Genomic DNA, 138,079 nt, shown 5'->3' with positions numbered 1-138,079 from the left:
ATAGGAAATAACATCACAACTCTGAATTGTCACCTGTGCGACTCCCTAAGTTAGGGGTCGTCCTGGAGAGCTACTGTCCAGTAGGTTTTCTATCCTACCTGCCTTCTGACGAGCCACACCTGTTCCTGGCATTTACCTGACTCAGCAGAATCCAACCTACTGGACAGTAGTTCTCCAGGACCAGAGTTGGAGACCCCTGCCCTATAGACCTTCCTGATGTTTGTAAATAAGTAACTGAGGCACCACAGACAGAATGAACTTAAAAGCCTCTCATGTTCAAGCACTTTATTTCGGTACCTGTAATATAGTTCATTTTCAAACTCCCTGTAGCATCCAGAGACAAACAGTAATAATACAGCATTAATGAAAACAAAAATCTGTATAGCTGTTTTTATATCTGTTTATATTCACATAGGTACAGGCCGCTGAGGTGGGTGTGGCTGCGACTGGCCAATCAGGATGGGAGGCTCACGTGCCGGGTGGGTCTTTTCTGGACAAAACCCCAGTCTCAAACCCGTGGCTAAATCACCGGCCCAGCATGTGCCCCCTGCTCCCAGGCCTCAGAGCGGAAAATGGCCCAGTCCAGCTGGCCCCATGTCCCCCGCAAGCCTATTGCTTAGCGGCAGTAGACGCACGGCGTGGTCACGCTGCAAAATCAAACCGTATGCCACAGCAGCCTTCCGCGTCGTGCCAGTGAGGTCCGCCCCCACCCCCCACCCATCTTTTCCAGAAAAAACCCAGCACAGCAGACGTAGGGAAACAGATTTTGTGTGGGCATGAGCAGGCAGAGATGCTCCACGCATCGGCAGTCAGGCTGTTTTTCTCAAGATACGGCCTGACATGTAACCAGCTAGCGTTGGCCCGAATCATTGCCCATGTATGAATCAAAATAAGTGTTCTTTAGCTTTTCTGAAGACATCACAATGTGTTTACAAATAGTCCTCACAGAGCCCCCACACCATTCTCTGTTTCCACGTCTCTTAAACAATGGCAGTAATGTGTCAGAGAAATAATAAAAAAAAAAACCTTTACATTCACAGGAAAATAAATTGCTTTAAACAATACAGAAGCTTTTGGCATTTTTAGACATAATCTGCTGGTTAGACATAAGTAGTTGGCTGTGAGGAGATTATCCCCCTAACAAAGTATTATATATAGATTCTGTAAGACCTCATGGCTTCATCAGTCCGTGGTAAACAGCACCTCAAAGGCCCTTGACACATCCTTGGTTACCAGCGTGCCTTCAACTAATGCATAGAAGATTAATATTAAAATGCTCTTTAGCCTCCTGAGGAAGGGGGCTATCATGCAATTTAATAAACGGGAGAGGGAGAGGAAAAAAGAGGGGAAGAGACACAGAGAGAGGGGCAGAGAGTTGGAGGGAAGAAGAGGGAGAGAGTGAGAAGGCGAGAGAGGAAAAAGAGATGAGGATGTGGACAGAGAAGGAGAGAGGGGGGAAAGAGAGGGAGAGGGCAAGGAAGACAGAGAGAAAAAGAGAAGTGGATATGGATAGAGAAGGAAAGAGAAAGAAAGGATAGAAGGAAAGGGAGGGAGAGAGAAACGGGCAGATTTCTTAATGAAGTCAAACACTAGGATCCATACTGTTTTTTTTTTTTCCTACATTAAACATATAAAGAAAAAAATAACCAAATCAGATCAGGTCAAATATGTTTCCTCATCTGTATACCACAGACTTCATTTTGGCATGCTAACCATTCTTTGTTTACAAGCGTTTACAATTCCCACTGAACACCTTCCTATCCTTTCCACCGCTCTTCGCGCCCAAGGACGCACTAGGGGCTCGCTGGAAGCTGAGTATTAGATGCCAGGAAGGAGCAAAAGTTATGGAAATATCACTGTATAAGGAACAGCATTCACAGAGTCGAACACACTGATCCACAGAAGACAACCGTTAATGAGACGATCAGAAGGATTCTGACGATTTGCATAGTGCATAAATTGCGCTTTTCTTTCAAAGTAGAAGAAGCGTACCAGTGAGATTTTTGGGAAAACCCAGGCCAGCTCTTTGTCCAAGGTGCATGTAGTACTTAGATAGGCTTATATTCCATTTTACAGGCAGCATTTGCATGACCCTTCCTACAGTGTGACGCCCCAAGGGCATGATCTGCTACAGCAAATGGGGCGGCACCACGTCCCATGGCCAGAGCGTTCAGGAACAGGATGTTAGGCTGTGAGCTCAATACCGGTCACTCCCAGACGCTAACCGAGAACCACTGCCCTACTACTGACACTGCACTGGACACTTGACCAGTGCCATACATGTTATAGTGCAATATTTACCTCACAAGGCTATTCCAGTTCTAGTGGGAATTATGCATTTACAGAGTGAAGAGCATGGAGAATGTCCAGGTCAGCAGATTCATAACAATCTGTAGATCAGGAGCCTGGGAAGCTGATGTATGCGGAGTGTTTAGGGGGGAGCTGATTGGTTTAACCACAGCTGGGTTTTGTACTAGTCATGTTACCAACCTCTAACACAGTGGTCTCCAGTCTTTTTTGCAGAGAGCTACATTTACAAAGAGAAATATCTGGGGAGGTACCGAGTCAGGATGGTACATTTTGCTGACCGGAAAAGGGGGGAGAGGGAGGTGTTGCAATGGATTACAAATGTCAAAGGGACTGAAAAGGGTGATAATCTCACAATGGACCCACCAACAGAACTGGGCCTTTTTATGGACTCGGTGAAACTGTGGCCTTGCTGGGTTTCTCACTGGGCAACACCTCAGTTGCTCTGTACAGGGAGGCGCTACTAGAAATTATGGACCCCAATAAAGTATATCATACAGGTCCTCTAATCAAGACCAATGCAATTATGCTCCAAATTTTTTAGGGTCTCTTTATAGGCCCTTGGAATCGTCCCCCTTCATGGCGCCCCTGTCTATACACCATCACTAACCAGGGCTTGCAGATTTCTGGGAGAATCAAGGCCTCAAAACCCACCATGGGTGGAATTGCAATGTGCCATCGATAACCAATGGCTGGCAATCAATGAACTGTCGATGACGAAAACCCCGCCCACTGTGGATTTTGAAGCCCAGATTGCCCTGCAGTGACAATGGAGGGTTCACAGTCCCGCTTTAGTAATGTAATATTCTGCGGGCTCATGCTGGTTGTGAGGCAGGCATTACTGTCCCCGTTGGTCTCGGTCATGTCTCCTTCGTCCTTTTTCTGCACTCGGTTCCACCCCCCCTGCCAGCTAGTGTGGCTTTGGACACACTAGCCCCCGATTCAGACCCCAGCTGTGCTTTGGCAGAGAGAGCCCCTAATTAGGTATGCACTGATGGGCGGGGCTTTCCACGCCAGCTGACATCAACGGTCCACTCTGGTTCCTGTTATTCCACCTCCATGGCCTGTCCTTCCCCGTCCTTCTTCAGCCCACTGCCCCCCGTTGGCACCCCCCAGTGTCTCAGCTTAGTCCCACCCCTGTCCATGACTTCTCACATCATCTTCCTCTGCGCCCTCCGTCTTCCTCTGCATCCATGTCCATTTCAGGGCTCCTTGCCCCACCTTCCCCACCCTTGGCCAGCCTGTCTGTACCTCGCCGCCTTTGATCTCTGACTCTTCCGGGGGAGGAAGGAGTCAGAGACGCCTACTGGAGCCACACCCGGGTAGTCAGGATGGAGTGGGGAGAAGGAGGGGGCTCTGCGGGGATCACGGTCTGCAGGGGGGGGTGAGGAAGGACAGTCCGGCGTCACATTTACACACAAAAACAGCAGCACCAACAGATCAGCAGCAATTTTCCCTGAGTCACAATGCAAATGGCACTGGGGAGGCAAAGAGCCACAGAGGTGAGCAGGAAGAAGAAGCAGGAATTTGCAGCTACTGACTAAAGCCAGTCCAGCTGACTGCACGTGTTTAGCTTACTGGATCCAGCAATATCCCAGAACTAAACGATTAAATGGCTTCAAAGAAGAATTCCAGGTCATGTTGTAAAAATCAGAAACTACATTTCTTAAGAAGGTCCAGCTCCTCACATGTGACGCTGTCTTTATATTTTCTAAAGCTTCGTCTCGTATAAATCATTACATAATCGGCAAATTGATCGGCATGTCAGTGATCTGCAAAGCACTTTCAGGTTGGTCCAAATGCGAGCCGTTTTTGTATTTAGGTAAGAACTGGACCTTCTGCCCTATTCACTCCGGTGAAGATGGAGGTTCTGTTACTCTGCAGCTCGCTGCCTATCGATGGGACAGTCCTACCCCTTTAACCGCCGTGTTTCGCCGGCTTGACGTGTAACGTGACTTAGTCAGACTGCATGCCTAGGATGAGGAGGAGCGTTAGAAGGAGAAGGTGCAGAGTAAAAAAAATGACAAACTAACAGGAACGGTTACCAACCGCATGTTCTCTGTCCGGCCGACGACATAGAAACAGGGCTCGCCCAGTTTGGAGTTGGTCATACACAGCGACAAACTGGACAGCTCCACTGGGAGGGGGGAGGGGGGAGGGAGAGCATGCGGGATGAAAGAAAGGAGAGACGGACACCCAGAACAGGACACAGTGAGAGAAGTGAAAATGCAGTTAATACACTGGATAAGAAAAAAGCCACCACAGCAAATAAGACCCCCCCCCAGTAGAAGGTTACATAAAGAAGTCAAGGTGCCCAGGGGTCCTGAACGAGATGGGAGATACGACAGCTTAAGTGACTGACATGATGTCACCTGATCGCGGGATGCCAGATGAAACAAAGCTTACAGTTAATTCTGGGAATAAACAGCTAATTAATAGGAAGCTATTCGCGGCCCCTGTCAAAGCAGCATATAAATAACTAAACAGAGCGCACAGCCTGCTCAGCTCGGGCACCCACCGCTGGGATGGTACCGTTCTGTGTCCTAACCCCCTCCCCTCACCGTAGTCAGGCACGTATCCATTTCCCTTCTTCAGCACCAGGTGGATACGGTGCCCCCCCCGGCGGATCTGCTCCACGGCCTGGCTGTGGGTCATACCTGCCGTGCTGTCGCCGTTGATCTCCACCAGCTGATCGCTGACCTGCAGGGGGCGCAGAGAAGGGCAGCTATCTCAGCAGCGGGGACGCATACGCACGCACGCACATGCTATTTAAGGTTTTTGATTGCATTCACAGATTTTTATAAAAAATGAAACTAAACTTGTTCCCACAACCTGGGGACAGTAGCAGATTTCACCTCATTGTGGGGAAATTTGGTTCCCACCCACCCCAGACACACACACACACACACACACACACACACCCCCTGAGACTCATCCATCCCGGGAGAAGGCTGCCTCTTTAATGCTGAAAGCTTTGGCATTTCATTCCGATGTGCTTTTAATGCTAGCTGTAAAACAGCACTCTTCAACCCAGGCCCCCCCCCCAGATTCATCGCAAAGATTCATCACCACCATACCCACTTCAAGCAAGGCAGCCATTTTCTGTCCAACCTCTATCGGGGTAACAAATCTAGACACAAAATCATGCAACCATTTAACTCCTCTGGAGGACAAACAAACTCCATTTACTCACACATACACACTTGCACACTGTGTCACATACAGTCAATCAGACAATCTGCCTGTCTTACTCTCACACACATCTTGTACAGGGCTGGGGAAGGAACCATACCTAAACCCCCTTTTTAAATGAACCAGCCCCCTCTGTTGAAAATGAAGGGCTCACCTGTATCTTTTGGCTTCGAGAGGCGGGGCCTCCTTCCATGAGCCCCAGCACATAGAGACCCATGTTGTACTCGCTGCCCCCCCGCAGGCTGAATCCAAAGCCCGTGGGGCCCCGATCGAGGTCCACAGTGTAGTACTTGGAGTCCTGCTTGCAAGAGGAAGGTTGGGGGAGGGTGGCAAGATAGGAGGGAAAGGTCAACAGAGGTTGTGTTGGGGACAAACACAGTGACAACGCTGGTATGGATCTATTGCCGATCCACAGCTCACCTTGGACCGCAACCTGTAAGTTCTCCTGGCTCTGTAGGCAGGCTCAAGTGCCATGGACTCGGAGAGGGCGGAGGAGTCTGTGAGGGAGCAGGATGCCAAGTCAGAGGGGAGTCCCCGGGGGGGCGTGTGTGGCTATGTGTGTGAATGCCCACGATGCCATGTGGCCGAAAGCATGTCGACATCACAGAGGGGAATCCCCAGTGTTACGCACAGCTGACTGCACTGCGGGGCACGACAGTGAGGCGCAGTGTGGTGCCCGCACGCCGCAGCATCTGGGTGACCTCGCGGTGTGGCAAGGTCGCCACGCAGCGGCCCTCCACCGCCTCCAGCCGGTCGCCGGGACGGATCTGACCACTGCGAGCTGCCGGGCTGCCCCGGCGCACCGTCACAAAGCGATGCGGCAGCGTGGGGGGAGCTGTGGGGAAACGGGGGGTAGGGGATCAGCAGGAGGAGGAGAACCAGGGTGAGGAGGAACACTGGGCCAGAATCGGCCGTGAGACTCCCAGGACAGCTGACTGGGGGCCCGGCGGAGGAAAACCAGATAGCCAAGAAGCCAAGACTCCAACCTGTAAACACACTGTTATATTATGTAGCAGAAACTGGGATGTAAATTAGCTGTGATTCAGTTTACTGTATAATGGTTCAATGGTGCTTTTCATTATTGGTAATTGCAGCTCTTTGTGGCCTGTTGGTCTATATGAAAATGTAGCCGAATCTCTTGCAATACAACTAAGTTCTACTGTTTTTAAACCCCTTGCAGACATCAGATCCTTATATATACACCAGCCCAGCCAAACAAGCCAAGAGACCCAAACAAATCGGCAGGGTGGGGGGGGGGGTCTACAACACGGCCGTCCAGACCATAAACCCCAGAGTCAGCTATTCACTGCACGCTTGTTATTAATAATAGTGAAAGCAGACTTTCTGCTCTGGTGGCTGATGTATTAACTAGTAGTCAACAAATAGCAATGGACAACCAACTGGGGAAATCAAATCAAAGGAAAGTCTTTGAAAATGATGGTTGCCAGATCAATTGAAAGAGATTTTTGAGAGAAGGGAGCGGAACTTGGAGGTAATGAAGGTGATGGAAAGGGAGGGGGGGGGGGAGGGTGAAACGGAAGCAGAGCTGGATTTGACAGGAAAAATAATGAGACAAGGAAGGCCTTTAGCCCCAGATTTAATGAGCTGAAAGGCCTCGGTAAATATGATGGAATTATTTCCATCGTAAGCTTATCCAATCAAACTAGTGTTTGTCACTTCATTTGCATATGAGTGTCACATTGTAATTAATATGCAGCCAATCAGCCAGCACCACAATGGAGAGACACGGCAGGGGTGAGGAGGGGAGGATTCACATTCATCACCAGGATCACCTGCTTTCTGGGTGGATTCTGAGTCCAAGTGTGCAGCACAGAAGCCCTGGTGATGTCAGAACACACAGGAGGACTCACTCTCCTCAAATTTGGGACACAGATACAGGAAAGCTGCTTAGTATGAAATTCACCTCCTACTGACTCCATGAGATCCACTTGTGTCACCTCACCTGCATTTTTACTATAAGTGACTACCAGTAACACGAGACAGGAGGCGTTCCTGACGAGCTCTGGCGTGTTTCTAGACATAACCTGTTACATATCGTGCTTGGGTGCATTTAGAAAGACACAGCAGGGTACAATCACCTTGAAATGGAAGACTGCCGTTCATATTCCAACACACACTGCTACAGTTTCTCTGTGCTGCGAGCATGATTATATAACACACCAGTCCGTGTAGACAGCACCCACACACTTAACCATCCATGTAGCCCAGGCCAGATCATAGCACCCCGTGTCCCCCTGGGAGTAGCCCTCTGGGAGAAAGTTGTAGAAAGACCCTCCCCTTCCTGCCCTTAGCCAATGAGGTGAAAATTCCTCATTTTCCCTAGAACAATTAGTGAATGTGCATGTCAAGAACGCTAAGACCGTACTTCTGGTTTTGACAAGACTGGTCTTGCTAACTTGCCTTCCAAGAACAAACTTGGAGCGCAATGAATCATGGGATTGGTCTCATTCAGTGAGGATGCAGTTGATGTATCCTTGATATTTGGAATGGAAGAAGAACAACATCCAGAGATTTTTACCATCCTCTGTACTTCTGTTCTTGAGTATCCAAACTGGTCTTCGGCAATGGAGGATGATGTAACACGGGTACATAAGAACACAAGCATGGTAAAGTATGCATATTGAGATTCACCCAATGTGACACTACAATGCCAAAAGAACATCTTTCCAGCATTATATCCAATTAAACAAATACAACAGTCCGGTGAATTAGATGTCTATTAAACAGTATCAGTCCATCAAAAGTGTCTGTCTTCAGCAGGTGAATTTAAACTTACACTAACTTAGACTTGATCAAAGTCAAGTTAGATAGGGATAATCTGTCTTAAGGTCTCTGCCTCATCTATCGCGACATGCACCACGACTCAAGCAATATAGAGCTGTAAATAAAAAAAGAAATAGGGATTTAAAAGGGTCTAAAAGTGGGCATTTCCTGGATTCTGAACTAACAACACAAACACTGAAATTATTCCTGCACAGAAAAGACGCGTCACGTTTTCACCTCTCTACTCTAAAAACAACAGCGCCAGTCTGGCATGAAGAGGAGACCTTAGAGACCTGGGTGACATTGAGCAGGAAGCGACCGCTGAGGCTTTGGCAGGAGCGGGAGGATGTGAGCGTGCTGTAACGATGTCCTCAAAGTCAGGCACCGTCACACGTCCGTTTGTGCCGCACTGGCCAAAGGTGCTGCTGCAGGCTGGATTACCGCACTGCTATACGGCCTTGAGAATACGACACTGACAAGGCTCCAGGGGAAGCTCAATGGTTTGGGGGCCACAAACGAAATCACCCACGTGCATCGACTTCAGGCATCAGAAAGACTTTTCAGGTAGATATCGGGCAGTGGATATAATAGTGTTTAAAGGTCCAAGTGGCAGGAACATTCTGCTGTTAAACCCTTCAGTAAGGCGGTTTCTCCTAATCCTAATTCTCAGTCGTTAATCAGAGATTATACAGTACCAGTCAAAAGTCTAGAAACACCTACTGAAAATCACTTATTTTTCAACAAGATAACGATCCCAAGCACACCTCAAGGTTATGTAATAAGTATTATCTTATGAATAAGGAAATAGATGGACTGCTATGACAGATGACCTGGCCCCCACAGTCCCCCTGATCTAAACCCTATACAGCTGGCTTGGGATGAGTTGGATTGAAGAGCAAGAGCAACGCAGCCAACTTGTGCCCAGAACTTGTGGAAACTCCTTCAGAACTGTTGGAGAAGCATTCCAGGTGACTACATCTAGAAGCTCATACAAAGAACACCAAGAGTCTGCGACGCTGTCATTGAAGCAAAAAGGGAGCTAAAACTCCACAAACTCCTGAGATACTGAGCACTTTTCTTGGTAGCTGCAGTAATTGAAGTGCATTATTTCATTGCTCTGAAGCCTTTTACAGGAGCGGAATAGCAGCTAGTGCATTTCAAGCAGGTGTGCTTTGACCGGCATTGCGTGGATTTTAACTTTGGGAATGATTTTAGAAATTAAGAGAAGCACTAAAGACTCTTGTCTACTAACATTTGGTTATACATGCAGAGGCACTGTAAAGCAATGATGGATGACGATGAATGTGATTATGCTCTTGTCATACACTATTGCATGACATGTAGCAATCCAAGCTGCAAACTTCGCCGCCTTTCTACCGTGTTGTCAGCATTTCCGCCTGCCGCTTCAACCACATTTGATATGCTGGGTGCTGGGTGAGGGGGGATGAGTGGGCTTCAACGGGGGCATCCGAGCACCACAAAGAGGGCAGCACTACCAAACAATGGCAAAAGGAGTGTATAATTTTGTAGTTCATTTACATTTTATTTATTTAGCAAATGCTTTTATCTGCTGTGCTGACCCTGGGATTCGAACCAGCAACCTTCTGAACACAAACACAATGCTGACTCACACGCCACCCCCTAGCATGAGCAGCACCGGAAATTAATCTGCCTCACTCACCTGAGGCAAGTAATTTAGAAGGGTGAGAAAAAAACACTAACTGAACAACTAACTGAACAACCTGAACCTTAACACTAGCCCTCTGGCTAGGAAACAAAATGCATGCCTGACTATATCTTTTACTCCACTAGCCCCGTTAGCTGGCAGCAAAAATCTGCACCCCTGAGTATGAGGAGGTTCAGTCATTCCACTTCTACATCATACCGGCCGCAAACGAATGGTTAAAACAGGAAAATAAAAGCTTTGGCTAAAGAGGAATTTTACCAGGCTGAACAAAACTAACTTAACAGATTTTCTGTTCTCAAGTACAATAGCAGCAAGGAGCGAGCATGATTAACGCTGTATCGGAGTGATAGCATTGTGGCTAAGCTAACTGTACTTGTTGGCCATGTGGGGGCCCACCTGCTGCCCCCTAGAGCCAGACACTGATGCCATAAAACATCGTGCTCCTCAAATGAGTAACAAGAAATCATCTCGGGGTAAAGGTGTCTTTAACCGGTGTGAACACGACAGCGATGATGATAAGCAGAAATAAAGTTGGAAGATGAGCAGGAAACACGGGATCAGAGCAGCCGATGCAGCGACTGTCTCATTCAGGACACCACTGTGGGCCCCCGTTTGGGATCCTGTCACAGCCACTGTCACCTGCACGCGGAACACGGTGCCAAGTCTGCCGGCACGGAAATGGCTAGTAGCTGCGCTTCTGTTGACATCCCCTGGCGTCGCAGATCTTGGCCCTGAGTGTGAAGCTCTGTCATTGTCCTCAACTGGGGGAGCACATTGGTGACACATTAGCTGATCCAGGATCAAGCCTCGAGGTTCTAGTTTTGGAAAGACAGTGGAACACCAACCAAAGTGAACTTCATAGACTACAGAAATGTAACCCAGGAAGGAAAGTCACAGTTCTGAGTTACTGCCAACAACCATCAGTGCTTAGAGTCACAATAGCAGCCTCTATGCTAACCAAGCCACTAGCTACATAGTTACTACAGCTACCCTGTTCACTTGGATCACTTAAACACGCTCAGGCAAGTCATACTGGCTACACATATCATTAGGTTCTAGTCATGAGTCATGAGTTTGATTAAGAGGTAATGATATCACTGCTGTCACACCCAGCAATTCCTCCCTGCTTGATTTCAAAATCACAGAGTAGAGTGATGCAATGCAAAGTATCTGACGGGGATTATGGGTAAGAAGACCTCAATAGCTGAGACAATCTTGCATCTAAGTGTGAACTTACAGTAGCCATCGTAAACTTTACATGGGAGACAGACTTTGATGTAAAACCTAAGGAGACAATTCAGAATGATTCATTACTGTGATCCCGTGTCTACAGGCGGTGCAGTTCTGATGCAGACGTCGTCATTGCTAGAATATCCTGAAGCGCAGTTGACTCATGTTAACAATTACTAAGCTGTCACGTCTTTATAAAAATCCCAGAGTGTTTAGTTGTGATGAAGGAGAAAAATGTTGTTTCATTTAATTAAATTAACTGGCCGTGCTCATGTACCACTGGAGTCTTATTGTTCCTTCAGGAAAATACCCAGCTGTACAGACATATTTTAAGTTAAAGTTTAAGTAAAATTTTTTCTTTAACTTCCATAACGGCCATGGTGCATGGTAACATCTGACACCCCCTGCAAGCCACCATTTGTCAGACCCAAGGTGTCCAAAGGGCGTTATTAGGATTTATGATCTGGAACCACCATGATAACGCCTGACTGGCAGCTTCCAGGGATGTGGATGTTGCTTCCAGGGATGTGGACGTTGCTTCTATGGATGTGGACGTTGCTTCCAGGGATGTGGACGTTGCTGGAAAGCTGCAGCTGCTGCTCCCATAGCATGAACTCACCCATATTTTTGTCTATCTCAAAAGCCTTCAATTCAGGTGGCAGAGGATTTCCAGATAACATGCCCAGCATGTAGCTGAGCTAAGCTGCAGGACATGAACTAGACACAACCCTGGGGGTGATGGGACTTTGAATCCTTCTTCAAATTTTACACAATAATAAAAGACTTAATAAAAAATAAAATTTCTTTCCAGATTTTGCAAAAAAACACAGGCGATTCGAAAAACTTGAAGTTTCATATATGATGATAGAGTGAAAATGACATCTTTCAAGTTAATGCTCAAGACAGAGCCACCCTCTGACCTTTGACCTTTTACACTGATCAAGAAGTCAAGGACACATAGAAACTGTGAGGAGTGACACCATGGAGTCACCCTTCTACAGCTACCCTGTAGATACTGTCACGACATCGTCCCCAGACCCCAGAAGCTACAGCCGGCGCGTCCAATACACAGGTTACTGCCGACCAAGATTAGAACCACAAACTGTGACCACCTGTCAAAATTTCAGCACCATTGTTTTGGAGCAGCTGTCAAAAGTCAGCCCAATCATAATCCTCCGTGCCTGGCTCCCACTAACAGCCCCAGCTGGCTCATATTTGAGGAGGCTTCGTCAGAAGCTAAGAGGAAGGAGAAGTTGGGTAAGCATCTGGCTACTGCCTATAGCCTGGCTGTAGTGCTGCAAAGCCCATGCCAACATGGCCGAAGTCATGACCTGCTCGAGGCCAACGACTGGCCAAGCCCATGCAGCTCCGCAGCTCCCCATTTTCCCTCCATCCTGATCCAAATAAAAAGGTGTCTTTCTGGGGTAATATTCTAAACCAGTGTTTCCCGATCCGGTCCTCCAGGACCCACAGACAGTCCACATTTTTGCTCCCTCCCAGCTCCCTACTGTCTGTGAGATCCACACACTGCCCAACTGAGCTTATAAGGCCCCGGTGTCATTAAGGAGCAAGTGGGACCAATGAAATTTCTCAAAAAGCGGATTGAACAAGTTTCCCTGTAGTCTGTTTGTGGTGTCTTGGAGCAGACAAGCTACCTGGGATGCTGAAGAGATAGGAAGCCTCCAGGGCTAGGTTGAAAGAGAGCTCCTTGACCACCAGAATGTGTTCTCCTCTAACCCTGGTAGGACACACATCACCTAGCATCACATCCAGACCTCTCTGGGGGTAGTTGTTCAGCAGTGGCCCTACCAGCTTCTGGAATACCAGAATATGGGTGATAGAGAAGGAGGTCCAGAAGATATTTCAGAGTCATTCCATTGTCATGGTGCTGAAGTAGATAGTACCTACCAGTTTTGAAATGACTTTAGCAAGTAGAATGAGGTGTCTCCGTTTTACAAATATTTCATGGCAAGAGCTGATGAACTGACAGAGGTTAGGGAGGACCCGGTACATTTCCACCTTGGACCTCAACAGTGGGTCACAGATGAGGTTGTGTGGCCACACTGAGCCTACATCGATGCCTATCCAGATGACGTCAACCATACGAAGCATCATCTGGGGCTCTGTGAAGCCCAATACCTTGGCTGAAGCCCCAGCAGAAGAAGATCACTGAATATCACATGGCCAACAGCTAAGACACAGGTGCGTGCTTTCCTAGTGTTGAAGGGACATTATGGGCCCTTATTCCCTTCTTCTCCTTCTAGGCATTAAAGAATACCCATAAAGCCAAGCTGGTCCTCCTCAACCATGACACGACCAACCTTTCATCGTGCAGCACTATGTTGGCCCAGGATTTTTTTGGGGAGAAACACCCAGTGCTATACCTGAGCAAGAAACTGCAGGCAGAGAACTGGTATTCTGCTGTGGAAAGGGAAGCCCTGACTTGCAGGCCGACCTAGAAAGTTCAGGTCCAGAAAGTAAAAATCCCTTCCAAGATTTTGCTTCAACCAAACAGTTCTTTATGAATGTGACTCTTCATACTCAACTGATTGGTTGAAAGAAAATCTCGGTCTGGATTTGTACAGTCTGAACCTGAATTGTGTACCTCTGCTTGCAAGTGGGCTGTCATGGAGCTACGATACTTCTTGCACAGGCAACACGGACCATGCTGCGCTCAAGTGCAAGGACAGGGTCACCTGCTGGTTCCTGTCTCTCCAAGACTTATCATTCCAGGTGCAGCACTGGTTAGGAAGAGGAAACCAACACCATCTGAGTCAGGGTGAGACTCTAAGGAGAACCTTCAGAACCTGAAAACTGTAGCTGCTCCGACCAAAGTGCAGGTGGCCGCCAACTTCGGTCAGCACCATGGACAGCAGCCACCTAGCAAAACTGCAGTGCCTTTGTTTCGGACCTGCTGACAAAAGTAGCCATCACATTTAGGAAGGCTGTGTTCCTGCAGCCAGCCACAAAACCAATACTATTGTCACTCAGTACTCAATAGATTTCCCTGTAGAAGATTAAAAATATTAACACCAACACTGATCCCAGTGCAGGACCAAGAGTATACCGATGTGTCACAGCACATGGATTTCAGTGAGAGCAGTATAAGGGGAGGAGTCAAATTAGCAAAGCCCATCCCCAGAGGGAAGTATGGGTCACAGTCATTGGTCAATTGCAGGCATACAAATGAGAGATTAACCTATCACACAGATCATAAGTTGACTAGCATACAAATTCGTATCTCGATCTAATGGTGATATGCAGCACTGTCCCACTACAGCTAGTAAAAGCACAGTGAGCAGCACCGACAGTGAATTCCGCAAAAACAAAAAGCAATAAATATGGCTGGAGCCCTTCAGAGTTTTCATGGCAGCCTCCAGCCACTTGAGCACCGCTCCGTGGATTTAAAATTGCAGAGGTGAAGACACTCCAAATCCCACAAAAAGATTCCGTGTTAACGCTCAAATCCAGACAGATGAAAATCGATGACAAGCATTAAAAAAAAAAAAATCCCAACCTCTCCTCACAAGGGAGACATTATTGTGTCACTCAGAGCGTGTGGACATATTGAAAAAGGCAAGATACCGAGTCAGAAATAGGGAGCAAAAGGTGAAAACATTAATCTGCGGAATGAAGCGGATCCCTTTAAAGCGTGAGCAGAGGCATACCAGGCGGAAATGGGGGAGAGAGATGGAGGGATGGATGTTCGGACGATGAAACAGATGTTTCTCCAACAAAACAAAGCGGGAAGAACAGCTGGCATGGTTGGTGGGGGGGTGGATGGGTAGGGGGGATGGAAAGAGGAGAGGAGATGGGAGGGTGGGGGTGGAGAGGGACCAGTGCCAGCTGCTGATGATGCGTTAAGCCAGAAGAACCGGGGAACCGGCCCGTTTTCACAGAGCTGAATTACAGCCCAGAGTCAGTACTGGGCACAGGCACCACAGGGCCAGGGACAGCGGAGCATGACTCATACTGATGAGCTGCACCTTTTAACCAGCTTTAACCAACTTTAACCAACCTATCTGTGGAGAAGCAAAGCTTTTATACATTAAACGTTATCCCAAGCAACGTACTGCACCTAACAGCCCAACTTAAAATGACAGGACGACTTCATGACCTTCTCACAAAGGAGAGGAGATTTGGGTCATGCACTGGGTCACAAAAGTGTCCACAGCTCGCTGTCATCACTGCAGAAAAAAAATATTACAGTTTAGCTACAAAAGGAATAATGGTGAAATATAGAGCAGTGTTTCCCAGCCCGGTTCTCAGGGACCCACAGATGGTCCACGTTTGTGCTCCCGTCCAGCTCCCTGCCAGATAATCCACATTTTTGCAAAAATGGGCCCTGAGGACCAGATTGGGAAACACTGATTTAGCGAATCTAGAACATCCTGGTTAAATGCCACACAGTAGCTGTAAGCAACCTTTTCCAGACATCTAACCCTGCAGAGGACGGTGTAACATTACAGGGGCATTATGGGATTACCGGGGACAGTTATCCAGACCCCAGCGTCCCAGAAGACCTTGCGGTGGCCAGGTGCCTGACACTTTTTCCCAGTGGCCCAATAAACGATGAAGACAAATGTATGGGAGCCAGTCAGCACACTATAGCGGCCATGGAAACACTCACCTCTGCAGATAACCTTAAGCATAACAGCAAGGAGATGCCTTCACACAGAAACAACGACAAAGGAAAAACAAGCCCAGCCGTGGAGTGAGGTGAGAGCAGAAGCACAGTCAGCTTCAGTCAGCTGGCTGGAGTGAGATTTTCAATTTGAGACACCTCTGCACACGCATTTACATGTATGTAACAGTTTTATTACCTTGTAAATAGTCTGTAATGCTTGCAAACTACCCCAAAGCTTTTTAAGTAGCTAACTTTAGGCTAATAATGGAATAATATAGATTCCTTGCTTGAGCGTGACAGTCTGAAAGCGTGAGTATCACGCCACATGCGTGGGAGTTGGCAGCCCTGTGCCGTGTAACAGTTTAAAGGCTGTAGAGGAACCCAGATCCTACTGGATCAGGTTCACTACACACGCCCACCCGCACTCACCTCGACCGTTTTCCGAGTCCTGGGTTGCGATAACGAAGCCAAAGCCTTCTCCCGGCCTTCTCCTCAGTTCCACCTCCACCGCCCTGGAGAGGATAGGGCTCCGGCTCACCTCGTGGCCCTTGTCTGCAGGGACGGGCCCCTCTTCCACATTCAGCCAGTCCCGCGGCTCGGCGGTGAGCGAGATGGGCACCAGGTCCAGGAAGCTGGTGCTCTGGACCAGCGCGGGCCGGTCCACGGCTGGGGAAGGGGTACGCACGCGGGCAGACGCCGGAGTCAAGGCATCCATAGGGGGGGCGTTGCCGGGCGTCCCAGCAAGCTGTGGGCCACGGTAGAGGAAGGGGGGAGCATGTCTGACTGAACCGGGGGAGTTTGGAGAGTAGGAGGGGCCTGGAAAAGAAGGATTTAGCCTCTGATAACTCGCCTCCTGCAAGCCGAAAACAATTTCTCCAGTGCTAGCAAGTATTTTTTTAGTGAATTATTATTAGTGGTATTTTGTTCACTGAAACCAGAGAGGCTGCAGCCACATCCTTCCCAGTTAATGACTGCAGACACATAAAATGCACGACTATACTACATGGACCGGGGCTGGGGGGGTACTCACTGCCTCTGTATATCAGCAATGTGACATCCCCTTGCTTGGTGTGCTCCTGCAATGCTCTCTGCACCTGTAATAGCGCCACACGCTCATTAAGACACCCCGTAGCATTTATGTGTGACCCAGTGAGCCATTATTCCTGTTTGTCACAGACACATGAAAAAACACGTACTGCAGGTCCCAGAAGTTAACTTTAATAGGCAGCTAAACCTTCCTTAATGACCACTGGGGAAAACACACTGCATGGTGTTCTTTCTACGTAAAACACAACTGATCTCGGATCTGCTGATGCAGACATTTCACCGTACTAGGTTCTACCTGAGCGAAACTGAGGCTTTGCACATCAGCTCCATTGATCTTGATGATGGCGTCCCCTGGCTGCAGAGAGGGGCAATGCCGCCGGTCCCACACCCTCTTCACCAGGGCCAAGCGCCCCCCCTGGCCCCCAGCCGTCACGCTGAAGCCAAGGCCACCCATGCCCTCGCTCCGGCCCAGGACCACGGGTATCAGGTCCCCTGAGGACCCGGTCGGGCCCCCGGGGGACAGACTGCTGCCGGGGCTGGGTCCGGTGCTCGAGGGCCAGCCGCTGAAGCCAGAGGGGGGGCCGTCCGCAACAGGTGGCGCAGACACAGAGGCTAGGGCACGGGGGCGAGTGCCCCGTGGGGACACAGATGTGCCCACCTCCAGCTGGGACAGCGAGATCCTACCGGTGGGCAGCCCAGGGGCGGAAAGGCTGCTTACAGGGGACTTCGGAGGGGGTCGGTTGAGGGGGACCGGCCCAGGGAGAGAGTTGTTGTTATGGTTACGGATGGAGGAGGCTCTGTGTGGGAAAAGCAAGGATAGAGTGACTGTGAGCAGGAGGTGAAGCCAGGTACCAACAACAGGGTAAACAAGGAAAAAACAGGTCCTGCAGATCAAAACACACCACAATAAATGACACCCTCTACCCTTTTGAATGACACACCATGCCGGCACCGGATTCTACACCCTATCCAGTGCGACTCATTAGCCCAAATCACGCCAGCGTTTTCCAGCTGAACTGGGTGTTTCAAGATAACACCATAATTCATTAAGCATTTATATAATTATTAAACTTAATTGATGTACTTCATTGGACCGGCACACACAGTACAAACAGGTCTGATCACTTTGGTACCCAGTGGAAGTCAGCGGAATGACCGTCTGTCGGTACCAAGGTGAATCACGGGGAGATGAACACAGCTGGCTGGGGTACCTGTGTGAGGTGCCAGCAAGCCCCGCCTCCACATCGCTCTGGCCTGGGGAGTGGTCGGGTGGGGGGGGCGGGGGTACCGGCATCAGGGAATGGGGCCGGCGAGCAGAGCTCGGCCTGAGCCTAGGGTCTGCGTTTGGGTCAGGGTAGGAGGGCAGGCTGCTGGGGCCTGCGGGCGTGGCGTTGCCGTTGGCGTCCAGGATGGCGCTCGCCGGTGAGCCAGGGGGGAGCCGGGGGCCCCCGAGGCGGAGCCGCGTGGCCTGCATGCGGGGCGCTGCCTGCCTGCGCGTCTGCGAGCGCAGCGGCTGCGGCTGCCGCGTGGTCGGAGCCATGGCCATGAGCTGTTTGGGGCAGCCGTCAGAGTTGTAGAGCATGGGGTATCCTCGCCGCACCACCACGTCCACGCTGTGGCCCACCGGCACGGCCTTCAGAAGCTCCACCACGTCCTTGTGGGACATGCCCAGGACACAGGTGTCATTGATGTACACCAGGATATCCGCTGGGAGAGGGAGATATTTCCTATAATCACTACACACAGGTTTTAATTATATATATATATATATATAAAAAAACACATGGAGCGTTTTTATTAATAATATTTATACCTGTAAATAGATAAGCCTTCACAGGCTCTTTCCTCTACATGTCCCTCCATCTCTCTACACAGCCAGACTGGGCCACATCTGACCTCAGATCCGCTGCAGAGTCATGAGTCTCATAGACAAACAGGCAGCAAGTGTGTGTGTGTGTGTGTGTGTGTGCGCACGCACGCTTCATGTATATCCCTGGGGAACCCACGGGGTCATATACAACCCTTCCTTTTATTTCTGCCTTACATTCAATCCACTCATCAAAGTTAAGAACTTATTTTCGTTTTACAGCCCAATGTACCATATACGACCCAGTAACAGTGACATTTAGTGATTACTGACTGAATTAACCAGATATTTTTCTACAATAAATATGGCCCCCAAAACGTTTTGAGGTTGTTGCTGTACATGCTGCAAAGATTCAGCTGTCAAGCTATGAATATGTAAGTGGCAGAAATTTTGCATCATCAGTTATAATGTTTAGATGTTATTGAACATGTACAACTAGGTTTTGGATGTTTTTAAACTTTTCTGGCAACTGTGATGATCATGTTCCATGTGCTAAACATCAGCCTCAGACAAAAACAGAGGGAATACAGGTGGAGCACCAGACCTTACAAGCCACCACAGGTAAACTCTCTGTGTGTAGTGCACCTTTTTGCAGGTCTGTTCACTTGACCTGTTTCTTGATGGGCTGGCAAGTTTGAAGCCTGTGTTTTATTGCCAGCACATGGTGAATGATGAAAAGGAAAACTCAATAAACGTATTTTGAAAATGAGAATGTTGCAAAGATTTGTTTTTTCCTTATTTTCTGTCCTTATTTCATAGGTGAAATTGACAAGTTGGAAGAGCATGAACAGACCAGAGGGTCGTACTGTATATGGCACATTCATAACATGGACTGGGAAAGGGTTATTTTTACAAAACACCTGTTTTTGAGTTCACTGGGTCTGTATGATCATTTTAGCCAATGGACATGTTTTTCCTATAATGATAAGGTGCTCTGGGTTCCCCAGGGATATATTATTTTGTGGGGACCAAATATCCTAACAATGTGATAAAAACCTGTTATTTATACATTGTGGGGACAACTTTTTTGGTCCCCACAAGGGGAAATTCAATATTCAATATATAAAAATCTGTGACTAATCAAAAAATAAAAAATGCCAAAAGTGTGGTATTTTGTTTGATTACTTATGGTTAAGGTTAGGGCTGGGTAGGGATTAAGGTTGTCATTCTTGGTATTAGAGTTTTGCCAATAGAAATGAATGAACGGTCCCCACAAAGATATGAGTACAGGTCTGTGTGTGTGTGTATGTGTACGTGTACGTGTGTGTGTGTGTGTGTGTATGCATGTCACTGTTCAATTTGACTGCAAGATTATAGCATGAGGGTCCATCAGGATTAGGGCAGGACTGAAATTCTCTCAGTGAGAGGTCCCAGAATCACATGGCCCTAATCCTGCAGGAGGGAGGGAGAGAGGGAGGGAAAGCAGGAGGGAGAAGGCACGAAAGAGGGAAAGAGAGAGGGAGAAACATGGACACAGCCAGGTTGTTGAAGTGCTGTAAACAGTTGCTTCTGGGTAGAGCAATTCTGTGTTTGAATCATCCTTTCATGTCTGGGACCAGTGGCCAGAGCAGCCATCCAAGCCTGGCACAAGGATGCCCCCTGCGCCCCCCCCCTCCAGCGACAGCATTTCAGCACCTCACTAATGCCCCCCTCAAGACACACGCTCCACGAGCCTTGCTGGAGGACAGCTACTGTGGAGCGTCTCATGACGATAAGCCTGTGATATTTCACGTGATTCCGTGTGAACCTCTGCAGTTTGCTCCGGATCTCACTGAAGCGGATCCTGACGTTAAAAATAAACACAGTGCCCCACAGCCCCATCCTTCCTCCGTGCCCGCAAGTAAATTACAGACCAGCAGGGGGCGGTGCACACTGTCAGATGACTAATAAGGCCGGAGCCTACAAGTGCCATCTACCGCAGCTCGCATGGATTGTTTTGGATGGTTGCAAATTAGAGAGGGAGCTGAGGGGGAAGCTGATTAAAATCAGGAAGGCAGAGACGATGGGGGGCGTATCCCTCAGTCAGGGATGCTGTCTCAGACTCTGCCTCCCACCCATGCAGGAAATGTCAGCCTATAAAACAGCATCTCACAACTGCTGTGAATGTATGTAATAATGAAATCCCATCAAATCTAAACACTGCTTTTGTAATTCTGCAGTACATTAGTTTTAAAGTGCTCTTTAGAACCGTGTTTCTCAACCCAGCCCTCAAGGACAGTCCACATTTTTTTGCTCCCTCCCAGGAGCTGTGAGGGAGCAAAAATGTGGAATGTCTGGGGTTCCCTGAGGACCGGGTTGAGGAACAGTGCTTTAGAACTCGCAATCATTACCCAAGAGCACATTGGGTGGAGTCAATTTCATAGTAAAATTAATTTCACGGCTTGTGAGACAGCTGGGAAGGTCTGGGAATTCTGGGATGGCTCCTGCTTTGAGTGGTTACTGTTACTAGGTGGGCAGAGGCAGACAGCAGCAGAGTGGGAGAGTGACTTTGAGAAAGAAGGAGAGCTCAGCATGAGTCTCTGTGCCCGTCTCTGTGCCCGGCTACGTATTCGACTGCAGCCTATTTTCCATCTGTCTGGCTCATTGTATCTCTTTGGCACTTCAGCTGTTTGCAAACAGTCTTTACCAGCTTTGATCACCATTTTAACAATCACCACTAAAACCTTTTACTTTATTTATATTCCCAGCATTGCTCACGTCAGTAATATTCCTCATTCACTTTCCCGGCCGCCTCTGTGATGTACAGCCCCCTCCCCCCGGTACCTGTGTTGAGTGTCGGTGGCCCCCCCGGCGTGACACTGTACACTTGCAGGAACTCCCGGGGCCGGCTGCCCCCCACGATGTTGAAGCCAAAGCCACGTGGCCCTTTGCACAAACGGGTGTGGACAGAATACCCTCGCAACTCGCCAGGCAGGTCGGTGAACGGCGGCACTAGGGAACAGGTGAGATAGGCGGAGGCTGCGATGACAGGGTGCTTCCGGCCTGTCTGTCCACGGGGGACCTAGATTACGGCTCTAACCAGTTTTCCCATAAGTAACCTCATGCCTGTCGGCACTGACTGCATTAAATAGCCGTTTGACTGAGTCCTACGCAGTAATGTGAAAGATATATTACCTGAAACTGCAGACAATATTCTACAATGACACCAAGAGAAGACTTTTTTGTCATTTTTTAGCACGTAATGAATGAAAGACAAAATGAAATGAAAGACAAAATCCCTTCTGGCATATGAGCAGAAATTTATGAGGAAAAGTCACTTTTAATAGAACAGAATAGGGAAGCTGTTATCATCGCCGTGGGGAAATTCTCATCTACCCCACCTTGCTCTCCATGAGACGGACACATACACAGGTGAGAGCGAGCTATAGGGGGCACAGTGCAGGGTCATGCAGCTTATAGCTGGGCGTTAGGGGCCTCGCTCAAGGGCCAAATGGCGGCAGCAGCCTGGCAGTACAAACATCGGTCGGCAGAACCCAAACGATGCTGTGCCTTCCCTCAGAGAGGATCTGCCAAGGAGGTGGACCAGAAGCTGGGGGCAGTGGGGATGAAGTCTGGACCTTCATGCTCGCCGTGGTCACACACTGGGGACTGTGGTGAGCAACGTGGTGTGTGAGGACAACGGGGGAGACATGCTTGGGGTCGGCACCTGCTGTCTGGAGGGACTGTGCCTTTGTCTGATGCCCTTATCTTTACATACAACTTTACCCTTAATCGGTTCTGTCTGTGTGCAGCTTCCATATGATACTCACACTCATCCATGCTGCCAGTCGCTCTGCCCTGCGCCCTCGGCTCCAGCCAGCTGGTCGTCTTCAAGTTCTGACTGTGAGACAGAGACAGAGACAGAGACAGAGACAGAGACCTGGCTACCAGACCTGCAAGGCTTCTTCATCTGTTCATTCCCAAAGCGGCAGGAGATCTAGACCCACAGCCGTTTGGCAGCACCCTCCCCCCACACTGCTTGTAGGAGGACACAAACAAGCTACTCTCAAGCTCTAAAGACAGGCTTTAAGAAATCATCTCCATCAACAGAACAGACGTTTAATTACTCATACCCTCCCCCCCCACCCCCCCCAACCGCCACTGCCTGATAAGCGGCTTCTGTGCTCCCGGCCCTGCCTGTCTTCCCCAGGTGCCACTCACTCCATGTAGCACGGCTCCCCCGAGTCACTGAACGACAGGTCCCAGTTTTCGGGCAGGCCTCCCGGGCCAGCGCTCGCGATGCCCCCATTCTCCAGGGTGCTGCCGTCTCCGCCGCTGGAGTCCCGGGATTGGCTGGGGGACAGGGTAGTGGGCGGGGCACTGCTGGCCCCCACCGAGCCCGCTGACAGCATAGTTACAAAAAAGAGAGAACAATTACCTAAATGGAAAATTATCAATTACATGGAAGGCCTTCTGGACTCTACGGTGGTCCAAAGAGGCCAGAAAGTACGGCGTACCAGACAGCCCCGAGTCCTCCTCGCTGTTCTCTCCCTCTTCTGCCGCCTTCTCCAGGTTGCTCAGGGATTTGCTGCGGGTGCGGAAGTTCCTCAGCAGGTTACGGTGCTCCTGATATGTGATGGGGGGGCTCTCCGGCCCAATGTGGACTGGCCGGGGGGTGCCGTAGTAGTTCCCTAAAAGGGGCAGGAAGTAGCAGAAGGGAGTGCAGACAAAAATATCGTGGTCATTGCAGAGTTGTTATGGAGGTGAACTGTCCAGGTGTGGAGATGACTCACGGCTTCTAAAGTCAGTGGATGACCTTCAATCACCCATTATCTGAGTAAATGATGACTGGAAAAATTGCAAATCATTTATAACAATAAAGTCTAAACAACACGGCTCCAGGAGACGGCTCCAGTGGGTCAAACCATAGAAGAAAAATGTTGAGAAGTAACCTTGAAATCAAGACTCAAGCAAACACAGGTCGCCATTATATAAGCAGGGCTCCCAGTAGAGTCGTGCAATAAAACTTCCTATTTTTCAGCTGCTTGCCACAGGATGGCGCTGCAAAGCCAAGCCCCCAACACTTTTAATCCGTGGAAACTTTCAGCATCCAGCTGTTAGGAAGTGAAGCCTGTGATTCACTTGAGTGCTGCTGTTCCTAATGCCCACGCTGGCAGCGCTCAATCTGGGAGGCCAAGTGCCAGCGGCTACCCAGCGATGACTTTGAGGCTTTCAGGAAGCCGTTTGTCAAAAAACAAGGCGCAGGAGAACGCAGCAAAGACGGTGGAAAGGGGAATGGAAAGGGAAGCAAAAGCCGGTCAAAAGCAACCAGCAGGGGGTGACAGGCAGCGCCACAGGGGAAGCCTGAGAGGATTTAAATATTGAGCAAGTGCTGTGTCACTTCACAGCAGCCGCGATCTTCTGCAGTGCTGTGGCAGGCTCCCCCTGCTGTTTCAGGGACAGAAGTGCCGCACTGTTAGGCAGAGCCCTGCTTTTTCCTCAGTTACTACGAACAGAAACTGGACTCCCCGTAAATGGAAGACCTGTCACATCTTTCCCGAGGGCCACACTCGGGGGAATTTTAGGCGGCGAGAGACCCATAGGCTCACCCTTGAACTTGCCACTCTCCAATAGGGCACCGGACTCTTCCAGGGAGAAGAATTCCTCAATGGAGACAAAGTTGTAGTCCACCCCGGAAATCTCTCCATCCCGTGGTGGCCTGGTTGTGCCTGCAGGGGGTGCCAGATAAACATATTTCATATATTATATTATATTATTTTTTCAATGCCATGTTTGGAATCCACCTGTGATTAATTCAATTGATTGGACATGACTGCAAACCTGACACACACCTGTTTACATAACATCCCACAGTTGACCATGTATATCAGAGCAAAGACCAAGTCATGAGGTTGAAGATTCTGCCTGCAGAGCTCAGAGACAATATTTTTACGAGGCACAGATCTGGAGGTCACAAAAAAATTCTGTAGCATTTTAGGTTCCCAAGGGTGGAAGAAGTTGGGAACAATGAGGACCCTTCCTACAGCTGGCCACCTGAGCAAACAGAGCAGTCATGGTAAGACATGGAAGCAAGAACCCGATGGTCACTCTGGTTGAGCTCCATAGATCTTAGTGGAGATGGGAGAAACTTCCAGAAAGAATGCAGCACTCCACCGATCTGAGCTCTACAGCAGAGTGGCCAGATGGAAGCCAATCCTCAGTAAAATACACATGAAAGCCGCTTGGAGTTTGCAAAAAGAAACCTAAAGGACTCTCAGTCTGAGAAACAAGGTCCTTTGGTCTGATGAAACCAAGATTGAATTGTTTGACCGCAATTCTAAGCATAATGTCTGGACGATTCAGGCACCACTCATCAGCTGCGCAAAACCATCCCAATGGTGAAGCATGGTGAAGGCAACATCATGCTAGGGGGATGGTTTTTCAGTGGCAGGGACTGGGAAACACGTCACATTGGAGGGAAAGTTGAATGGAGCAAGATATCCTTAATAAAGATCTGCTCCAGAACGTTCCGGACCTCAGACTGGACAGGTACACATCTCAACAGGACAATGACCCTAAGCAAAGCAAAGACAATGTCGGACTGGCTTTGGGACAACTCTAATAATGTCCTTGAGTGGCCCAGCCAGAGCCCGGACTTGAACCCAATCGAACACCTCTGGAGAGACCTGAAAATAGCTATCCACCGACAGTCCCCATCCAACCTGACGGAGCTTGAGAGGATCTGCATAGAAGATTGCCGGAAAATCCCCAAATTCCAGGTGTGCATAGCTTGTCAAGTCACACCCAAGACGTGAGGTTGTAATTGCTGCTAACCAAGTACTAAAGAGTCAAAGAGGGGTTTCAGTTATTTTGTTTTTTATTAAATTTGCAAACATTTCTAAAAATCCTGTTTTTGTTTTCCCACTACGGGGTACTAAGTGTTGATTGATGGTGAAAAATTAATTAAAATGTTTATAGGATTAAGCTGCAATATAACAAAAAGTGAAAACGGGAAAAGGTCTGAATACTTTCTGAATGCTCTGTGTGTATATATACATAACCAAGTATATCAGGTTTCTATACAGACTGTAGCTGTTAAAAAACATAAATCAAAACATCAAACATCCAATGGATAATATTTATCCATCCAGTGGATAAGACGTTTTGGAGGAGAAAATTATGAATATTTTAAAAGTCTCAATTTTCACTGAGAAAAACCAATTTGGATACAGATTATTCTGTGAGTGAAATGTAATCAGAGAGAGAACCGGGAAGATTGAAAGACATTGATATGTATCAGACTCAGGCCAAAATAAAAGAGTTTGCAGAATGAGGAACAAGATGACAAGTTGCTGTTGAGGAGATGTGCAATCCTGAAAGCAGATGACAGGAATGTCAACAAAGCCACAAGCTTAGTCCTAATTCTGTCAGCCCTGGCTCAGCAAGCAAAATAACTTACATGACTGACATAGAAAAGGATTCAATTCATGCAGATGCACAGACAGCTTTGAATGATGTGAATTCACTACAAATTTAATGCATTGTAATATTAAATAAAACACACATGGTTACACAGGACTTCTGTTTTAAAAAGGTTGTCAGACCATCAAGATTTGACTGGATACGGTACCTGTATTACCTGGGATATGTCAGACAAATTTAGAGATTGTAAGAGAGCATATAGTTTATCTTTAAAACAGTATGTATTACAAAGTCCTTAAAAAGGACCTAATTACCACATGGCACTACAGACAAACAGGCACCTAACTGGCAACAGCAGGGTATGTGGATTGTCAGGTGTGCGGCATCCTCTTTAACTCACCTACAGGCACCTTAAATCCACAGAGTGTAACAAAATCAATAAAACAGGTGGAGGGGGGTGAAAAGCTGATGGGGATAGTGGTCTGACCTTGCAGCTGGAATGAGCCCCCAATGTTTCGAGATGCTTCTCTGTCAGGGATTTTTCGATCCCACCAGAGAAATTACATTTCTGTCAGTTGTCAGAGGAGGCGGCTTGCGTGAGGATAGGGGTCCAGGGTTGCGGGGCGGCCAATCCTACAGCAGATGACCCGTGAACTGAATGTGTCTGGTTTCAGAAGGTTCCAGAAGGAGCTTCTTGGCAAATGTGTCCTTCAGCAGGATGCCTGACCTGGATTTCTCCAGGAGAAACTGTCCTATTGTGAAAACGTGCCGTCTCCGGGGCTAGTGGCTGAATGAATACGTGTCTCTGGACTTCCTGTTTGATGGGGCAGGATCCAGGGTGAGACTGATTAGACTGAAGTCTCGCCACTTTGGCTGCTAGGCTAATAATAGGTTGGATCCCTATCACTTTCAGTTCATCAACAACACAGGATGGCCGTATTAGGTTCATATTGATTAAGGTCGGTGACTTTCTATGAACATGGAGAAGGACTATATTTACATGCGGTAAATCGACTAAAAAAAGCAGTGGATCCTGCTAAAAAAAGCTCTTGCGCATATGAAATTACACCCGGATTCGGGCGGCTTGATGTGTCCAAGCAGTCGCTTTTCCCAGAGATCACACGTCTCAGAGGACAGTGAGTCTCACCCTGATGTGTTTGCTGATCTTCGTTTTTGCTTCAGGCAGTGCGGGATGGTGTTTATCCTGAAATGGGCTGGGGGCTCTGAGGCTCTGGATGGTAAAGTAGACAAAGATGATCTCATCTGGCTGCCCACTGTGCAGGTCCGTCCAGGCTTCTGTGCTGCAGCCTCGATTCATTGACCCGTTTTGAAATCCTGTTATGTTTGCTCCCCCCGCTCTCGTTTTCCACTGCCCCACCCACCCCCGGACATCCTCCTTGATTTACCTCCCAAACGCCGGGGCGCTGATTCTGTCGACAGCAGCCCGGGTCCCGCCGCTGCGTTTCCTGCACCGCGAATTGCACCTCGCACCATTCCGCATCCATCAGCGTGAGCTCAGGCCCATCCGTCCACATGACCTAGTTTGACGCGTCCGGGCAGGGTGACTTGCACCGGAGAGCGGTGACTGTGGAAGGTGGGGGCGTGAGTGGGACATTATTCTCCGGGCTCTGCCATGCCACTACCAAAACGTAAACAATAACACCATCTGAGACCTCAGTTACGCGCAGACAGTGCGTGCTAACAGGTCTGCGGGGAATCCAACATGTGCTCCTCTATCTGAAAGCCAGCCTAAAGGCTTTTGTTTTAACGCGTCCTCTGAGTACCGGGGATTAAAGCGTTTAACTGTTCTCAGCCGGCATCAGAATTAACGGGTGGCGAGCCCCCGGCGAATTGACTGAAGCATAGGCACGTGGATTTATCCACATCGAAGTTAACAAAATCGCACAGAGCCACCTGTGAGGCACGATGGAGCCGCCGTCAGATGATTCAGGCAGAGTGGGAACAGAAGCGGGAGCGGCAGGGCAACGTCAGGCACCGCGCTCCATAAACACACCGGTGTGACGTGCAAGGGGGTTACCATGGAAACAACAGCCCCCCCGCCCCCCACCAACCATGCACCAGTTTTAGGGTTACAGGTGCATCGGAGAGGCAGCCAAAAACCTATCAGAGGCAAAGAGCAAAGTCACACGCAGGCAGGAAGACGCAGGGGCGCAGAATCACACTCAGCAATGATGCCTTCTCTGGACATAACTGTGCAGATCCTGCTGACACACCAAAAACAACCAGCAGGTGATCAACCAAGGGAAGTCATCTTTTCTACAGCCAGTCATTTGCTTCAGTGTGCATGTAGGGTACGCCTGGTACCTGTCAGGACATGCCTGAAAGTGCAACCTCAGTCCTGAACCTGAAGTCTGAAAGCGCAGGTAAAGAACTAAAAGAGGCTTCTAACATTTCAGGTGGAGTCTTAGTCCAAAAACCAGCATCTGAGTCTATAAGAAGGACCAGATTAATAATGCAGAGATGTGACGGAATAACAAAGGGTGTTCCTCCATATGCATACTTGACCGTACTTGTGTTCTCGTGTACCCGTTTTACATCATCTTTCATTGAACAGAAGTCCGGAGGATGGTAAAAATCCCTGGGTGTCATTCTTGCCCCACCTCAAATGTCAAGGATACGTTGGTTGCATCCTCGCCAATCAAGACCAAGGGTTCTAGGAAGGCAAGCTAGGAAGACCGGTCTAGCAAAGACCATGAGTACGATCTTTGTGCTCTTGGTATTGAGAAACACCCAAAGACCGGCATCGGAAGGGGCGGTAACTCACAGGGCACGGCCCGCAGGTACAGGTTCTCCCGGATCACCTGCTGCAGCTGGCTGTCCACGGAGCCCGGCGTGAAGCACTTACTCAGGTACAGCCGCAGGTCCTTACAGAGGGTGGACCCTAGAAAAGGGGGAGGCGGGGGGGTCGAGGGGTAGAGGACAGGGATGGCGTGGGGAGTGCAGGACGTGGAGGAAGAGGCAGAGCGAACAGTCCCACAAAGCAATGGAAGGTTCAGATGGAAATGGTGGTGAAGGCAGTGGAGGGTTATTGGACGGGGCAATGGATGGTGAGATATGGTAGGGTTTGGGAAGTAAAGAACAGTGGGTATCAGAGGTATGTATTTTTTATCTAGAGCAGATACAACCATACACAAAACAAAACTCCCGCAAACCAAGAGAGAACTCAATCCTCCTGGGCCAAAATCATAATCCCATCAGATGAGGCTCTGGCGCACAAGCAGATGCAGCTGAGGCCAACCTGTGGAAGCTCACTGCATCCACACTGCAGTGATTAGGCTTAATATGCTTGGAGCCGTCATCTGCCAATCAGGATAAAAGATTAAGCGGCGGGGCTCGGCAGCTTAGGCTGCATATCCATTCACTGTTTCAACAGCAGATTGAAACGCGAGATGAGAAACGGGAGAAGGGAGTCGGCCGACCACAGATGCAATAAGCGCCCAGGAACAGGGTAGCATCAAAAACATAAAGATCCTCTAAAGACTGAAGACGTAAAGCAGGTCAGTTACTGGGCTGATCTGCGGTAAGACACACCTGACCTTTGGGAGCCCCCTCAGTGAACATTGTAAACTTCATACCATATAAACAATAAAGTACCAGCAGACACAGGGCACCCGGGACAGGAGCAGTGGCCCCCCCAAACAGATTTGTACCAGTTAAGCAGCATCAGATGCTCACGCTGCTTTCTAGGACTCTGATTTTCTCATGTGGGGTCAGCAGAGGAGTAGCTGTGCTCATTATTTAAGGATGGCAGTGAGCACAGCGTCCCTAAGCCAGTGAGACGCCCAGATCGCCCCCACTGTCCTCTAGGATCCCATCCCAGTCTCAGCTGTGACTTTGCTCTGGATTCCCACCGGACCGATGCAGATCCCGGAGGAGCATATCAGCGGGCAGAGTCACAGGCCCCCACCTCACAGTGACGCTTCACTCCCCTCTATCGACGGGCAGATGGACAGTACCGTCTGCCTCATAACTCAGGTTGTCATAACTCCCGCCAAACCCCAACTGCACCCACGGAGAGCCTAAAGGAGAGCACCTTGGCAGAGTCTCACCCGGCTACACCACACGCGGTATAGAAAAAGTCAATCCAGCTACCTATTCACCGGCTTAGCCGCGTACCGTAACACAGCAGGGGATGGAAAAAATAGCGGCGTTTCCCTGGAGATCGGCCAGCCTTTTGATTAGCGATCAGTCAGGGGGCCAATGGGAGTCACAAAGTGACATCCTGCTGGGTTCAGACTTATCGACACTCTCATCTGAAACGCGCCTCCAGAGCCAGGGAGATCCCCACACTCATACATTTCTGTTTCAGTCCCACCAGCTACACCACTCAGTCCACTACTGCATCTTTACATAAAATCCCCACGTTTCAGCCGCAATGACCTGTTTAGTCAGATAGGGGGTTTAACAAGCCAAATGAATCAATAGCCCATTTTAAATTCTTCAGATGTCTTTAAGGAATTGAGTGGTTAATGATTAGAGTATGAGAGGTTCCAATCAACAAAGAGCCTTGGAGAATCAGCTGTTTCTGTAAATGAGACCCATTCTGGTGATGATCAGAATGGTATTAGTTTGCCTGTACCTGTGTATAAATATGGACATATAGTATTACAAACAACAATAACCACAACCAATGAAAAACACACAAATGACAATAATCACTGGCAACAATAATGACGAACGACAATAATTACAATGACACATTCCACACTAGTTTCAGAATTTATATTGTATTTATATAAAACTAATAATATATATTAGTAGGGTTGCACTGCTATAAGACAATACCTGGTGAAACAGTCTTGATCCGGATAGGGTGGGGGCAGGAGTTCAGGACACCCCTGACATCCCCCAGCGTCATTCCCAGCACAGGGGTCCCCCCGATTTCCAGGATGATGTCGCCGACTGTGGCCCCTCCCCCAGGTGCTGCGGTGACGAATGGAAATTCCCCGTAGTCAGCCCCGCCCCCCACAGCAATGCCCAGCTCTCCCGAGGCCCCGCCCAGGGGGACGAAGCTCTCCTGCACCTTGGAGTGCCAGTGTAGCTTCTTCACAGCAACTTTAGACATGGCCAGTGAGCTGAGGGCAAGAGGTCAGAGGTCAAGGTCATATTGCAAAAGAGGAACTCACCCAGCACAACAGATGCGGCCAGAATGAATTACAGAAACAACAAAGAAGAATATATTAGACAATCCATCGAGGAATGAGCTGGAACAACTGACAAATAATAAATCTGATAAAACAGACGTGCACAGGTTACTATGAGCAATTATGATTATTTTAATTGTCAACAAAAAGAAAGTGAATGAGTAAATTGACATTTATCATCATCAGGGAGAATTTGAAAATAAACACATACTGTACAAAAATGTTTTTTATCTGAAATAATACATCTCTTCAACACAGAGCCCTACGTATACCTGTAGATCCTCTGCAGTTTATCTAAATAAATTCTTTTTCTAGCAGAAGGTCTATTGTAATGTGTACATACTGTATATACTCTATGTCTATTTACCCAGAGGTTTGTAGAGTTTATTTATATATCTGTTTATGAATCCTCTGTGGCTTGCATGCCTTTGTGTATATAAATATACTCTACACTTATTTGCTGATTATCTTTGATGTGTATTATCAAGCACTACATCTATTTCCTATCTAGATGTTTCTCTTAAACAAACAGCAACCTATTTAGTTAAGACAAGTTTGTAACCCGATCTAAGGCACCTTGGACAATAATTATGTTGAAGCACAAAAGAAAATACGGATCTGATTTTTGTTCCTTGATTCTCATAGTGTGGCCCAGCAACCTGTCTATCTTTTTGCCCATTCTGACACTAACTAACAGATGCACAGGCTACAATGGAACGAGATTTAATGCAGGTCAGTGGCAAACATGATGATAAACTGACTCAATGACCTCCTTGGCCTCTGCTTTAGGGATCCCCAGGACTTTCAGCTAGGACCACCCTTACAGGAAACCCTTTCTCTGACAGCCCTGGAAGTAGAAGGTGGACATGTGGAGTGGGTTGGACCGCGGGAAAGATGTGACGGGTGTTAGGGAGGAAATAAACAGATATGCTTTCTTCAGGGACTTCCCTGTCAACACTCTGATCCTGCTTTTTTCAATCACATACTTTAGCTGGAAGACAGTTAACAAGATCATCAGACTTCTTATCTTCGTCTGGGCTGAGTGGCCTAGAGCCTATCCCCCTGGATGGGATCCCAGTTTGATAATATTCCGATGAATATCTCCATTAAAGTCACCGGCGATTTGACCATGTTGCTTAGTAAAGACCTCAACCCTGCAATAGGTAAGTCAAAAAAAAAAGGAAATGACATCATCTAAAATAGACACTTAGCCATTGGTTGTTAAAATATCACCTTTTGAGGTTTTGCTCATTATCCTAGTTATATCCTACCATTCCTCCCTATATCTACCTTTAAAGATCCCTTTAATGTTCCTAATACTTTCTCCCTATATCTACCTTTAAAGACACCCCTTTATTGTTCCTAATACTCAGTTACTCATAAACTGTTGGTGGTATGGAAAGACTAAATGATAACAAAATGTTAACAGCCTTGATTCCCATACCAGGAAACTGAACCTTCCCAGTGTGTCTTCTGCAGTGAACAGGAGTAGGTCTGTATTTGCTGTTAACCTCCCAGGAGAGAGGGCTGTTGTTGTACCCTTCAACAGGGATCTTGATCTTCTTTATTTGCCTTTGTACATCAATACGTAGAACTTCTCAGTCAAACCATCCAGTCAGTAACATATAACCTCCAACAGGATTAGACAGCACAAAACAAGACAATGGCACTCACAAACATTAAAGTAGATAGACAGCTAGGTACTGTTGAGGTATGTATTTATGGAATAAATATATAATTAACAGAAGGAATAGTGAAGTGCAACATGCAAAGTGTCGCTCTGTCCTGTAAAAAGAGAATTGTGCAAGATCAAGATTCTTTAAGAAATAATCAGCAGAAATGCAATTCTTCTGTCAATTTGACGTTACTAAAGACAAACTGAAGACTGTCAGTGATGACGGCTATGATGTTGCGCCTGCATTTGGTGACTGAAGGACCTGGTTCTACTAGCTGAGCTCGGACCCTGCCATTGTAAGCCTTCCTTTCATGTAACTGGACTCCATGTAGAGCCAAAGTAGAAACTTATGGCAGCGACTGGCAGTTTTGGCATCACCCGTGTGATGCGGGTCCAGATGTCTGTCCTCCACCCCCCACCAAAGCCCCTGACCTTCCCCCTCCTTCCTGCATACTAAACCCTCTGCTTTTCTGCCTGAACTGGAAGGGAGCAGGCAGCCGGCTGCTGATTGGTCGCCTCAGTGCGTGGGCGTGCCAATTTCGAGTGGGGGTTGATCTCTGACAGAAACAGACCACACTGGGCCAAGGCGTGCTGAAGGTGTGGAGATTAATGTGGTGATGTAGGAAGGGCGAGAGAGACAGAGAGAGAGAGGGAGAGAGAAAGAGAGAAGCGAAGCTGGGAGGAAAAGGATGAAGGTACAGAAAGATGTAGAAGATAAGAGAAAAGATAAAGAGAACTATCTGTAATACTGATTTCACATTTTAATGTTTATTGACTGCACAGCTGAATAGATGTAACTGATAAACATGAGGCAAGCTAAATGGAAATTTCTCGAATTGTGCTTAATGTCTGTTTTGACCTTATTGTACGCACCAACAACCCATCAGGGGTAACGGGTCTAAAACGACAGTGTTTTCACGTTCACGTTTTCCTCCTTCCTCCGCCACAGCCATGTGTGAGTAAAGCGCCGCAGATTTGCGAGTCTGTGTTTATTAGCGTGCCTGTCACCACGCGCTAATCGAGACGTCCTTTCTGTAAGCGTGGTGTGGAGCCGCCGAGCGCTCCGCGCTGGCCTGGGCTGGCTGAGCAGCAGGCTGGACACCCGGCCGCTTCGCCCGAGTGACCGGCCAGCGCGCCAGTCCTCCGAAAACGTGGAGCCGCGGCCGTCAGCGCGGCCCGTTTGGCTGCGGAGAGGCGAGCGAGCGGCCGAGTCACCGATCCGGCCCGGTCTTGGCTCAGCGGTGCGAGCCGCCTGCGGTTCATGCTCTGGCACGGACCCGAGCGCTCGCCCCCGCACTGCCATCCCGTCCAGACGTCCCGCAGCCTCCAGCGGCGTTCCCGTTTATTTATGTTCCCGCAGCCGGCGTGGTGAGAAGGCAGCTCTGCTGCGCGTCAGCACCGCCTGCCGTTTGGGGGCAGCCTCCGGCGGCTGCGCCGTGTTTACCGAGCGCACCGTACACCATCTCCTGACCTTCCCCTCCCGCTCTCCGTCTCCCCCCCCTCAATCCCACTGCGAGGCGGTCTGCGGCGCGTGTCCACGTCCCCTCACGCACACACACACAGATGGGCCGTGTGCTCAGAGGCGCGCGCCTACCAATCCGTCTCCCTGCCGAGCTTCTCCAGGGCACCCTGGTGTCAGTCACACCACACTGTGAGAAATGCTGCCCTTCCCTGTCACCATCTGCATTTCCCTTAGAATATCAGCAACCAATTAAAGAGAAAAATTCTGTATTTTAATACCAAATGTGTCTTTGTAGTGAATATGGGTCACCATACACAACATATTACCCCCACAAATAATTATGAAACTAAAAATGAGCTGTTCCACTCATGTTCCGAAAAACAGATTGACTGGTTAAACTGGTGACTTTCCCAGTTCTCCTTGGGTTCATTTCAGGGTGCTCTGAGGGACCTCTGTACCCCCGCCCCAGCACACGCATGTAGGCCAGATAAACCGGTGACCCTGCACACTTTACACAAGGGAGGGGGGGCGTGGGGGCCATCAAAGGGCCGAAATCCCTCCGGCTCATGCGACCCTCGCCGGAAGCGGGCAATGAAACGGGATAGAAGATGCAACTGCTTGTGCACGACAGCAGGCCGCCAGGAGAGCCACAGAGCCAGATGGAGACGATGTTTACGAAAATGGTGGGGGGGCGGGGGGGGGGGTAAAGTGCTGACCTTTAGCGTGGACAGTGCTGACCGCCGGGTCTCTGATTCCGCTGCTCCTCCCTTCGATGCACTATGAGCGGATCACTATTCCCTGTGCTTGCTCCCTGTTGACATTTTATACGGGATATCAGACACTTATGTTCAGGCTGCAGTTTCAGGAGTCCTGAAGGTCATCCTATATACCGGCCCTTCGTATAAAGCCTCCACATTCTCTCTTGCCGCGTACACAGTGCATACGAGAACGATGGCAAAGTGTGAGAGGGTGGAGTCGTGGAGGAATCGGGCTCTTCTTGTGAGACAGAAAAGCTGAGTGAGCGTGCAAAGCGGAGACGCTGTCAGTGAGCCTGAGAGCCTCTGTGATCCACCCGTTTCGGCACCACACCTAAGCACCTAAAGAAAACATCCCTGCTGCGGAAACCAAACCAGGGAAGCGACTGGAACAGGGGTCCCAAACTCCAGTCCAGGAGAGCTACTGTCCAGTAAGTTTTCTATCCTACCTGGCTTCAGATGACCCACACCTGTTCCTGGTATTTACCTGAGAACTGGTGTGGCTCATCAGAAGCCAGGTAGGATGGAAAACATACTGGACAGTAGCTCTCTGGGACCGGAGTTGGAGACCCTGGCCTAGAAAGACACTTCAACCATGTTACAGATCATTCCGGGATCGAATCGGAGGTACCTAGCTTGGTATTCACTCCACAAGCCAAGCCGGAATGAGGGCAGCGGGGAGACCTGTCTCAAGCCAGGTCTGACCACCAAAACTATTATAGGTAAACAAAGCAGCCCAGTTAGGCTTAATGGAAATAGCCCGGCATTCGTATTCCATTAAAATTCACAAAAGGAGCCAGTCCTTGATAAGCAGGCAGCCACATACACTGCCAGGCCTCCCCTTAAAAGGGGAACTGGGAACGCCTCCCTCCATCCCTTCCTGACACTCACATGAAAAAAGCATGACCCTGTACGTAAAACAATCTAACAGTGGGCCACGATTACGAAGTGACTGTGCCCCGGTTCCTATTAATAACCGCAGGGTCCTTGGGTGAGACGTACTGTCAGGGCCAGTAAACATCCGTCAGCGTCTCCTGTCAAACGATCTGACAGGCAAAGATCTCCGCTCTATCTGTCCGATGCCACCTCCTTCACGATCTACCACTGTCTTACTGGACTCGGAGCTCATAACCAGGCTGAGTTAAGGGCAATGTCGCCATGCTTCCATCTCAGATGTGTCTGGTCTGCTCCCTATGCTCTAACTCATTAATAACTATTGATTCTTTTAGGAAAGCTTTTACACACATTACAGTTTATAAACTACTCAACTTTTTAAGCTCTTTAAGTACAGCGAGTAGCACTGGTAGTGTAACACGAGAACTTGTACGTGGTTCTGTCACAACAGACGTCTACCAAAATCCATCATAGGTCATAATTTTAGCGCGCTAGAATGATGAGAGAACTCTTCCACCTTGTCAGTTATCCAGAATTCCACGGCACACTTATGACTCTACCCACAACCTGACTTTCTCACATGTGCCTTATGTATTCTGTCACTGAGAAGGGCCTGGAGGTCAGCCAATACTCTCATACGACACACGCAGATCTTGCGCTTGCAGAATGACGCAGCCCCTGGTGGGCACGTTGGGTTTTACCCCACAGAGCTTCACGGATTCACAGGCCTAGATCTCCTAGCTCAAAAGACTTCAAGCCCTCTTCAGGATCATACATCAGAAATCTCGATCTTGTCAACATGGTGGACAACAGGGGCAGACTCAAAAATAAAAGATTAACCACTGTGGGCAGCATCGGCATCAATCTGCGGTATGAATCTACTATCTCGTTGTCAGACTGCCGATCTGTATCGCAGGGGGGCATCTCGAGTTAACGGTCCTGCGTTGTGGGTCATGGAGACTGTCCGCTGGAATAAAAGTTCGGCATTGCAGCCGTATAAGACGAGGGCCAGTTGCAGGTTCAACTCCCAGAAGGAGCCATGCTGTACCCTTCAGTTTTTTCAACCCGAATCACTCCAGTAAAACATCCAGAATGGGATAAACTGCAGGATGTTTGAGTATAAGTGCCAGCTAAGCCACTATAAGTGAAAGTAAACAGACATTGTTAAATACAGCGGTATGCAGAAAGATCCTCCGGAGAGCCCAACACACACACACACACACACACACACAAGCACACACACACAGAGAAAGGACATGCAAGGAAATAATTGCTTAGCATTTATCTGAGTCACTTACAGATTTTCATTGACTAAGTTTGACCTTCCTCTTCATCTTTAACTCCTCTCAGATCTATGTTAGGAGGTTTAACGTTACCACAAAGGCAGTGGAGAGTGTTGAGGAAAGACAATCTCTTTGTGGAAATAAGTAAGAGGCCTATTCAAGGCAGTCTTCTCCGTAATTGAAGGATCAAAGAAGCGCTATATCTCATGCGCAGAAGATGGGCCGGGTATCTCAGCAGAGACTGGCAGGGGAGTACAGCGAATCACCGGTGAGACTTGCAATGGAGATGTGACAACTGGGGAAAGGGGTGCAGTAACGTGAGTGGGCACAGGTCGCTCTGTGTCAGGTTCTGCTGAGTCAAGCAGGACGGGTGAAGGTGACTCTCCCCATGCCTGCTCCCAGTCCGCCTCTAGATATCGATCTCCTTTTTCCGCTCCGAAAGACTTCATAATCATATTCACAGGGTTGATTTTTCAAATCCGCACAAAGTGATGTTTATCCTTAATTTCATTGCTATGGATATGGCCATCATCAAGACATGAGGCATAGGGTCTAATAAAAATGAAGGTCAACTCGGTGAGGTGACGGGTACCGAACCAAGCCGTGTAAGTCGCCAAGGTCCCCACAATCACCTCTGCAGCATCTTAGCATGAATGAAGAAGAGTACTGATGCGATATCACGAGGAATCGGTTATGAGGACACGACCATGGGCGTCGTTAGGTCAGATCACTCGGGGCTGTATCCTCAAGTATTTTAAGCACAGTCCAGAGTATTTTAGCCCTGATGCCAATTATCCTCCTTCAAAAAAAAAGAAGTCAGGCTCCCAGTAAACTTGACTTAACCCCTGATCTTTTCAATAGGTAGAAACTCCCCTGGACGCGACTAACCCTAATCCTGACCCTAAACACAACTGGTTGTGAGTGTCAGATCCATTTCAACAAATTACCCTCTTTAAAATATGGTGTATAACTGAGAAATTACTGGAGGAGTGGCGGAGGTAACTGTAAACGTAGGGAACGGCGCTAATGAGGTGTGGATCGTTAGACAGACCCACCACCTCCAGAAAACGCGGTGTCTCTCAGACTTAATTAAAGATTCATAGCACCACCATAACCTTGACTCTCCCAGCCCACAGCAAAGCACGGTGTGAAACCAGGGTCAGACCATCCGTCATTTCAAAACGAGCTCCTTCACATGAAGAAGGACACGCCCGGCGTGTATGATCCTAACGGAAACATGCGTACGAGCTCATAGGCGCACATGTGCACGAACGTATAGCTCCGCGCATCTCTGAAGTGTATGACACACATCTTATGTCTCACCACAAAGGAAAAACTGTTTTTTTAAAAGCATTAAAAGGCGCAGTCAAGCAAACCCAAACTCTTTCTGAGGCTTACACTAAATTTAGATATGAAAACAAACGATCCAAATTCTTATATAACACCTGTCATAATGAAAAAAGACTTATATTTACTGTAGTGAAGGAATTAAATAATACTTCAACACTTAAAGGTATCTGGTTTAAGATAAACATATTGTTAAATCCGTATTTTAGACAGTCAGAATTATAGAAAGTCATTATAATTCAAAAACAGGTCTGGTTCAAAATATACTATTTATATTCCGAATACAATTTCATGGTTTCACGTTTATGTTAGTTTTGGAAACACTCAACTCAAATCTACCAAACCAATTAACCTTCACATCACAATGTAAAGTTTGCAAAAAGTCAGAATAAACCCACTTTACATCCACCTCCTTGTCCCCCACCCCACACACACGAACAACGCACATTTCCAAAGCTAAAATTTGCGGAACATACTGACCTGTATTGGCGCTGACAAACACACATTCTTTTCAAGCAATTTATACGCTCCAAAAAAAGGCGTTTTAACACGTCTATATACATTGACCCAGGCTAAACTGCACCTGCCCCCCAAAGAGTCACTTAATTAAATTATAGGTTGATGAAATTAATTGCTACTTTTGAAAAGTAAGCAATCGTTAATTTAAATATGCTATACTAGTTTATTGCTTTCTGAAACGCATAAATAAAACAATGCAAATATTAGTAAACGTTCGTAATCCGGAGGCAAGCAGCGACGCGCACGGTAGACGGTGTGTTTGGGCGCTGTATGGTAGGGACGCTGTACAGCTGAGCGGGGGACCAGCGATGATCTGAGAGAAAAAAAAGTGGGGGGGACGACAAATCTGCCAGCGGGTGTGTTGTGTGTTCTTCAGTTTAGAAGATGTTCAAAATGCAGGGCACACAGGAGGCGGCGCGCATGGAGTGATGCACGCACACACACACACACACACACTGTAAAATACACATGAATACACACACATACATAAACACACCTACTGTAATAAACACACATATACAGTAAGAGAGACGTCTACGGGCCTATATAGTGTATGCATGTGTACGCGCTACATCGATATGAAATATGGAATAACAGCAGGGAAGATTATAAATGAGCAGATGAATCAGTCGGTGTTTATGCATAGGACTTACCCTCATAATTTCGGCTTTCGTCTGCGGCGGAGGGTCTTCGTTGAATTTTTATCTCTCTCTTTGCAATTCAGCGCGGATACGCTCGGATACCGGTATTTTGCCCAGTGTATCACTGCCGTACCGGTTTGAACCCAAAACACGACGACGGTACGGATTTAGCCGGAGGACGCGGGCGCGGAATCGCCGCTGCCTCCAAAGACCGGGGTAGCCGTGCCTTCCAGCGCTTTAAATGAGCACATGTATAAATCGCGTTGCAATCTGCACCATACAATAATCCCGGGAATAGGAAGAAGGGAAGGATGCCGAGACTAAAGAGCGACAAGGGGAGGGGGTGCGAGGGAAAGGGAATAAAAAGAAAAGGAGAACCGCCCCCAGACTGAACGGATTGGGCTGGGTGCCACTTCGGCACCAGGACTGTGTTCAGAGAACCGCGTTCATGTGAAATTTCTGCTGGACTTGACGAAATTCTTCGGTTGGACGGAAGACGCATTTCACAGAGAAATGCAGCTGAGTCGGCTAAACTGCTTCGGACTGAAGTGGACGCCTGACGGTGCGTTACTGCCGAGACAGGTGCGGACGGACCGACGGGACGGGACAGTGATGGCGTGGGTTTAGTTCATATTTAGTGTTTATTCAGCCGTGTCCTATGTGTGAGTTGCTAACAGGACTATGACAGCACTGTTTCCCCCTTTCTCCAAGGTTGACAGAGAGGATCTCAACCTGAATTGCTATGTTTGAAATACTAATTTCAACACGACCTGGACAAATGGTTATGGAAGACAGCGGGAGTTTAATGTAGTTTGTATAGTTTGTGTACGCAGAATAAATAAACCGTTATAAAATGGCAGGGCTCCGCTGATGTCTGGGTGGAGCGGCTCGGATAAGGAGACACACCTCTTGTTCCTCACCACGCCGGACAGCTGGTGGCTCAAGGGCGGCTCCGCGGATAATTTGCAACATTTCTGATTAGTATTCAGACCTCTTCTGCGTCAGCCATTTGGCATCCCGTACAAGTGTTTACTCCAGTGATGACACTGTAAGACTACCTCCTTTAATATAAAGATGAAATATAAGTTGCATTTAAAAGCAACAAAATTGCAAGTTGACAAGCATTTTTAATAGTGTCATGGTCTTTGCGGTGTGGGAGCATTTCGTTCGATTAAGGTTTGTAACAAGGTGGACATAACGGCATTGCCTGGGTCAGACATGACAAATTAACAGCAGGAAATACAAAAGTGGGGAGGGCACTGTACAGGACACAGTTCAAGCAGAGTTCCACTTTATAACTCATCCATAGCCCGGGGATTTTGAGCACTGCCAAGAGCAGGAGAGAAAAGTATACTCACTGTTTTGAGTGGAGTGGTGATGCACTGGGAGGGATTGTTGGGTGGGCGGAGTCTAGGAAAAGATGCATTCCACCAAGGTGAGGAGGTTGGTTTGGTTATTGACCTGAGGTTATTTCAATTGGAAAAAGAAAATGGAGTGAATAGAGCACCAAACTAAAATGGTATAGTAGTTGGGTATTTATGATTTATGAGGTTGGATTTAAGTCCTAGGAAGAATCTTGCTACGTTACTTACACTCACCCTTAGTCGTCACCATGAAATAGCAGCTGCATAATTATGGTCAATTTCTTTACCCTGATTCGATTACAACTCAGTTTAAATGATTTTGTGGCATAACGTATTTCTGTAAAATATGCTTAAGTGCTCTTTCCATAATCTGAAATATGTACCCTGTTCTGTTTTGCATTTAACTGCAGCGAAATGGAGCTTCGAGAAAAAAGTCTGATTTGATAAGAAAGTGGACAAATCGAATTGCACTGGTGCATTGCAGCTGCAGATTTTGGTGTGGTAGTTAATTTGATTGCAAATAAACAGCAAATGGTCCATCATTTTGCATCATTCCAGATATAAGAGAAATGGAAAAAATGACCAGTTTCTAAATACGCATATTGCCCCTGTATCAACCTTTCAAAGGGCTTCTGCATTTACGCTGACGTTGCTGTTTCTCTGCGACTTCATGCGATGTAATTCGAATGGGATTTTCGCACATTGTATGCTGGGAGATGTATTCTCTTAAGTATCGCATCTCGAACATGAAAGGACGGCGCCGCCGCGGAGGACTACTTGTCCCAGAAGCCTTCAGCACCGGCACTTTGTCGCAGAGCTTTCGTAAACATGGCGTCGAAGGCTGGAGAGAAACACGGTGATGGTATTGACCAAGGTATAGTCGATCCTCGTTGTCAGCAGGATGGAGAGGACAAAAAACCGGCACCCATCTCTTTTGGGTTTAGCAAGACGTCAAGCAAGTTTAAAACCAGCTCGAACCTTAACGAATCTGAGAGAGAAGAGCGGGATTACTTGACTGGGGTGGAGGAGAAAGAGCTAAAGAGGTAATAACCGCTACAATATTATATTAAACATAAATCCAGCTAATATATAGTGTAGGCGTTCAGAATCATTAATAGTACAAGCCACAAGTAGCACGTTTAAATAACTGGGCATTTATTTTATGGCTACTTGGCAGTGCGGTAAACCAGACTTTCTGGCTGAGGTTCCTGAGTATTCTCTTATGAAAACGTCCTGAGTCGTTGTGTAGTAAGCGATAAAGTGTAGAACGGCCATATACGTAAACATGAAACAAACTTTACTGTAAAAAAGAAAAAAAGTCAGCTCTTCAGCTAAGGAAACATTCTGACAATTTTACTACGCTAGTTGCGTTTTTGCGTCACGGCTCCAAATGTGGTGTATGACAGTGTCCGAGGATATACATGCAGTTCTGGCGGCAGAACAATCCACGGAAATGTTCCCTAAGATGGAAAAGTGACCATGAGAGTCTGGGTTATGTCTGAAAGTAAAACTATGAGTAAATAGCAGTTTTGGGCACGCAGTGGACGTCCTGTAATTAGTGGCTGGGTCTTTTCTTTATTCCGTTGCACCCAGAGAGCCGGAGCCCCTTCGGTTCAGTGTTTTGTATATCCTTTAATCGCACTATTTTGTAGTCTGTAATTGCGATGCAGGAATGAAGCTCCGTCACTTTTCTGTCGACCAGCTCTTTCGTGTCTGAGATTCTTATTAGGCAGTTTACAAATGGACAAAACGTCCTTTCATAAAATCTTAACTGTCCCGTTTACTTGACAGCGGACATCTGCATGATCATGTAGTTGCAGTAAGGTTTCTTGCGCGAATGACAATCACTGTATAAAATGGAACAAGCTGTTAGTTAAGCTCTGCTGTTCCTTGATGATATCTGTCATACTCTACTGCCCAGCACCAAGCCCGTGGAGCAGAAAAAGGAGCTGGTTATTCCCCTCATCCTTAAGAATCGCTGGGTCAGGCAGGAGAAGCCCAAAAAGGAGCCACCGGGGAGTAAAGACTGTCCTCCGAGCCAGGAGCTGGACTCCGTAGAATCCCAAGCCGTCAAAGAACTTGTGGAAGGTTGGTGTTGTTCATTCCTTCTGTCAGGTCTTGATCAGATATGAATTAAATACTAATCTGACCTTAAAAATCCAAAAATCTTAATCAGTTGGAAGTTACTATTACGAAAAGAGGAAAAATTAATAATTTCTCTGTAAACAAGCACATGCATGTATTTCCTATATTCCTCTCACTCTGGTCATGTGATTAGGTGTCCGCACTACTGGGTACTTACCGAACATAACCTTGATTAATATTTTTGTACATATAATACAGGCTATCACATTTTCAGAGTGTCCGTGAGACCATTTCCAGTGCTTAATATAAACAGAAAATGTTGAAAAATTTAATTCACAGATGTTCAGTTTTGGTGATACTGTACGAAAGTGACTCAAAGGAAAATTAGGCCGTTTTAATCATAGGCGAGTCTAGCAGGTGTTTGAGATGATGGAGATGTTTCCACTGCTCTCCTTTGACAGAGTCCCGGAGGCAGCTGGATCAGTGGACGAATGGCACCCAGGAGGTCCTTGACCTCACCATCCCCTTGCTGATGCAGAATCAAGTACCCCAGGGGTTCGAGGATGGGGACAGGGTGAAGGTCGACTTGCGGCCTGAGTCGGTAAGTCTGGTGCAGATTAACTTAACTGACTGCCTCAGGTGCCAGCAGCAGGGATGCTGCCGACCTCCATCCCATTCCACCAGTCAGTCAGAGTTGAGATGAACTGGGAGGAGAGAAATCACTGCCACTGCCCTTCTGTACATGTGCAGCTCAGGCTGCACTGTTCTGCTTTGCTGGAAGCATCTGGGTCCAAGGCTCAGATGCCGATTCCTCACACCTAATAAGTTAACCAGAATTGACCGTGTGCTAATGCCTGAAATAGCTTTGTCAGCTAATTTTCCCACTCCCAATGCGGACGTACGAGACAAGTTCTCCCATCACTCCCTGTCTTCATCACGTGGCCCCAACAGCTCTTTTAAATCTCCCCTTCCTCTAGGGATGGGGGCTTAATTTCTGCCGTGACTTCAGAAGATGGCCGGACTGCATCCTCAGTTTATTACTCAGCTGTCAGAAGCAGTAAAGCAACATTAAATTACATCATTAATCAGCATTAAGTCATTACTTAACCTTAAATCATATGGCTTCTGGTCTGCTGTCATCTGTTAATTTTCTGTTATAAAAGTTCCTTCCAAAATCTGCTTTTGTCATTAAAGTTCTGAAGCACCCAGGGAATCTGTTTTGCTCTTTAGACAAAAGACCCTCCTTTCTGAATTCTCTGCAGTCTCTCAGAGGTTGCCTGTATTTCTTCTGAATTGTCATCAGAGAATTTGAACGTCTGTGGTGGTCTCTGTCAGCTCCCAGCTATTTAAATTTCTGCTTGTCTTCTGTCAGCTTATGAACCTTTGTTAAAACATTCCAACGTTGCAAAACACTTGTTTTAAAATGGGCTTTCAGTCTATTTAAAACACCTGAGTGTCTCGCGACATTTCTGTGGCAAAGCCTTATTTAAAAAAACACGGTCTTCCCGAACTATGTAAAAAAACTGTCCCCCAAATGTTGGTGAAATGTTTGAAACAGCCAGCTATCCACATTGCTTTCTAGTTTAAATTTGATTGTATTATGAATTTATAAATGCTGTTTAGTGGTAATAGGCCCAGGAAAACCAGTTCTGCTTGCAGGCACTTTGTTGCATTTCTGGGGGATGGGACAGGGTGTGTCTGACCATTTGCATGGGGGCTGTCAGTCCACAGATGCCGACTATGAGAGTGTGCCCGTCGAGGCATATGGCCTGGCCATGTTGAAGGGCATGGGCTGGAAGGAGGACGAGGGAATCGGCAGGACCTTCAAACAGTAAGTCTGCTCCCCCCCCCGCCGCTGTCACAACCAGCTGCCAGCTGTCGTTCCTGGAGCCTTTCTTTCCTCCCCCTCCTTGCAGGGTTGTGAAACCCATTGAACACCAGCTCCGGCCCAAAGGCTTGGGTTTGGGGGCTGACCGCTCAGCCCTGAAAGACCTGGAGCCCAGTGGCCCCCGACGGCCTCCCAAACCTGGGGAGGATCGGTCCGAGGAGGAGCTGGTTCTGGCCCCGGGAGCGTCTGTGCTTCTGGAGGCAGGAGCTCACAAAGATCACTATGGAAAGGTGAGTCTGGCCCGGCAGCGTAGTTTTACAGCCTCTGACCGGGTGAGAGCCACAAAAATCCCAGACAGAGAAATCTCAGAAATGAGGCTTTGGACCCTCTGGTGGGTGGGGTTGATGTGTACCGTCAGGAAGCAGCAGGAGGGTGATTAAAACAGCCGGTGAATGACAGCATCCAGCTGTCCCACCCACTGTGGGCTTTGAAGCTTCTCGCATTCAGAAGTTCTTAGAGTTTGTACCACAGAGTTTCTGGTCATGTGACTATGACACCCACTCACTCATGCTGGGCCACAGGTGGAAGGCATGGATCCTGACAACGCCCGAGTTATGGTGAAGCTGGCCATCGGCGGGAAGACCGTGACTGTCAGCCAGTATAACATCCGGCTGGTCGGGAGAAAGGAATACGACAGGAATGCCAAGGACCTCAGTGAGTGGAGCCACCTCTGGGCACTAGGGGTTTTACAAACACAAAAATATTCTGTGGGCAGTGCGAAAAATGATTGGTTCAGAGAGATAACCAATCAGATTATAAAGGAGATGGGTCCAAGCAACTAGAGGAAGAGGTACCAAGACATCTGATTGGTTGATCCTGTCTCCTGTAGTTACTTGAACCCACCTCCTCTGCAATCTGATTGGTTCAGGGAGATAACCAATCATTTTTCCTTCTACCCTCAGAACATTTTTGTGTAAGTAAAACTCCCATGAGCTTCATCTAGGGACTGGTGTCAGAGATGATCCCGCTCTTTTAAAGATTGGTGAACAGAATATATTTGAGGTTTTTGTGATGGCAGTACAAGAGGAAAGGTAATTGACTAGGGTAGTGATGTGTTACAGGTCAGGATGGTTTTTTTTGTGTTGGAAAACATGATTTGTGACTTAGGTCAAGTGTGTTGCCTCGGTACCCTGTCCCCACCATGCTGCAGGTCGCCACAGCAAAGCCCACATGGAGGCAGAGAAGGAGAAGGAGAGGGAAAGAAAGAAGGAGAAGAAGAGGGAGGAGAGGGCAGAACGAAACGAACAGCAACAAAGGTCCAAAGAGAAGAAAGACAAGCGGAGACATGCCGATTCCAGGTATGGGGTGTGACAGCCCTGGACACAAACCATAGCGCCGAAAGCCCATTAACCCCCATCCCCTTCACCCCCAGGGAGAAGACCCCCCCAGTGAAGCTGCCGCGTCAGGAGCTGTCCACCCCCACCTGGCTGCAGAGGGACCTCCGTGTACGCTTCATTGACAAGACCTTCAAAGGGGGGAAGTATTACAACTCCAAGGTAAGGGGCATTAGAGAAGACTCAGCATGCAGACAGGGTTCCTGTGAGTGTGACTGAGTGACACACTGGCATGTGCACACAGATGACAGTGGAAGATGTGCTCACTCCACGGACCTGTGTATGCCGCACGGAGGAGGGCAGGCTGCTCGATGGTGAGCGTTCCGTAACTCACAGCACACGTCTGACCATGTTGGTCACACACAGCCATGTGAAGTCTTCATGCATTCCTATATGCATACACTCCCCCCCCCACAGGTGTGAAACAGGAGATGCTGGAGACAATGGTGCCCAAGAGTGAATCAGACTGCATAATGGTGGTCCTGGGAGAACATCGTGGACAGGTCAGTGCTGCTCCTAGAATTCCCCTTTGCCTAGTAACAAAAATAGTATCTGTTAGTGATGGCTAAATGAAGCTTCATGGACCATTCTCTGTATATTTTTTGACCCCCGCTGGTCTTGGCATTCATTGGGGCATATATTAAGCCCTTTTATGAATAGAGAGCACCATCTAGTGGGATCAGAAAATACAGCAAATGGTTCATGAAGCTTTTATTGGCCGTCACTAGTATCCATTAGATGTTCTCCTGTAGAATTGTATAACACTTTGCCAACTTCCACCTGGCAGGTGGGCCGGATCCTACAGAGGGACAAGGAGCGCTGCCGTGCCATGGTGCAGCTGGACCGACACGAGGAGAAGATCTACACACTGGACTATGACTCCATCTGCCACTACGTGGGAGGGGGCTACGCGTGACTGGGGACGTTGCAGCACCCCGCCACCTCAGTGTCTTTGTTTATGAAATCCGCCATTCTTCGTGGACCCGTCTCGACCACCTGGGCTGTTCTTCCAAGGGTCATGCAGGCAAAAGGAACAGCAGAGGACCAGGCACGGTAGACCTGGGGGGTGCCATCATGACAGAGAAGTGATTTTTAAGCTGGAACTGAGGATGGGCTGACTGGCTGCTGAAAATTGGCTGAAAGTAAGAAACATCCAGCAGACACAAAGAAGAACATGGTGCACCTGAAATGAAATCTCATTATAGCAGGGGCCAGCCTGAGCAGCAGACAGCTCCTGTACATATCCTGGGCGATGGTGTGCAGCTCAACTCCCTGAATTCCCCAAATGGGCCTAGCGGACGGCAGCTTTCTATGTACACAAACTGACAATTTTTCTACCTTTCTTGTCCTTTAGGTGTGTTTTTAAAGAAAGACCCTGTGGGATCATAGTAACGTTGTATGTGCTCATTTTCCTTTTTTGCAATAAAATGATGTGAAGACCACACGACTTGGTGAGGCGTACAGTCCAATTGAGAGCTGGCGTCAGTGTCACGGGTTACAGAGGGTGGGCTTTGTTTCTACACCTTCATAAAATTCAGCACAATGAGGTGACATGGTGGTGCAGGTTTGAGGGAGACGGATGAGGGATTAAAATGTTTCAGTACAATTTAAAAAGGCTGGCTGGATCCACAGTGACCAGCAGCACTGATTCAAATATGAGAACTGGAGTCAAAGGAAACACAGAACGGCTTAGAAATATATAGGTGGTATTATGTTGTGCTACAATAGCTAAAATGAAACATTGTTTTCAGAAGAAACATTCTGGGAGAGGCCTCCTGATGACCAGACTACTTCAGTGTAAGGGTGGTTGAACTGGTGCACAGTTTAAAAGAACCGGTAGCTCTTTGTCTGGATTGTTTATTTACATACAAAAATTAACTTCTGGAGTCAAGATTAATCCTAAAACAAGCCAACACAAACATACATAATCCCCACAGCCCAAAGTCCCCCCCCCACCGGGCCGTTCCTTCCGTGACCGACGCCATCACAGTAGTAAGTCCAGTGGTGTGCGAGAGCTCTGCATGGTTTGCAGTCCGTCTTCCCCTTCACTCTTTGGCCTTGGTGAGCTCTGCGTTGGCCCTGAGGACAGCCCCGGGGCTCGGGTACGGCCTTTGTTGGAACAGGGGTCCAGCCGCTGTGGTGTCGGCGCCTGTTTTGGCCTCATTCCTCTTAGGCAGCCCAGTGGACCAGGTTCCCCTAGGGGAGACGGAAAGAGAAGGATTTCAATTTGGTACCAGTCTGACTTCCACTCAGTACTGTTTATTCACTTGAAGTGTTTTCACATTTGTTGGATTGTGGCCATCTTGTACTGAAATGAATGAGTTCATTCTCAAAACAATACAGAAAGATTGTTGTGGGAATGCATGAGAAGAAGAATGTGGTTCTTCTGAAACCGCAAGGAGCAGTACCTGGGGGCGTCAGAGTAGGCGCTTGGGTCCATCGGGTCCATCTCTTCTCTCTCTCGACCTGCCAGACATTACGACATGCGGTTTTAAGATCAGCTTGTTGTGTCCTGCTGGTTTCTGATCCCAGATCAGCTTTTTAACTCAGCAATGACTTAAACATACAGAAACAACATACAGAAACAAACTTAAGGGCAAAGGGATGTACTATGAAATGGGCTAACTGACTTAATGACGTCTCTTGATGCTTATTTCCCCAAGTCAACTTACTTAGTTGATAACCACTGCCACAGTACCATAAGGCTGATCACAGCAATAAAGGTACTTAACTCTAGGTATTTAAAATTTGCTTTGTACTACACCTTTCTGGAGTTTCCCTACACCAACAGTCCAACAAGCCTTATTTTTCCACGTACCTCTCTTGTTCTTGCTGTAGGGGGCAATGTCTTCCCTGCGCTGTAGCCTCTTTTCCCTGATTTCCTCCCTTTCTCGTTCTCTGTCTGGCTTCTCAAATTGCCTCTCCCCTCGTTCCTCGCCAATCTCAGCTGACAGAAAAAAAACAGTTCTTAATTCATTTTTTAAAAAATGCTAACAACCAAACTTTTAAAGAGTACCACATTCAAGAGACACTTTTTTTGTTTTTTCATTAGGCAAAAATGTTCTCCATCCTATTGCTATTTACATATCCATCTAAGGCCAGTTAGAAAGCATACGTCTCAGTCTCTTGGCAGCCTTGGTGATGACAGCACTCGGGTCATTTGGAGAGAGCCAGGACACCAGGTCGGACTCCACATTCCAGTAATAAGGCAGGCCACTGGAGGGAGAGGGAAAAGTACAGAACAAGCACAGTCTGTATATAAGCTTACAATCAATCAGACTGGGGGTGCACCTGCCCCTTTTGCTTAAACCATTGACACTATCTCCCTTTTGAGATCCTGAGTGCCCATATTCAGTCACCGACAATCACCAACTTAGCAAACCGGAAATTAGTTTTTTGTTTTCCAGGGGGACTTCCCATCCCACGGTCGGCAACATTAACCCATTCAAGCATCTGCCCCTTAAAAAGTCTCTCCACAGGCCTGGTTTTCAATGTTCACCCTGCCCCTCTTATGTGAACATGCACAGACAAACCCCAAGTCAACAGAATAAGTTGACAACCACCAAAATAGCACCGTGGTGATCAGGGTTACTTCACCTGTATTTATTGACTTATTTCTGTGTATGTGAAACTCACTTTGTAGTACACCCCACAGGACTCTACACACGCAGTACAGTCAGCTGCAAACAATGGCAGCCTACATAGTCAAACAAGTCCCTTCAGTGTTACTTTTAATGGACAGTAAATTCTGCTAATTTTCAGGCTTTAATTTCATGCATTATTTATACCAGAGCTCTTTGAATCTGGCCCCTGGATCCGAATCCAGGCCTTGTTTTCAGTTCTAACAGGCAGTTTAATAGTTCCTAATTTGGACTGGCCACAGAGGCTTCACACCCGGCTCCCTGGTAGAGGAAGGCTTGAAAAGCAGCAGTGCTCATACCTTGAGGACTGAGATCTGAATAGCCCTGATTTACACAGTTCACTCCTACAACTGATCAGACATTGGTTAGACTAGACAGGGAACTTGGGTATGGGAAGATCATAAGACAAAAACACAGCTACCCCCTAAAGGCTGATGGCACAATCATGAGCGAAGATCTCTTACCAAGCAGGATCAAATACTTTGTACCAGTTGATTGGTAAATTCTCAACTCTGGTGGCCTCGTAGTCCACGTTGTTGTCGTCATAATCTTCAGCAATGATCTCCTCTTCTGCCTCTAAAGAAATAACAGTTTGATTGAAATGCAGGTGATTACGGAAATAAGGGTGCGCGTACGAGTCACACCAGTGCACATGGAGGAAGGGATCACTACGGCGTCGAAGCCTAACCGTGTTCTGAGTGCTTCAGGATGCCTCTCTTGGCCAGGCGAGCTAGCAAGGCTGGCGGCAGGGGCATCTTTCCTTAGGGACAAAACCTACTCAAATACAAAGCTACTACAAGCATTCCTTAAATACATTTAAACCATTAAGTGCATTGACTGTATAAAAACAGTAATTAAAAGAGAATAATTTAAACAGGCGCGAATTAGATTTTTCTGAATATGATGCTTTCCAGTTATTCCAGTAAATTAATAAGGCACATCCCAGCAAACTCATAGTTTAGACTGATTGTTTTTTGCAATAACGTATATTTACACCTCATCACAAAACCTCAGGCATGCGTTATTTACCTTGTTACAGGGTCTGCTTGGGTGGAAGATAACGACACTAAACTATTACAAATAGTTTACACGTCTGGAATATTAAATTAAATTGCCGAATTTTGTTTTAAAAAAAGAAATTGAATTTTACCAAGTGCTTAAACCATATCTACATCACTTAGCAGATCTGCATATAGTACGCCGATCCGCTCAGTGCATCCACATAAAACGCGTTTTGATTACGCATTCCGTATCGGTAGCCATCTCCCGACTTCGATTGGACTAAGTCCTACACGTGATGCGTGTCCTAACAGCGCGCCATCTATTTCCGTCTCTTTTTAATGACGATATTATGTGACGTGACAAACAGTATGGATGAATACGTCCGAGAACCTTGGTAAAGTAGCATATTGAAGCATTTGTTAGCGGTTCAAATGACACGATTGAAATGCTCATAACTTGTTGTCGCGTTTAGACACTACACTTCACTAATTTATAGTGTGGCGCCATTTTAAACGACTGGATTTGGCCGGGCTATTTTTCTGTATTTCCCCCTGATTGTTTTTCTTATTTGGGGGGGGGTGTCACTGAGATAATTATCCACAGACTGACTATACACCGTTTACTGTTGTATTTCGACACGAATAAAATATCTTATTTAACAGTGTTGCTTTTTATACTCTAAAAGTACATTTAAAAGGTTAAACAAAAGCCTTTTTTGAACAAACAAACACCCCGTAATGTACTGATGTTTAGACACACAAACAAGCCGTCCGAAACTACATGTTCTGTCTTTGTCAAATACTTCTACAAGCATGTTGGTTTAACTTCTATTTTAGTAAACAAAATACTGGTGAATTGTTACATGTTAATGCCATTGATCCAGCCCATGGAGGATCGTGGATGATTGTGGCGGTGCCTTCACCATGGGCGCCATCGGCGGGGGCGTTTTCCAGGCTGTCAAGGGCTTCCGAAATGCCCCGGCGGTGAGTGTCGACCGCTTGGCCTCTGGTCGGCTGGGAATTGGGACGCAGCGGTCGGGTAACCATACGGCGTTTGTATGTGTACGCAGGGATTGCGGCACCGACTGAGCAGCAGCGGGAACGCTGTGAGAATACGAGCCCCACAGATAGGAGGTGAGACCGTACAATGTATGGGTGCAAATCTGCTAGATCATGCTTAATCCTGAGAAGTAGGTGTATCCACTATATACATTATGAATTAAGGTGCTACTCAGTGAATGAAGAAATAAAACAATATGCATGTCACATAAGACAACCAAATTATCTACATATTCAGCCTCTCCTATATCCATTGCAAGTCAAAGACGGAGATCTGTCTGGAGTTAAATAAAAAATTATCCTCTTGTGTTTCTACCCTCCCAGGAAGCTTTGCTGTGTGGGGTGGATTGTTCTCTACCATAGACTGTGGTCTGGTTCGTCTGAGGGGCAAAGAGGACCCCTGGAACTCCATCACCAGTGGGGCCATGACGGGGGCAGTGCTGGCAGCAAGAAGTGAGCCAGAATTTCTCTTGCTCATTTTCAAACCTTTTATATGGTCCATTATTGAAGATTCTGATTTTCCCAAAGAGTAATTCCTCTTTTCCACTGCCACCAAGAGCTGAGCCGTACCCAAGCCATTCCACGAACTGATGGTTTTCCATTGTAAATTATCTGAGATGTACCCGAGCAGTACCAGTGTTGGTTGCATCACCACCATCTGATGGGTTGACATGCAGAGATTCCATTGATCTGTGTCGATATGTATGGATTTTATGAAGGGGAAAAGGTCATATTTTATATTTTCTTCATTATTAGTAGAATCACACATGACAATGTATTCCCGATAACATGAAACCTGAAAATTTCCAACCACCTACTTAAAAAGTACTATGGAACAGGTGAATTGAATGGATTCGTAAGGCAAATTGAAACAAGCTAATGCTAATTCTGCTAGTGTTTAATGCTAGCATAAGACAGAGAATCTCACACTTGCTAGCGGTAGTTAGCACATAGTAAATCATGATGTACACCAGGGGTGGCCAATCTTATCCGCAAAGGGCCGGTGTGTATGCAGGTTTTTGGGATAACCTGTAGGTCAGCTGTTCAAACCCAGGTGTGAGGACTCTTCAGCCAATCAGTCCTCTAATTAGTAATCTAATCTAATTAGGGAGTTGAAGCGAAAACCTGCATACTCTTTGCGGATAAGATTGGCCACCCCTGATGTACACTGTGTGAACAGCAAATAAGCCTGTGTTCGATCTTACATCATTGTCACTCTCTAAACCTGACAACACCTTTACCGAGCCGACTCTTCTGTAGTGGAAAGCCAAAGCGAGCTGGAACTACTTTGTAGTACAGGTCGGTGCTTGTATGCCATAAAAGATTAGAACTGTAGAACCTAGTGGGCTAAGCCTGTTGTGGTTAATGCTCTTATTTTTCCTATCATTGACCAACCCTGCCTTGACCTGCTGAATCCTGGATCTCATTGTCTCCTCTTCAAAGGTGGCCCTCTGGCTATGGTGGGGTCAGCCATGTTTGGTGGAATTCTCCTGGCTCTGATTGAGGGGGTTGGAATCCTGCTAACCAAATACACAGCACAGCAGTTCCAGAACCGTGAGTCGGGGGTTTGGGTGCGGTAATTCCTGCTAGATGAAGCGTGTGATGGCTCCAGGACATGGCTTAAAATTCTACGCGAACAGCCAGTCAATAACCATCAGTGTCGTCTTCTTTCTCCCTAGCGGGCCCCTTTATGGAGGACCCAAGTCAGCTTCCCCCAAAGGACACAACTCAGGGCTACAAAGGTTTTGGACAATACCAGTAAGCTTGGAGCAATTGGACTGGAGATCGAGATCAGGGGAGTGTGGTCTATTCTGATCCTCAGAGACATTCGGATATGTTGAGAAGCCTGTGCCAAGTGAGACATGAAACGTACACTCTTGTAAATCGGAAGTCCTCATATTAACCCCTCCCCAAGGCCAGGCCGCAGTTCATTTTCACTTGTATGTTTCTAAATGTGTAAATACTTTTCACCAAAAACTTGGCAATTGCTTAAATACTGAACTTGAGTCACTGGAAAATTTTACACCATGAAGTTGGAGTAAAGTGAAGGTTTTATGTGTATTTCAACCCCACTGAAATGGACAGAGCCTTTATCCTGGGGGAAATGTCACATAAGGATCCATGTTGCTGGCTCACACTTCATACCCACTACAGGTATGAGGGTGAGGGAGAAGCATTTAACAGACATCCTAATAAAGTAGGTTTTACTAAAGGTTTGGAGAAATGTGAATTACACATGCCCTGTGTTGTTATAGGGTTGGTTTCTAATCTTTTGTTACCTTACCCTACTTCTTCAAACCTACTTCAGTCTTCTGAGTCGCCCAGTCTATCACAGCAGGAGCCTATCTAGGTATTGTTATGGCGCCATGTATCACATCTGACTGCACATTTCTTCACTTAGTTTTTTCTTTAGACCGGTTTTCACATCTTTACCTTTATGTAAAGCAGGAGAATATTTTCATAATAGGTATAATTTCAAAAGGTAAAGCAGTAGGATCATTATGGGTCTGAACCAGCAACTTTTAACATCCTCTTCTGTCTTGTCCACTGAAGTACCAGTGTGTTTCCACAGTTGTCTTTGTGTCTCCTCCACACTCTTCAGTGTGATTTAAAGACATTTTAGAAGTATACTTGTGGTTTGCTGTTAAAAGCAGTGATAGAGAGGATAGTCTGATATGAGTTTATTTATTATACACAGTAACGCTGACAGTTTGAAATTACAGCAAAGCTTTTGAAGAATAAAGCATTCTATGGTCCTTTTAGTGATGCTTTTTGGTTCATTTAAAATGAGTTACTTTACAAAAAATTTCATCTGCTTTTTAACACAAAATTCAACGTATTTAGCTTGCACTGAAATTGGCATTTTGTGTAACTTTGGTGTCATTGAATTATAATGCACTGAAAGTTGTGAGTGCACATTGTTATAAACGCCACCATTGCACAACGTCTATCGCAATGAGGTGTAACTGCTCATGGTCATAAAAACATCAAATTTCCAATGAGATATTTGATTGGAGATATCAGGGATGGTGATGTTCACAACCTGCTTCATTTTGAAACTGATGTGTCCCATCCCTCTGTTATATAATGTAGTAAAAATGTTATCGCATGTATTGCGGGTATTACTGAAGTGTTTCAGGGCTTAAAACAGAGGGTCACTGCAGGTTTGGTTTCAGCATTGGCAGGGACCAAATCTGCTCTGAATCCCCCGCCCCCCTAAACACAGGGTACTACCACAATAGTGGAAGGAACATGTCCTTACTGTCCATACCCAAATCTACGCCTTGATGGAGGGTGATCACGGGGCAGAAGAAATGCCCTGCTATCAGTACCCAAAATATTGCACTAGTGGGTCTCAGGGGCTGGAGTAAGGCTGTGTGGATTGATACTGCAATATCGATTGCTTCGATTGGAATGTTGAGAATTTTGAGAAATAACTGTAATGCTCAAGCACTGATGTTTAAATTGGTAATTTAAATGTCTATATTATTATAGGACATGAACCACCTGTAAGGGGAGAAGAGGAAGATATCCCCCTCCCCCGCTTCAGCAGATTTTCTGGGTTGGGTTGGCACAGGATGTCAGCGATGCCAGTCTTGGTATTACTTTGTATTGGAGATCGAAAAGTATGAGGGGTAACATTCATCTCTAGACCGGAGGCGATATAATGAGGCTCAGAGGTTGTGACGCTGACAGCCAGTCAATCCTGCAGGCACTATAGGTGGCCTCCTAGAGTTCCAAACTTCTGAGGGGGTGCCAACTTGCCAGCCAATTTCCCTTTGCCTCAGACAGAGGGCGCCCCATCAGCTAGAACTGGCCCTGGACGCTGATGAGGTCACAAGGGACAACATATCGGACCAAGAGATACCGCTAATAAGGACTCATCAACGTGGACATATTAACAAGGCAGTAAACTCTACTGTGGTTTTTCATTACTCACATATGCATAAAAAAGGAGACCGAAAGCCACCCAGATCATCCATCCATCTATCTATCTATCTATCTATCTTCCAACCACTTGTCCTGGTCAGGGTTCCACTGATCTCTACTGTTCGCTTAGCCCATTCGGGATCAGAGGAAGTTATTAGGAACACAGAAGGGTGCTAAACATACAAAACGGCAAAAAGGACGGAATGTCCATCAACACCTGCTGTCAAAACAAGGAGACAACAGACAAGGCAGCGACTGTGCTTTAAAACTTCATCCCACCTGTGAAAATGTCCTACCTAATTTAACTGCCAGGCCTCACACTGAATCATTCACTTTTTCATACACACCTATAAATATATGCTGCCATCGAATGAAAATCCTTATATCCTACAGGAAGCACATATCCGTGGCCTGTTTTTATCTATAAAAATGTTCTAATCACCTTAAACACTACAGGAAGAACATATTTATGGTTTACTTTTAATAACTGCAGGAAGTACATAGTGTTTTTAATCTTTAATATTTTGTCGTTGTAAACACAAGAACATCATTATGGTGTGATTTACAGCAAGGTTATATTATCAAAGCATGCGCTGCTAGCAATGGCATAGATTTAGTTATGGGCGGCAGGAACGTGTCCCTGCCAATGCTTGTGGAGGTACCGTGTGTGTTTAGGGGGGCGGGGGTTCGGGCCCGATTTGGTCCCTATCAATGTGGAAACCAAACCTATGCCCTTGGCTGCTATGATACTCTCTCAAGGTAGGACAAAACAACAGATATGGCTGTAAATTTACTCTACCGATAATAAAATATTTCAAGCAGGAAAAATCTGCCTGTACTGTCACGACACTCACATACACATGATAAAAATCACTTGATTGGAGCTACAGAAATGTTAAATTAAAGGCGATGCCTTTGTTGGCGGCGGGAGACTTGGCTAGCCAATCCATCTCGGCAATATAAATTCGCTGGAATTACGTACTTCTCTTTATGGTCCTGTTTACACTTTGTTTTCAAATGCATCTAGGACGATCGGATCGCAAGTGGACAACGCTAAATACAAGTGTAAACGACCACCAAGACTTACGTTCATCCGATCACTTGCCGAGGTGGTCTACGAGGCATTTAAGCACTTTTGCAGTGTAAACGCTAACGCGTCTTAATTAATGCGTCCCCGACATGACCAGTAACGAAACGGCGATGTATCTGGGTTGTCAACTTATGATCCGATCGCCCAAGACGCATTTAAAAGCAAGTGCAAATTTCCTTTCCTTTCCAGATGTCGGTAGAAACTGGAAGTCGTGCCAACTACCTCGGTAATCCATGATTGGTAAAATCGATGATTTGCCAAAGCCCTCCGAAATAGGGTCTGGAACCAGGGGTTGCCAACTCTCACGCATCTGGCGTTACACTCATCTTTTCTGTATTTCACGCTCACGCAAGAAATCTTACGGCAAATCTATATTATCTCATTATAAACTTAAATTTAGCTATATCAAAAGACTATTTACAAGCCAGGTAATAAAACTCCTACATACATGTAAATGCGTGTAAATCTCACGCCAGCCAGCGTGGCCCCTCTGAGAACCGCCTATGGTTATACCCCATGTTTAAATTAAAGAATTCTAAACAAAACTGGATTTTTTTTTTTTGGAAAACTGCTCAACAACCACCATCTTTTAAATGACCGTTTTACACTGGTTTTCGCTTCATCCTGCTGCTCCACCTGACAGGAGGGATCGCGCGTCTTCAGGGCGGAGCCCGAAATGCATCTTGGGAATCCGAGTCCGCGTCTACCTCAGTCCTGCGGAGGTTCCACGATGGCGGACGTTCAGCCTCCGCCCCTGCGATCCATGGATGATTTTATACTGAGCTCGGCGCGGTTCGCTGTGCCCGATGTGCGCGATCTGGAGCGACTGAACAACCGCATAATCAACAACCTGCTTTACTACCAGTCCAATTATTTCCTGTCTGTGCTGATTTTCCTGGCTATAGTCGGGTAAGGGGTGTCGGTTCCCCTGGTCCTTGATGCTGTCATTGTATCCGCCTGGAAAACACGACATGTTAAGAAATTTTATTTAGCCGATTTATAATCCGAACTCTTATAGTGTGCAAACCTATATATACCTGCGTACAGTGTATGTGTACAACTGTTACAGTGTGTATGTGCATTGTTAGGCGTCTCTGAGACTGGTACCTGGGTGATGGACTGGGTACATCGGGAGTGTATTAAGGTTAAATTTACTCTTCCTTTCACTCCAGATCTAGAAACGGACGTTACTTTAAGTTATTTTAAACGTGAGTATGTGACTGAGTAGAGCAGGGAGAGAAATTGAATTGAATCTGCTGTGCTTCTCCTGGTATTAATCCAGAGTTTCGTCTCATTGGTTGCAGTACTATTAAATTGCTCAGATGAGTCTATATTTGCACTTAGTTTTTCAAGTGTCTTTCATTGCATTGAACACCTGCTTGGCAAAACTTTTATTTTTATGGTAAATGTTTGTGTAAAAAGACATCCAGCTTGCTTGGAATCTGTGTTTTCATTGTCAAAGTTTAACCAACCTACCTGTCCCTTTGCTAACTATGTACTTAAGTGTTTCCAACCCGGTCCTTGGGGACCTCAAGACAGTCCATGTTTTTGCTCCCTCCTAGCACCTTGCCAGACAGCCCACACAAAAATGTGGGCTCTCTGGAGGGTGCCTGAGAACTGGGTTGGGAAACACTTACTGTATGTAGTTGATAACTGGTTAACGGATGATGAACGGATGGTGACCTCATGATGTCCCTCCTTGCAGATATGTGCAGCCGCTGCAGTTGTTTTTGGGTGCCACCGTGGTGACGCTGGCCTTCCTGGGGTTTGTTTGGGCTGCAGAGAATCAGGCCAGCATCAGGCGCTTCCGGCGCACCCATCCCTCGCTCTCGCTGTCGGCCATCTTGGGGGCCAGCTACCTGTTCCTGTCAGTGCTGGGTGGCGTGGCTGTCTTCCTCTTCGGCATCGCCTTTCCCATACTGCGTCAGTTCCTCACAATTCTTCAGCCAACTTGTTTGTCTTTTCTTTAATGCCTGTCTAGGGTCCCACTTTGCTGGCCTGTCTTAGTGTCCCAGTGTATGGTCTGTGTCGTGTTATGGTTCCTCACTCTCCTCCCTCAGTGTCCCACTACTTGGTATCAGTGTCGTCTTTTGGTTCCTCAGTGTCCCATCTCCTATGCCAGTGTCTCCTTGTCCGGTCTCACTGTCCCACTGTATGGTATCAGTGTTGCTTTTGGTTCCTCAGTGTCCCATCTCCTGTGCCAGTGTCTCCTTGTCCTGTCTCACTGTCCCACTGTATGGTATCAGTGTTGCTTTTGGTTCCTCAGTGTCCCCGTCTCCTGTGCCAGTGTCTCCTTGTCCTGTCTCACTGTCCCACTGTATGGTATCAGTGTCGTCTTTTGGTTCCTCAGTGTCCCCGTCTCCTGTGCCAGTGTCTCCTTGTCCTGTCTCACTGTCCCACTGTATGATATCAGTGTCGTCTTTTGGTTCCTCAGTGTCCCCGTCTCCTGTGCCAGTGTCTCCTTGTCCTGTCTCACTGTCCCACTGTATGGTATCAGTGTCGTCTTTTGGTTCCTCAGTGTCCCCGTCTCCTGTGCCAGTGTCTCCTTGTCCTGTCTCACTGTCCCACTGTATGGTATCAGTGTCGTCTTTTGGTTCCTCAGTGTCCCCGTCTCCTGTGCCAGTGTCTCCTTGTCCTGTCTCACTGTCCCACTGTATGGTATCAGTGTCGTCTTTTGGTTCCTTAGTGTCCCCGTCTCCTGTGCCAGTGTCTCCTTGTCCTGTCTCACTGTCCCACTGTATGGTATCAGTGTCGTCTTTTGGTTCCTCAGTGTCCCCGTCTCCTGTTCCAGTGTCTCCTTGTCCTGTCTCACTGTCCCACTGTATGGTATCAGTGTCGTCTTTTGGTTCCTCAGTGTCCCCGTCTCCTGTTCCAGTGTCTCCTTGTCCGGTCTCACTGTCCCACTACTTGGTATCAGTGTCGTCTTTTGGTTCCTCAGTGTCCGCGTCTCCTGTTCCAGTGTCTCCTTGTCCGGTCTCACTGTCCCACTGTATGGTATCAGTGTCGTCTTTTGTTTCCTCAGTGTCCCCGTCTCCTGTTCCAGTGTCTCCTTGTCTGGTCTCACTGTCCCACTACTTGGTATCAGTGTCGTCTTTTGGTTCCTCAGTGTCCGCGTCTCCTGTTCCAGTGTCTCCTTGTCCTGTCTCACTGTCGCACTGTCCATTCTCCTCTAAGACCAACTTCCTCCATCCCTGTGAGACCATAGTTATGAATATTGCTAGTATCAGCTCAGTTTTTGTGTACAAAAAAAATATTTTTTCCCCCTCCATATCCCAATAATTTGGACTTCACTGTATGACTTTCATATGAACTTCACACAGCTACATGTATGTAACTCCCCCCCCCCTTTGTCTCACCAGTGGTCTTGATCCATGCTGCAACACGTCTGCGGAGCCTGAAGAACAAGTTAGAGAAAAAGCTGGAGAGCATCGGGCTGAAGAGGACCCCCATGGGTCTGCTGCTGGAGGCCCTGGGACAGGAGCAGGAGGCGGGATCATAAGACGCAGCAGCGTTTGAGGGGACAAGGGGGAGCAGCTGCAGTCAGCTGTAGATCCCTCGTCGTACAGTTCAGTGCCGTAAGGAAAAGACTGAGTGCTGTCCTCACCACTCTGGGGCGCTCTCCTGGCCTGTCATTTTCTGACGCTAAATCGCTTCGATTGCTCCAATTTCCAGGTTTTATTAATCATTCCTTCACTCATGGGGCCAGCGTGACACTTTAAAGCACTTAAGCATATTGGGAAAACTGTTTATTTATTGAAGTCAAACTGGAATTATGCAGTGAGGAATTTAACCTAGGCACTGCCCTTTGTATGTCTATTCAAGGTAAAACTTTGCATAGATTGGTGTTATAGGCAATATTATCTTTAGTATTAATGAATATGCACATACTTTGATCCGAGATCATTTTCCATAACACCATAAAGACAGTTCATGTACATGAAAATGTAATGAAATCATGTCTGACACTACATACAGCTAACTGTCTTGTGGTTATTAAGAAGAAACTCAGATTATTGACAGACATATAAAAATCTAGCTGTTACTTGTCCTGTTTGAACACCATTGGTGTAAAGTCGTTAAATAGAATATCAATGCTAATTGATGTCCTCGTTGCTTTCTTTGTGAAAGACAATATTGGCCTGAGAAAATGTGATTCATTCTGATCACGAATCAGAAGATTCCTGGGCCTTCGCCCGTGCCGTCTGTTGAACTTCTAAGTTTGGCCACCTGGTGAACATGTGCCTTTAGCTATTAGCCTGAATCTCAGATTACATATTACTAAAAGGTGTGAGATGCAGAAATTTCTAAATGAGGGTATTTAGTAGTATTGTCATACCTTACTGCACCCATAGAGTTCCTTCATAGAAGCTCTTGACCAGAATTAGGTTAGATTATTAGAGTTTACAAGGCAGGAAATGCCTGCACATTTAAAACATCTTGTTATGGGCTGTGAGACCCTGATAGCTAACTTAGCCTTTATGTCTGCATGGTAATGAACAATGTTTCTGTCTTTCTCGGTATCTTAGGAAACATAAGTTTCTGTTTGAAATGCTTGTTATGTTATCATGTCTCAAGCCATCATTTCACACCCGTGAGGCCAAACTGTATTACTCCTGCAAAAGCATAAGGACGCGTGTAAACATGCGCATAAACAGCATTACAGAGTTCTTCCTGTGCCTCGTGCTTTCTGAACCAGCTTTTTAAAACTTTATATACGCACACACAAACAGTTTTAAAGCTAATTCAGCTGGAAAGGTCACACACATATCTTTAGTAAACACTAAATGTGGTGGGCTTAGTGAGAAACACTAATGTTCTCTGGATGCTCATTAGCTAACTGACCACAAAATAAAAAAAAAGGCTTTTTCTGTATATGTACACATTTTACATATATAATTTTTTTTTACAAATCATGACTATAAAGTATTTCCATAGATAACCTTTTGAAACAGGAAGATTTGCATAAAATCATACTGTTGTTAAACTGACATGTAACTACGCTTACACCAGGCCAAGAGGAAAGTATTTCATCTTCTGAAGTCTGGAGCTCTTCAGCTGCAGGCTGTACTGCGGTACCCTGTAATGATTTACTGTGCCGCAGGCCCGTTTCAGTCCGTCCGGTAGTATGATTCGGTTTCTTTCCATTAGCATATTTGTTTACCTTTGCTGGAATCCAGTTGATCCTCTTAGACTCTCATCATTGGGTGTCCATTGATGTAACTGTGCTGTGCTCAGAACAATTCTGAATGAAGGACTAAGGCAAGGCCCGGTCCGGTTAGTCTGGAGTGCCACGAGTCCTGTTGTACTTTTTGCCATGAAGAAGTTGTATGAAGCTTTAGTGCTTGAAATGGGGAAAAACAGGTGCCAATACTCCCCTTGTTATTCAGTACCAGGTATCGGTACTCCCTTTGTTATTCAGTATCGGATGCCGGTGCTTCCCTTGTTATTTCAGTACCCGGTGCCGGTACTCAACTTGTTATTCAGTACCAGGTGCTGGTACTCACATTGTTATTCTGTACCCGGTATCGGTACTCCTTTTGTTATTCAGTACCAGGTATCGGTGCTCCCCTTGTTATTCTGTACCAGGTGCCGGTGTTCCCCTTGTTATTCAGTACCAGGTGCCGGTGCTCCCCTTGTTATTCAGTACCAAGTGCCGATGCTCCCCTTGTTATTCAGTACCAGGTGCCGGTGCTCCCCTTGTTATTTAGTACCAGGTGCCGGTGCTCCCCTTGTTATTCAGTACCAGGTGCCGGTACTCCCCTGGTGTTCAGTACCAGGTGCCGGTACTCCCCTTGTTATTCAGTACCAGGTATCGGTACTCCCTTTGTTATTCAGTATCGGATGCCGGTGCTTCCCTTGTTATTTCAGTACCAGGTGCCGGTACTCCCCTTGTTATTCTGTATCAGGTGCCGGTACTCCCCTTGTTATTGAGTGCCAGGTGCCGGTACTCCCCTTGTTATTCAGTACCAGGTGCCGGTACTCCCCTTGTTATTTAGTACCAGGTGCCGGTACTCCCCCTGTTATTGAGTGCCAGGTGCCGGTACTCCCCCTGTTATTGAGTGCCAGGTGCCGGTACTCCACTTGTTATTCAGTGCCAGGTGCCGGTGCTCCCCTTGTTATTCAGTACCAGGTGCCGGTGCTCCCCTTGTTATTCAGTACCAGGTGCCGGTACTCCCCTTGTTATTCTGTATCAGGTGCCGGTACTCCCCTTGTTATTCTGTATCAGGTGCCGGTACTCCCCTTGTTATTCTGTATCAGGTGCCGGTACTCCCCTTGTTATTGAGTGCCAGGTGCCGGTACTCCCCTTGTTATTCAGTACCAGGTGCCGGTACTCCCCTTGTTATTTAGTACCAGGTGCCGGTACTCCCCTTGTTATTCAGTACCAGGTGCCGGTACTCCCCTTGTTATTTAGTACCAGGTGCCGGTACTCCCCTTGTTATTCAGTACCAGGTGCCGGTACTCCCCTTGTTATTCAGTACCAGGTGCCGGTACTCCCCTTGTTATTTAGTACCAGGTGCCGGTACTCCCCTTGTTATTCAGTACCAGGTATCAGTACTCCCCTTGTTATTCAGTACCAGGTATCAGTACTCCCCTTGTTATTCAGTACCAGGTATCAGTACTCCCCTTGTTATTCAGTACTGTACCATTCATTACCCACTTCAAGCACTGCGAAGAATGGTGGTTACCAAGTCATTTTTCAGTGGTGTCCGCTGTAAAAAGTCGATAACTTGATTGGTCGATATGCTTTTATCAGTGCCAGTTCTCCTCTGTGTTTGAGTGTGCAGGTGACTTTTTATTTGGGGTTTGAATTCATTCTGTAAGGTGTGCTGAAGTTTAAGGACCTACTTAATAAACTGTCAGCCCTGGAAGAACAGTCTCTGTGTGTACTTCAGCATTTCAAAAGCAATCCTGTACTAAGGATCTATGGGGGTGTCACATTTTCATTGTAACTATACATGAGCAAATTTGTTAGAGCTTGGTGGTTGGATGATTGTGGTGCTTAAGTTATATTTAACTTCCAGTTAAAAAAGATTCCCACCCCTTGAGAAACATGGACAAATTAAGTATTTAGACAGACACTCTTAAAAACATCATGTGTTTGTAACACTGAACTCTCAATTGTAGATGTCCGTTGGGCTCACATTTGAGAGGATTCACCAGTTTACAAACGATAGAGAAAGCTCTCAAAAGTTTGTAACACATTAGACAAAAGTGACAATTTCCATAGAAAAATGCATAATTTTACTTAATATTGATTGTTAATCTCTGGATAAATAATTACCTAATACTTTTTTTGGCACTATACGGTAATTATATTATAACTGTTTCTTTGCGCATATAGAGAACTGCATATGCTTCATATTAGAATTTACACACAGCACAACACAACGTGTCCTCTGCATTTAACCCACATGTGACATAGCAGGGGGCAGCTAATTCAGCGCCCGGGGAGCAGTGCTTTGCTTAAGATACCTCAGTGGTACCTGGCTGGTCGGAGATTCAAACCAGCAATCTTTCAATTACAGGTGCGCTTCCCGAACCATTAAGACACCACTGCCCATATTGCTGCATATGTTCTCTGGAGCAAAAGGTTATTTTCGTAAAGCAAACGCGCTGAATCCTAATCATTAGTGTCAGTGCAAATAAGAACACAAACACCTTACCCTAAGACACCCTCGCCTGTTTAGAACGCGCGTCTCTAATCCCGCTTATTACTGCTGAGGCAAGTAATGGAGGGGGGCGGTGGCTAAAGAAGGTGTCGTTCTATGTCGCAGGTGCCGCGCGCTCCGAGCGACGTCTCTTCTCTTGATGTTCAGCTACCTTTTTGGTAGATTTTAATTCAACATGCTACTTCTTTAATTGATTTCACCTTTAATTGGTAAGCATGTAGTCCAGGTTTAAGACTATACAACAGTATAATTATATAGTATATATTTCACTTTTCTTTTTCCATAAACAGAACAAATTTCGGATATTGCTGTTCTCTGTTGATAAAACAATACTGAAACAATGGCGGGTGAATGACATACGGCGCAAAGTTGAATCTATACAGATTAAGGACATGAACGTCGAAGGCAAAAGTAAGTATTTGTATCTTTGTCCTCATGCAATTTTTTTATATTTCCATAAAAACAATGTTATCTTGGTCCTACTTATTGCTCACTGTAATGTTCATTTAAAAATAGCTCAAAAAAGCAAAAATGTTTAGCTAAACCATTTACTCTAAACCTAAAACAGCCACTTAAATATAACAATTAGATTGTGTAATTATTACTAACCAGCTTTAACCAATATTGTTGGTATAACATACATTCTTGTTTATAGACTAGGTAGATATGTTCCAGGTTCTCTGTGCATTGCTCTGTGCAGTTTAGAAGTAGTTGTTTTCAGATTATCCACATTGTAGCAAAAGGCAGCTGTCAAAGTTTAGCTGAGAACCAGAGTTCACAGTACTTCCAGTTATTGATGTTACTCTACAAAACAAGTGCAAAGTGTTAGGTCTTCGGGGGATGGGTGACCCCAGGGATGCTAACTAATCAGTTTCGCTGTCTCCTAGCCTGGTCTTCTTAAGCAAAGAAGTAGGTCACACCTGTCCACTACAACATGACACTGTTAACCTGCCTTCCCTGCCCCCTCGTACTGAACTTTATAATTATTTCACTTTTTTATTTGTCATTTGCTGTCATTTACTTTTACTTTTTACTTTTACTATTGGCTTGGCCGTCAATGTATGCGCCATTTCCACCGTAAGTCTACTGCAGCAATGTATTGCTTAAAATAGACAATAATCAAAGATGCCAATTTGATGAAAGTAGAGGCAATCTATACAGTGTATTTGGTTTTTATGGACAGGTAAGATAAATTATGCACAATGTTAGACTAGATAAGTGGGTGGAAGATGGACGGATGAGACCGATTCTGGTTAAAGTGAGCAAACAATATTGATGGATGTGTTATGGTGAAAGGAAACTTTGTATCTATAACAGTTTTACTACAAGCAAAATAGTTCACATTTGATATTATTATCAATACAGCCGTAAACATAAGGTGTATTTTTTTTTCAATGGCCAACTGCAGTTCATGTTCCATGTGAATACCGTATCCGTATTGGGCACTACACTGGGTGAATTAATGTGTTATAAACAGTGGGAAACTGTGTGGAGAGCTGTTCTTTTACATAACATATTCACACATAGATGTGGAACATGGTCATAAGTGAGTAAAACTGTGAACACGGCAACACAGTGCAACAACTGGGTAGCATTTTCCAGATGCTTCCTTTGGGTGGTGATTTGGGGTTGGGGAACTGAGATGCCAGACAGAACCCCCGCCCCACGGCCCCAGGCCCCCCTCTGTCTGCATATCTGACATCTATGTGAAACATTTGTGTAGATTAAAGTGGTGATGCCTTGCAGATTATATGTGCTCATGACGTACTACTTGTATATTTCCATATATTTTCTGGAACCGCTTATCCTATTCAAGGTCATGGGGGTCTGGAGCCTATGGGCACAAGGCAGGGACAAACCCCAGATGGGGTGCCAATCTATCGCAGGGGACACTCATACATGCACACCTACGGGCAGTTTGGCAACTTCAATTAACCTCAGTATATCTTTGGACTGTGGGCGGAAACCGGAGTACCCAGAGGAAACCCCACGATGACACGGGGAGAACATGTAACTCCACACACATGGAACCCTGGCGGAGACTCAAACCCTGGTCCCAGAAGTGTGACGCTTATCACCGTGCCACCATGCCATCCCACTCTCATTTTTATCTATACAATCTAATTATGGTGGGAGTCATAACAGAAAAATATTTGGTACAATACTTAAGGCAATTTTGAAATGTAATAGTTTGTAATGTTTTGTAGTCGAACTATGTTGTCGAGGCGTGTATTTAACGAAAAAAGCGCATTTGTGGAATTTGCTAACTGCTGCAGTGCATGATGGGTATGATATTTGTAGGCTACTTAAATTTCATCACCTGCAACTGCTGCAATTTGTGTAGGGAGGCCCTAGGTGTTAATTTGGAAAGGGGGGGGCATGGTCCATTTTTGCCCCACTGAACTGAGATGAAACCAGAGGCGGCAGTGGATCTGTTCAGCTTGTACAAAAGGTCGTTCGACACTGCTCTCTTTGTGGCCTAGCAAGCAGTGTTGAGCTAGGAGGGGCTCCCTGGCAGACAGCCATTGAGATGAACGGCGGGATTCCCCGGTCAGACACCCTCAACTCGACCAGCTCCACCTCCACCCAACGCAAGAAGCGGGAGCACGCCAAGAAGCCGGTGCAATGCACCACCACGGTGATCCGAGCCCCGCGGGTGCTCTTCTGCCTCCGGCTCGGGAACCCCATCCGCATGGCAGCCATCGCCATTGTGGAGTGGAAGTATCCCCCCCCGTCGCTCCATCCCCAGGCTGCCACACACGTTCAGGCTTCCACTGCTTCTCCCATTCTTCAGATTAGTGAAGCCTTCTTCAGCGCTGAGACGGCCCAGCCAATAGCAGTGATATTATATTTAGATATGTGGGTATGTTACTACGGATTACTAATGTAACTAACTTGGGTTCAGTAGATTTTTCAGGTTTATTTATGAGTTTGCCCATTTTCACTAGCACCCATCTATGTCTGAATCAGAACCAAACGGTCCTCCTTTAAAGGGGAGTTCTAGCCAAAAGCGTTAATAGGCTCTTTCTGCTCAGGACCAACCCCCATTTTCCATCTAAATGATCTAGAAGATATAATGCAGATGTTGCTGCTACATTAGCAGGGTGATTGAAGGACACCCCCTCACTGTAATGCTGGGGGCCTTGCTTTAATTTATTACACACTACCTTGCAAGGGCATTTTGTTTTTGTGTGGAATGTTCTGGGCCTTAACTTAATCTCCTCAGACCATTTGATATATTCATTCTGCTGGCCATCTTCGCCAACTGTGTGGCTCTCGGGGTCGCCAAGCCTTTCCCAGAGGACGACTCCAACCCCACAAACCATGCCCTGGTGAGTGACACATGGGGTGTACAATCAGAAGTGCTGAAGTGGCCCATCAGGTGACACGAGGCTTCTGAGAGAGGTCACATGACTCCTGCACAGTACCAATCCAAGCCTTGCTGGCAAGTCAGCTGTCAGTGTTCTGTGCAGGAAGAACTGATTTCGCAGCCTTGTGTGTTTAAATATGGAGGCTTATACTTGTCACTTACTGTTGTTAAAATGTTACTGTTTGAAATAGGGGTGATTTGTAATATTAATGCATTACGTTTTGATATTTTGTTATATTACACATATTTAGGTAATTTATAACAAATATATAAATAAATACCCGTAGTAATGATAATAGCTGTAAAATGTGGCAAAGATGATGTCATGTAGGTTTTACCCTGGGATTTAACTTTATTCCAATAGTATGTGTTCTTGTGTGGACCCTTCTGTGGCCAGTGAGTGACCTGTAAAAGCCCTTTATTGGATTATAAGGTAGTGAAATGTGGTGTCGGGGATAGGGACAGTAAGACCAAATGACCCCCTGGGAGGATTACTGGTTCACATTTACAGATTATAAGATACTGGGTTTCCAGTGACCACAGAAACCAAAGTTTAAGGTCCCTACTCCGGAAGAATATTTCTTTCAGTGGTCATTTACATTGGCTCATCAACCACTGGAATAAAACAGCCAGTAACTGTAATGTGCTCGTTCTCAGCGCATTTTTAAATACTGTTTTCTGCCTTGTCTAATATAGACATCACTTCTGATGAAAGTGTGCTTTAATTGTACAGTAAAGTGTCCCTTAATTTAGACTGGAGGTGAAAGACAAGTCTCATGCAGGCATCGATCTTGTGGACTTCTGCTCCTTAGCGTAGTGCTACTCTTACCCCAGGGTTAAAACCTGTCAACAGAGCATTAGTGGGTTACGGGCAATGGGTTAAAAGGTCAGCAATGTCATTAGGGCTGATTCATGGTCACTGGACAAATCATCATAAGTCAAATCAGTTGTTTGGTCTGTCTAGAACCAATATCTTAACTTCCTTGTACCCTTTGATTCTTGGGATAAACTGCAGGTCCATTGTGAGTCAGTACTCCTTGGTATTATCGTGAATCATTATATTATAGTGCTTATAGAAGATGGACGGATGGTGTCAGCTATGTGGTCATCATATCCGATTTTGTTTTGGTAGGAGCGAGTGGAGTATGTGTTCATGGTTATCTTCACCATTGAGACCTTCCTGAAAATCCTGGCATATGGCTTGATTCTGCACCCCAACGCCTACATTCGCAGTGGCTGGAACTTGCTGGACTTCGTCATTGTCATCGTCGGGTTTGTCCATCCTCTCCTCTCCTGCCTCCTGACTTTTTCTTGTGCCACGTCATCATTCTTTATCAATACTTCTTGTCCCTTTTTACCTTTTCAGGGTTATAGTGTCAGGGTAGTGAAAACTATTTAGCTTCCCTCAGGTACTGTTTAAACTGGGTAGTGGAGGGGTTAAATAGCTAGGCCATGGTTGGGCATATGTGACCCCTATGTGACGACTGATTGTGGCGTAATCATACCTCAGCCTGTTCAGCATGGTACTGGAGGGGACATCCAACAAGTCTGGGGAGTCCCACCACACAGGAGGAAAGCCTGGTGGACTGGATGTGAAAGCTTTGAGGGCGTTCAGGGTACTGAGGCCACTGCGGCTGGTCTCGGGAGTGCCCAGTGAGTCTTTCCACTTTGCTGCTTCACTGCTGGCACTAGCCAGCTAGCGTACAACCTCATGTAGCCTTGGATATTAGCCACTGCTGGCTGCGGAAATAGGAAATCTGACTAGAACTCTGGGTCACTCATCTTACTCTGGCGCTTCCCCAGGTCTTCAGATTGTGCTGAACTCCATCATGAAAGCCATGGTCCCACTGCTGCACATCTCCTTGCTGGTCCTCTTTGTCATCATCATCTACGCTATCATCGGCTTGGAACTCTTCATCGGCAGGATGCACAAGACGTGTTTTTACAAAGGCGCAGGTATGTAAACCACGTCCCCAAGCCAATTACTCCTAAGATCTTCCCAATGGCTACCGTTTGTACTCACCCCCAAACTTACTCAAGGATTATTGTGTCAATGGGACACTATCATAATAGGGCCTCTAAAAACATACATCAGAAGTAAGGTCACTTTCTGTGGATATCATGAAGAATGGTCCTGGAGAACTGTTATCCTGTTTGTTCTAGACCTCATTGTTGACGATGAACCAGTGCCCTGCGCATTTGCGGGATACGGCCGTCAGTGTGAAAAGAACGGGACGGAGTGTAGGGGCAAATGGGAGGGCCCCAATGGAGGGATCACCAACTTTGACAACTTCTTCTTTGCCATGCTGACGGTCTTCCAGTGTGTCACCATGGAGGGCTGGACCGATGTGCTCTACTGGGTAACACCTGGCCTTTCTTAAAGCTCTGCGGGTTTCGCTACAGTCCAGGGTTCAATCTAAAGTTTAGTGTTGACTTTAGCAGAGGTGGAGAATTCAGGTTCAGAGAGTACAAATCCAGACTAAGATTTTGTTTCAACCAACCAGTTGAGTACTCTGTAACTGTGCCTCTTTATACTCAACTGGTTGGTTGAAAGAAAATCTTGGTCTGGATTTGTACTCTGGACCTGAAATCTCCATCTCTGCACTATACCTATACTACAACAGGGGGTCACGGTATTTCAGTAGAAATCTCCAATGAGGAATACATGTAACATTTTTTTTCAGCACCAAGATTGTTAGTAGAGGGCAAGGAAGTGAGAAATGTCAACCACTCCCCAGGAGCAGAAGTGAAGAGCCATATATTGAATGAAAGCTGAGATGATCCTGCTTTTCTCTCACCCTACTTTTGCAGATGAATGATGCCATCGGGTATGAGCTGCCCTGGATATACTTTGTCAGCCTGGTCCTCTTCGGCTCCTTCTTTGTCCTCAACCTCGTTTTGGGTGTGTTGAGCGGGTAAGAATGGCTTACGCTTACTTGAGGCACGTGGGTACCTTTGCCACGCGTTTGGGTGATGGCACCTCTCTCCACATGCAGGGAGTTCTCCAAGGAAAGAGAGAAAGCGGTGGCACGGGGAGACCTGCAGAGGGCCAATGCGAGGCAGCAGATGGAGGAGGACATGCTTGGGTATATGGACTGGCTGGAGCAGGCCGAAGACATTGATGAAGATGATGAAGAAGCCAAGAAAAGTATGTGAGATCCTTTGGCAGAGATAGAAGGGAGTACTAAGTACATGACTGAATGTACCATAAAATCCCCTGGATGCACAATGCTCCTTTGTTGCCTGAAGATGCTTTGCTTTACAGATGCATTTCAAATGTGTTCTTGTTGTTGCTTTTGTTTAAGAACCACTTTATTTCCTTTTATCAAGAACAACGGCGGAGGAGACGTGTTTTTCTACGTCAGATTGGCGGTATAGAGCAAGGTATCACTTTCTGCTGGGGCTATGTTCTCAGTGTCTACCTTCATATCTTGGTATCGGTCATTCAGTTAAATGTGAACTATCTAAACGATCTTCAGAAACCCCACTAAACCTACTGTTGACTAGTCGGTCTGAGGATTTACCCATTGCTGTGTCTGTGACTGGTTATATGGAACTTTCCCATGTCTGTCTCCCCCAGACAGTGACTCGGACTCGGAGGACTTTGAGAACATTGACCTTGACGACGATGGTTGTTGTGCCTCCTGCTGGTAACTAACTACCTGTTTCTACAATATAGAATTAGCACTTCTACCAGTACTACCAGCATCTGTGAGGCTCTGACCTCTGACCTTTGGACTAAAGAACTGAACATTTGGCTGGTGCACTGGAAATGTGTTTCAGTGTAATATTGTTCTTGTACGTTTCTCATTGTTTTCCTCAGTGCCCGACTGATGGCCAATCCTCTTTGGTGAGTAGGTGAAATGCTTTAAATGCACTCAAGATTAAATCTCAGTTTTACTGAATGTTTACTGAATACAGACATTTTTTTAAAAGATAGCATATGGTGTTCAGTCATATTGAGTCTCAGCTTGGCATTGAAGGGGGAGGTCCACGTAGACAGCAACATTTTGCTAAATGCAGACACTCCTATGACAACCAAAGAAACCAAATCCACAACCACAAGTCAACACTTTTAACAAACTTTTGATCTCATCTTGTTTTCCTGTATTTTTGTCAGTGACGAGCTCTGCAAATGGAACCACTCATTTCGCAAGAAATGCAGATCTGCAGTCAAGTCTGTCACGTTCTACTGGGTTGTGCTTCTGCTGGTCTTCTTAAACACAGCAGCCAGCGCATCTGAGCACTACAATCAGCCCGAGTGGCTTACTGGGGTTCAGGGTGGGTGGATGTTTATTCTATGTACAGTACCAGTCAAAAGTTTGGACACACCCACCCACTGAAAGGTGTATTTGTACCATTATCTACATTTTAGAATAATTATAAAGATTCAAGAGGGATTTATTGTCAATACAGCAATATACATGGTATACCGTGCATCGAAATGCCATTTCACCCAGCCCTCCCCATGGTGCGTAGAATATAAAATATAGAAAAATACAAGCAGAGATTACACACTTAAGTACCTTGAGAGCTATAAAAATTTCTGTACACAAAATTAAATACCTATAAAAACTATCAAAATCTCTGTACATTAAACAGGCACAGCAGGAGGACATAAGACGTTTCAAAAGTGACTGTGCATTATAGTTTCCAGGATATTGTATAGACAAAACAGACAGGACAAGACAAGACCATGTGCAAAAATGTCAGATGTACAGAGTAAGCATGAGCAACTTTAGCAGGAGGATAAAATAATATACATGGAATTATGCACTGAAGAACTGTGAAACAAAAAATATCATTTGTTGGGGGCACAGCTCTGTGGGTTGGGACTCAGAAGGTTGCCAGTTCAAATCCCGTGGTCAGCCCAGTGGTGCCACACTTGGGCATTTGAGCAAGGCCCTTAACCCCAATTGCTGCACAGGTTGGCTGACCCTTCATGAGGTGGCGTGCTGGATGCTTTTCCAGCTGTTCTGAAGGAGGTCCCAAATATATGCTGAGCACTTTTTGGCCACTTTTCCTTCACTCTCTAGTCACACTCCTTGAAACCCATCTCTACTGGGTTTAGGTCAGGTTGCCAGGTCATGTGATGCAACACTATCACTCTCCTTTGTAGGCAGCTTGGCATGGCCAAACTTTTAACTGGTATGATACCTTAGGAGCTTCTGTTGACTGTGTTCTTAGGTCACCACCTTCACCTTATCATGTGTCCTCCATGTCTTTCACACCTTTCATATCTAACCAGCTTATCTCAGCCTTCCAGGTCTCACTATCTTCTTCCCTCTTCCAGAAACTGCCAATCGGGTGTTATTAACACTTTTCACCCTGGAGATGTTGCTGAAGATGTACAGCTTGGGGCTGCAGCTCTACTTCCTAGCTTTCTTCAACCGATTTGACTGTTTCGTTGTGTGTGGTGGCATTGTGGAGACTATCTTGGTGGAGATGAGCATCATGCCCCCACTGGGTATTGCTGTGCTGCGATGTGTCAGGTTGCTGAGAATCTTCAAGGTTACACGGTAATGCATGACCAGAAAGCCATTTTTGGTCTTCATGAGCTGAGATCAGTACAGGACAGTAGTTCTCAATGTTGATCTGCTCCCCCTCCCAGAATGTTTTCATTACAACCCTACCTTAATCAGGCGTATATGGCCCTTAATAAGTAATAATGAATGTGGCAGATTGAAAGCAGTGTGGGTTGCAATTGGCCTGGGGGGGGTGCCAGGAACAGGATTGAGTAGTGATGTCCAAAGGAAGCTTCATGAACCATTTGCAGTATTTCTGACTCCACTAGATGGAGCTCTTTATTTAAAAAAGGGCTCAAGATATGGCCCATTGCAATCCAAGAGCAAGGATCGAGAACTAGTCAATAAGTCAGGGAGGACACTTTGAGCTAGAACATGATTTGTAAACTACTATTTCAATTAAAAGGACCCAGACTTCACTTAAGTATTGAGTTCTTGCTGTGTGCTGATTGGTCAGTCTTTTATAATCATGCATGTGTCATTAATGTTAATGTGAAACGGCTGGATGAGTCTTTCAATCAAGGAAATAAAACAGTCAAAGCACAAGTCAAACTGAACTAATTAGCCGAGCACAGGAGCCCTTTAGTTTTAATTTAAAGTAGCTTGTAAAACCTGAAGTAGCTCAAAGTGTCCTCCCTGAAATGGATTATCTAGTCACCCTAGATCAGGGGTCTCAAACTCCAGTCCTTGAGGGCCGGAGCCCTACACAGTTTTTGGTTCACCTTCATTTAACACACTTGATTCAACTCCTTGTGCTTATTACCAGACAGCTCTTGAGCGGAATCATTTGTGATGGAAGGGGGAATGAACTAAGCTACACAGGGCTCCGGCCCCCCAGGACTGCAGTTTGAGACCCCTGCCCTAGATCAATACACTGGAGGATGGTTGTTACTGGTTGCCAAGGACAGCATGTTAAGATTAGGTACAGGAATGTCCTCACATTGGTGTCTGTTTGCCATTCTCTCAGCCACTGGAATGCCCTGTCCAACCTGGTGGCTTCCTTGATCAATTCCATGAAGGCCATCGCTTCCCTGCTCCTCCTCCTCTTTCTCTATCTGACCATCTTCGCTCTGCTGGGGATGCAGCTTTTTGGGGGAAAGTTCAACTTTGATGAGACGCAGACCAAGCGGAGTACTTTCGACAGCTTTCCTGCTGCTTTGCTCACCTGTTTCCAGGTGGGGGGGGGGGGAGGTGTTACTGCTCCTAATCCTTCCCCTACTTCCTGCTCTGCTCCACCATTTAGTTTCTTTTACATACCTTCTTCGTTTGTCATGCTCTATTTTTTCCATGGAACAACAATCATTTTATGTTGTAAACGAACTAAAATTAGTCTTTCTTTAAAGAAAACACAGCAACACTTTCTATGAATGCCATGGCTATAAGAATATACGACCACATTCGTAACACATTATGATGCATTCATAGAGCATTACAAAACATGGCTATAAGTATTTATAAAAAGGCATAACACATTATAGCCATGTTTATTAGGCATCATGAATGATTTTTGAAGCTCTCTTTTATAATGCACTATAGATGCCTTCATAATGCATCCTTTGTTCTTATACCAACCGTTATAATACATTATGCATTATGCATTATAATATAGTGCATTAAGCTTCAAGCAAAAATGTTACAGAAAACACTGGTCAATCTGAATACTGATTTTACCAGTAAATTGATATCAGTGGTTTGATATTTTATGAATGTCTTAAATTGTATGTCATAGCTCTCTCTCTCTGTCTCTCTCTCTCTCTCTGTCTCTCTCTCTGCCTGTCTCTCTGCCTGTCTCTCTGCCTGTCTGTCTCTCTCTGTCTCTGCCTGTCTCTCTCTCTCTCTGTCTCTCTGTCTCTGTCTCTGCCTGTCTCTCTCTCTCTCTCTCTGTCTGTCATATGACCTGCCATCCTATTCCCTTACTATTCTCATCCCTCATCATCCCTCTGCTTGCCTGCAGATCCTGACAGGTGAGGACTGGAACTCGGTCATGTACGATGGCATCATGGCTTATGGTGGCCCAAACTTCCCTGGCATGATTGTCTGCATATACTTTGTGATCCTCTTTGTCTGTGGAAACTGTATCCTCTCAGCCAATGTGGTGTTGTGTTAATCCTGTGCACCATGTTGGTACGTAACAGTCAGAAGAGATATATATCGACTACGATCATAGCTGAAGAGGGATTGTAGCCATTAGCTGCATGCTTAACTGATTTCGCCTATATGCAGATAATAGTGTTGAAAGTCACAGAAAAGACTCCGCTGTTAGGCAAAAACCTAGCCATCTGTATTCAGTGTTGGGTATTCCAGGTCCAGAGAGTACAAATCCGGACCAAGATTTTGGTTCTACCAGCCATGTGAGTACTCTGTGACTGTGACTATTTATGCTCAGCTGGTTGGTTGAAACAAAATGTTGGTCTGGATTTGGAGCTTCTGGATCTGAAATGCCCAACACTATCTGTATTAAGTGATATGTTACATTGGAAAAAATGTCAGATAAACAACCCAATTAAAACTGTGCACATGTTTCTCACTGTATGCATATGGAGAAGACTCAGCAGTTTGCTCTCTTGCCCTGCATGGTCCTTAACTCGCACAGATATCCTGCTGAATGTCTTTCTTGCCATCGCTGTGGATAACCTGGCCACTGGAGAAAAGGAGGGCAAAAAGGAGTAAGATGGGGGTGACAGACTAATCTTATAAGAGGGTTGGATTCAGGCAAAGCAGTGAGATAGAGATGTCTGAGAAAGGTAGAAGACCTGTCATAAAAGGGGGCAACTCGGGAAAAGTAATTTGCAGTTAACGTGAAAACTAGAGGCATTTTTACTGACTGAGCTGTTGTGCAGGGAAAAAAAAGTGGAGGAAGAGGAGGAAGATGAGGAAGACGAAGCAGAAAAGGTACGGTTATCGGAATTGTTCCACGGTTAGTAAGGGGACTTTGGACACGTGACCTTCACTGTGTGACCCAGCAGATGCCAGTAATTCAGCCCTGGTGTCTTTATTGGGTATTTTGAAGAATCTCAACTCAGTGTTGATAACTGTATATTCCGCATAGATTGAGAATGAAGAGGATGAGGAGCAGTTGGAAGGAGAAGGGCCTGGTGAGCGAATCCTCCAGAGACAGCAGACAGAAGTCTTAAGGTTCTGCCAAGCACATTTACGGAGCCTCCGGGCTCGAGTCTCGCCACCGCAGTCTGACCCACCAAGCATGCCTGACTTAACATAAGACCAAAATCCCACCTATAACTTCAGTTCTAACAGCAACAGGGGGAGGGACAAAGTTCTCATATCTGGGGAGCAACTAGTTGGTTTTGGACCCAGTGTTTTTCTCCTCATAAGTACCACGGCAGGTTTTGGTTCCTCTCCTCTGTTTTCTCCTCAGGTTTTCCTCCTGAGACGTTGTTATTGTCATTATGTGACTTGGTTCCTTCAGTGTGGCCTAACACTCTTTTGTCTTAGTCTGATTACTTAAATAGTACATTGATGAAGACCTTCGTCTTCAAGCTAATGAGCACAGCTAACTCTTTCCCTTTGTCCCTGTCCATCTCAGAGGAAGCAGGAAAACAGCTAAACATGACTAACTTTGCCCCTCCCATTGAGAAAATTGTCCCCATCCCAGAGGGGTCTTCATTCTTCTGTCTCAGAAAGCACAATGGGTGAGTCCTTTTTGCCCTACACAAAGTGTCAGAATGCCTCAATCCTGTCCTTCAACAATGGAGACAATTTGGTGGGCAAATTCTGGAATCTCTAAGTGTTAAACAAAGTTAATTTGCTTGGAAAGATGGCAGGTGATTACCTTCACGTATTTAAGAGCCTGATGATGTTTTCGCCATGTGATCGCTCGCCAACATAGTATGGACTCTCTTTTTTCTGGTTCAGGTTCCGGAAAGGATGCCACAAGCTCATCCACCACCCCATCTACACAAACCTCATCCTCCTTTTTATTATCCTCAGTAGCATCTCTTTGGCTGCGGAGGACCCCATCAGGGCCCATTCCTTCCGGAACACGGCGAGTCACAAAACCTGCAAAACTTCAATCAGTCATGGTTGCAATGAGGCTTCTTATCCCACAGTGGGCATAATTATACCTGCTCATCACTGCTTAGTTGAACCCAAATTGGTACTAATAAAGTAACTTAGTCATTTAGGATAATTGTTCAATATAATCCAACCTTCATTCAATCCCTAACCTGCCTTTCAAAATATAGACCCTCAGAAATAACTACAACCTGCTTCTCCTATTAGCACTGATGTTCTCCATGTGGTGCTGTGAAGCTCATTTCTCACATACTGTACTGCATGGGAAATTCCTCCATAGGGACACAATGGCTCGTGGGATGTGCATGGGATGTTAAATTCCCTGTTCTTTCCTGGCCAGGTCTTGGGCTATGCGGACTACGCCTTCACGTCAATATTCACCGTGGAGATTATACTGAAGGTATGGAGGACACTTTGCACTGTTGGTAATGTTGAGTAATTTGGAAGGTTTACGTGCCTTTTTTTTGGTCTTGGGGAGAGGCACATACACATTCTGTCATACCCCCCAACTTTGTGACAAGTTTATAGTGTTGCTCTTAACTGACTGGCTGCTCTGGTGAGTCTAATATAACTCTCACGATACATGTATTTTTTTAGCAGATACTAAATACTGTACATGCAAGCAAGGCAGATAATACATTGTGGTGTCTCTGTGCATTATGGGTAATTATTGAACCTCCTCCCCCATTCTTTTCTTTGTCACATTAGATGACTGTCTATGGGGCTTTCCTGCACCAAGGCTCCTTCTGCAGGAACTGGTTCAACCTCCTGGACCTGTTGGTCGTCAGTGTGTCGCTCATGTCCTTTTTTCTCCAGTGAGTGCCCAACATATTGAGAAAAGTGTCTCTTGGGCTTTTTAATGTGACTGGAAGTGTGTTTTAAGATCATGATGGATTTCATGGGCTTTTGATTATGTGCAATTGATGCTAAAGCTCTAAAATATTAAAATGTAACCTGATCCGCCCACATCCTTATTCTCCGTGTTTAAAACAGCCAGCCCAGTTTAAATACAGCCCAGTCTAACAGGCATCACGTTACTGGTGATTTGAGTGACTACGCCTCCCTCGCAGCTCCAGTGCTATCTCCGTGGTTAAGATACTCAGAGTCCTGAGAGTACTGCGGCCGCTCCGGGCCATTAACAGAGCCAAGGGACTTAAGGTGGGCAGAACTGTGTGTGTGTGCGTGTGTGTGTGTGTGTGGTCTAGGTATACAATGTGGTATAGGTGCGTTAAAGGGGGAGGGGAGGGGCAGGGTGCGTTAAAGGGGGAGGGGAGGGGCAGAGTGCATTAAAGGGGGAGGGGCAGGGTGCGTTAAAGGGGGAGGGGCGGGGCAGGGTGCGTTAAAGGGGGCGGGGCGGGGCAGGGATGCGTTAAAGGGGGAGGGGAGGGGCAGGGTGCGTTAAAGGGGGAGGGGCAGGGATGCGTTAAAGGGGGAGGGGCGGGACAGAGTGCGTTAAAGGGGGAGGGGCGGGGCAGAGTGCGTTAAAGGGGGAGGGGAGGGGCAGAGTGCGTTAAAGGGGGAGGGGCGGGGCAGAGTGCGTTAAAGGGGGAGGGGCAGGGTGCGTTAAAGGGGGAGGGGCGGGGCAGGGTGCGTTAAAGGGGGAGGGGCAGGGTGCGTTAAAGGGGGATGGGCGGTGCAGGGTGCATTAAAGGGGGATGGGCGGGGCAGGGTGCGTTAAAGGGGGATGGGCGGGGCTGGGATGCGTTAAAAGGGGAGGGGCGGGGCAGGGTGCGTTAAAGGGGGAGGGGCGGGACAGGGTGCGTTAAAGGGGGAGGGGAGGGGCAGCGTGCGTTAAAGGGGGAGAGGCGGGGCAGGGTGCGTTAAAGGGGGAGGGGAGGGGCAGCGTGCGTTAAAGGGGGAGGGGCGGGGCAGGGTGCGTTAAAGGGGGAGGGGAGGGGCAGCGTGCGTTAAAGGGGGAGAGGCGGGGCAGGGTGCGTTAAAGGGGGAGGAGAAATAAGTGCACTGGTGGCCCTATGAGTATAATTTTAAAGCAACATAAACTATATTGATATAAAACATATTGTCTGATCCTATATCTCGTATGAAAATATATCGATATTTAAAACTTGATCATCGCCCAGCCCTACTTTGTGGGGACCATTTTATTGATGTACATTATGTCATTATGAATTGAACTGTTGAAATCATTTCGTTATGATGTTCAGCATTGGCTCCTGGTTACACATGTGAACGTGGCATTCCGTAGCAGTTAGCAGGTGCTTATATGACAATTACGTCTGCCCCTGTGTCCCATAGAACGTGGTCCAGTGTGTGTTCGTGGCCATTAGGACCATTGGGAATATCCTGATCGTGACCACGCTGCTGCTCTTCATGTTTGCCTGCATTGGAGTGCAGCTCTTCAAGGTAGGCCCATCAGTGTATAAGATTTCAGGATGCTTTGTACTGCATTATGAAGGTATCTATAGTGCATTATAGATGAGAGCTTCATAAAACATTCATAATGCATAATAAACATGGCTACAGTGTGGTATGCTTTTTTATAAATATTTATAGCCATGTTTATAATGCTTTACAAATGCATTATAATGTGGTATGAATGTGTGTAGATTCTGAAAGACATGTTACCCTTTGTGCTGTTTTTCCTGGTTCAGGGGAAGTTCTACGCCTGCACTGATGAAGCCAAGCACACACCAGAAGAATGCAAGTAAGAAGCATGGCAGATAAGGACACTCCAATCCTCCACCTGCATGTCCTCACTGTGGCCTCCTTAGCTCCTCCGTTATCCCGGAGATTCCAGAAACCCATCCTGTTCATGATTACCAGCACGTTTTCTGGGCAGAGGGATGCCGGTTGGTCATGTGACATGGGGTGTCTCTGGGATGTCCTTCAGGGGGACATTCGTGGTGTACAAGGACGGGGACGTGAACCACCCCATGGTGAGGGAGAGGGTCTGGTACAATAACGAGTTCAATTTTGACAACGTGCCTCAGGGGATGATGGCCCTCTTCACCGTGTCAACCTTCGAGGGCTGGCCTGAGTGAGTGTCCCTATGCCGAGGCATTTCATCTGTTTCTGAGGTTGGCTTGGGAGGTTAGATGCTGTTACTCATGTGAAAGTGAATGCAAACATAAACATATGAGTGTGAACCTCTCAGGAGGCTTCAGAGATCCGGCAGTGTCCCTGTCCATAAAATGTCCTTCTCCGTCATTCTTTCTCCTGTCACCTTCAGCCTTTTGTACAAAGCCATCGATGCCAACGCTGAGAATCAAGGTCCCATCTACAACTACCGCGTGGAGATCTCCATTTTTTTCATCATCTACATCATCATCATCGCCTTCTTCATGATGAACATCTTCGTGGGCTTCGTCATCATCACGTTCCGTGAGCAGGGCGAGGCAGAGTATAAGAACTGCGAGTTGAACAAGAATCAGGTCAGCGGCAATAAACACACACACACACACACACACACATGTGGGTTCTGAGACATGGCCTGTTCTGCGCCAAACTTATGAGCGAGCACACGCAGAAGAAGTATGTATGTCAAGCCGGTCTAAACACTGTGAGCTTGGCCTTCACAAGCTGCCAGCCATATGCTACTGTGACACAGGATGTTCTTGCCCTGGAAATGCATTAGCTGGGTCAGAATTAGTGGGTTTCTATTGGGCCCCTGAGCAAGGCCCTTAACCCCCCCCAAACTGCCCCAGGGGTGCCAGATAAATTGCCTGACCCTGTGCTCATTCCCCCAAGGTTCCCTCCCAACTATATGTATGTCTCAGAGGAGAGCATGATGGAATATGTAAAAGGAAGCATTCCGTTGTACTAGTGCAAATAGCAAAAATTGCATCATATATTCTTGAATACAATATGGATAATTGAGTTTGTTACACAACAGTGTTACATTTATGACGTTTAGCCTTCAGACAGATCTTGGCTTGTTCTATGCAGGGATTGAATGGATAAAATCTGACTCCTTTTCTCGTGTCATTGTTTAAATTTTGTGGGAATGAACACGACCGTTTTTCTGTCCCACTGTCCCTCCATCATTCTCAGAGGCAGTGTGTGTACTATGCATTGAAGGCCCAACCTTGGAGACTCTATATCCCCAAGAATCCAACACAGCTGAAGTTCTGGACAATCATCAACTCCACTGCCTTTGAGTACATCATGTTCGTCCTGATCCTGCTCAACACTGTGACGCTGGCTGTACAGGTACCAAGCGTCCCCAATGTCCCCTGCTCCGCGGCGTGGGCACGGTGCTGACTCATCGGTTATTGTGCCTCTGTCTCCACGTTCCACAGCATTACGATCAGTCCAAGCTCTTCAGTTCTGTCATGGACATGCTCAATATAGTCTTCACCTGTCTCTTCACTGTGGAGATGGTGCTCAAGCTTCTGGCTTTGCGCTTCAGGGTAAGATCCCCCTTAGCTGCTCCTAGCCCCTCTGTCTACATCACTGCATTGAATATTTATTTATCCCTGGTGTCTCTGTGAGTGTCTTATGATTATAAAGCTGGTTTCTGGCATCTGTGCCAATCTGTGGCTCTCTAACGCTGATGGCCATGTGTGTAGCACTACTTCATGGATGCCTGGAACTCTTTTGACGCTCTGATCGTGGTGGGCAGTGTTCTGGACATCCTGCTGACGGAGCTGAGTGTGAGTGGGTCTCCTTCACTCGACCATATCACCCTCAACAGCCTCATCAACAATCAGTCCTGTATTAAAGTGCTACTGCACAGACCCTTCGAAAATCCTACTTTAAAATCTCTAGGTTACTGCTGTTAATGCAATATTACACTGAAAAGTATCATAAGATGAACCAATGTAATGAATATTATTTCCAATGAATAAAAATAATTGTAAAAATTCAATAAAATTTACATTGTTAGTGTATTTTACTTATATAGTCCTTTTCCTTTACCCTGTTTTTACTGGGTATTTTAATAATTAGTAATTGAATTAGGATTAATGTTGACAGTATCCCTGATTTGTTTATTTGCTATTTACTTGAAATAAACGCCTCAGTGGGATTGTTCTGCTTTTTTTACGTTGATTCCTTGTTTCCTTTCCCCTGCTGCTCCCTTCCTCTCGTCTCCCAGACCGGACACTCTGCAGAGGTGAGGGGAGACACCTGCCCATTGCTCCTTGGCCAACAATGCCACCATTTTGTTTGGTGCCCCTGCACCAATTGCATCCCTCCTCTTTCTCGCCCCGCCCCCTCCCCAGGGCTCAGAGGAAAGCTCCAGGGTGTCCATCACTTTCTTCCGCCTTTTCCGAGTGATGCGATTGGTCAAGCTGCTGAACAAGGGGGAGGGCATCCGCACTCTGCTCTGGACCTTCGTCAAGTCCCTCCAGGTCGGCTTTCAGTCCGCAGCGCCACAGTGATGACCTGTCTGATCTTTGGCAGTATGGAGCACTGCAATGCTCCTATGACTAGAATAGTGCAGTTACAGAAGCCCCAGCACAGTGCAAACAGCTGAACATCAACAAGGAAACTTAAAAAGAAATTACTAATATGTGCAAGGGAAAAAAAACACATCATGTCGCAATAGTTTGTTTTTATTCCCAAATGTGGTCATTAGTATAACATTGTGGTTCTGTGGGCTGATTAATCAGAGTGGGGGGGCACAGTGGTCAGCATCACACCTCTGGGACCAGGGGGTTTGAGCCCCCTCCCTGGCTCCATGTGTGTGGAGTTTGCATGCTCTTTGTGGGGTTTTCTCTGGAGATTTTGGTTTCCAAAAACATGCTGAGGTTAATTGGAGTTTGTCTGTGAAATTGTCAAACTGTCTGTGAGTGTGCACTGTCACGGGTCTGTCCCCCATCCTGAGTTGTTCCCTGCCTTGTGCCCATAGGCTCTGGACCTCCCTCCCCCTGAATAAGACAAGTGGTTACAGAAAATGGATGGATTAATCAGAGCATGTCCGTTACTACTTTTAAATTGAAGAATATAAAAAATATCCCAGATTTACAAGGCCTATTAGTCTATATCACTCACTAGACCAGGGTTGGGCAATCCTATCCACAAAGGGCCAGTGTGTTTGCAGGTTTTTCGGGTAACCTTTAGCTCAGCTGTTCAAACCCAGGTGTGAGGACTCCTCACCCAATCAGTCCTCTAATTAGTAATCTAATTAGGGAGTTGCAGTGAAAACCTGCATACACACCGGCCCTTTCTGGATAAGATTACCCACCCCTGCACTAGACTGCAATGCTGAGTCTGTCTCCACTGCACTAGGGGGCGCCCCATCCAATCTGTGTCTTCCAATATCATACTCTATGTGATTAAGCTGTCTGTACTGTGTGTCCCGCAAGGCTCTGCCCTACGTTGGCCTCCTCATCGCCATGATCTTCTTCATCTATGCTGTCATCGGCATGCAGGTGCATTCTCATAGGCACATGAAGGTTGTGAAGTTAGGTGCACATTCAACACTGACAAGACCATACAGGTCTCTACATTAAGTAGTTTCTGTAAACTGTTAAAGTCGTTTTGACCTCCATGACAACAGTGGTAGAGAATGTATCTTTTTACATATTTGAACCCTGTATAAAATACATTTATTTGGACCCAAGAATGTAATGTAACTTGCTGTAAGGAAGTTCTCGTAGGCTTTCTGAAGATCAATACTCAGCTCTGAGAATTTCCCACCTCTAAATACCCTTCCGATGATTTCCGAACATCTCCAGTGACTTCTTGTCCAAACCTCCACTATGCTCCAGACTTTTGGGAAGATAGCTCTGCAGGACAACACCAGCATCAACCGGAACAACAACTTCCAGACGTTCCCACAGGCAGTGCTGCTGCTCTTCAGGTGAGCAGACACGAGCACGTCCGGCCCGTTCCTTGCGTGCTGTGGTGGTTTAAGCATACCCGCCCCTCTGGACCATCACAGGTGTGCAACCGGAGAGGCCTGGCAGGAGATCATGCTGGCCGCCCTCCCGGGAAAGCTGTGTGACCCCGAGTCAGACTACGAGCCGGGCGAGGAGTACACGTGCGGCAGCAACCTGGCCATCGTCTACTTCATTAGCTTCTTCATGCTCTGCGCCTTCCTGGTGAGGCAGGGCAGCTCGTGGACACGCCCCATGTGGGGAGACCGGCTCTGTTCGAGCCCTGCTCCTTTTTACTTGTCTTCTTTTCTTTCTCTCAGATTATTAACCTCTTTATCGCCGTTATCATGGACAACTTTGACTATCTGACACGCGATTGGTCCATTCTTGGCCCCCATCACCTCGATGAGTTCAAAAGACTGTGGTCTGAGTATGACCCTGAGGCCAGGTCAGTTCCTTCCCACCCCATCCTCAGTTTTACTCTCTCACTTTCAGTCTCTCCCTATCTTTCTGTCTCTTTCTCCCCCTCCCTCTTTCTCTCTCCTCCTGTTTCACTCCCTCCGTCCCCCCCAGTATTTCTATTCTCTCATTCTCTCTCCCTCCCCCTCTCTACCTCCTCTCCTGTCTCTTGCTCGTTCTCCCTCTCTCCCTAATCTCTCTCTCCCCCCTCTCAGCTTCTCTCCCTCCTTCCCCCTCTCTGACGTTCTCTGGCGTTCTTTAGCTCTGCCTCTTACCGTTTTCACGCTGTCAGTCTTGCGCCGCTCAGCCGCGGTCTCGTGTTGCAGTGGCCGCATGAAGCATCTGGACCTGGTGACGCTGCTTCGCAGGATTCAGCCTCCGCTGGGCTTTGGGAAGTTGTGTCCTCACCGAGTCGCCTGCAGGGTACCGCCACACGCTGTCCTTGCAGAAATTCCTGTGCCCTTGCTTCTGTCTGTGCTGTGTCGATGGCTGAGCTTCTGTATAATGCAGACTGTGCTTTCTCTCTTGCTGTGGGTTTTCTGTTGTCCCTGTCTCATTGGCCACGCCCATCCCATGCCCACAACAGAGACTGGTGGCCATGAACATGCCACTGAGAGGCGACGGTATGGTGACCTTCAACGCCACCCTGTTCGCTCTGGTCAGGACAGCACTAAAGATCCGCACAGATGGTCAGTCGTATGCCCTCATAGGGAGGTTCAGCGGCCAGAGGCACCACCCACAGCCCAAAATGTCATTTGGGATAGATATAGTGAAGGATGTTTCAGTTCTGCCCCCTACAGGCAACATGATGTAGTGCACTTTCAGAACTGGGCATTCCCTAACATAAATAGTAAATTCTAACACCTGGATATTTACACATCTGTTACTCTACAACTGCACCTCCACCCGCAGGCCCCCCAGAGGTGGACAATGAAGAGTTAAGGCTCATCATTAAGAAAATCTGGAAACATACAAAGCCCAAACTTCTGGATGAAATCCTTCCAGCTAGAGAGGGTATGGCTGATACCATTGTTCAGTTCCATAGTCAAGGGTACAACAGAAGCCATTTTCCTCATTCCCTTCATATGTGGGTGTTGATGGAAAGTGTCCATCTGGCTCATTCAGAGGGAGAGATAACACTGGGAAAGTTCTACGCCAGCTTTGTAATCCAGGACTACTTCAGAAAATACCGGAAGAGAAAGAATAACCGGAAGAAGAAGAAGGACAAGTCCTCTGCCCTGCAGGTTTGGATGCTGGCGTTGCTTTGCAAACCACAGTGAGCAGATGCTGCTCACAGTATGTGTTTAGACAGCTACTTCATTCACAGGCTGGCTTACGTACCCTGCAAGACCTGGGCCCTGAGATGCGGCTGGCCATGTCATGTGACCTGGAGGGGGAAGAGGAGGAAATAGGGGAGACGGGGGAGATGAAGGAGGATGAGGACTTCTACAGGGTGGGTGTGGTTGAGCAAGGAACTCTCTTCATTCCTGGCTTCCATGTTGCAACCCTACTGATCACTTGACATCATACCGGCCCCACAGAGTGATGACGTGTACGAGGAGGACATGGAGCTCCCTCCCAAAGGCAACTTTCTCCCCGAGTCACCAGACCTCCACGACACATGTGTGTCGGCCCAGGAGGAGGAGCTGGAGGAGGTCGTCTCCGTTGAGGAGGCGGCCGACGAGCCTCTCGAAGAGGAAGGGGAGCTTGAGGGGGAGCTGGAGGAAGTAGAAGCCGAGCCCCCCCCTCAGCTAATCCAGGAGGAGCGATTAACAAATGCGGAGGTGATAGTCCAGCAACCGAAATTCACCAACAGGTAATCCCACATCTGGTGCAAATATATCTGCATGTGTGTGGAATTTGAGCCCCTACCTGTGTTGATTTATTGCTCACTTATTTGTTTTCTGCTCCTGCCTGAACCCTTCTCCCATCTCTGTGCCCTGCACCTGCTGTTATTCCTGCTTCTCCTCATACCAAATCCCACCCCCTTCCCCCCAACCCAAGCAGCAGGTACAGCCCTGTGTCCCAGTGGGAATACGCCCCCGAGGTTGGCGAGGAGAACGGCTCAGGTGTGCCGGGGTACTACACCTGGGGGGAGGACAGGGAGAGCACTGCATCCCGGAGCAGGTGTGGCCACGGCGCGTTTGTAAAGGAGAGCCTGTCGGGTTACATTAGCTCGTGTTGCTGTATAGCAGCTACGCTCTGTATAATGCCCCTCCCAGGCCCTGGTACCCCGAAGCCCCCCCGCTATACCGTGGGCACACCTACGATGCACAGCCTGCCAACCATGTGGCCTACAGACCCCCCTACAGCAATGGGGAAGCACAGAGATCGGGGCATCAGCGCCGGCGTCTGCTCCCAGCCACCCCCACCGGTAGGACGGCCCCATCTTCCCAGGCCCACCCACTGCGATCAAACATCTTTCCTGGGGTTCTCTCAACACCCCCCGCCGCCCCCCCATCAGCTCCATGCTTTCCATATCTCGCCCATTTCCCTTCCTTTGCGCTCATCACGCTTGGCCTCTCCTCCATCTATTCACCCTTTCTTTCACCAGGACGGAAACCTTCATTTAATATCCAGTCTCTGAGGTACCAAAGCAGCAATGGCGACGCTCCCATCCCAGGAATCTATCGGGAAAACTCACCACATGTGCAGGTAACACAAACTCGAAAACAGGTAATATAGTTAGTACAGGTAACACAGACTCAAGTACAGGTAACACAAGTAGCACAAACTCGAATACAGGTATTATAGTTAGCACAGCTAAAACGGACTCAGGTACAGGTAACATAGCACAGGTAATAGAAACTGGAATACAGGTAATATAATTCGCACAGGTAACAGACTCGGGTACAGGTAACATAGCCTAGATAACACAAACTCAAATACAGGTAACATAGCACAGGTAACACAGACTCGGGCACAGCTAAGCAAGGTGTGTGACTCCTGTTATCCTCTTGAATACAACTCTCTCTCACAGACATACAGCACCATTGATCCTCATGGTGGCGGCTGGTCCTCTGTAGGATCGCCCTCCTCCTCCACTTGGGCCAGCACAAGCCCGCGACATGGCCGCCTGCTCTACACTCCCCTCATCCTGGTGGAGGAAGAGGGGCAGGGGGCCCCAGGCCTGGCCACCTGGGCGGACGAGGTGACGGGTAGTGCCAGCCTGCCTGCTGCCACGCGTGTGCCCGGCTGGTTCACGGATGGCAACCGAACATTATCCAGCCTGGGGGTCCCCTCCCAGTTCGGCTCTCCGTACCTGGAGAAGAGAGGCAGCGCAGACAGCCTGGTGGAATCGGTAAGCTTCTGTCTGCAGGCAAAGCCTCAGAGTCTCATCCCATCTCCGTGCCCCTCTACTCCACCCTCCCTCTATCTCCCTCCTTTCTCCCAGGTCCTCATCTCCGAGGGGCTGGGCCTTTATGCCAAGGACCCAAAGTTCGTAGACTTCGCCAAGCGGGAGATCGCCAGCGCCTGCGACATGACTGTTGACGAGATGGAGAACGCAGCCAATGACTTACTGAGTCGAGGGAACCTCCGACGGCACAACCCTGAGGCAGAACCCGGGTACAGCGATGACGAGATTACATGGGGCCAGATCGAAGAGGACCTGGCGGACGAGATGAACTGCATGTGAACCTGTTCCTGACTCTTTTTTAACTGTGTAACATTTCTTCCGGAACCTTCCGTGTTCCTCTCGAGCTACCTGCTGTGCTTCTAGTTTGCTGTATAGAATCAGTTTTCCAGGTTTCTCATGAGAAGGAGCTGAACAGCTCTGGTTGACCACTAAGCAGCTTCAAGAACAATGAGTTTTACAGTAGTCGACATTTCTGAATATTGGCACTATATGTGTCTATGTAGCAGATAGCAGATGATGTGAATAAAGGAATTTTTACCTTGGTGTAATTTTCATTTTTTCCTTTTTTTTACAAAGAAAAACAGTACATATGTTGATCTTTATAACAGCCCCATTTCAGTTCAAGATGGTGCTGCATTTTTGAGTTTTTGCCATGACTGTTTTCTCCGATCTGTTGTGTCTAAACCAGGGATATCTAAATCACGTACTCACCATCAAGGCACTGCTGATTTTCCTGCCTCTGTGCCAAATCAGAATCAGTAATTATTAAACCAACTACCTTGGAGAACTGAAAACAAGCCCTGGATTTGGAATCGAGGGCCTGGTAGGAGGAGCCCTGGTCTAGGTTATGGGATATGGAAACTCCACGTGCCTGCAGTTTGGCCCAACTTCCCAAGCGGTGAACCTTAGCGTGCTGACTTAGGATTGTTTTTTTTTTTTGTTTTGTTTTTTTTACTTGAAGTGAGACGAACTCCAAAGAGGAACGGAGGTCCACATTTACAGCTATAGTCGCGTTTTAGTGAATTTCCACCCACCTTGCAGATGCTTCATCTGCAAAGTATCATGGGTCCCTGAGTTATCCTTAAAATAAATTTGCCTGTTTTCACCACCAAGATGACCACTTTCATTAGGCACCCCCCCTCTCGCAAAGCCCTGTAAGTAAATGAGCTTGAGTGAATGATGGTTCTTTCTTCTACCCAAACCTACATATCACCCTCCTCATGTTGTATCTGGTTTGAAGTCGTCTCTCATTCTCATAAACATGTTGGAGGATGTGTTCTGGAACACGGACATTTGGGAGGGGGTCCAGAGGTAATGGATGGAGAGTAATCTTTGGCAGGGTGTCTCAGTCCCTTTGCTTAAATCCACCATGTGCCTCTGAGTTTCATCCCACCTTAAGCCCCACACCTACCCAGTTCTCTGTTCCACTTGCCCCTGCCTCTCCTCCCTCTCTTTTTGCCCTCCATGTCCCACCTGGCCCGGCCCGGCCATGCCATGCCATGCCATGCCATGCCATGCCATGCCATGCCATGCCATGCCATGCCACAACCCCCTCTATGCAGTCCACCCTGCCCCCCCTCACCTTCCACATAAGTGCCCTATCACGGATCTCTCTACTCTCCATCCATCCTTCGAACAGATTATCAATATTCAGAAAATCAGCAGCCAGGCTGTCAGTAAGTCTGACTCAAAATTACCATCATTTAACAAGGTGCTGCTGGGATTTGAACCCAGGATTTCCTGTTTACGAGACAAGCGCTTTAACCAACTAAGCCACAGCACCCCCTGTTGATAATCCCTACTCATACTTCAGGGATTGTCCAACTACCAAAACTAGTAGCCTGTCAGGCTACTAGTTTTGGTAGTTGGACAATCCCTGAAGTATGACAGAAACAGAAAATGTTTAGAACCAAGCCGATTGTACACATTATTGGAGTGAGTCAAGACTCCCCAGCTCCGTCACTCAGTGGATCGTGATGGTGGCAATTGAGATAATGAGAATCTCCAGAAATTTCAGCCAGATTTCAGTGATCTACTACTTAAGGAAAGTAAGGTATGGGCCCAAGAGTTTTGTGTGGACAATATTTTTCTAGAAATCACTGACGCAGTGTACTGCCACACCTTGAGTGAGAGGCTCCTGCACTGCAATCAGTCAGCGTGTGCTATGCACATGGCAGTGTCTGGTAGGGCTATGCTGAGATTCTGAACTCAAGCCTCAACAGGAGCAAATGATTTGCTCCTGACACCTTCTTCCCACAATGACTGCCTCCAGTGGAAAAAAGGCAAGACCCACAAGCATCTCATTTCCTTACAGTGGAACTAAAAGCACTGCTGGGATTTGAACCCAGGATCTCCTGTTTACTAGACAGGCGCTTTAACCAACTAAGCCACAGCGCCTGGAGACAGGGAAAGGCTGGGCCACCACTGCCCTTGTCTCTCAGTTACGTAGTTTACAATTACAAGATCATGGCTACGATCCTTGCCAGCCCTTGGAATTGCTCAACACTTCCTCTACACAACCGCTTCAAATTCTTTCTTCTCCATAGCTTTCTTTCTCCAGGCCACTGCTGTTCACCTCAGTCATGTTCACTGCCCAACGAGGAAGGTAGCTCTGTGGCTTCAGTATTGATCTATTTTCTCGAGCAGCACTATTGCAATGCCTCCATAGCATGAGCAAAGACATGCTACGCGAGGGCCTAGCTGACACTTTTGCTCTTAACATACAAAGTCTACATCTATCATCTATCATGCCTCCAGCAGACATGAAGGTTGTTCTTGGCAAGTGATTCATCAACATTAAACTGGTCTAGCTGGGGAGTCGTCCCCCTCGCGCAATGGCATTACTTTAACTTCCACTGGTCTCGAACCTGAAAATGTTTGTATACACATTGTGTATACTTGCTAGTTTGGTGTCCTTTCCAGATTCCTACAGACTATACATAAGAATCCAAGCCCTATTAGCACACAGACTCACTTTTATTATATTGATGATAATTTATAGAGCTTGTGGAATGAACCCCCCCCCCCCCCCACAGAGCCACCATACTCAGCTTCAGATAAACTGGGGGTGGGTGCTGTTTCTTGCACTGCGAAATTCATTTATAGTTAATACTTTTAACGCTTTTATTTTTGGATGCTGAACCTATCCATTTAGTGTAATCGCTTATCCTATTCAGGGTCATGAGGGGTCCAGAGCCTATCCTTGAGTCTATGGGCACAAAGCAGGGAACAACCCAGCATGGGGCACTAACCAATTGCAGGGGACACTCACACACACTCCTACAGGCATTTTGGTAACTCCAATTCAGGGTCCCATCTCACTCAGGCCACGACCTCGGCACTCTGCTGGAAGGAGCACTTCCAGGCTAATGAAAAGCTTCTACCCGAGCACTATCAAAGAACTGAACTCAGTTAAATTACTATTCATTGCATCAAAGTCTTAAATGTCTCCCCCTCCCCCTGGTCTCATGTCCTTCACTGTCACCCAGGGCATCAATGAGACATAAATGCAATAACCCAGGGACTCATTGCACTTCTAGTAAATAGACCCACACAGATACTATTTATATACTCCCACCTTATACAAATGAACACAAAAACACTCAAAGTTTATTGCCCCGTATTGCTCGTGATTTTACTTTGCATGTGTGTAGCTTAGTATGCAGAGCTATGCTAGTGTTTTGCTGAATCTGTTTCAGGGGACACACCTAATTTAGTTATACAGTGGTACCTCAAAACTCAAATTTAATCCGTTCAGAACTCCGGATCGAATCCTAAAAAATTCGAGTTGTGATCGAATTTTCCCCATAATAAATAATGGAAAACCAATTAATTGGTTCCCGGACCCAAAAAATTACACCTAAATATGTCTTTTTTTTATCATTTAAACACAAAATGAACCGGATATAACAAGAAGAGCATATACTGTATTAAACACATCTAAGCACATTTATTGAAACAGTAATTTGTAAAGTAAGAAAATAATGTGTAAAGTAAAAAAAAAACAATGTGTCCTGCCCCGATCATCCGCTTCTTCCGTGTGCCACGCCCCCTCGTTAACCCCGCGTGATCAGCTGTTTCTGGTTGTTTTCATTAGCCCTCTGTATTTTGTCAGTGTTTCAGTTTGTTTCCCCAGTCCGGTCATTGTATTGTCCGTCTGTGTTTTGCCTACCTTACCTGTAATTAAACCCCGTATTCCCCGATACCCTGTCGTCTGCGCCTTTGTCTCCATTCTGTCCCAGCTCCGCAGGACAACATTATTATAATTAAATGTATTAATGGTTTATTATTAATATTAAAATAATAAGAAATCTTTATTTTTAAATGTATTTTATTATACAATAATATTCACTGTTACTGTCTATCGTTGTCTAAATGTATTTTTATTGTCTAAATATATGTATTCAGCTAGTGAAAACATGCATGATGCTATCAGAGCGAATGCGAGGCTGAAGCTTTTACCCTTTGTTTCCGCTGACCAACGTTCTGCATGACTCATTTAATGCAAGTACAAGTTATCTTAGGTCCGCGTTCATACACGGTTTGACTTCTGAGATTCAGATGGAGCTCTAGTAAATTTTTTTCGAACTGGTTGGTTTGACTTTTAAGAAATTCGAGTTCTAATGAGTTCGAGAACTGAGGTACCACTGTACCTCAGTTCTCGAGGGGGGGGGGGGGGGGGTAACCAGGGGAACCACAGCAGAGATTCAATCCCTGACTCCAGACATGTGAGACGACAGTGCTAACCACTGCAACACCATGTCACCTCAGATGCTGAATTCTGGACAAGATTTGTGTACATTTTTACATTTTACAGAAAGTATATTTAGCTGTGAACCAGTCATACTGGAATTCATACAGCGGGTGGATCCCAGGGGCATTGCTAGATGGCATCAGGGGCTGAGCACAGAGACGTAATTTGTCCAAGCATCCCCGGCTCCACCCGAGACCTCTGAAGTTACAATGATCGTAGCTAAGGGTGTAGGAGAGAGTTTAATATTGGAGAGTAGGGCAGGAGACACAACTTAAAGTGAATATGCACTTTGTTTTCTACTAATGTGAACAATATTAGGGGTGCATTTTGGTGGAAAGTGTTTAAAATACATGTCTCATTGCGCCCAGGATTAATCTGAAAATTGCTCCTGGAGACAAATGGGCTCTTTGCATAAAATGTATTGACGGCATACAGTATCCGCAAGCTTTTTGTTTGAGGAACTTCAGCGCACAACGTTGCAACTTGGACGATCGGATCGAGTCGATTCCAAAGATATGCACTTCGTGTCTGTGCGTTATACTTATCCTAAGTTACGATCCTGAGATTCATTAATCGGTGCGAAAATCAACGAATTTTCTCAGGTTCTAAGAGTTAAATGGAAAGGTCTATTTTGGAAGGGGGGCCAAATTGAAATTGGTTCTTCCCGGGTCTTGCCCCGCAGTTCATAGCACTAAGGTTCTGGAAAACGTAGCCCAAGACCAGGACTGTTGGAATGTGTGGAATTCTCAAACTGGCAGAGCATGGTTATTACAACATGGAGCTAAACAAATCATTGGGGACTCGTTGGGATTCATACGGGGCTAGTGACGCGCCTTGTGGTCTCTTTGGTGGATGTTCGAACGGTTCAGTGGTGGGTGTGCGCTGTGCTCCGGATCCGCTCTCATCCTCCAGGTTCAGGAGCCCTCAGCTGGCTGGTGACGTCACGATGCTCTTCCCCGCTCTCTCCTGCGCCCCCTCCGCAGTCGGTTCCGGACGTCGCAGCTCACTCCCTCTGCTCTGCTGATCCTCTTATCTCCGGGAAGGCGGCTAAGATGGATGTTGTGAACCAGGTAGGGTCCTCAAACAACAAATTATTTATTGCACGGGCTCTGCCGATGTTTAAGTTAATGTACATGGTTATGCGTAAATGACCTGAGGGATGGAAAATGACACTGCTGCATTTTAACTAAAAAACAGCGAATATATGATAAATGTCAATGCGTGTGAAATGCAGTGATGACGGATACAGGATGACTTTATTTGCGTATTTGGAAGAAAAGGCTAAAAGCCAACTGCATGCGATTACACCTGGAAAAATACTGTTATACCTGGAAAAACACCATTATGCCTGGGAGTATGCTGTTCGACCTGGCATTATGCTGTTTTGACTAACATTTTGGTCATTCTGCTGTGTTGTCCTGCATCAATGGCGGTGTCAGGCGGATAGATGTGTTGTACAATAGCATGTATTTTAGTATAATCCATAATGAAGAAAATATACTTATTAAAATATTTAGAATGTGATTTACGGGTATATGATATATATTCGACTTGCATATTTTATGAAGGTTGTATACCTGCAGAAACACTAAATGCTTTATATACGAGTATGGTACAAAATTGCTTGGGACATATTCTGATAGTCTTACAATGGGCTTTCTATAAAAAAAAAAATAGGACACAACGGTTTATTTCCAAGGTTTTCCAAGGAGCGGAGCGAGGGTGTTACATCAGGGTGAAACGTCATGTATATGAAATACCCGACTAGTTACTGCATAGTTACCCGTAAACACCGCGGCTGGTTATCATTTATGCTTCTGAAATCAAATTAGACGAGTTGGAGCTTTAAAATTAAAGTTGAAAAGAGAAGAGGTCAGATTTTTTCTCCTCAACCCCCCATTACTGTTTAAGTGCAAGGGATGGGATTAAAATGGTACAATTCAACATTTAAAAATGTAAATATCTGCAGTGATATACGGTCACTGCTGAAGCGTCTGTGTGTTTGAGGAAAACGGGGGGTGGGTAAGCAGCTTTGTGTAATTCTGTCTAATGCTGTGCCAATGACACCCCCCAAGCCCGCAGCTTAGTCACACGGATGGGGCAGGTGATGGTGAGAATAATAATAGATATAATAAAAAGGGCAGCTCACAATGTGTTCATTAGAGCACGGACGTGCCCGCGAACTGATCAGTGATCAGCACCTCGGTCGTGCCAGGCTGGCAGTCTAGATATAGCATAACCTTTCCTGCTGATCAGGGATCATCTCTACGTGTCAGCCCGATTCGTACCGACCTGCAATCAGCTCTACGGCTACTCTGTTAAATGCGCCGTGCTCGTATCGAAGTTAATGCGTGTTCTTTGTTCATTTCTTTGTTGGCAGTTGGTCGCCACTGGGCAGTTCACCGTGGTCAAACAGCCGCTGGGGTTTATAAAAGTCCTGGAATGGGTAAGGAGACGTTCTGCGAGTCTGTGCGCATGTGCGTACTGTATGTTTCTGCGAGTATGCGTGTGCGCGTCTGTTTCTCCGTGCGACTGTGGGTGTGTGTCTGGCTGCGTGTGTGTGCAAATGTGTGACTGTGTGTGTGTGTGTGTGTGCGCGCGCGCGCGTGAGTATGGGTGTGCGCGTGTGTGGGTGTCTCTGTGTGTGCAAATGTGTGACTGTGTGTGTGTGTGCGCGCGCGCGCGCGCGAGTATGGGTGTGCGCGTGTGTGGGTGTCTCTGTGTGTGCAAATGTGCGAATGCGAGTGTGTACACCTCTGTGCGCAAGTGTGGGTGTGTGCTTCTGTATGTGTGAGTGTGGCCGTGTGTGTGTGTGTGTGTGAGAGAGAGAGAGAAAGAGAGTTAGATGCAGTGTCCTGGATATAAAGGGGGGGGGGGGTCCCCGTGTTGTTTGCCTGCGGGGGGCAGCATGATCATTTGACACCTTGTGGTTGCGTGTCCTTGTCCCCACATCTGGAGGTCACCCAAGCGGGCATCAGGCTTCAAAAGATGCTGTGACTTTATTTGTTTTGAGAAACGGCTGCTGCTCAGGCACTATTTTGCGCAGCTCCTTTGTGTTTCAGAGATTAAGGTGCTTTTGTACAGTAAATTCATCCATGTTATCGATCACTTCCCATTAAATCCACCAGCTCGTTTGCGTGCTGTAAGGTTATATAACACGAGTTTGCTGTGTCTGCTTACCAGTAATCAGATCGTTGCCATGTTTGACAAGTGAGCGATGTGCATATTTTTCAAGAATCAAATGAGGGTGAATGAAAATTTGTTAGAATAATAATATAAAAGCAATAGAATGACATTATGCAGAGACCACTGGTCTCCCTTGCATCAAACTCTGCCGAATTAAGTAATATGCATGGAAATCTAGGGAATTGTTGGGAATGAGAAAAAAATGAAAGGGTTAGGGTGGCACTTTCCACACTTCTGTTCTATTAACATTTTGTGGCTCTGTTTTAAGGGATTTGAGGTATAAGGCAATCTTGGACTGAGCATCATGAACCTTGTGCTTTTTCTGCATTGACAGTGGATGACACTGTATTCACCATGTTGGATCTGAATAGGGCCAGACTAGGGTTCTCAGCTGGGTCCAAACTGATGTTAGAGCAAGCAGCAGATTAGACTACACTGGAATTATGCGCCCCATCTCCCACCCACTTATGGTCGACATGTGATGAGAGGAAGAAGATGTGTGTTTGTGGATCTCACTGCAGTTCGGTCAAACTGGAAAGGGAACAGGGGTACGAGGGATATGAGGTCCCTAAGGGGTGTGTGTTTGTCTGCTTTTGGTAGCAAAGTAGTTTCTTTTCTAATTCTTTGCTCATATTTTGGTCACTAATGGACAGCACAGTGTAGGTTCATGTGTTATATATGTGCTATAATCAAGAAAATCATGTATTGAAGGGTTTATTTTTGTGAGTAAAGACTAGCAGTCTGTGATCAGGAGCTGAACTGTACACATTTAATAGTACATCAGGTAACACACAGACTTAATTGTAATTAATGTATACAAATGCAATGCAGGTGGATAAAGTTTGTATCATATCTTTCCAGTAAGAAAATATCATGATACTATTTTTTGAGGTTGGACATGCCAGCTGCCAATCATGTCCTGCTGAATCTCCCCTGGCTGCCATCTTCACCTCACCTACTGCTCCTGCCTGCCTCTAGCCTTCCCCGTGTGCCGTGTGGCAAACTTACACGTGGCATTCCCAGGTCAGCTGTTCCCGTCGCCGTGACAACTGTTGCCATGGTGCTGTCGGGTCCAGGTGTTTCTCCTTTCTCCGTTACCTTCAGTGGCTCTTTCTCTGAAGTCATGAAGCTTGCGTGAACATTGTTTAGTAGGAACAAAAAAGCGGCGACAGATTGCGGCAGGCGTGTTGAATCCGTGACAGAACTGTAATCCCATCTGGCATAGACGGAGCTCCTCAGAATGTTGATGGTGGAAAGTGGCTCGTGAGGGTGTCTCAGGGAGAGCAGCGAGCGCTCTGGGGATAAATGAGATGTGAAGCACGCCTGAATTGTGGATGTGACCAACAAGGCTGTTTCAAGGATGTATCAAAATGGCTGATGGGAGATGTCTGATCTGCTCAGCTCCACCAACTGTGGGCTGTTTTCTGTGAAGCTCCATCGTGCCTCGGTGTGGTTCATTATGGGATGTGACTTTAAAGTAAACCATGGCGGCTGACCGGTGCAAAATAATTCTCATTTGAAAGGCGGGGTGAATAAAGATGAAAGAGGAGTTATCTCCAGGCTGAAGGAAGGATAGAGTAGCGGCGGACCATCTGGGGTGAAGAGCATGCAGAAGAAGGGTGTGTGGAGTATGGCAAGGTGGCCGCCCTGACCATCTGAAACGGGGAAACCTGCTGTGCGCGTGTAAGCAGGCGTGGTGCAGGTAAACCAGCAAGCGATGCAATCCCACTAAGCTCAGGTGTGCTGTGTGGACCGGCAGCCATTTCACAGCACGTCGTTTCTCCTCGTTTTCACAGCGCGTCGTTTCTCCTCGTTTTCTCTCCTGCTCTTCATCTCTCCTCCCCTGGCCTGCAACTGTCTATTGTTATTACTCATCTGTAATATTCCACTCTTCCGTCCCATTGGTGTGACGTTTTTTTTCCCCTTCTGCAGATATTTTTTCAACGATGGTCCCTGGAATTCAAAGGTCACTTGGGCGGGGGGGGGGGGGGGGGGTGACTTTTATGAAGCCGTGTTCTGTGTGTAACACGACACATGAGTGCATGTATCCTGGCTGTTTCCCTCTAGCTCGGCTCACGCTGGTTTTCCAGAAGCCCCGTCAAGTCACGGTCGCGCCGCGTTCCCATCCTCAAGCATTCCCAGGGCACCATATTCCTCCATGGGGCCGATAACCACGCTGCCCGCCTTGCTGAAAATGTCCTTGAACTGCGGATGCCGTTAATGGATTTTTTTTTGGTTGTGTCGCGATGCATTAGCATGACCGGATGGATCCCATAGACGTCCCGATCCGTGGGCCGCTGATTTACCGTGCCTGATCCCACGATTCACTCCAGCACTCTACACGGCCACATGCTGTAGAGAGCAGCAGACAGACGCGTGTGCACGGATACCGCAGGGACGCTCTGTGAAGGCAGGACTACACGAGACTCCGTGACTCACTGCACGCGCAGAGTAAGGCGCAGAGTAAGGTGCAGGCCAGCTGAGCAAGCAGTACCTGCCTGGAAATGATACCTGTCACTTTCTATCACGTTGCACACGGCTGGTGGCTGTACCATGCTTTTCTCCCGGACAAATTATATCAGTCAACAGCCGAGTCCCCACAAAGTTAATTAGTCATATACTAATTTATTCACCTCCCCAATAGGGGGGGGGGGGGGGGCGGGCTGTCTTACATATAAGAATGAGGAGTAACAGTTACAGATACCTTTTTACTAATCACTACGTCATGCAAATGGCCATCTTCAGTACTGCTTGAGAAGGCTGTCTGCCGCAGGCCTTTGAGGGGTCAGCTCAGATCGAGTCCAGAAAGGTTAATATAGTGCGGTTACAGTTGCAATGGTCCATCTGTTACAGGTAACGTGTATGTATGCGTGTACTGCGCATGTGGACTGTGTGTACCATGTGTGTGCATGTGAAACTCCAGCAAAATGATGCCATTGGCTTGGAGGGGGTTTGTTGGAGTACTATACACACGGCCTTAAAGGCAACACAGCGAGGGACTCATGTCCTCATATATCGTGCCTGTGTTAGCATGAACTCTCCATCTGTCATATGTTAGCAGAGACCACTTATTCTTCCTGTGTTAGCAGTTATCTCCCATCCTTCCTGTGTTAGGTGAGACCGCACATCCTTCCTGTATTAGCAGAGACCTCCTGTCCGTCATGTGTTAGCAGAGACCTCTTATTTTTCCTGTATTAGCAGAGATCATCCATCTTTCCTGTGTTAGCACAGACTCTCCATCCTTCATGTATTAGCAGAGACCTTTTATTCTTCATGTGTTAGCAGGGACCTCCCGTCATTCCTGTGTTAACAGAGACCTATCGTCCTTCCTGTGTTGCAGAGACCTCCCATCCTTCTTGTTTTAAGAGACCTCTTATCCTTCCTGTGATGGCAAAGACCTTCTATCCTTCCAGTGTTACCAGGGACCTCCCATCCTCCCTGTGTTAATGGAGACCACTCATCCTTATTGTGTTGGCAAAGACCCACTATCCTTCCTGCGTTAGCAGGGACCACCCATCCTTCCTGTGCTAGCAGAGACCTCCCATCCTTCCTGTGTTAGCACAAACTCTCCATCCTTCATGTGTTGGCATAGACCTCCCATCCTTCCTTTGTTAACAGAGACCTCTCATCCTTCCTATGTTAGCAGAGACCTCCCATCCTTCCTGTGTTTGCACAAACTCTCCATCCTTCATGTGTTGGCATAGACCTCCCATCCTTCCTGTGTTAACAGGGACCACCCATCCTTCCTGTGTTAGCAGGGACCACCCATCCTTCCTGTGTTAGCACAAACTCTCCATCCTTCATGTGTTGGCATAGACCTCCCATCCTTCCTGTGTTAGCTGAGACCTCTCATTCTTCCTGTGTTAGCAGGGACCACCCATCCTTCCTATGTTAGCAAAGACCTCCCGTCCTTCCTCTGTTAACAGGGACTTCCCATCCTTCCTGTGTTAGCAGAGACTGCATGATCTTTCTGTGTTAACAGAGACCTACCGTCCTTCCTGTGTTAGCAGAGAACTCCCATCCTTCTTGTGTTAAGAGACCTCTCATCCTTCCTGTGTTAACAGAGACCTGCCATCCTCCCTGTGTTAGCAGAAACCTCCTGTCCTTCCTGTGTTAACAGAGACCTCCTGTCCTTCCTGTTAGCAGAGCCTTCATGTCCTTCCTGTGTTAGCAAAGCCTTCATGTTTTTCCTGTGTTAGCAGAGACCCCCGTCTTTTCTGTGTTATGTGACATAACACAGGCTATGTATGGCCATGCAGGCTGTGCTCGTGTGATTAATGCCAAAGTTGAGTGAGCATGTGTGGGGTGATAGAGACATGAAGTGAAACATCACTGTCTCCGTGGAGACCATGACGTCAAGACCCCCTCCTGGTTTCCCACAGATCCTGTTGCCATAGCAGCGAACCCATCTCCATGCAGAGTCTTACCTGTTCGCCTCCTGCTTCTTCACAGCTTCTGAGGCTTCCTGATCATGTGTGCGTGCGTGTGTGTGTGTCTGTGTGTGTGTGTTTGTGTGAGTGTGTGTGTGACATTCCTGAGAGACTCCTGTGTGGGCCATTCCCTCACACTCTCTCCTCCTGCCTCTCCTCGCCTCTCCTCCTCCATGCATTCTTTCCCTGGTGATGAACAGTCTGTACTTACACAGTCTCTGCTCCTCTCTGCTTTTCTCAAACATTTTTTCCCATGTGTCATTTCTTATCTATTGTGTGTGTGTAACTGCAGAAATAGCATGTTCGGTAGTTTAAAATGGTTTCTCTACATTGTGTTTATCTGAATGACGTGATCTCTAGATCCCCGTCCAGTCTCTCATCATCTCTTACGTGTCACTGTACCCAAGTGCCTCTTTAGGTCTAATTAATATGCAGAAATCTCATGCAGACGTGTGTGTGTGTGTGTTTTGGAGGGGGTGGGGTAATGCTGACTAACGAGGAAACTGGCACCAAGCACTGAGCAGGCGTGACGAGGCCCAGGAGCGCAGCTAGGGGGCATTCCCAGCCAAATCCTTCACACAGCAGCGTTTGGCAGCCGCACGTGGGACCGTGACTCACACGAGCTTCTCGGGGTCCATCCAGGAGCGCTGTCACTTAACACCAGCGTTGCCGACGACTCACGTTAAAGCCGTCACGTGGATTGGAGCGGCTGGTGCCGTGGGCACCAGTGAGATGTCGGGACTCTGCGGACACCTCCTCCCACCCGTGTCATGTGTGGCCTTGCTGGTCGGAGACTTTAATCAGGACCGTGGTTCCGCGGACCATAGCCAGCACGGGGTGACAGATGGTGAACTACCTCACTCAGATTAACAGCCAGATCTGTCCCCTCTATCCCACCGGGGTGGGAGGATGAAAATAAGTAGAGGCACTAATCTTCTGTGTGTGTGTGTGTGTGTGTGTGTGTGTGTGTGTTTGCTTGCACATGTGCATGTCTTTATACCTTTGTATGTGTGTGTGAGTCTGCAGCATGTACTGTGTGTGTATATAGTATAATGTAGTTCATACACACTAACATTTACATAGCAGTAAGAGTCATCTGCATTCCAACTCTGCAGAACCAAAGTTTTAATCCATCCAACCATCCACCCCACCAGGCTGCATGTGGTGGTGTTCATAAATTTATCCTGTAATCCAAGCACTCTAAAGGAGGGTGCGATCCAAACCCCTACAAGAACAAATAGCCACCGCAGTTTTTTTTTGGAATTCTTTCCTTGGTATGGTGCTTGGGTTAGTCACTTGCATCATATGACTGGGTTGGTAAACATCTGAAAATACACACAAAATGTGATCTTCCTGTGATGATGTCATGTGATGATGCAGTCTATTCCAAATATGAATTGTGAATCCGAAATATGAATGTGTCAGAAAAAACACAATCAGCAGATGGTGACCCACTCACCCTGGTCCACAGAGAAGCTCGACGGAGAGGGAATGACGGGATTCTATGTGACGATCCGAAGCTGATGTCTGGATATCATTTCTTTATTTCCCATGAACGTCTGTGCAGTTCTTCGCGATTTTCGCCTTCTCCACATGCGGAGGCTACTCCGGGATGTTCGAGATGAGCGTGGAGTGTAAAAACAGGACGGACAGTGACCTCAGCATCGAAGTGGAGTTTGAGTACCCCTTCAGGTCAGGAGAGGCGGGAACAGCTGTCTGTCAGCTCTGGCTGTGTGCCTTTATGTGTGTGAGTCACACAAATGAAATAGTGCCACTGTTCATGTAAAAATACTTCTTCAGGTTTCCAGTATTTTCTGTGCCTCTGGTTGCTTATCTTTGCGCTTCATCTTCCGCCTGTCTCTCTGTCTCTCTGTCTCTCTGTCTCTCATCTCCTTCTCAATCTCCCTCTGCCCTTTTCCTACTTTCCCTCTTTTCCCTATCTGTCTTTCTCTCTCTCTCTCTCTCTTCCCATCTCTCTCCATCTGCTTTCCATCCCTGTCCAGGCTCCACCAGGTGTACTTTGATGCCCCCACCTGTAGGGGTCCCAAGACGGAACGCCTCTTCCTTGTGGGTGACTACTCATCCTCGGCCGAGTTCTTCGTCACCATCGGCGTCTTCTCTTTCCTCTATTCGCTGGCAGCCATCTCCGCTTACATCTTCTTCCTGGAGAAGTACCGTGAGAACAACAAGGGAGCTCAGATTGTGAGTGTGCCCCCCCCCCCACACCCCCATGGTCGGGAGATTTAATTGACAGGTTCCGACCATGTGACATGTTCCACCCCTCAGGATTTTGTGGTGACCTGCGTCTTCACCTTCATGTGGCTGGTGAGCTCAGCTGCCTGGGCCAAGGGTCTGTCTGACGTGAAGACGGCCACCGACCCCGATCGCGTGATCTCCCTCATCCCCGCCTGTGACCGCGAAGAGAACCGCTGTCGCGAGGTCCACGACCCCGTGGTGTCTGGCCTCAACACCTCTGTGGTGGGTCCTCGCCTAGGGGCTGGTGGAGTGGTCTGGTTTGGCACTGTGGGTGAGGGGGCTTCCACAACCCCAGGATGCCTTGTGCTTTGATGACCTTGCATGTTTCAGAGAAGCAGAAGGATCATCTATCTCCTGGAGGTTAATCTGATCTAAGGTGGCCTGATCTGTCAATCAGCCATATTCCGTCGGTGGATGTTCTGTGATGTTTTCTCACCTTTATCTCCTTCGCTTCCCCCCACAGGCGTTTGGATTCATTAACCTGATTCTGTGGGGCGGAAACCTGTGGTTCGTGTTCAAGGAGACGGGCTGGCTGGCCATCTTCACTGGGTACCCCCCGCCCTCGCAGGAGAAGCAGCCCGCACCCGAATCTTACGGCCAGGACGCAGGTTACAGCGGGCAGGCCTATGACCAGCAGGGGTCCTACGGAGGCTCCCAGGGAGGGTACCAGCCCGACTATGGCCAGCAAGGAGGATATGATGGGGGCTACGGGCAAGGCGGGTACAACCAGCAGGGGGGGCCTACCTCGTACTCCAATCAGATGTGAGGCAGACGGAAGGGAAGCGGCCAGGAGCCGGTGAGTCACAGGCACATACAGGCCACGATGCAACAAACTGTAAACTGAATTTTCGGAACTCTCTTTTTCTGTCTCCCCCCTCCTTCCTTTACATTCTCTCCCTCCTTCCTTCTCTGTTTTTAAAATTTAACCATATCAGCTTGTCTTCACTGACATAAGTAGCCTAAATTCTCAATTGTCAGTCGTGCTGTTCAGTCTAGTCACTTTCATCACAGAGTGACAAATGGCCAGAAAACTACTGAGCAGGTAAGGTGTTTATGCATGGATACTGGAGCCTGACTGAAGACGCCTCATCGAAACAATATCACCTGATCCTTTTCAGTCACTGTATGACCAAGAGATTCCATTCAGTTCAATTAATTTCAGTTCAGTTAATTTCCATATAGCGCCTTTCGCAACAGAGTTGCCCTAAGGCACTCGATAAGAGTGTGCGGCGATCCATTATCACATTGTTTATGTAAAATGCAACATGGTGCGTGTGGGTGTGGGATTGTCCTCGCAGTGTAAAATGACATTTCAGCCAGCAGCTGAAACACCTGCTTAGCATCAGCTTTACAAGACGGCCACAGGATGCGCCCCCCCCCCCCCCCACTGAAACGCTGACCATTTTCTCTCCACAGAAAGAGGGTGACAACAGCACTAAGGAGTACAAGGTCTGACCCTTACAGCGACTTCACACTCCTCTTTCAGTCTGCCCATCCATCTTTCCGTTGGTAATACGAGAGCGAGTTGAAAAGAAGAAGAAGAAGAAAAATGAGATCGTACCTTTTAGTGTGTTGTTTAATATTGTGGTGTGTCCAGAAGCAAAGCGTCCACTTTGATCGAAGGAAAACTTGAATTCAGCACCAAACCAGAAAATAAAACAAATGTAGAAATAACTTGTTTTAAAAGAATACAATGAACATGATAATACTAAATTTGAGAGAATGTATTTGTCTGTGTTGTGTAAATATGAATATGAACAAATATATATACAAATCTAAATATATATATATGAGTAATATCACTTATGAATCTATTCTAGTATATTTCAGTTAAATTTAACATTATACGTAGTTATTCGATTAACTATGCTCATTGTAAGCCTGACCCACTGTACTATTTACAGATTTTATTCCCTTTATTTGTTCTTTTTTCATTATTCCCTTTTTCCCTGTATGTTAAGCTCAGAAATGAACAAAGTCGAACTTTTTTTTATTCTTACTCATTCGTTTTAAGTTGACGGAGGGGAGAGAAAGAGAGGGCAAAAGTGAAAATGGGATCAGTGGAAAGTGGGAGAGAGTCAGAGAGGTAGGGGGATGATTTGCGTGTCTGTTGTCATCTGTAGCGTGCTACTGACAAAACAGCTTAAGGTCTTATTTAAGACACACCCCCATCCCATAATACCTGAACAGCAAATCTCGAAAAAAAGTTAGCATAATACTATATGGCAATACTAGCAAATGTATGGTGTGCGTTTTCATGCTGACGAAATTGATTAAAAGCTGCTTCGAAGGACGTCACACACACACACACAGACCGCCGATCAATCGACACACGTGGCTGTTTTAAGTTTTCAAAACATAGCTGCGTGTTTTGATAGAAATTGCAAACCTGAAGAGAGTGAAAGAGTTGCGCACGCTTTGTATAGTTTATGCATTATATGTACACACATTTTAAACATTCAAAGTATTATAGAGTTGTGTACTATGACTTTGTAAGTTGACAATGCTGACGCCACAATGTTTGGATTATTAAGTGTTCTAATGCTGTAGTTTGAGTAAAGTTATTCCACAATCAGGTATGATTTTAATATGCAAAGTTCAAAACGTCTGTCTGCAAATAATTTAAGGAAATATTTTTTATTTATTTTTATTAACATATATTACGTCTATAGCCTTAAGTACGAAACAAAGGGGACTGCGATAGACTCCGCACTCGGTACCCCCTCTGCGTCTGCAAGGTTTAATCTTAGGCATATGGAGCAGTCGTGCAGGTGCACCTCTTTCTCTCTCTCTCTCTCTCTCTCTTTGCGTGTGTACGTGAGTTTGTGCGTGTGCGCGCGCCAGTTCATGCGTGCGAGTGCTTGTGTCTGTCCGTGTGCGCGCGTGTCCTGAGACTGCATCTTTCTCCCTAATAAATACGCTACATAAATACTCTGTCATTAGTGGTGAACGATGTCTTGTAACTCTCTCTCGCCTTTGGGTAGTGCTGTGTTCGTGCGTCGAGTATTATTAGTATTAACGATAATGATTATGACCATGTCAGGTTCTCCAGTTCTGTTGTATTCTGATTCTATGGAATTCATGTGGGGGAAAAACAAAATAAAATAAACTTGAAATAATTCGAGTTTCGGTGGAATGACTTCGTTTGTGGTTAAATTCCCTAAAGAGTATTTTCTTTGCGTTTGTATTTACAGATTTACAGCCGGTTCACTTAATAGAAATGTTATTGCGACAGAGAACATGAGGGTACAATTCTGGAGGTGCGAGGCAACAGCATTACCCACTTAGCCAACTTATTATTATTATTATTATTAATAATAATAATAATAGTAAAATTAATATTTGATTCGATTAAATTAACATAATTGATCCCAGAGGGAAATTCGGAGGTAAGTACGTAGAGCAGAGATGAATTCATGAATATGCATTTAGTGCAAAACAGGCAAGGTGTAAAGACAGCACACAAACCGTAATCGCAGTGGAAACAAATAAAAAAGTACACAGTACACAAATTCAATCCTGGAGAATAGAATAATATGGCGCATCGATGAAATAAGTGCAAGGGAAAATAATGACAATAAACAATAAATTACGGTGATGTGCGTTATTATCATCCATAGGAGGAAAATTATATGATCAGTTTTTAGCTTTCAGTTACTACTCAATTACTCCGCTCATCACAAAAACACGTTTAGGCATATTATTGTCTGAATAAATCATGCCAAGGTCATTAAACCGTCTCATAGGAGGAGTGTTTTATAGGGCGTTTCGATGTAGCTGTAGTTCCCATCACTTGACACGTGATGGCAGTATGTTGGTAAAATCCACAGAATAACGCAAAATATGAACCGAGTGGATTTGATAGCTCCCTCATCCCACATTCAGTTATGTACACATTGGAAGCAACATACTGAAAAAAAATAGATGTTACAGGTAAGAAATCCACGACATCTGCTGCACCAGTATGCTATAAAAATAAAAGCGGTGGTTGTTCTGAAACAACAAATATTGCCAAAGGTTTGGGGTGTGGCCAATGGTGTGCCAGGGTATGCAAATATCACCCAGAACGATAGTTTGCAAACATAAATGAAATTATTTTTTTTAATCGTCGGGGAACCCCCCACAACAATTTTTTATTTCTTCAGATTCAGATTGACCGTCAAAAGAATAAATCAATAGTTATTATATGTAGCCTACACAATACCTTATTGTGATTGAATTCTTGCACACCTTATTTTCTCATGACACACCCAAAGTCAGTTTTCTGGCTACGCCACCCCACCAAAGGCAGAACACTATCCGAAAAGAACAAACAGCGTCACGAAAGCTTAACGTGGAGGTTGAAGTTGTTAATTAAATAACTGGAACTTGGTAAATATTTGATTTTTAAATATACTTTTATTAATATTCAAGATTAATACCTTGCTTTAACTGAGTACTCGATTAACCACAGAAAAATAGCCTTTCTGTCTGTGTCTGTCTGCCCAGTCTCTTTCTCACTCTTCTTCTCTCCCCGTTTCCCTCTTTGGTCTCAGTATCTCTCAGATGCATAAAATATTTTTCATTTAACGGAAGTAATTGTGTGATATTTAAATAAGCAGATGTCACAAATGGGGCGTACAGCGAAGCAAGTCTTACATACACAGTTACAACTCAATAGGGCTTCGTTTGCCGCAATCAGCGTGACACGCTGCTGTAACGGTGGTTATCAGCCCTGCAAAGTGACGGCGGTGTCTAATCAGAGTCCGTGCGGGTTCATGCAAAGGGGGCGGTGTGGGAGTTGCGAATCGCCGTTTAATAGGCAGGTAATACCACCGCCCCTGCCCGGCAGACTTTATCGGCAGCTCGGAGCGGGTTAGGTGCATAGCTGTCAAACTGGAGGTGGGTGCGAGAGATCAAATTTACCGAACGAAAAATTGGAAGTTTCAGGAGAAATGGTAAATCGGGAGTACAGCGGGAGGAGGGGCAGAAAATCCGGAGGTATCATTTCGGGGGTGTTGGCAGGCATGGTTAGGTGTGTAGCGTAAATAACCACGATGAAACACCCTGTTTAAAGGTGAGCTGCGATTCGTATTATCCAAAACTCGGAAGTAAGCCTCATGAAATCTTGCTAAGCCAGTAAACTCGCGTCGCTGTACAGTACACCCCTCAGGTGTGTTTTAGATTAATGATGAAGACAAGAGCAGAGAGGCGACTTCCTCTCTGTTTGTGGTAGGATTTCAGCTCAATTCAATCCAGTTCAATATTATTTGTATAGCGCATTTTCACATCTCAAACATTATCTCAACACGCTTTAAATTATCACCGCCCAAAGCCACAAAGGCGACAGTGGCGAGGAAAAACTCTCTGGAAGGAAGAAACCTTGGGCGGAACTGGATTCAAAGGGGGAGCCCATCCTCCTGGGGTCAGCAGAGGAAGTGAAACGAAGATGGCAAAATCCTAATTCACTCTGTCCAAATATTAAGATTTGAGTTTCACATGGACAAAGGCGAGAAGGCCAGAAAGATCCCACAGATAGCGGAGACGTCGCAGGGTAGGCGGGGTATCTTGATATTTTAGGGTCTCCAGGTAGCACACCCCAGCACAGGTAGGGGTAATAAAAAGTGCAGTTAGCCAAAGTAGGGGAGACTAGAGGCAGTGCAAACAGTTAGGTGAGTGCAGTTTGTAAGCTCCGGCAGATACGGCTATGGCAGCATAAGTAGGAGGGAGAGGCAAGTGGGAACGCAGGCATGGGGAGTCCCTGAAACATCAGCACTCCAATTCCACAAGGGGGTGTGAAGCTAGAGTGACAACGCTGACAGTTCAATTCATCCAAAGCCAATGGCCCCGATCCCCACCCAGCTCACACTGTAGGTCTAACTGGAAGTGAGGAGTTAGCTAGAGCTAGAACTAGAGTCCCTATAAGCTAAACTAAAGAAGTGTGTTTTTAGTCTAGACTTGAATATTTAGTGAGCCTGAATCTCGCACATCCACTGGGAGACAGTTCCACTTCTGCAGAGTTCTGTAAGAGAAAGCTCTACAGCCTGCCATAGTCCTTTCTACCACAGGTACTAACAGATATCCTGCTCCTTGAGATCAAAGCAAGCGAGGAGGGCTGTGAGAGACCAGTAGATCTCTAAGGTATTCTGGTGCAAGGCCATTCAGTGCTTTATAAGTTGATAGCAGTATGAAGGAAGCATAGAACGGGGCTAATATCAGTCAATTAATAATCAAATTTTGAAGTTTTTGTAAGAACTGCTGCATTTTGTACTTGCTGAAGATTATTTAAGGATCCAGGTGGGCAACCAGAGAGGAGGGCATTACAGTAGCCAAGTCTGAAAGTTATAAAGGCATGTATCAGTTTTTCCGCGTCAGGAAAGGAGAGCACCTTCCAAAGCTTGGTTATGTTCCGTAGATACACAATTCTACACCTGAGACTTCAGATACTTGTGTGAGCATTGAAACATAGATCTGAATCAACCAGGACCACAAGATCTCTGACCACTGTATTAAGCTGAGTATGAAGACGTACAAGGTTAAGGTTGTCAAACTTATTTCGAGCAGCATGGGTCCAACTAGCAGTACTTCTGTTTTTTCTGTGTTTAACAAAAGGAAATTTTTTGCTACACCTGATGTCTAGTAGACAGTCTTCTAACTGAGAGAGCTGCAATGCATCGTCTTAAAATATATATATATACACACACACACACACACACAGGGATTGACAGAACTGGTACGCATTCACCTTTAAAAGTGATACGTGCAGCAATTGATTGTTGTAATAGCGTGCACGCGTACGTGTTTTATGTGCATTTGCACCGATATGACAGGAAATTATTTTGCATTTTAACCATTATATGCAAATTTGTACTTCATTTGCGGTATAGAGGTTGAAATGCACGGTTATTTTAACCTCTATATATATATATAATAGAAAAAAAACTGCGTATCATCAGCGTAACAATGAAACCCAAGACCATGATTTCTAATAATGTTACCAAGTGGTAGCATATATACAGTGAACAGTAGGGGGCCCAGTACTGATCCATGTGGGACACCATATTTGGCTTTAGTGGACATGGAAGATTCATTGTTCACATGAACAAACTGATAACGATCAGTTAAATAACAGTGAAACTAAGAGAGTGCTGTCCCCATAATGCCAACCAGCTTTTAACTGGTGCAAGAGGATATTATGGTCCACAGTATCAAATGTTGCAGTTAGATCTAGTAATACCAACAAAGATAGACAACCATGGTCAAAAGCCATAAGCAAATCATTCATTACTTTGCTTAAAGCTGTATCTGTGCTGTGATTTGGTCTAAATCAGTGTTTCTTAAACTTTTTCTGTCATTCCCCACTTTGGAGGTATAGAAGGGTTATAAGCCCCACCTGTCCCAAATCGTCCCCAACAAAATTGTAATAAACTGGGCTTTAAGTTTAACTGTTCAAATTTATTGAAATAACATTACATTTTAAAACCGTAACTTCATATAACAGCATTAAAATCTTTCACACATGGAACCTAAATAAAACATCTAATAAAAGTACAAATATATTATCACTTTGCATGAAATAACACTTTGTTCAAACATATATGATAACTATAATAATAATGCATTTATGTTTGCATTTTACCTCTGATTCGACTTTCCTGTTGACGATATTCCGAGAGTTTTCTTTGGAAGAAGTCAAGCGGTTTATTCATGTGTTTGGGATGTTTTGTCTCTAAATGCCGTCTTAATTTGTTGGGTCTCATGCTGTCTGCAGCTAAAGTTTTGAGACACAGAACACATACAGGTCTCTCATCTGCCCCCACCACACCAGCTGTAAATCCAAGAGCAAGATATGCCTCATCATATTTTCTTTTTGGTTGGCCTTTTTGATGATTAGGTCTACTGTCTGTCTTGGTTTTCTCTGCCGGCGCCGAATCTCCAGTTTTCTTTTCGTTCCGTGTAACAAACCTATCCATTTTAATTATACCTGCAACTGTGTACCGCCTCTCCACATTTAATTATAACGCTTCAATTACTCCGACGTAAAATCACTGTCGTAAAGTACTGTGGTTCCACGTGACATTTTCAATGCCATTCGTTCGCTGATGTTGTTTTAATTTAGGATTACGTTTAAATGTGTCTTTGTTTTGTTTTGGGTGTATGGTAATTAAATAAATGAATTAATAGATTTAATAACACAAATGAAAAAAATAAATGAATAAACAAAAAAGTCCCCCTGTATTTCACGCCCCACTTTTCACGTCTCTGTTCCCCACCAGAGGGGCGCGCCCCACACTTTAAGAAACACTGGTCTAAAGCCAGACTGATATAACTCATGAGCATTATTTTTTCTGTAGGAAAGAAGACAGCTGATGAACTACAACTTTTTTCCAGAATCTTTGAGACGAAAGGAAGATTTGTGATTAGTCTATAATTTCCTAAATCACTAGGTTCAAGATTTGGTTGCTTTAGAACAGGTCTAATAACAGCTGTCATAAAAGGTTTTGGAACATATCTAAGCCTAAGAGACGAGAATATCAAGTTTGACAGGGTAATGCTAATCAGTGGTGCAATCTGCTTAAGGAGTTTCATAGGAATCGGGCCTGCAAGGCTAGTAGAAGATTAAGCTCAAAAGTTCTGATTGTTTTACAGGAAGGAAAGATTCAAAGTTGTCATTATCAACTCAAACATATACCAGGCACATTGAGCTAGAAAAGTGATGACATTTTTGCTGATGCCTTTTGTATGTGTGTATGCGTGTGTGTGCGTGTGTGTATGTGTGTGTGTGTGTAAGCATGTGTGTGCGTGTGTGTATGCGTGTGTTGTTTTGAATCTTTCGAGCTGAGCATTGATTTTCGTTTCAATGCCCTCTCGTTACTGTCATTTTCAGACACTAAAAATCTATTTACAGAACTGATTAAATACTACAATTTTGTAGAGAATACATTGAGTGTTTTGCGAGCCAAAGTCACATGGCTATGTACATTACCCCCCCCCCCCTCCCCGCCCACAAGTCCTCATCACTCTGACTGCAGTTGAAACTGATTGGATCTTTTCACTTCCTAACTTCCTCTCCACTTAACTTGTCTTCCACTGGAGTACAGTTGTATTTCTCCCGTTAAAAGGTTAAACTCAACTGGACATTTTCTTTTTTTTTTGGACAGAGATATGGCCGACACCAAAGACCCGGGGCTGACTGCAAACTGCTTAGAAAAGTGTAAGAACTATGTGACGACCAGAAAGGGAACTATCCTGGCTGCTGAAATTGTAAGTCATCCATTTAAAATTTGAGCATGGTTTTCATTCCAGTAGTGAGCAGGAAGGGTTTCACTGCAGACTGTGGCAAGTCATTTGGCCAGTCTGTTAGTCTACCCAGGAGAGTGTCTCATCCCACACAGGTTTTTGAAGGGGATGCGTAGCCGGCAGAGCCGGGAAGGACGTGAGCCTATCTAGCAGAATCTGTGTAGCTTCTGTCCTTTTAGAATTTGACTCGCCACAATGTCAACTAAGCCGTGAAAGGCCACTTTATGTCATTGTGCAGCATTTTCATATTCTGGGAATTACATTTTTTTGACTTTGTCAACTGTATGTATTCAGCACTTTTATGGATCAAGCGACTTATTTCCCAGGAAGCCATCAAAATTTCTTGGAGAGTTTTGTACATATGTTAAAGATAGCTTTGTAACGGTCAGAAGGTGACTGAGAGAAAGGTCAGTATCTGTGGTTTAAAATTTTCAGAAGCTAAGCAGGAATACCTCCTCAGGGTTCTTGACCTTAAAAATCATAAAGTTCAAAAGGATAATAAGAGAATTGTACCAGTAACAATAACAGCCACACTATACAATAACAATCTTCACTATTGCTCTCATAAAAGTCTGTTTGAGTTTCTGGATTGTTTAAAATGTAAAATAACTGCAGAAGATGGATGGACTGATGAATAAAACCTGAAATGATGTATGTAATATGAAGCAAAAAGATTGTATTTCTTTGTTCCTTTTTGACATATGTCATCTTCGTATATGTCAACCTGCCTGAGCGCGAGAGAAGCCTTACACGCTCTGTGATCATACGGAGTGTCCTACAAGTTTCTGAGTACATTTCTGTCTTCTGTATTTGACTTTGATGGGTATGTGGTTGGGGGTGGGGGGGTGAGGTAGCTGTACCCGTCACGGGCACAATGGCCCATTGTTTGGGCTCAATCTCCAGTGGGTACACAGAGGCAACTTGTGCCAGACCCCCGAGGAGCATAAAGGATGGATAGATGAGGCTGATCCTCATGCATTCCCTGCCCACGGTGGAGCCCACCCTCTGCATCCAGCTGCCATTGTTGGTCTTATTCAGATGGCCGCACATGGGAATGATCCAGGTCTACCGGCCGAACCAAACCTCATCTGCCTGTTGCTGTTCTGTCCCAAGTATAATGAATCCCAACTGGTTCCAATTTACTCACTAGCTACCATTTACTTAAATACGGACAGCATACGTTTTACTGAAGGTTCAGATGCACTGCGATTGAGATTGAGTCAATTCCTCAGTTGATATTTAGTTCATGCTGCTGTTTCGGGGCACCTCTGAAATACATGTGTGCCGCCCGTTTGAAAGCATGACAGGCGAGATGAAAGTCGAGCTTTGGGCTGGTCTTCGCTTCAACTTTCACCTCGCCTGTGGTGGGAGAAGGGGTGGGAGGGTACTGGGGTACTGGGCTGTGTTGAGGAGCTGCAGAACTAGGTGCAGAGAGCAGCTTTCCCTCAAAGCAGAGGAACTGAAAGAGCCTGAATTTGCATTGTGTGTTGGGGGGAGCAGCTTAGAGCTACAGGTGTTTAATTCTCAACAAACAGAATTAAATCCAGTTAAAGTAAAAGCACGACTGATAGTTCACACCTCCAAGGTACAACAGTGTCGTTAAACTTTAATTGTGATGCTAAGTCACTTGTGGCCATGGTTGTAGAAAGACCAGAAGAATATTAGAGAGTATCATTAAGACTTTACTCCTCAACCATCTCTCAAACACTTCCACACAAACTCAGACTCTGTAAAAGAGAGCCAGCAATGAATAGTTTGATGGTGTGGAGAATGAGATTAAAGTGATAATGCAACAGGAACACGTAGCCCAGCCCCTGGGCAATGGCACAAAAAAAGCTTTTTTAACCACCCCTGGGCACAACAGACAAGCTGGGTTTCAGCAAAAGTGCAGGATTCTGTTAGATTTTGCCCCCAGGGTTAGTGTGGAAGCCAACAGTCACAAGGCTGAAAATATATTCTGCAGCTTCCGCTGTTCGCCGGGTGCTTTCAGAGGATGTTGGTCCCTGAGACAGGGGTGCTGATAGTGCTGCTCCTCTCGTGAACCTAGCGGCCCTCTTTGTAACTCCCTTTCTTTCTCAGCTCATCAGCCTGATCATCCTGGTCTGCTACGCGGCCTCGCACTCCGGCGGCTACTCGGCGGTGGCCATCTGCGAGATGGTCTTCGCCATCTTCATCTTCGCCATCTTCGTGACCAGCATGGACAAGCAGCTGCAGGTGGTCAACTGGCCGTGGCTGGTAAGTGTTCCGCAAAAAACAAAAGCACAGCAAAAGCAACACAAAGCAAAAACAACAACAACAATTTGAATTTAATAATGTAATGTAAAACTTTAAAAACAAGAAAAATGGGGAAAAAAAAAATGGGAGAAAAAAAACTGAAGTGAATGACAGATGCCTTCACACACCGCACTCCCTGTTTCGGCGCCCGCTGCAGGACTTCTTTAGGGCTGCGATCGGAGCTGCTCTGTACCTCATCACGTCGGTGATCTGCGTGGCAGGCGGAGCTGGAGATGGGGCCCGGATCGCAGGGGGGGTAAGTAACAAGGTGGAGGTGTTTTCCAGGATCTTTTTAAGCTGCTCAGGTTGAGTGCATGGTGTGTGTGTGTGTGTGTGTGTGTGTCTGTCTGTCTGTCCGTCCGTCCGTCCCTGGCCTGTCCGCAGTGCTACATGGGCCTCCAAGACCCTGTACTGGATAATTTTCTGGAAAACGGATAGATGGAGATTCCGGATTTACTATAATAGATGCATACAGACACATGGCAGGTCTGGTTCATGCAGCGGAATCATCACTTCCTTTTCCTCGCCCCCCCCCCCAGGTGTTTGGCTTTCTGGCGGGGGTGCTGTTTGGTTATGATGCCTACTCCACTTACATGGCGATAAAAGCCCCTGCAGGTGAGTAACTTCAGCACCTAAACAGCTACGAACCACCGCAGACTTGAAGTGCCTGCGATATGAAGGCGGACCGTCTTTTTCAGGTGAATGAATCGATGCCGCCGTGAAAGTTCTGCCAAGCAGATGGACAAAAAAAAAAGACAAAAAAGGAAACGAAAAAAAAATGTCTACAGTGGAGGTTAACCAGGAAGAGTAAAGGAGACGAAAAATAAACAAGGAAGCCAGAGGAAGTGAAACTGTATGTTATGTGCTGAAGTTCTGAATGGATAAAGGTTAACGGAAAGTATGACTAGTAATGTCAGGGTTTTAAACTTCAACTTCAGAAGCGATACATGGTGTTAACCTTCATCATACCATCGCACTACAGACACTAGTTTAATTTCTCCCATCAACACAAGCATTTTTTACATGTAATATACTGTAAAGTTATTAACATTGTTTATACTCACCTCACTCACCTGTTTGCGTTTATTTTATCCTAAATTTAAACTACATGAATACAGGTTTCGGTATCTTTCAGATGTGTAATATTTCTGTTCCTATAAATTACTATAAATATTACGTGGGACGTTCCTTCATAACCACAGCTTACATCGATACCAAACGAAAGCTGCTTTCCTAAGCAGAGTTTTTATTAATAAGTTCTGCTCCCTCTGAGAAAAGTATCTCTATTTTTGGAGGCATTTTAAAAGAATATTTAATTACATTACAGTTGTTTAATTCTAATGTTCTTTAAGAATCATCCAACTGAAGATCAACAAGTAATTTATAAAAAACTATTGGTGCACTTCTCGCTTTTATAAATATAAATATTTTTTTAATGTTCCTAATACTATATATATATATACTTTAAGTGAAATCCCAAAATTAGTTATCTTCTATTTTGAATTTTGGTCCAACATTGCTTATTTAATAATAAACCAGTATCCTGATCAATCATTTGACACTGAATAAAACCAACCAGAAAACGGGAGTATGATAAAAAAATTACACTGTATAATTTGACTTCCCTTAAATTATGTGTTGTTTCGGTTTCATTTAATAAATCTTTTCTATAGAGATGTATGTAAAATTAGAGAATATAGAGAAAATTTTTAAGTTCGATGTGTGCTGGTAGTAGATATTAAGTTTGAATTAAGGATAAGTGACTGGTGGTACGTTTATGTTTCTGTGTGTAATAAAATGTTCTCACTAATACGTGTGTGTTTTCTTACAAGTGGAAATGCACCCATCAAAAATAAATTCAACTTAAGTCTGGTAAAATATATAATTTAGACATTGTTATGTCAGTAGATGACCACAAGGTGGCAGCACATCGACTTGAATGAGACTTCTGCGATGGCGCGTTTTCTTCAACTCCATTTAAACAAATAGCACGAATGACTCATCAAAAAATTATCGGTATCTGGTAGGAAAGTCATGTTTTATAGCTGTACTCTCAGGTATTTGACTTGAACACTCACAAACACGCAGCTTGACATAAATGCCTCAGAGCCAGCACACAAGCAAGGGCCTCAATGTAAACAAAAGAACGACAGCCACATGACTGATTAAACACAGGCTTCCAAAGTCAACAGAGTCTGCCATCTGTACCTGGATGTTTCAAATGCTGTTCGATAATATGCTACACTCCTTCGTGCGGTTCTTCTGTTATCCTCAGATGTGCCTCCATATTCTACACGGTCCCAGCGGAGGGCTGACTTTGGGAGTGTATAAGTAAGCTGTGGAGATCTGTGTTACCACACAGACATCCATCGTTCAGATGCCATTTAGCTTTCAAACGGTCTCTTACCTAGAGTTTTCGTCCCAGAAACAGGAACTTCTAAAAAAAAACATTTAAAAGTTTAATATCAAGTTGTTTCATACAAGGGTTCCACATTTCTAAAGTTTGTGTGATACTATATTCCTGGCAAGCGGTATATTTAACATTATTTACAGGGCAATGCAGTCATGAATTGCATCCTGATTAACAGAGACTATGCATACATCATTATTTTACTTATTAGACTCCTTGGGTGGTTGTGTGTCCCTGATCAGTAAGTCACGGGTTCAAATCCCATCACTGGCAGAATAACGTCACTTGAGCTCGGTCCCAATTGCTCCAAGAGGAATTTGACCCTGCTCCTCATTCGTTTGTCACTTTGGACAAAAGTATCTGCTAAATAATTAAACGTTACTTGTATGAATAAAGTTATCTCGAGTCAAACGATTATGAAAAGTCAACAATGACGTCAATGCTTTCTGAGTAAACACTGTACCATTCAAGTACTGAACGAAATACTTAAAACCACATTATTCGGTTCCGTATATCTATATCTCTTTCTAAAAACTTCCAGTATTGATGGCGCTTCTGCCTCTATCTACAGGGCTCTTCGTTTCCTCATGTCCTGTTCCTGTCCTCCCTGGGGGATTCATGGCTGTAACAGTAGACGGCAAAGCCCGGCTTTTGGATCGGAGGCGGGGTTGTTGCGTGTGTGCGTGTGTATGTGTGTGCTGAGTTTAGGGAAAACCTGGCCGAATGGATTTCACTGCAGCCTCCGCAGGATTACTTACATGTCCGTGTCCGTAAGATAACAACTGGAGGCTTATGTACGGCGGCTGGCGGCTCTAACTCCTCCCGAAGACAGTGCCTTATTGTGAAGCACCCAGATTACTGCATGTTCACGCTTGGATCCAGAAAGCGGCGATCTAAGGGCTCGGTGAGAAAACACGCCAAGTTTAGATCAACTCATTTCACTTCTTTCATTCTCTGTTTTATTGTGAAGCGCTTTGATGCGGGAGCGCCGGTTTTGAAAGTGAAACCTCGTCTGGGACGGCGAACGTAAACGTAAATGAAATTACATGTGCACCATATAGCAGACCACTCGCACTTATTAAGAGTCTGTTCCCGGTTTTATTCTGACTGCAGGGAAGTTTTGGAAATGTCCTGTGCTGCTCATCGGGACCAGGGGGGATTTTTAAAAAGGATCTTTACAGTTTTAACAGTGCGGTGTCTGATGTCGCTGCCGATTTTCCTATGAACTTTCTATACGCCTTTTTTTGTGTTGAACTGGGATTAAATAGCGTTTTCTGTGTTTCGGCTGTGCGAGAGTTTTGGGTATTGCTGGGCTTTTTTCTCTGTAGTTCTGAAGTCTGACCGAACTATGTCGCACCAAATGTCGCCTTTTAGGACGAGAAAGTGCCGAGTTGCAGATATATTACCCTGGTGGTCTAACAGCACGGGTCGGGGGGCACAACGAATCTCAGCGTATTCGGCCCGTTATGAAAATATCTTCTCATGTATACTTTCCCCAGGAAGTTGACGAGGCCCTTTTAAACTGCACATCCCTTCCTGTAGCCCGTCTGGCAAATGTTTTTATTCCTGTAATTTTCTGCTTTGTGCCCCACACTCGTGCTTGAAATATTAAGCAAACGCGGCGGTTTCAGCACAAATCAGAAGTTGCGGGTGGCGAGTAAAGTCTCCCATAAAGTGTAGGATACCTTTGATTACATCCGAAATTATTATTGTCTATTCTTATCTATACTGATCTGTTCTGCAATCTAAAATTACATTACATTTACACTTAACTTGCCATGGCTAATAGTGTGATAGCACAGCATCCTTTTAACTTGGAAAAGGGGAGGATTGTGGTTTTAAAAACAGCGCGCAAAAAAAACCTGGAAAAATTAAGAATATGTTTGGGAGGAAAAACCGCTGAATGACTTTGCGCATGTCTGAGTATATACCCGAAATGATGTATAATAATACTAGAAACAAGACTTATATGTGGACTTATTTTTCAGTTTTGCTGTAAAACACGTGTGACCCGCAGGCCGTGTTTTTGTGCATACTCAGACATATTTTTCCCCACCCTGCTCGGTTATGATAACACCACAGCATCGGCCCTGCAGCCCTCCTCCGCGTTCTGACAGCGTGCAGCGCTCACAGGAAACGGGAGGCCAGTGACCTCGGCCGCCTGCCGTTAACGTTTTAACGCGCAAAGCGGGCTGGGGCTGGATTAAGGGGTTCAGATGTGCAGGTCGATGACCCATTGGACTTAAAATATTCATTTGTTAGCACATTTCCAGCAAGCACATGCTGAACTTGTACATAGGGTTGATCTCATGGGCACTTCCATCAGTAACTCTGTGTCAGTTTGGTGAATATAGTCCCATTTACATTTGAGGAAGAGTCAACAGGCCCCTCTTGTGGTGGTTCAAGAGGCAGCATTTCCTGGTCACATGACTGGGGTTGCAGGTTTGCATCTGGCTGCCTCATTTTAACAAAGTGCCTCTTGTGTAAACTTGGGAGTCTAAGCAGAATGAGCTTGTTGAAGTTTGGCTGCTGTATTAAGGTTGATTCATACAACGGAGGTATGGTATTGCCGCATATTATGCGCCATAGCTTACGTGGTATCTGGACACGGACCTCCCCAGAAATGCAGCTACACATCGCGGGGACACGAACCGTTCGCAGTGACTCAGGCCACGGCGTAAGCTCTGCATAGACTCGACGCCAAAGTGACGTTCAGCCTTTATACATGATGCTCATGTAATCCCGCATAGAGTCAAAGCACGCCTATGCTTCTCACAGACTGCAGACCTGACTCGGAGTCTGTGTCAGACTCCTGTGTTTCCTTTCATCAGTTTTTGTTGACGTCCCCCCTCACCCACCCAGAGACACAGGCTCGCACGCAAGCCGTCCCTCGGTGTTTTCAGGTGCCCCCCCCCCCCCAGGCCCTGACTGGCAGTTGAGGTGGTAAACGGGTGAATCGCAATCCCAGTGTGTTTCAGCACACGTTTCCATGGCTGCGGTTCCCACCCCCACTTCAGGCAGTGCTGTTTACCTTCCTTGTTTTCTGTACCTGTGTTTGTCTGGACGTGCGTGCGAACCAAGCCGGGGGCCGGGGGAGTCGTGACCTGGGGGAGCTGCTAACCACTTTTTCCCATCACTAAACTGTAGTGATGAGAGCCGTCTTGCGGGATGGTCCTTATGCTCGCATTACCTGACTATCAGTGGTAGCGTTCAAGTCCACCAGTTCACACAGTCCGTGTGCAAATATTTGTACGACATGCTGTTGAATTTCTGCTTGGATGTCATTCTCAGATTTCAATAAAGCAACTGAATAAGAAAGTTTGAAAGAGCAGAGCTTTGCCTTAAAACCCCGCAGAATAAACACGTGGTTCCCCTCTGCACATGCTCTGGTGTGGTATGAGTGTTTCATTCGGCTCGCAGGTGAAGGAATGTTCTGTATGTCGACGCTCTTCGTGGGAACATGTGACGTGTGAAAAGCAAAGGAGCTTCAGTCCTTAGGAATATAGACTTGGGTGCTTTGGTCCAGAAAGTAAAATTGAAAGATTAAGGAGCCTGAAAGTGGTCAGTGTTCAGCTTCTCAACCTTTTCAAGGTCATGTCCATATGGTCGCCTCCCAACTGGACCAGTTCAGTTTTCTCTCCTTCTGGGTATATCCCAACTGGACCAGTTCAGTTTTCTCTTCTTCCAGGTATCTCCTAAGTGGACCAGTTTAGTTTTCTCTCCTACTGGGTACATCCCAGCTGGACCAGTTCAATTTTCTCTCTTTCACTCCACATAGAAAGGGAAGAGTATGGAAACTCTGAGGAAAGTGTTGGGTGTGACCTATTTCCTGTGGCCATTTCCTTCCTAAAATATTGTTTTAAATGGGTAGATGGAAAGCGGGTTGGCATTCTGGCAAATGGCATTTTGACAGACTGACACAGTCTGGCACAGGTAACTCAGCACAGTGCTGTTGTCACTATCTAATCTAGGCCATTATTGAACCACATCATCACGACGTTGGCATTGATCATGACTGTTTGCTGATGTAAGCTGTGCGTGTTCAGTGTCACTGTGAAATGTGTGTGTTCATAGTGGTGGAAGTCTGAAATTGCATTTAAATTCACATTTAGCTTACAGTTAATTGGTTAATCCTATCAGTCCTTTGTGGGCTGCAGATGTTGGGACACATGGCCGTGTGATTCAGCAGGGTGGGGGAGGGGGTCTGTCTCCATCTGACACGTCTGTGCATGTTGGACCTTCTGTTGGGTTACATAGCTGCTCTAGGAGGAAGGGCCCTGCAGTGAGGGTGTCGGGCTGAGTATCACCTGAGTAAGTCTGCTGTAGGTCACTATCAGAGCTGGATTTCCGCTGTATCCCTGCACATCTCAGGAGGACACATGATGAAACACCAGAGATGAAAGTGTGAAGGACAGCACTCCAGACGTAGGAGCAGGTCCTTAACCACCGTGCCACCCACCCCTCCTGATGTGACATTTTGCTGACATTTTGGTCCCTGTCTGATCTTCCTTGATTGTTACTTTTTTGTGCAGGGAAGCGACAGCATCCCAGACTGCCGCCTGCCCTGTGCTCGCTGTGGTGACCAGTGCCCCGGCTTCCACATGCACGGATGGAGGTAGGTTCTGCTTTACTATAACACGGTGACTGTGGCTGTGATCTCTGTGCGTGGAAGGTGCCTGTGTCACCAGCAGGGCTTGTGTGACAGGCATGGCCGTGAACCCACGCCACTGCTAGCAGCACACAGGGCACCTGAGCTAGAGCTCCTGCGTGGGGAACCAGCTCGAGGAACCAGTCAGACTTGTTCCTCAGCTCTGGGTGATGGCGTCACCCCCACAGCAGACTCCAGCCGGCCCGAGGAGCTCCGCTAGGCTGGTGCCGGGTCTGGTTGCATTCCTGGACAATGACACCTCAGAGGAACTCGAGATCCGGCCCATTAAATTAGAGGGTCCGACTGTATTGACAACATGGCGAAGATCCACTAGTCTCTGCGGAACACGTACGGGGGATCCCACTGCTTATGGGTAGCTGTGCTTTTCATGATGCGCCAAATAGGTTAATAAAGATTCAACAGCAAAAATAGGGACGTACAGGGATGTAGCAGCAGTAGATGTGGCGAAAGCAGAGAACAGTGGAGGACCAGTCGCAGTTATACATGGGGAACCACAAGGTGATCCTGCTGCCTAGCTGCCCTACACACCTGCACTAGGAGGGGGGGCCTGCAGTGTAATCCTCTGTCAGGGTGGGGAGACCTATCACCTGCATCTGGGTAAGTCTGCGCTGACATGCTGGCAATCATGGAGTTGAAAGTTCTTACGTGTTCATGACCAGCTGGGTTGCTGGTTAAGCTGCAGCGCCCCTTGCTGACCGAGTGCAGCCTGCTCTGTATTCAGCTGAGCCCCTCTTTTATACGGTGCTTCCGGCAGCGTCTGCTGGGGAATCTGGTTACCTTCTATGCGCCTGCAAGATGCCCGGCTCCACACACTGCTGGTCAGGCTCAGAGGCGAGGTCACAGGCGTGCTCCTGTCCTGCAGCAGTGTACAGTCGTGGGTCCTGTCCTGCAGCAGTGTACAGTCGTGGGTCCTGTCCTGCAGCAGTGTACAGTCGTGGGTCCTGTCCTGCAGCAGTGTACAGTCGTGGGAAGCGTTTTGCTGGCCGGGAGGCTGAGCTCCGGCAAGTGAACCTCGTTTGTGACTCTGCAGGGACACGATTATTCCGTAACACCTGTACTTCTCGCAGTACAGATATTGCGGCAGTCGTATTTGCTTGTTGCGGCTGTAATTGTCCGCAGCTGGTGTGCAGTCTGAGCAGTCACTTGCGGGAAGAGACATGCCGTTAACTATCATCGGACCGACTTGTGTGCTCGCTCTGAGATGCACACAAAGCCGTGGTTGGTAGGGATTTACATTAAAAAACTGCAATATTTGCGGTGCTTCTTTTGACCCTGGTGGAGGGGTTATGGACTGTAAGTGTTGAAGGTCTAACCTCGTAACAGAAATGTTATGGGTTTGTGATCCATTTAGGGATTCCGTGATCAGCTGGAGAGTCACGGGGTATGAACCCATGCCAACATTGTGGCCAACAGCAACGTTTATTTGGTTTAATTAGTTAGTGCATGTTGATTGTTGAGTGGGGAGTGGGGCGTGTGCGTGCGAGAGACGAGGAAAGAGTCGGGAGAGATGCTGACAAGAACCAGCGTGAGCGTCAACGCTAATCGAATTAGTCTCCTGCTGAAGCAGAAGCTGGCTTTAGCTCTTCCCTGGGGTCCATCCACACCCCAGCCGACCAGCTGTTGAAGAAAACAAGCCATCTCTAGGAGCCTCTCGTGCAGGTCTCCATCTCCACCACTCCTTACAGGCCAGTTCCACTTACTACCTGACTGTTTTGTCAATGCCAAAGCTTACTGACACACTCTCCTTTATTCCAAGTACAAATCTCTCTTTTCTTCATTCTTGTTACTTCTGTTGTACCTTCACTTCCTGTCTGGCTGCTCCTCCAGAACCCCAGCCCCCCCCCCCCGCCATGCCCTAATCCTCTCCGCTACGCTAATAAGATTACTGGCCACAGCTCCTGCTGTTAAATACCTTCTATGGAGAGTTAAAGTATTCGTTACAGTGGGGACCTCAAGTAGAAGTGGCATTCATAGGGGCTAAAAGTAGCAGCTGACTGGAGGGCCGAGTGCTTGGCCAGTGCTCACGTATTCAGAGGAACCATCACAGATTCCCATCTGGAGGAAGCGCTGGTGTGTCTGTAGAGGCGGCGACTTTACGCCAAAACCCCGAAACGGTGCTCGTTAGCGAGACGTCAGAAGATCCCTGTCTGAACAGCGTCCAAATATCACGCCAACCAGCAGGGCGAGCCACGGAACATGCCGGGAGGCTGGAAAGTGGGGGGCAAAGGGGGAACAGGCGAAATGTGCAAAATGTTTTTTTTTTTTTTACCCCCAAAGTGTCCCCCCTTCACAAGCACAGAACTGTCCTTGTCTCCTAGTGACGTCTACAGCACATTGTCTTTGAAAGTCCCAGCCCAGTGTCACAGTTCTGGGCCACTGACCCAGTTAGGGCAGATAAAGCTGATCTGAAATCAGTGGTTGCTGCCACTCTGCGTTTCGGGGCCACCGAAATAGGGATAGGGACAGGCCTGACCCAAACATGTCACTTAGCCCAAGACCGTTACCGACTACTGCCAGGCAGCAGCCTTGTGGTAGTGAGAGAAGGGGCAGATGTTGTTATCAGAGAGGACATCTGGCTCATTAAACCGCCTGTTGATGCTGGAGGTGGCTGCAAGACTATGTGTTTGCGTGTGCCCTTTTCACCACTGGAGACTTTTTTATCACAATAACAATATTTTTCCAGTTGTGAATAATTTGGGTGTAACTTGGCAGTTGTTGATATGATGTCCTCTTCAGTGGGTCACTATATAATGTTATTGCAGCTAGAGAATGAAGGGGAAGCTGTAAGCCTTGCTAAAAGAAAAAAATCTGTGAGATATCAAGTTTCAGTTGATATGACAAGCTGTCCGTGTGTTTCTGAGAGTGTGCTCGTACACGCATTTGCTGCTCTGAGAACTTTCCCTTAAGGCCGACATGGGTTAGCATGAGCTGAGCAGCATCTGCTGCAAACAGCCGTCCCGTGCAGATATTTTGCTGCACCCCTTTGTTCCCACCCTGTTTGATAGGTTGGGCGTTTGCTTGATTTCCGATACGAATTCCAGTAGAGCGGTGTTTCCCAATCTGGTCCTCGCGGACCCACAGTCGGTCCATGTTTACCTCAAAGCTCCCAACCAGATAGTCCACTTTTTTTGCTCCCTACCAGGAGATGGGAGGGAGCAAAAAAGTGGACTGTCTATGGGTCCCCGAGGACCAGATTGGGAAACACTACACTAGAGACTTGAGTACAGCAGGTTAGGGGGGGGGGGGGGGGTCCTGGTAGGCTTCAATAGTGATGGTGGGATTGTCATACAAACAGGCGACGAGGCAAAGACTTGGCAAAGCAGCTTTCTGTCTCATCATCACGTTAATGCTTGGCAACTGGGAGCAGGTCAAGCTTCTCCACAGAGCTGCTCATGGTGGCTTGACTGAGAGGATGAACCCCAAGCCCATCATTCTCTGAAGCTAATCTCTGCCTCCCATGGAGACAGAAGTTTTTGGATGAAGTAGAGTTATGTGTTTTTAGCTTTTCCTTTCTCAAAATTGATTGTTAATTTCCATTCTGTGCACAGTCATTCTGATTCTGGATCAGCATTGCATGTCTGTTGGATCTGGTTCTCATGCCCAAGTCTGCTGACCTCTGGCCGTGATATAGAGTGCAAAAGTGATTTAATAAGAAATATCAGGGCAGGCGTAGTTCTGAAGATTGAGGTGAAGGGGTCTTTTTTCGGCCTGCAGGAAAACCTGCGTTCACTGCCGGTGTGTGCGTGAGGAGCACGGGTTCCGCTCTGTGCCGGGAGCATTGGACAGGATGGTGGCTAAGCTAGTGGCTGATGTCCGGAGACATTCCATCTCTGATGATGACTCGGGGTGTGCCTCTGAGGAGTACGCTTGGGTCCCCCCCAGGCTCAAACCCGAACAGGTGAGTGCTCCCTCGGAACTGTCCCGAACCACATGGGGGGGTGAGCAGAAAAGGCTGATCCCCCCTCATGCTCAAACCCCACGCAGGTGCACCAGTACTTCAGCTGTATTCCGGAGGACAAGGTGCCCTATGTCAACAGCCTAGGGGAAACATACAGAGTTAAACAGCTTCTGCACCAGCTGCCAGCACATGACAGTGAGGTATGACACATGCTATGCATAGGCAGGCAAAGTGAAGTCCACAATGTCTGCTCTTCTGCTGACAAATTACTCTGACTACTTCAGCCTCCATCCTGTGACTCTGCCTCGCTCTGCCTTCATCCCTTTGACTCTGCCTCGCTCGGCTTCCATCCCTGTGACTCTGCCTCTCTTGGCTTCCGTCCCTGTGACTTTGCCTCTCTCGGCCTCGGACCCTGTGAGACTGCTACTCTTGGCCTCCATCCTATGACTCTGCCTTGCTCGGCCTTCATCCCTGTGACTCTGCCTCGCTCGGCCTCCGTCTCTCTGACTCTGCCTCGCTCGGCTTCCATCCCTGTGACTCTGCCTCTCTTGGCTTCCGTCCCTGTGACTTTGCCCTTCTCGACCTCGGACCCTGTGACTCTGCTACTCTTTGCCTTCATCCCTGTGACTCTGCTACTCTTTGCCTTCATCCCTGTGACTCTGCTACTCTCGGCTTCAGCCCTGTGACTCTGCCTCTCTTGGCTTCCGTCCCTGTGACTCTGCCTCTCTTGGCTTCCGTCCCTGTGACTCTGCCTCTCTTGGCTTCCGTCCCTGTGACTTTGCCCTTCTCGACCTCGGACCCTGTGACTCTGCTACTCTTTGCCTTCATCCCTGTGACTCTGCTACTCTTTGCCTTCATCCCTGTGACTCTGCTACTCTCGGCTTCAGCCCTGTGACTCTGCCTCTCTTGGCTTCCGTCCCTGTGACTCTGCCTCTCTTGGCTTCCGTCCCTGTGACTCTGCTACTCTCAGCTTCAGCCCTGTGACACTGCCTCTCTTAGCCTCGGATCCTGTGACACTGCCTCTCTCAACCTATGCCCCGTGACCCTGTGTGTTTCAGCCTCAGTACTGTAACACACTGGATGAGAATGAGAAGAGAGAACTTCAGCTCTTTAGCCAGAAGAGGAAAAGCGAGAACCTGGGCAAGGGGAATGTGCGGCTGTTCCCCGTCACCATGACCAGCGCCATCTGTCGGGAGGTACGGGGTGCCAGAGGGTCTGAGAATCCAGTGCTATGCCAAGAAAGACTGAAGCAGACTGAAGCAGATAGTCAAGAAGCTAGTTCAGTTAAAACTACTAGTAGAGCTTAACCAAACCTCATGCTGTAATATTCATATATGGCCTCAGATAAAACAGAAATAATGACGTACAACAGGTAAAATGCACGCAAACAACAGGAATACTAATAAGCATTTTAAAATTGTCCTAATTTACTGCTTGCACGCAGCACAGTGATGTACTTCATTTAAAAGGCTGCTCCCTCCTTTCTGCCTCGAGCTGTTGTTAGGATCACAGCACTAACGTATGACTCTGAAGCTGTACCTGAGATTACATTAGATTAGTTAAACTTTATTGATCCCACAGGGAAATTCTTGTACATACTGTAGCAGGGCACAAGTGTTTACTGAGAAGCTGCAGAGATGGTGCACATTGTGCAAACAAGTAAACGTGGTGCGAAATATGAAAGCGTACGTGGCACACAAATAAAATCCTGATTTTTGTAATATTATTGAAATAAATATTAAGAAAACAAATGAATTAGTGGACAGTGTATGTGCAAGTAAGAAACCACAAGCTAACTGTCGCACATAATTCTGTGGCTGTGCTGTTTTGATAAACAGAAAGTGAGTGTAATGGCGCTTCTCCATCAGGAACTGAGCCGTATCGTGAACCAGCGCTTTTCACTGTAAATCATGGGAGCCGTAGCCGCACTGGCAGGGCCAAAAGCGTGATTTGGTGAAATGCAGGGAGATAACGATGATAGGCAATGGTGACGCAGGAGGTAGTGCTACTGCTTGGCAACCGGAAGGTTGCAGGTTTGAGCCTTGGCTCCTCCTGACCCCATCGAAGTGTCCTTGAGCAAGACACTGAACCCCAAATTGCTCCCGGTGAGCAGGTTGGCGCCTTGCGTGGCTGTACCCGCCACCGGCGTGTGGATGTGTGTGGATGTGTGTGTGTGGATGTGTGTGTGTGGATGTGTATGTGTATGGATGTGTGTGTATGGATGGGTGAATGTGAGGCATAACTGTAAAGTGCTTTGAGTGCTTGACGGAGTAGAAAAATGCGCTATATAAATGCAATCCATTTACCATTATCTGAAGGAAAAAAGACCATATTCTATATATCATTCATTATTAGTAGTATCCCACATTGCGATCAATTGATACATTCCCGATAACTTTGAGCTTGAAAATTTCCAACCAGCATCTTAAAAAAGTGCTATACAGCAGCTGAACGAATGGATTCATAATGCAAATTCACGCAGGCGAATTCTAATGCTGCTGTCATTTGATGCTAACATAACGTGGCGACTCTCACAGACTTGTTAGCGGAAATCGGCACATAGTAAATCGTGATGTACACTGTGTGACCAGTATATAAGCATCTCTTCAGTTTTACCTCACTGTCACTCTCCAAACCCGGCGACACCGTTACTGAGCCGACCCTTTTACAGTGAAAACCGAAGCGAGCTGGAACTGCGCTGTAACTAGTCTCTCTTCGCAGTATAGCTCGGCTCCGGCACGGTTCTGATGCCAATGGAAAAGCGCCGTAAGTTTGGATGCTTGGGGGTTCACTTTACCGGGGGCATATTCAGCCTGACCCCGTGGTGTCTGTGCCCCCAGTGTGGCCGGCCGATCCAGGGGGGTGACCTGGCGGTGCTGGCCAGCCGGGCCGGGCCAGGCGCATGCTGGCACCCCCAGTGCTTCCTGTGCTGCCAGTGCCATGAGCTGCTGGTGGACCTCATCTACTTCTACCAGGACGGCCGGATGTACTGCGGGCGGCACCATGCCGAGCAGATCAGACCGCGCTGCCAGGCCTGTGACGAGGTGTCAGGCCACACCCCCTATCCTCCTCCCTCCCTCTCTCTCTCTCCCTTCTCTATCCATCACCATTTTCATCCCCTACCTTTTTACTGCACAGAAAAATTCACTTTCATATGCCACACTTCAAAGTTTCTTGTGAGTGTTTTTAGCACCATTTCTAACACCAGGGATTCATGGGAAATTTTAATAGAGGGATTAAATTGTGGAATTAGCTCACAGCTAACCTGAACGCCCTGGTTCTCGGGCCCAGATCATCCTGGCGGACGAGTGTGCGGAGGCCGAGGGGAGGCATTGGCACCTGCGACACTTCTGCTGCTCCGGGTGCGAGGCGGCGCTGGGCGGCCAGCACTACATCATGCGTGAGGGGCGGCCTCACTGCTGCTCCTGCTACGAGTCCCTCTACTCTGATTACTGCGACTCCTGTGGGGAGGTCATAGGTACTGCGGCTGGGGAGGGCGGGGCTAGCTTGCTGGTCGCTTGTAGCGGAATGTGTCGGTGTTGCCGTGGAGACGTGTTTCTCTTCTCATCCCCCTTGAACGCCTCCCTCCCTCACAGGGATCGACCAGGGCCAGATGACCTATGAGGGCCAGCACTGGCACGCCGCCGAGTCCTGTTTCTGCTGCACCCGCTGCCGGCTGCCGTTGCTGGGCCGGCCCTTCCTTCCTCGCGGGGGCCTCATTTTCTGCTCACGCCCCTGCTCTTTGGGGGAGGACCCGTACAGCTCTGACTCCTGCGACTCAGCACTGCAGAGCGCATCCCGACGGACGCAGTGTGTGGATGCCACCGGCCCGATCCATCGGCAGCGACGGTGTCACAGCACCACCCAGTGTTCAGAAAACCTCACTGCAGCCGGCTGCGGCGTTCCAGAGAAGGGCAGCATAAATCCGGGTTCGAATTTACAAATTATGAATGAATGTAGTCAATGATGTGAGCCTGTGTACATGGTCAGCACCTCACCCCAAAATAGGAATGGATTAAAGGAATTCAGTGTCAATTTCCTCTTCCAACTCCTTTATCTGTTACCATTAGTCCCTAATAACATATTTTGACCATTAAAAAATGTAACAATTAATCTGTATTTGAAACACTTAAAATGACCCACTGGTGGTAAACAGGTGCATCACCACACAAGCAGTTTTGATTTTTTCCTGGGTCACTTACTAACTTTTCTCTCCGTCTCTTCATTCCAACTCCTAGCTGCCTCCAGTGTGGCACAGCCGAACGGACACCTCCCAGCTCAAAGCCCCCAGCCACCGGACCTTCGCCCCAGCGACGCTCGCCCTCAACGCGGTGCAAGTGATGTCACATCAGAGTATCTAGAGTTCCTCCCGAAATGCTCTTCAAGAGGCACGTCAACTGAGAAGGAAGCGGACAGTGCAGGCGAGCTTGGCAGCCGGGGTAAAATGACATTCTCGCTTATTTGACAGCTGCTGTGTCGAATGTAGGAATCGTCATATTTAGCTCCGTTTTACCTATTTTTATATCTGTGAGAGGTTAAACTTTTTAATGAGAATTTCTGATCAGTGCATTGTTTTTTTCTCCATTATTTTCCAAATAGAGACCCTGACAATATCTGTGTCCTTTAAACATCAGTTAGGTTGCTGTTGTATATTTGTTAGACACACACACACATAAAAGTAAAATGAAGACTCTCCCTCTCTCTCTCACAGTGTGTGACTCTCAGTGTGCCTCCTCAGCTGCTCCCAGTGAGAGTCTGCCCGCCTCCCCGGCTGTTTCCGCATCGCCCGCTACCTCCCTGCCGCCCGACCCGTGCCCCCCACCCCCCCGGCCCGGCGGCGCCAGGGTCAGCTTCCGCGAGCCGATCAGCTGCAGCTACCTGATAGACGAGGAGGATGTTGATGAGGAAGAGCAGGGGCGGGGCGAGGACCCTACGTGTGGGAAGCTCCGATTCCAGAGGCAAACACCGCAAATGTGCGGAGCCCCACGCATGGAGCTGCTGGGTACGAGGGGCCGTGTGGTCACATGATCTATGGGCGGGGTTACTTTACACACTGTCGAGTGTTACATGATTATATCACACATTTTTCACACCCAACTTTTTTCTGTGCTCTCTTGAGCATCTTCCCCAATATCTCAACCTTTTTCTAAGCCATTTTACTTCTGTCCTCATACTTTATCTCCTCAACCATTTACTGTTCGTTTGTCCCCGCTGTCCTCCTAGCAGATGGACCGTACCAACAGCGAACTTCCCGAAGGGGTGGTTCAGGCTGGAGCCACAGTCAGGGCGCCTCTGGCACACCCCTTCACCTGAACACGAGAAGGCACCCCCAGCGGACTAATGCCACCAGGCCCTGTCTGGATGCCCTGGACTGGCATGGGGACCTGGAGAAGGGCCCGCCTGCCCACAACCATGCCCCTCTCACCCTATTGCCCAGCCGCTGGAAGCACGAAGATCCCTGCTCCACCTGCTCCTCCTCCTCCGAGTCCGAGGAGGAGGGCTACTTCCTCGGACAGCCCATCCCGCTGCCCCCACAGCTCCGTCGGTCTGTATCGGGTGGAGGGCGCGGGGCGGGATGGATGGAAGGAGAGACGGGATCCAGCCGGCGGGACGGGAGGGCGAGACCCCGCAGCCGCAGTGGGAAGGACGGAGACGCGCACTGCAGCATCTCCTGAGCCTCTGCATCTCATTACAAACCTGCAATCTACAGCACATGCAAAGGTGTGCTTAGGGTTCGAGGGGATGCATTGCGTTTCTGCCCTTCACCACTGAGAGCCACGTCCAAGGGCTGCTTTTGGGAATGAATTCTATGACCGTGCTGCAATATCAGACAGTGATGTTCTATCTGAGCTAAAATGTACACCCTTGTGCAAATTAATTGAAACAAGTTATTGCATCTATATGCTCTCAGATTGACCACAGTTAAGGCAGACATCACAGTCACATTAATTCATACTTATCACCTTGGGAATATTTAAGAACCGGTGCTTTGATAAAAAATTGTATGGGAATAACCCAGGATGGGGGGCTGATTCATCGCAGGGCTCATGCACCATTCATGCCTGTGGGGAACTTGGCAGCTCCAGTTAACCTCGGCATGTTTTTGGACTGTGGGGGAAACCAGCAGGTCCCAGGCCACTGCACGCATGTCTGTGTGACAACTTGTTTCAATTCATTTGCACAAGGGTGTCCAAGGGTGTCCAGTGTGTCTTCTGACACCAGGAATGGAACATGTGTAAGCTGACAATCCCTTCTGACGATACAATCTGATAGGCACTGATATACCTGCCTGTATTGTGGCAAAGGTTTCGGAATATTAATGAACATTAATATAACAGAAAGTGACACTGATGGCAGAAGATCAAATTAAGGAGGAAAGGCCAAAAACTGGAATTAAACAGGAGATGGAAAAGCTGCATGTTCAGTGTGGTTTTTTGTGGGTCTGTGTATGACCAAGGAAGTGTGTAAGCAGATTTAAAAGCTTTGGCTCTTGCATATGCACGTGTATATAAACCAGATCATATGTGTATTTACACACAGAGATACAAATGTGCCCTGCATACAAGGGTGGACTGAAATATAACTGGCACCAAATGAACAGTAGAGGCACAGTTCTGGAACAGGAAACTGGTCGTTCATGTTCTTTTGATATTTGTAATTGTAATGATAATGGTCCTGTGTGCCTTTATGAAACATTTCATATTTTATATTTATATGTTTTCAATGACCTCAGTTCGAGTCTCCGCCAGGGTTCCGTGTGTGTGGAGTTTGCATGTTCTCCCCGTGTCGCCGTGGGGGTTTTCTCCTGGTACTACCGTTTCCCCCCACAGTCCGAAAACATGCTGAGGCTATTTGGTGTTACCAAATTGCCCGTAGGTGTGCATGTGCGAGTGAGTGATGTGTGAGTGTGCTCTGCGATGGGTCGGCACCCCATCCTGGGTTGTTCCCTGCCTTGTGCTGTAGCCTCCGGGATAGACTCTGGTTCCCCCCGCGAGCCTGAATAGGATAAGCGGTTACAGAAGAAAGACGGATGTCTGCAATGCCCATTTATATAGGTCATATATACTGTATGTGTATACATTTTGTCATGGTGTAATGGCTCTGCGGGCAGGTCTGCTGCTGTGTGCTTCACTCCTTTCTCCAGCTCTTTCTGCATGTATGAAATGTGGACACCTTCCCAGTGTTAGCAGGGCTATGCGGTTTACATGAATGGAAGTCCCTGAATTACACTTGATCCTGGTGTTTGATGGACACAAAATGAACTCTCTTAAACTTCCAGTAGAGGGCGTTCGCTTGAGAAGGAGCCCTGGAGGAAAAGACTACACACACCCACACTGTGTTTATGGCCTGCTTGCATCAATAGGAGCACAGAAACACCAGTCCTTTGTAATGGCCTTTGTGTGCATGGGGGCGAGTGTGTTTACAGAAAATCCCACTGCTAGCACTGGGGCGTGTAAATAACTGTATTTGGTACAGATGCGGCACAGAGTGCAGGGATCTCCAGTAGGTGGCCCACTGGCCAGAGAGTGAAATTTTTAACCTGTACGACTGCTCTGCGTCACATAAGTGGGGGCAGTGGTGTTTGGGGAAAAATAACTGGAGAGCACTGGGCCAAGCAGCTACACCAAGACCGGCTCTGCATCACACATACACACAAAACCGCAACAGATGATTTATGAAACTCAACTGGCATTACAAATTCACGTCTTAGATTTACATGAAGTGATTGTCTTTAATGTGGTTGCTTTATTTTCTCCATCGATTAAGAAAATCTAAAAATGAAGCCTGATACTTTAATCAGAGAAACAGATGATACACAAAATGCCAGAACTGAATTTTGATCTAAACACTTTGGCAAACTAAGGTAGTGTTTAAGCCGTTTAATAAACATATAATATAATGTTTCTTGAAGTGGGACTGTTGCTACTAAAACAGATTCTGAGACACGATGCACACATGTGACGCCGCACTGGCATGATTTAGGAGAGATTTTGAGCCCTTTTATCAACTTTTATCGAATCTCAATATCTAAACCCTACCCTGTGCATTTATTTCTGCTTTTGAAACTGATGTATTTGTGTGTGATTTCGTTTTTAATACACCAAACACCTTTAATGTTAGCATAAAACAAAATGGCCACATCACCCCCAGAACAGCAGTAGTGCAGTTACTATAGAAATACAATAAATAACAATCCAGGCATTTGAAGTTGTGTTCATATTTGAATTTTACAATTTTTTTTACACGAAGTGTTGGGACCCCTGAATCTATCATGGTATCCATGCCCCTCTGGCGCCCCTGTGTGGTGGACACTTATTTTGAAAAGGGAGATTTTCGATGACTGTGGAGACGTGCACACAAAGTCCCCCAATCTCTCGCTCACACACCGGGGACATTTTCCAAACGCAGAGTCCTCGCTTCCAAGCAAAGGGTTCTTGCGAAACATTGATCCTTTGAAAGCTGAGACCTGGCAATAACATTTCAACATGACTGCCACCTGGCAATGTTTAGAAGAACAGTTAATGACTGCAGTAGAAATCCAAAACAAATGATGTTGGTGCATGCTATACACCAGCTTTCAAAGAAAGAACAAGAAGAAGAATACATCTTGAGAAGGACGAGAAAGAAACAGGTGATGAATGGAGAAGGAGGCCGTCCTGTCAGTGGGTGATACGTGGTGGTATGTCATCGAGGTTTGGAGCTCACTTCCTGAGAGTGCCATCTGCACACTGCCTGCTCTCCGCATGCCTGTGTGGGTATCCTGGTACCCTAGGTGGCTGAATTGGTGTCTTGGAATCACATATGCATCTTGTGATGGTTCGACACCCTATCTGGGGTGATTTACATACAGACTGCTGTTTGATCACTTGGAAGTCCTGCAGCGGTCATTCTTGCTGTAATGCAGCTTGTGTTTACCTGTGAGTTTGTGTTGATGAAGGTGTTTTAAACTAGGGCTTCCCAAGCCCCTCCATCCTCGGCCAGGGGTGTTTCCAGCCAAGCAGCCCCCTCCGATTGCTGTTTCCTTGGCCTTGGCCCCACTCACAACAACCTTGTGGTAACTAGATCTTGGTCTCATGCCTCAAAAGACCTCAATTGTCCAGCTTGTGGTCAGACATGCCATAGCTGTGGTAAGCAGAATCATCTTGCTGCTGTTTGTGGCCATCACTGGCTTGGGCTGCCTCACTGCTTTCACACACTAACCTCCACTCAGCCTATCTGTTAAACCCATCATCCAGCCACTGTAAATCCTGCTGGCTCTCCGTGATGGGGTCTCTGCCGAGCTACAGCAGTTGCTGGACGCTTCACCCTGGGTCTCAAACCTGGTGACTAAGAAAAAGTCAGGGGCCCTGTGTATCTGTGTTGATCTCCATGCAGTGGATAATGCAGTGATCCCAGACAAGTTTCCACTGCCCTCCTCAGAAGAGCTCACAGCTCAGTTCCACTGCTCTATGGTGTTCTCCACACATGATCTCAGCAAAAATCTCACAGCGTTTATATCACACACAGGAGTGTTTTGCTATACCTGCATGCCATTTGGCCTTACAACTGCCCCAGCTGCTTCCAAAAGGTCATGGTCTGTATACTGACTGGCATAGTGCGTGCGGCCATACAGTATATCTCAACGATGTTGTTCTACACGGGTCCACTGCTTAGATCCACTCAGCGAGTTTTCACAGCCTTAGCCAAGCACAAGCTAATGCTCACAGCCAAAAAATGTTTGGTCCGGGCAAGCGCACTGAAAATCCGCCGATTCCGGTCCCTAGCTGGTAGATCGGTGCATCTCTAGTCTAGTTATAGTGATCAGTTTCACCCAGACAGACGGTATTACTGTAAACGGATTCCAGTGTAATTTATTTTGTCTGTAAGAAATTCAAACTATGTATTTTCTACTTTTTAGGGAACTTCAACGTTTTCACTGCACGCGATTTGTGCTTTGATTTCAGTTGTTCGAAATACAGTGGTACCTCAGTTCTCGCACTCATTAGAATTCAAATTTCTTAAAAGTCGTACCAACCAGTTCGAAAAAAATTTACCTAGAACTCGATCTGAATCTCAGAAGTCAAACCGTGAACACCGACCTAAGATAACTTGTACACGCGGGGAAATGAGTCACGCGGCACGTCTCTCAGAGGAAACAAAAGGTAACGTCTCAGCCTGGCATATTTGCTGTGATAGCATCGTGCATGTTTACACTAGCTGAATACATATATTTAGATAGTAAAAATACATTTACACAATGATAGACAGTAACAGTAATTATCATTATATAATAAAATTAATTTAAAAATAAAGAATTCTTATTAATTATTTTTATATTAATAATAAGCCATTAATACATTTAATTATAATAATATTGTTGTGCCGAGCAGGGATGGACCGGAGACAAAGGCGCAGACATCAGGGTATCGGGGAATACGGGGTTTAATTACAGGTAAGGCAGGCAAAACGCAGACGGACAATACAGTGACTGGACTGTGGACACAAACTGAAACGCGGATTAAATACAGAGGACTAACGGCAACAACCAGAAACAGCTGATCACACTGGGATCCCACACGAGGATAACGAGGGGGCGTGGCACACGGAAGGAGCGGTTGGGGCAGGACACATTGTTTGGATACATTTATTTTCTTACTTTACAAATTACTGTTTTGATAAATGTGCTTAGATGTGTTTAGTACAGTAAATGCTCTTCTTATTTTAAATGGTTCATTTTGTGTTTAAATGCTAAAAAAAACATATTTAGGTGTAATTTTTTGGGGTCGGGAACCAATTAATTGGTTTTCCATTATTTCTTACGGGGAAAATTCGATCAGAACTCGAACTTTTTAGGATTTGATCCGGAGTTCTGAGGTACCACTGTACTTAATAAATAACCGTAAATGGCTCAAAATTTGTGTGTTTCCTTCAGTTATTTTAAAATCATAAAAATAAGATATACAGTCTTTCATTAGAAAAAAATATCTCAGCTTTCATAGTTGAGCATATTTACAGTACAAACCTTGTCACTGAAATATCAGGGCAAAAAAAAAAATGTTCATTAATTAATAGAGGTAAAATGCTAATTGTGATGCTGATTTGAGGTCGTATCGCTCAGCCCTACCTCATGTCTATGTTTCATTTGGGAAATTCTGCTGGGGAGGAGGAATATGTTATGTATGCACATCGGGTTTTCAGTGATACATGGAGATGGCGTTGTTCTGTAGTGATGCATTGAGTTATCGATTGTGCTCTGCCGGAGTGATGGACGTTGGAGTGGTTGTGTCTGTGGAGTGTGAGAGTGCAAAATAGGAGAAAAAAGAAAAGGTGATAAGGTGTTATGACAACGGTGTTCCTGCGTGATCATTTAAATATAACACCGTTATTTTAACCAGTCGAGGTTCCCTATGTCCCAGTGGCCGTCATTAAAGGTTCCGTCACCTACAGAAAGAGGAAGTGGTTGATATGATCAGAAGAACAATAAATATGTGATATACTAGCAATAGTGTTGGACAGTGTTTTCTAAGGCTGTGCAATTCTGTTAAAATGTGAGGCTGAGATGTAAAATTGCACATTTGTATACCTTGGTCTTTTTAAATTGGTGAAGAAATAAGCTGATTTCAGTATAAGATGACATCCTGCTGATTTAGGATGACAGACTGTTTAGATGCCCAGGGGTGGGGTAACCCACTCAGGGAATGCCTGCCAAGCTCAGGGGTGGGAATTTTCATCATCACAGACCCTCTGCTGTGTGATGCTTTAACCTGTGTGGAATTCAGGGCAGACCATACCCATCAGCAGGTATTCAGGGCAGACCATACCCATCACCCATCAGAGTCAGCAGGCTCCGGCCTATTAGGGGCACATGGTTCTCCTGCCAAGTGGTTTCAACTCCATCTTTCAGTTTCCTAAGCTCTCATTCATTTATTCATGCATTTAACATTTAACGTTATTGTGATTCAGGTCTGTGAGATGTTTCTACTCTATCTCACTGTAAGCAGTATGCAAATACAGATTCATTGTAAGTGTGGACTTAAATGGCCAGTAAACCTCATTCATTCATTCATTTACATTGGCATGGCCCGTGACCCAGACTGGGCATACCCAGGAGATCTGTGAAGTATTTGGCACACATTTCAAAGGACTGTGAGTGTCTGGTAACCTTTATGGGCCATGTAGAAGTTCAGCAGTCACAGAATGTGTTCCCTGGGTCAGGAATGGATCCTCTTGGTTCTACACCATAGTGCAGCTAATTACAGTTCTTTAGGTGTCATGTGACCAGTCTGTCGTGGGCTCGAGGTGTGCCAGGGATTCCCAATCTGATCACTTAGAAATCATATGCTGGCATCAAAATGAGAATCGTCTTCTTTTTCACTGATTTTCATAAGTGCTTTTCCTGAACCTTAGAGCAAAACACTCTCGCTAAGAGTGCTATTTGTCTGACTTCTTTCTGTTTTCTGGCATCCATCTCCCACAATTAAAATAAAGTGATACTTTGTGCACGTCCTTGTGTAAGAAACACATCATGAAGAC

General features: G+C 46.6%; 9 protein-coding genes, 1 long non-coding RNA gene and 2 other non-coding genes across 26 annotated transcripts; 7 read left to right on the top strand and 5 right to left on the bottom strand.

Moving 5' to 3' along the window:
- Nucleotides 1-270: 270 nt before the first annotated feature.
- LOC111857046 (membrane-associated guanylate kinase, WW and PDZ domain-containing protein 2-like) lies at nt 271-41,507 on the bottom strand. Of its 7 annotated transcripts, XM_023837502.2 has the most exons (19): nt 41,422-41,507; nt 41,182-41,284; nt 30,889-31,178; nt 28,868-28,984; nt 24,270-24,389; nt 23,178-23,351; nt 22,882-23,062; nt 22,491-22,561; nt 21,505-21,672; nt 18,086-18,581; nt 17,170-17,671; nt 16,858-16,921; nt 16,257-16,643; nt 6,131-6,334; nt 5,920-5,996; nt 5,654-5,797; nt 4,869-5,007; nt 4,341-4,444; nt 271-3,679 (listed from the first exon to the last, which is right to left on the bottom strand). In XM_023837502.2, the coding sequence occupies exons 2-19, from the start codon at nt 41,247-41,249 to the stop codon at nt 3,611-3,613; spliced, it is 3,375 nt and encodes a 1,124-aa protein (XP_023693270.2). In that variant the 5' UTR covers nt 41,250-41,284; nt 41,422-41,507; the 3' UTR covers nt 271-3,610. The 7 variants fall into 7 exon arrangements, with proteins under 7 accessions (XP_023693270.2, XP_023693273.2, XP_023693274.2 ...); XM_023837505.2 differs by lacking the exons at nt 41,182-41,284; nt 41,422-41,507 and adding an exon at nt 39,836-40,424; XM_023837506.2 differs by lacking the exons at nt 41,182-41,284; nt 41,422-41,507 and adding an exon at nt 39,144-39,462 and having other exon boundaries at nt 4,965-5,007.
- A 299-nt stretch (nt 41,508-41,806) lies between these two features.
- Nucleotides 41,807-47,936, top strand: gpkow (G patch domain and KOW motifs). Its single transcript, XM_023837509.2, has 11 exons — nt 41,807-42,230; nt 43,109-43,275; nt 43,734-43,873; nt 44,997-45,103; nt 45,189-45,390; nt 45,682-45,814; nt 46,311-46,458; nt 46,533-46,656; nt 46,739-46,808; nt 46,912-46,997; nt 47,282-47,936. The coding sequence occupies exons 1-11, from the start codon at nt 42,016-42,018 to the stop codon at nt 47,408-47,410; spliced, it is 1,521 nt and encodes a 506-aa protein (XP_023693277.1). The 5' UTR covers nt 41,807-42,015; the 3' UTR covers nt 47,411-47,936.
- Nucleotides 47,937-48,335: 399 nt separating this feature from the next.
- pqbp1 (polyglutamine binding protein 1) lies at nt 48,336-51,391 on the bottom strand. Its single transcript, XM_023837577.2, has 7 exons — nt 51,165-51,391; nt 50,824-50,895; nt 50,600-50,711; nt 49,610-49,710; nt 49,313-49,441; nt 48,903-48,960; nt 48,336-48,690 (listed from the first exon to the last, which is right to left on the bottom strand). Exons 2-7 carry the CDS (start codon nt 50,888-50,890, stop codon nt 48,540-48,542), a joined length of 618 nt encoding a protein of 205 aa, XP_023693345.1. The 5' UTR covers nt 50,891-50,895; nt 51,165-51,391; the 3' UTR covers nt 48,336-48,539.
- A 32-nt stretch (nt 51,392-51,423) lies between these two features.
- Nucleotides 51,424-54,957, top strand: timm17b (translocase of inner mitochondrial membrane 17 homolog B (yeast)). The gene is made up of 6 exons (XM_023837579.2): nt 51,424-51,531; nt 52,021-52,120; nt 52,207-52,270; nt 52,520-52,648; nt 53,639-53,749; nt 53,875-54,957. Exons 1-6 carry the CDS (start codon nt 51,476-51,478, stop codon nt 53,955-53,957), a joined length of 543 nt encoding a protein of 180 aa, XP_023693347.1. The 5' UTR covers nt 51,424-51,475; the 3' UTR covers nt 53,958-54,957.
- A 2,930-nt stretch (nt 54,958-57,887) lies between these two features.
- On the top strand, nt 57,888-64,087 carry praf2 (PRA1 domain family, member 2). Of its 2 annotated transcripts, XR_011992567.1 has the most exons (4): nt 57,888-58,124; nt 58,921-59,138; nt 60,575-62,961; nt 63,090-64,087. XR_011992567.1 is itself a non-coding variant. In XM_072715208.1 (3 exons), the coding sequence occupies exons 1-3, from the start codon at nt 57,892-57,894 to the stop codon at nt 60,712-60,714; spliced, it is 591 nt and encodes a 196-aa protein (XP_072571309.1). In that variant the 5' UTR covers nt 57,888-57,891; the 3' UTR covers nt 60,715-64,087. The 2 variants fall into 2 exon arrangements, 1 of the variants encoding a protein (XP_072571309.1); XM_072715208.1 differs by having other exon boundaries at nt 60,575-64,087.
- Nucleotides 64,088-64,712: 625 nt separating this feature from the next.
- LOC111857113 (voltage-dependent L-type calcium channel subunit alpha-1D-like) lies at nt 64,713-88,919 on the top strand. Of its 5 annotated transcripts, none has more exons than XM_023837651.2 (49): nt 64,713-64,741; nt 65,176-65,296; nt 67,369-67,606; nt 68,112-68,217; nt 69,388-69,527; nt 69,766-69,908; nt 70,059-70,211; nt 70,419-70,615; nt 71,067-71,170; nt 71,252-71,403; nt 71,586-71,639; nt 71,836-71,905; nt 72,079-72,105; nt 72,376-72,536; nt 73,549-73,774; nt 74,748-74,955; nt 75,735-75,855; nt 76,374-76,446; nt 76,621-76,672; nt 76,830-76,875; nt 77,325-77,430; nt 77,654-77,783; nt 78,153-78,212; nt 78,521-78,627; nt 78,883-78,970; nt 80,069-80,176; nt 80,425-80,477; nt 80,664-80,810; nt 81,003-81,204; nt 81,824-81,982; nt 82,072-82,182; nt 82,342-82,425; nt 82,869-82,886; nt 82,996-83,124; nt 84,082-84,147; nt 84,487-84,578; nt 84,660-84,819; nt 84,915-85,042; nt 85,380-85,476; nt 85,640-85,742; nt 85,966-86,067; nt 86,179-86,297; nt 86,381-86,506; nt 86,595-86,869; nt 87,058-87,180; nt 87,276-87,427; nt 87,608-87,708; nt 88,034-88,354; nt 88,448-88,919. In XM_023837651.2, exons 2-49 carry the CDS (start codon nt 65,278-65,280, stop codon nt 88,688-88,690), a joined length of 6,000 nt encoding a protein of 1,999 aa, XP_023693419.2. In that variant the 5' UTR covers nt 64,713-64,741; nt 65,176-65,277; the 3' UTR covers nt 88,691-88,919. The 5 variants fall into 5 exon arrangements, with proteins under 5 accessions (XP_023693419.2, XP_072571307.1, XP_023693418.2 ...); XM_072715206.1 differs by lacking the exon at nt 64,713-64,741 and adding an exon at nt 64,995-65,094 and having other exon boundaries at nt 87,061-87,180; XM_023837650.2 differs by lacking the exon at nt 64,713-64,741 and adding an exon at nt 64,995-65,094.
- Nucleotides 88,920-90,120: 1,201 nt separating this feature from the next.
- On the bottom strand, nt 90,121-90,194 carry trnat-cgu (transfer RNA threonine (anticodon CGU)). Its single transcript has one exon. It is a non-coding gene; the product is annotated as a tRNA-Thr (tRNA).
- A 540-nt stretch (nt 90,195-90,734) lies between these two features.
- On the bottom strand, nt 90,735-90,808 carry trnat-agu (transfer RNA threonine (anticodon AGU)). Its single transcript has one exon. It is a non-coding gene; the product is annotated as a tRNA-Thr (tRNA).
- A 3,293-nt stretch (nt 90,809-94,101) lies between these two features.
- On the top strand, nt 94,102-106,160 carry LOC111857000 (synaptophysin-like). Its single transcript, XM_023837404.2, has 7 exons — nt 94,102-94,234; nt 95,545-95,610; nt 102,348-102,472; nt 102,784-102,982; nt 103,067-103,258; nt 103,500-103,832; nt 104,453-106,160. The coding sequence occupies exons 1-6, from the start codon at nt 94,217-94,219 to the stop codon at nt 103,800-103,802; spliced, it is 903 nt and encodes a 300-aa protein (XP_023693172.2). The 5' UTR covers nt 94,102-94,216; the 3' UTR covers nt 103,803-103,832; nt 104,453-106,160.
- A 1,137-nt stretch (nt 106,161-107,297) lies between these two features.
- On the top strand, nt 107,298-116,399 carry LOC111857001 (proteolipid protein 2-like). Its single transcript, XM_023837405.2, has 6 exons — nt 107,298-107,407; nt 112,177-112,279; nt 114,395-114,550; nt 114,747-114,845; nt 115,129-115,204; nt 115,288-116,399. Exons 2-6 carry the CDS (start codon nt 112,181-112,183, stop codon nt 115,293-115,295), a joined length of 438 nt encoding a protein of 145 aa, XP_023693173.1. The 5' UTR covers nt 107,298-107,407; nt 112,177-112,180; the 3' UTR covers nt 115,296-116,399.
- LOC140592263 (uncharacterized) lies at nt 115,745-117,579 on the bottom strand. The gene is made up of 2 exons (XR_011992566.1): nt 117,463-117,579; nt 115,745-117,026 (listed from the first exon to the last, which is right to left on the bottom strand). It is a non-coding gene; the product is annotated as an uncharacterized lncRNA (long non-coding RNA).
- Nucleotides 117,580-117,666: 87 nt separating this feature from the next.
- Nucleotides 117,667-131,978, top strand: LOC111856999 (prickle planar cell polarity protein 3). 4 transcript variants are annotated; one of them, XM_023837402.2, is made up of 11 exons: nt 117,667-117,903; nt 121,532-121,614; nt 125,383-125,566; nt 125,653-125,766; nt 126,625-126,762; nt 128,407-128,610; nt 128,858-129,044; nt 129,163-129,495; nt 129,805-130,005; nt 130,305-130,568; nt 130,790-131,978. In XM_023837402.2, the coding sequence occupies exons 1-11, from the start codon at nt 117,862-117,864 to the stop codon at nt 131,239-131,241; spliced, it is 2,202 nt and encodes a 733-aa protein (XP_023693170.2). In that variant the 5' UTR covers nt 117,667-117,861; the 3' UTR covers nt 131,242-131,978. The 4 variants fall into 4 exon arrangements, with proteins under 4 accessions (XP_023693170.2, XP_023693168.2, XP_023693167.2 ...); XM_023837400.2 differs by having other exon boundaries at nt 117,669-117,903; nt 130,278-130,568; nt 130,793-131,978; XM_023837399.2 differs by having other exon boundaries at nt 117,771-117,903; nt 130,278-130,568.
- Nucleotides 131,979-138,079: the final 6,101 nt, after the last annotated feature.

The sequence above is a fragment of the Paramormyrops kingsleyae genome, chromosome 8 (genome assembly GCF_048594095.1).
Source record: "Paramormyrops kingsleyae isolate MSU_618 chromosome 8, PKINGS_0.4, whole genome shotgun sequence".
NCBI lineage: Eukaryota > Metazoa > Chordata > Actinopteri > Osteoglossiformes > Mormyridae > Paramormyrops > Paramormyrops kingsleyae.
Note: the sequence above shows the minus strand (reverse complement) of the source record. Positions and strands in the feature narration are given on the sequence as shown.

What these genes read in the sequence shown, in the direction of transcription:
- LOC111857046 (XM_023837501.2), bottom strand. Translation starts at nt 39,226, where the DNA reads ATGTATATAGACGTGTTAAAACGCCTTTTTTTGGAGCGTATAAATTGC. An exon ending in GCCACCGACACTCAACACAG is followed by an intron (nt 18,582 to 21,504) that starts GTACCGGGGGGA and finishes TCCCTCTCCCAG; the next exon opens with CGGATATCCTGGTGTACATC. An exon ending in GGACTCGGAAAACGGTCGAG is followed by an intron (nt 6,335 to 16,256) that starts GTGAGTGCGGGT and finishes GTTTCCCCACAG; the next exon opens with CTCCCCCCACGCTGCCGCAT.
- gpkow (XM_023837509.2), top strand. Translation starts at nt 42,016, where the DNA reads ATGGCGTCGAAGGCTGGAGAGAAACACGGTGATGGTATTGACCAAGGT. An exon ending in ACAAAGATCACTATGGAAAG is followed by an intron (nt 45,391 to 45,681) that starts GTGAGTCTGGCC and finishes GCTGGGCCACAG; the next exon opens with GTGGAAGGCATGGATCCTGA. An exon ending in CAGGAATGCCAAGGACCTCA is followed by an intron (nt 45,815 to 46,310) that starts GTGAGTGGAGCC and finishes ACCATGCTGCAG; the next exon opens with GTCGCCACAGCAAAGCCCAC.
- pqbp1 (XM_023837577.2), bottom strand. Translation starts at nt 50,890, where the DNA reads ATGCCCCTGCCGCCAGCCTTGCTAGCTCGCCTGGCCAAGAGAGGCATC. An exon ending in GGCTGCCAAGAGACTGAGAC is followed by an intron (nt 49,442 to 49,609) that starts GTATGCTTTCTA and finishes TTTTTCTGTCAG; the next exon opens with CTGAGATTGGCGAGGAACGA. An exon ending in CTACAGCAAGAACAAGAGAG is followed by an intron (nt 48,961 to 49,312) that starts GTACGTGGAAAA and finishes AATGTCTGGCAG; the next exon opens with GTCGAGAGAGAGAAGAGATG.
- timm17b (XM_023837579.2), top strand. Translation starts at nt 51,476, where the DNA reads ATGACGATATTATGTGACGTGACAAACAGTATGGATGAATACGTCCGA. An exon ending in GAATACGTCCGAGAACCTTG is followed by an intron (nt 51,532 to 52,020) that starts GTAAAGTAGCAT and finishes CCATTGATCCAG; the next exon opens with CCCATGGAGGATCGTGGATG. An exon ending in AGCACAGCAGTTCCAGAACC is followed by an intron (nt 53,750 to 53,874) that starts GTGAGTCGGGGG and finishes CTTTCTCCCTAG; the next exon opens with CGGGCCCCTTTATGGAGGAC.
- praf2 (XM_072715208.1), top strand. Translation starts at nt 57,892, where the DNA reads ATGCATCTTGGGAATCCGAGTCCGCGTCTACCTCAGTCCTGCGGAGGT. An exon ending in ATTTTCCTGGCTATAGTCGG is followed by an intron (nt 58,125 to 58,920) that starts GTAAGGGGTGTC and finishes CCCTCCTTGCAG; the next exon opens with ATATGTGCAGCCGCTGCAGT. An exon ending in CATCGCCTTTCCCATACTGC is followed by an intron (nt 59,139 to 60,574) that starts GTCAGTTCCTCA and finishes TTGTCTCACCAG; the next exon opens with TGGTCTTGATCCATGCTGCA.
- LOC111857113 (XM_023837651.2), top strand. An exon ending in ACCTTCGAGGGCTGGCCTGA is followed by an intron (nt 80,811 to 81,002) that starts GTGAGTGTCCCT and finishes TGTCACCTTCAG; the next exon opens with CCTTTTGTACAAAGCCATCG. An exon ending in ACTAAAGATCCGCACAGATG is followed by an intron (nt 85,743 to 85,965) that starts GTCAGTCGTATG and finishes CTCCACCCGCAG; the next exon opens with GCCCCCCAGAGGTGGACAAT.
- LOC111857000 (XM_023837404.2), top strand. An exon ending in GAGTTTGAGTACCCCTTCAG is followed by an intron (nt 102,473 to 102,783) that starts GTCAGGAGAGGC and finishes ATCCCTGTCCAG; the next exon opens with GCTCCACCAGGTGTACTTTG. An exon ending in CTGGCCTCAACACCTCTGTG is followed by an intron (nt 103,259 to 103,499) that starts GTGGGTCCTCGC and finishes TTCCCCCCACAG; the next exon opens with GCGTTTGGATTCATTAACCT.
- LOC111857001 (XM_023837405.2), top strand. Translation starts at nt 112,181, where the DNA reads ATGGCCGACACCAAAGACCCGGGGCTGACTGCAAACTGCTTAGAAAAG. An exon ending in CTATCCTGGCTGCTGAAATT is followed by an intron (nt 112,280 to 114,394) that starts GTAAGTCATCCA and finishes TTTCTTTCTCAG; the next exon opens with CTCATCAGCCTGATCATCCT. An exon ending in GGGCCCGGATCGCAGGGGGG is followed by an intron (nt 114,846 to 115,128) that starts GTAAGTAACAAG and finishes CCCCCCCCCCAG; the next exon opens with GTGTTTGGCTTTCTGGCGGG.
- LOC111856999 (XM_023837399.2), top strand. Translation starts at nt 117,862, where the DNA reads ATGTTCACGCTTGGATCCAGAAAGCGGCGATCTAAGGGCTCG. An exon ending in AGCGGCGATCTAAGGGCTCG is followed by an intron (nt 117,904 to 121,531) that starts GTGAGAAAACAC and finishes TTTTTTGTGCAG; the next exon opens with GGAAGCGACAGCATCCCAGA. An exon ending in TGCCAGCACATGACAGTGAG is followed by an intron (nt 125,767 to 126,624) that starts GTATGACACATG and finishes TGTGTGTTTCAG; the next exon opens with CCTCAGTACTGTAACACACT.